This window comes from Halichoeres trimaculatus, unplaced genomic scaffold, assembly GCF_033239565.1.
Source record: "Halichoeres trimaculatus isolate MK-OKI-2021-1 unplaced genomic scaffold, fHalTri1.1 fHalTri1_scaffold_16, whole genome shotgun sequence".
In the NCBI taxonomy this organism is placed as follows: Eukaryota; Metazoa; Chordata; class Actinopteri; order Labriformes; family Labridae; genus Halichoeres; species Halichoeres trimaculatus.
Window position 1 is genome coordinate 29,840,205 of NW_027437194.1, and position 144,179 is coordinate 29,984,383.

The window sequence follows — 144,179 nt, forward strand, 5'->3', positions numbered from 1 at the left end:
TGGTCAGTAGAATCGTCACTTACCCCGCGACAGTGGCTGCATTTATCACACAGACTTCTCTGAAACGAAAGCTTGATTGCACTTTGTATCAAAGAGCTACAAGAAATCGAAGAATAAATATGTTATATTGAAAACAAAATTATACTTTATTATTAAACAAATTGATGCTTTTCACCACATAAACACAAAAAGTACTGAAAAATGGTTATGTTAAGTATCGGTACTGATTGCCAGGTATCGTGCATCAGTACTGTACGTGAAAGGTACCCTCTCCTGTCTATAATACTAACATTTGGATATGACTGATTCATAAAGCTGAATATATGATGACACATTACCAGTAAATATAGAAATATAAGTACTATGAAGAATACTATTGTAGTTTATTTATAGCGATTATTCCACCTGGTTAGTGCTTATGTTAATTATCTCATTTTTTATTTTTTTTTTACAAACATTTTAACTTCTACTGTAAGAATAACTTATAGTGATTGTCCTTGTGGTTTATGCTGGAAATCCCCATTGCTGCTGCTATAATTATTATCATAACTATCATTATCATAACTATCACAATTATTATTATTATTATTATTATTATTATTATTATTATTATTATTATTGTCATTTTTATTATTGTAATTATTACTGCTACTGTTTGTATATATATTTTTTGTATTTTGCTCTATAGAACCTGTGTTTTTATTTATCTTCTTTCTGCTCTTATCTATTCTGCACATCTTTTCTGTACTTTGGCGTTTCCTGCTGCTGGAATCTGAATTTCCTGAGGGAACCCTCCCAAAGGATTAATAAAGTTCCTATCTAATCTAATCTATCACAAGGTGAGACCCCTACAAAGCTCTAATTATCATAGATTAAGTTAAAAAGGATAATCATTTTCTTACTTCAACAATTTTTCTTGTGTTCGTTGTGATAACTGACCTCTTTGAACTTCAGTTGTGGCTGTACTTGTGTTGTGGCTTTTGCAATCCTGTTGCTGTGTGTTTACATTTGTGTTACTGCTTTTGCAAATCATCTGACACCTACTAGCCACCGTACAGTATTTCCCATGACTCAACATTTTTCTGCCAACATCAGAGACTTGATTTGAGAGCTGTGCAGACAACTTTATTTACTGAATAATGCTCACGGATTAGTTCTTTGTATCTTGTATCAGAAATAAAGACAACAGCGAGCCACAGGAAGCATTCAGCTCTTTGAAGCAGTTCCCGGAAGAAAAAGCTGCCCGCCAACTCCATTAGATAAGACGGCAGGATCCCTCTGCTGGTTTCAGGATATTTCCAAACCAGCTTCATCATAATCACAGGTGTGGATGGCAGCTGCTCAGGACAGCTAGCAGAAAACACCTGCTTATAAAACTTATCAGGTTCATCAGAACATACTACAGAGAAATGTTTGGAGAATAAGGTTTCTTAATAGTCCATAAAGTAATCCCATCCTATTCATTATGAGACATCATGCTATAAGGGCTGCACTGAGGGACCAGGCAGGCTGTCATGTAGAAGCAGACCCTGTGTGCTCGCTCATTCAGTCTGCTCTGTGAGAGTGGCTGAAAGAAAGATCAATGAACTCAGTCAAATGACTCCATTAACAGCTCTCCTCTTATTTTGGAGTCAGCATGTTTTTAAAATGATGCCACTAACTTTGCTTCACCAATCCTAGATATGCTTACAACTTAATTTCAGCAGTGCTGCCACCTCCTAAAGGCCCACGGCTCCACACAAAAAGCACATTTCCCTCCACTTTCACACACAGCTTGTCCTCGTGTTTCTCTCAGAGATTTCAGAGATTTATTCTGTTTTTAGCCTTTCTGTGGTACATGGTACCCCTTCAGTGCTTTTTTATTGTTTCTGGATAAAACATGAAAGCTGGAGCCCTGACTCCTGACCTGCCCTCCAGGACTTGTAGCCTTAACTTTGTGAATCATCTTCAGACAATGACTTTGGACTGGTTTCAGCTGACTCCATGTTACACTTTAACCTCCTCTGAAATACTTGAAAATAACTTCAGGTACCAAACGGTTCATTTTGAAATCAATAAAAGACCTTTTTGCTGCCCTGAAGAACACTTGCGAAAAGGAAACAAGTCGGGGAGACTATTGTTGGATTTCAAGCAGAACTGCTGCAACTTATTTTGACCCTTTCGACACGGTTTTCAGCTTCAACCATTTAAGTTTAACTCAAAGCTGAGGAAACCAGCGGCTCTGAAAAGAAGCAGCGGAGCTTACTGCAGCGAGGTGGTCGATTCTGCTGCCAACTTTAACCCTTGATGGGGCCAGGAGCTATATCTGGAAACTTCTGCACAGACTGTAAAAATGCAACGTTTGAAAAATGTCACAGAAGAAATAAAGTCTACTTGTCTCCCAGTGTAACACACTTGAAACTTTGAATTTCAGTGTATATCATTTGGTGCTCTGTAGTTGGTTACAGGCATTCGGAGGAACTTTCATGCTGTGTTGATCCTGGAGACCTCTTTGGACAGAATGAAGACTGTAACCTACTGTCATGGAGATACAGCAAAGCATATAGACTGTTTTGTAACTGCTTAGCGAGTTGCTTTTCAATTTCAAGAACTCTTCCCAGAAACTGGAGACTTTTTAAGGAACTTTATGCTTTGCAACTGCTGGAACTAGGGGCTAAATTCAGCTCTGGCGTGATTGATCTTACCCCTTAAATCAGCCCTGCCTAGGGGGTGGTACTTTCCAGATGTCCAGGAAGTTTAGGGGGCAGGACCTTCAAGCTGAACAGCTCTGATTGGTTGAGCATCTGAATTGCTTTTTTTTTTTATAACCCTCCATCCATACAGAGCTACGACGGACTTGGTTTAAGAACTCTCAAAGGGGACATATCATGCTGATGCCTGATTTAATACTTACATATAATATAATAAATTTGAAAACAAGACCTTTCACCCCCTGAATTTTCAAAAAATGAGATATTGTATTTTTTCTGATATCCTAGAACGAGATTTGATGCCTCTGAAAATAGGTCATTAACATTTGGCTGCGAGATTTCGACCGTCATGACGACACGAGGATCCTTTCTTTTTATTGGAGTAATCTGATAAAGCAGCTCCTCCTCTGTGATGTCAGTTAGTCACACAACCACCACCGAGGGATACACCCACCAAGAGCCCAGTATAAACGTATAAACTATACATGTCACAGTACCGGTTTGACTCACCACACTGAAGCGTCCTGAGATGATCTGTGTCCAGGTGGGTTTTCTTCCTCCTGAGCTGCAGAACCGTCCGGGTCTGACTCTGGGTCCAATACAAAAGGACATATCTTACACTCTGCCATTTTATCAGTGCTATCAATGCCTTACGGTGAAGTTTTGGCAAACAGCAAACTCGCTCGGTCTGCTCCATTCAATGTGGCGATTTTGTAAATACTGCCATGCTGCAGAAACCGCCCCCTGGCTCTACCCCCTCCGCCCCTCTGATAGAACTGACCAATCAGAGCACAAAGGGCTGTGACGTTGCAAGGTTACTGGAGGTCATTCTGGAAACGGAGCGTTTCAACAAGATCTTCAGAATGGCCTAAACTGAGGATATTGAGAACGCTATTGTGGGGCAATGAAGGAACTAAATGACTTGTACTGAGGGCAGAAATGCTTTACAGGCATCCTAGTCTGGCATAGTGAAAAGGAGAAACAAGCATGATTTATCTCCTTTAAGCAAAGGTCATCTTTTAACCTGATAGTGTGAATGTGTCTTCAGCCCTAAGCTATTCAGTTCGGTTTGTCTCAGTACAGCACACATTTTTTGGAGTTTCCTTTGACTAATCATGGGACAGGTCCCCAGATTACTGACCTGTACCGTCCCACTTTTGGTTCTCTTCTGTTGGGGTACTAGATGTACCAATCTGACCCCAGAAGGTGGAGCTACAAACACTGCAGACCAAACGGATCATTACTTCCTGTGTGAAAGTGGCTGCTGTGTTTCTCCTGGTGGCACACAGCCTTCTCTGAAACAAAGCTTGGTTGTTCTTTGTATCAAAGAGCCAAATGCCAATCACATAGAAGACAAATTGCTGGGTGTCCTCCATCATTGCTCTTTGTTTACTGTGTCGTGTTTTTCTTCTTTGTTGGATTTATTAGTTGGGCATACATAGCTGACGTGGTTTTTTGCTAGCACAACCTCACTCTTCATTCTACTGACAGTCTCTCAAGCTTGAACAGACCACTGCAGAATAACTGCTGACTGTGGGTTGGAATGGACATTACCACAAACAGTTTAACCTTTTAGCCTTTAGCTTTTGCTCTATCTCTCTCCTGTTTTTCTTTCTTCTGCTCTTCTGTCCTTTTTCTGTCTGACAGTCAGGCTCCAGTGTCCACCATCACTACAAAATTAATCACAGAAATCATTTTCAGCAGAGAAAAACACAGATCTCTCTTCTCACTACTAAACTTCTTCAGCTTGCATGGTGTTGTCTTAAAGTCTCTGACGTGCTGTAAATCAATCTGGTCCTGCTCAATCCGATCGAGAAGCTAAGAATTAGCATATAGGAATAATGTATATTATATATTTATAATCTCATTTGTAATCTCATTTTAAAGTGTGGATTATGATCAAGCATAAACCTAAAGGGAGACTTTTTTAAAGATCTCTTAAAAAACTCCTCACAGGGACTTGAAGGTTTCATTGGTTATGACATAAAGAAGCATAAAGGCAGCGGGTTGACAGGTTGAAATGTGCTGTGGTCAACACGCTGCAGTCACGACTTAGAGTCTGTAATGATGTCTTATTGATGTCACATGTCATACACAGTAGAAAAAAACCTGCTGGCTTATCAGAGGTTTAAATCTAATGATTGGAAAATGAAGGATTTACAGGCTGTTTTCTGAAATCACCTGCACATCTCACTACAAAATCCAACTTTGTGAATAGGTTTACTGGAGACAATTTGATACAGAGTGAGAAAATAATAGTGTTAAAAAAAGAAAGAAAGCATCAGCAGCCCAAGTGTTTGTGTCAGCTGTTTATGTTTCTCAGCAGGGAAGTATTATTCAGCATTCTTTAGCCTGAGGCTCAAAGAAACTTCACTTACTTTGTTGGTGCAAGTTCTTATGTTCCTGTCGTTCCTCTGATGCTGAAAGAAGAACGGGCTTTCCGCCGTATAGAGAGGCTGTTTGAACTTTCCTCTGCAGAGCCTTTGGGTCAGAGGGAAAGTCAGGATGCTTTGGATGGTGCATTTTTAAAGGGTGTTGAGGGCAGGTGAACATTAACTTTTCTGTGGATCCATTGGCTGAGGCTCCTTCCTGTCTGTTTTAACTGTCAGCTCATATGTAAGAAAGGCCCTGAGAAACTGAAGCCTCTTTGAAGAGAAGACAGTTGCTTGACTCTGTGTTGCTCTGCAGTGAACACAACTTTTCAGCTGAACTGAGACTGAAAAAGTTTTTCTTTTGTCAGGAAACAGAGTCATCTTTGGTTTTCTGTCCTGTGATCAGGTCTTTGAGAATTTGTTGATAAGAGAGTGTCTCTCAGTTTGTTGAAGTACATGTGACTGTTTTTACATCTTTGTGCTTCACTGATTTCTCATTCTGGAGATCAGTTTTTGACAGATGTTTTTATTCATATATTTTTGTATTTGTTCATATATTTATAGACATAATTTTTTAGTTAACTTTTTTCTTTATTTTATTTTATTTTATTTTATTTTAATTATTTATTTGTTTATTTATTTTTAAATCTAATTTCTTGCAAAAAAAGAAAACTGTCATGCCAGAGTTAGCTACAGAGCTAATTTCTATCTGTGGCCCCTGTGCAGGAAGATGAATAACAAACACAATACTAATGATAAAACAAGTGTACTAACATTGAAACAATATATCTTCAACAACAGTTAACAAACATTTAAAATCATACTTCATTGTCTCTCAGTTTGATGCAGTAGATGCATAGGATTAAATCAGTGATCACATGATTGTTTTTCCTTAAGCCATAATTTCAGTTTACTTTAAAAACACTGAGACTTGTAGAATTCTAATGTAGGTAGGACTAAGTTCCATTTTTCTGCTGCTCTAGCTGACAATGCAGACTATCCAAATGCAATTTTTCTTTGTTTAACTGAGCAGTCTCCTCTTGCTGATGCCCTGGTCTCCCTTAGATTGTTCCTGTAGAGTAAAACACATTGTTGAAGTGGTGGTGGGGCCTGACCATGAATTCGTTCATACATCAAACACACATCTGCATAAAAAAGAAAACTATCAAAGATCATTAAATTATATTTCTAAATGATGTTACAGGGATGGTAGCTCCTTGTTTTTTTTAATCCGGAGTTTTCAGTGACTCTTTGTATAGCATGTATAGTATTTTTAAGGTAGTTGTTCCAACCTGAGACCAGTTTGTGACACAGTAAGATAAATGAGAAAAAATCAGTGGCCAAAGGTAACTGATGTCTGACATGTATGAAATTCATCAAGATGGCTCTTACATTCCTGCAGACATTTTTTTTACATGTTTCCTAAAATCAAGATTAGACTCAACTGTTATGCCCAGAAACTTTATATGTTCATCAATCTGTAGTACCTCTCCATTTACAGTCATATCAGGTTAAGGTGTGTTGTTTCCCCTGATTGAAAAATACATTCCTACAGTTTTTCTCACATTTAATGTTTGACAGCTGTGAGTGAGCCAATCTGAGACTTTGGTTAATGCTGCAGAGAGTCTGGATGCAGCTTGCTCCTTTGTTTAAGCACGAGTATAGGTAACAGTGTCATCTGCGTACATTTGGATCTGTACCTCTGGACAGATCAGAGGCAGATCATTAATGTACAAACCAAATAAAATTAGCCCTTGGATTGATCCTTGAGGCACTCCAACATTATAACCAGTAAAAGATGAACACGTATCATTAATTCTTGTACACTGTTTTCTTGAGCATAAGGATAACTCCACCCATGCAAGTGCTTTTTCAGAGAAGTTAAACTTTGACAATTTAGACAACAAGATATTATGGTATACAGTATCAAAAGCTTTTTTGAAATCAAGGAAAACAGCAGCAACAACACCTCCACTGTCAAGACTAGATTTAATTTGTTCAATAAAATAGCAAATTGCTGTCTCAGTGGAGTGATGTTTCCTGAAAACAAACTTCATAGGATGCAATGGAAAATGACTGATTTTTAAATAAGCTATCAGCTGGTCACAGATGACTCGCTCTGTGACTTTGGAAATTATCAGCAGAATACCTATTGGCCTGTAGTTTGCTACATTGGTTTTATCACCCACTTTAAAGATGAAAGTTACCACAGCTGATTTCCAAACACTTGGGGGGCTCCTGGCTGACGGCCTTGCAGCTGCCCCACTGGCACCGTCCAAGGTGCAACAAGCAGAAATGCTCAGCAGGTACCTTTATCAGTGCTTCTAACCCATGTTATAACGTCAACCTTTTTGTCTGATTTAATATTACTAGGCAAAAGTTTGCTAAATTATTTACCCAAATCAAAAAAGTGTTTGGATGGTACCATCTTAAATGATCTTTTGTTCTGTTTTTTTTTTTTTTTTTTTTTTCATTCAGAAATTTTGTTTTGAATAAGTAATTTTTATTTTTTTTACTGTTAAATAACGTGAAAAATAGTCTGAATAATCTGCATAAAAATTGATAAAATTGTGATTGTGACTTTGCAAATAAAATCAATAAATGAATTTTTTTCAATAGTTCAGACTGATGATACTCCTGAAAATAACAATAATGCTTACGTCAAAGACGTATAATGGGGTCCAGGTGTTAAATTCTTAGATCACTGAGCGGTGAAACTGTTGTCATGATCTCTCTGATTCTTCTCTAACAGCAGCACAGTCTCCACCAACACGCAGCACGCTGTTTGTGACCTACATTTTTTTGTAATCAGGCTCTTGTGCAAAGAAAGGGAATGTTTTTAAAGGCTCATTTAAATTCAGCACATGTACAAACAGCTCTTCCACACACACATGTTTAGTCCTGCAGGGCAGTTTGGTCAGTATTTAAACCTTTGTGTGTGCAGTATGAATCAGATGTTATTTTAAGGTTTAATGGGTACCAGAGCCTCAGAATCCACATTTCAGGATCAGATCAGTGCGATGTGGACCACTGGATTTGGGGTCAGACCTGTTCTTATGAAGGTCTGCTGTGTTTCAGTTGAGGCAATTCTGTGCACACAATGGACTTGGAGGGAAATGAAATTAGTAACATTTGGCCAGCCGTTAGAGCACCTCAGGCACTCTTAGTTAACGATACATAACCATAAATTATCAGTGTTTAGGTGCATGTTAATGTAGTCTCAAAATGCTGGAGAGGGTAATGTATTTACCTCAGGCCCTGCAGTATGAGTCAGTGTGTGCATATAGATCTGTTCACTGTTTACCTGCTGTAACCAAACCAGAGAGATTTTCTCTACTTTTTCATTCCTGCAAGTTTTATGATATATTCTGACATTTTCTTACACCTTAAGTCTCAAAGGTTATCTTCCTGAACATTTAATCCCCTATGAGTCGGCGCTCTGCCTGAGGAAATCAGGAAGGAGTCCACTAACAATTACTGCACCCGGGTTTATCTGTGTGCTGGGTCACAGGGGGGCCTTCTCAGCAGGTGCAGACGACACCCAGAGGACTTCAGCCGCCAACTGTTGTGTCTGTCTGTCTGGTTTATCAGCAGTGCTGCTGTGACACCGAACAGCCAACGGAGGGGGAAGTTTGTGATCGGGAACATTTTGTGAGATGGTATCAGGGAACCTTGAAAGATGAAGGCGAAGTCGAGGAGTGAGAGGATGAGTGAGCTGATGAGGTTTGACTTGAATGTAGTAGAAAGGTATTACAGACCTAAACAGCCCCTTAACACAAAGGAAAACATTAAATGCTTCATTCTATGAATCATCTGCTTCAGTATAGATCTGGCGGCCCTATATAAATATCTTGATAGGATTTTTTTTTTCTTTTGCTAACTTGCATGATTATGTTTTTGTGTTATTCTGTTGTTTCTTTGCACGTCTTGCATGATTTGTATATTCATGTAATGCAGTATCCTGTATCCTACAAATGGCTAACTCCGGTACATTTACAGAAATGTTCATTAATACGCACTCTCCCTGTAAATTAAAGGGGCTATGAGGAGTTTCCAAGTAATCTTGAAAAAGTCTCCCTTCTAGAGATATGTCTGATCCCAATCCACACTTTAAAATGAGATCCATTATCAGCACCAATGTTACAGGTCACAGCTTGTTTTAAATGCTACTTCTTAGCTTCCTGATCTAGGTGATAGAGCTCGAGCTAAAGGCTAATACCGTGGCCACACTGGACTATTTTGACAAGCTGAGGGGTTGACGTGCGGCACTGTGCAGGTGAAGTAGAGAGCCTGCTTATTTAAAGACGGAAAGCCCAAAAGAGCATCTGAAAAACAATGAGCTGTGGTTTCAAAAGCATGACAGGAGAGTGTGTGAAAGCTTTGGAGATCACAATCAAGGCCTGCTGCCTCTCCCTGGTAATCCACCTTCACTGGCCCTGCCTGGATGTTCCCTGCGACCTCGACCCCCCGACCCATGTTCCCAGCGGTCTCCCTGGGGATAATGAAGGGGTCCAGGAAAGAGAGGACCACAGAGAACTTCTATCTTGTCCCTGGCTCTGTCCCTGCCCTGCTCCTCCCTCCTCTATCAGGCTCAAAACTCCACTGAGGAAAACACAGTCGGACTCAGTGATGACCCGTGCAGGCAAATCCAGCTGGGAACGAATGTTTACAGAACTTACCTTCAAAACCTGTCTCCTCAGCGACTTTCACCCAAGCCTGCTCCTTTAGTCCGGTCTCTGTAGAGTTCACACGTCGTATCATATAACTCTAGACAATGACACACCGCACAGATTATTTTCTCCTCCATCTCCCGGCGGGGTTGGAGTCGGAGCAGGTGGCGGTTCCCCCCAGAGTTATCAAATCAATGACGTCGTGGGGGAATGTCATCGCTGATTGGTGGCCGCGGCAAGCCTTCACGCGAATTCGCGTCAAAAGTTCAACATTTTCAACTCGAGCGTAGAAGCGTCTGATGCCCCAATCGCAACGCGCCGTCCGGGGCGAATCAGCGTCAGGTGTGGCCATACTATAACACAGGAGCTAGCTGTTTGTTTTAATGTCCATTCCAACCCCCAGTCAGCAGTTATTCTGCAGTGGTCTGTTCAAACTTGAGAGTCTATCAATAAAATGAAGAGTGAGGTTATGTTTGCTCTGATTGGTAGATGACTGGCAGGACATAACCAGGATTCACTAACGTTACACATTACAGACATGTCTTAGAGCACCAGACTGCAAGCTGAGCTAAATATTAACAGCTACTAAACCACAAACAAACTGACAGTGTTTACTTGTTGTCACCTTAGCCTACAGATATGTCAGAGCACTGGGCTGACGATAGCACTACATATAGCTGGTTACTACAACGTTTGCTTGATGTCACGTTTCAAACCATATCACTACCTAACTCTCCTGATAAGTCCCTCACCTCAGCGCGTTGTATCCAGTAAAAAGTTGTCTTGAACAAAAAAAAAAAAGGTTTTGATCTGATCTTCATTTCATTCCAAAACAAACACACACCTTGCTAAAAGAAATTAACACCAGTGTGTGTGGAGACTCCAGGCCAAAAGGTGGCCAATTAAAGTCCAATTAAAACAGATCCTCTTCATAGTGTCTTTAAATAAATAAACAAATAAATCAAAATCCTCTGATAATTCCTAAACAAAACTTTATTGACAGTTAGAGGGACAAAGATTTTCTGCATGTCTCTGGAACAATGTACATCCCAAAAAATGAAGGCCACACAACAGAGAGGTAAAGGGGAGAAAGAAAAAAAAGACAGTTGAAGCGCAGGAGAAAAAAACAAGGGAGAGAAAAAAAAAACAAGGAAACTGTGGGAAATTCTGAAAGAAAAGAGAGCAGTGAAATGATCAAAACAAGCCTTCACAGAAGGAGCAAACATAGACCTCCAGCAGCTCCAGGTAATGCTGCAAAGAAGGACTGTCAGAACATGTGAGAAATGTGTTTTTAAAAGGGGATGACAAACACATACGGATTATTTTCACATTTGATTCTTCCAAAACCAAAACACGTCAGACAGAGACATCCTCCTCCAGCTGACGAGCTGTTTTCTCATGTCAGGTGTGAAACAAGAAATTCAGCTCAGTGAATGCCTTCATGTCACTTTGAACATCCTGCAGAAGACAGAATGCTGCCTTTAACTCACAGACTTACAAATCAAGATGACTTAAAAATCATGTTTAATACTGGGTGATAAAAGAGAGCGCTGCTTGCTGATTGGCCAGACACGACGTGGCTGGTGGGAAGAGATGGCTTCCTCAGGAGGTGGGAGGCTGGAAGGTTTTGGAGGTGGCGAGCATGGCGCGCACTTTGGCCATCAGGTCCTGAAAACACAGAAAATAAAGAGAAAAGAGGTGAGTTCTATGTGGAACACAGCTTTAATTTTAAAGACTGCTCAGGAACATGTTATAAGACTGTCCAGTAACATGCAGCATGGTGTGACTAGACAACACCTTTAATATAAAGCAACTGAAAAACCTGAGACAAACAGAAACACTTCAGTTTACTCCCACAGCAACAGAATGTGAAACACTCCTCTTTGTGTTAACTTTAATTAGTCCCTGTAGTTTTTAAAAAGAACATGACTCAAAGTGGGAAACCACTCCCTCAGTCAGCAGCTTTCACATGCTTCCAGCTCACTTTTATTTATTTTTTTTCAGTGATGTGGATTTCACCAAAGTGTGAGGTGAATTTCTAAATGTAAGGATCGGGCTGTCAGCCTGTGAGATACTGCACTGTTTCAAACACATGATGAGTTCTGTAGATGCATTAAGCTGAAGATCTAGTCTTTATTTTCAGAAGGGATGCTATTCTACGGACAGGAAGTGAGGAATGGAAAATTTCAGCTATGATTACACACGCAGTCTTTCTTCAGTCCAGTTCAAACCTCTCTGGTTTTAGATTCTAAATGAAACAATGAATGAAGCCATGGTGACGCATGTGAAATAGCTCTGCTGATGAGTGATGAAGCTGAGGAGGAGGAAGTATTGCTCCCTCTGTCAGTTCTGTTGCTCACAAACCCCATGGCTGCATCATGGTATGAAATGCAGAGTGACTGTCAATACCTGCTGCTCCTACGCTCACCACTGACTCTGACACCCTCCACCACCTTATTTCTGTCACTTTGATGTCTTTATTTAATGCATTTTAAGTCTAAAGACTAAGATTAATTTGATGATCAATGAGCTACACAGCCCTTGATCAGATATCCAATCCTTTGCTACTCCGTGTAACTATTAGCCATTTTTTGAATTGTTTGTTGTATTTCAAAATCACATGTTTTCACGATTTAGCTAATGCTGTTTTTGCTACAGCTACAGCTAATAATAGCTAAAACGATGTCAGACCCGGGAGGCGGGTTTGCAGTGGACGGACTTAACTTTGGTAGGCTGTGTTTTATGAGTGATTGGACAGATGAGCTGTATTCGGGAGCTGCATCAGCTTCATAAGCTTTGAAAGGCGTTAGAGTATCCTGAAGCTACATAATACAGCTTCTGAATACTGTAACGTTCACTTTTCATAGCTTAGCTGTTTCATTACTCATGAAGAGGTGCATCATGGTGGTGTTTGCTGTGAGTTTGTTGCCCTAACCTGACAGTAATTTATCATCAGTTTGTAAAAATGTGTCTGCTTTGGAAGCGAAGAAACACTTACTCTGCCTACGACAGCCAGCGAGCATCTTGGGGTGATGACACAGCGGGGACTGAGTGGCATTTTGTTTCTTTTTCCATAAAAGTATCCAATAACACAGCACCTCATTTTTTTGATATAAAAGTTGCACCTGGCTGTGCAGGACCAGCTACACTGTGAGCTCCTGCACTCTTGATTGGTAGGTCTGTTCAAAATAATGACTTTATGAATGAGACAGATCATCAAAGAAGAAAATTGAAGACAATTTCTCTATAATTTCAGTTTAAGTTAGTTTTGTAAACTCACAATACAGTCTAAGAAGTTATCATTTTTTGTAAAGCCTCGTTTTGATTTGTATTGTCGGTAACCAAAATTCATTTCATAAACTTTAACGACCCTGACATGTAAACACATGCATGTTTGTTGTAATGCTTTGCTTAATATTTAAAAATCATTTTTATTACGTCTTCTTTTGACACTCAGAGTCCAGCCTTGCCCCGCTGCTGTATGGGGTTCCACAGGGGTCGATTTTAGGGCCCCTGCTTTTCTCTTTGTATTTACTGCCCCTGGGCTCTATTCTCGGAAAGCATGGCATCTCTTTTCACGGTTATGCTGACGATAGTCAGATATATGGGCCGCTGAAAAAGAATGACTCTTTCTCTGTAACACCACTTCTGGCATGTCTTGAAGACATCATGGCCTGGATGTCTTGAAACTTTTTAAATTTTAATTAGAAAAAAACAGAAGTGATGGTGTTTGGTCCCAGTGGCTCTTGTGACCCCCCTCCTGTTGACTTGGGCCCTTTGGCAGACTATTTAAAGCCAACAGTATCAAACTTGGGTTTTAAGATGGACGGTGATTTTAATTGGATCGGCAGATTAGCTCAGTGGTGAAGTCCAGTTTTTTTCACATAAGGCAGCTAGCTGAAGTGAAGCCTTTTCTTGCACAGCAGCACTTTCAAACAGTAATCCACGCTTTTATTACATCTCAGCTGGATTACTGTAACGCACTGTACCTGGGAGTCAGTCAGGGCTCCCTCACACGTCTCCAGTTGGTGCAAAACGCAGCCGTTCGGCTTCTGACTGGAGCACGTAAGAAGGAGCACATTACTCCCATCCTGGCCTCCCTCCACTGGCTGCCTGGGCATTTTAGAATCCATTTTAAGATTCTTTTATTTGTTTTTAAATCTTTAAATGGTCTGGCCCCCGTGTACCTCTCTGAGCTCCTCCATTCCCACGCTCCTTCTCAGTGCCTCAGGTCAGCTGATCTGCTGCTCCTTGAGGGACCGAGGTCAAAGCGTAAGCTAAATTGTGGAACGAGCTCCCCCTCCACATAAGACGAGCCCCCTCACTGTACGCTTTTTAAAAAGTCTGAAAACCCGTTTTTGTTCTTTGGCTTTTAACCCAGCTTGAGACTCTGCTCATGTTTTAGTGTTTTATGGTTGTTTTAGTTTTTGTAATTGTTTCATTTTTTTTAGAAAATATTCTTAGAGCAATGTCACAATTTATTTATTATGTCCACCTTGTTTCAATGATTTTTTTGTTTTATTTACTTATTTATTCCTGCACTACTTTTATGTACAGCACTCTGTTTCAGCTGAGGTTGTTTTAAAGTGATTTATAAATAAAGTTGAGTTGAGTCCTTTAGAAATTATATTAAAAAAATAACTTCATATTCACAGTTAAACATTCAGCCTGTCCTGAGTTCTTAATGTCTACATTATGAATCAGTTTTATTATGCTACCACCATGTTTCAAAAAGCTAAAACCCAAAATGACACTTAGAGCAAGGACAGTTTTACCCAACACAGGAGGAAATTACTGGATCAAGTGTTTACGAAGCAAACAATCTGGATACCAAACAGTATAAACCATCCTAATGAGAACAGGATGGACTGGACCAATCCATCCAAATGCTGTGAACCTCTTTTGCTCTGTTCTGGGTTTTTGGTGCAGTTTCTTGAACAGCCATTTCCAGCTTACACCAAAAACAGGCCAGTTCTTAGAGATGCCTGTGTAAAAACACTCATCTTTCCTGAAACACTGCAGAAATACACATCTACTCCCTGGGCTCTGTAGTTGATTTCCTCAGACATCTCTGACGCTCAGCAGAACTGTATGCACGCCAGTGTGTTATGTGTCACAGGCTCTTTTAGCTTTTTAAGCCCAATAAATAAATAACCCTTGCCAGCTTTTACCACAAACAGAATCTCATTCTCACGGAGAGACTGTCCTTAACTATCAGATCAGCCAGACCATGACTCCGCCTGGGGCGTACGCAGCAAAACTTTGATATTTAAGCATTTGAGGTTCAAAAAGGCCATCCACAAACAGGTGACATCACCGTAGCTGTTTACGCTTTTTAAGACTGTCCAAAGAAATTTGTCAAGGACAGGACATGTGAGAGCACAAGATAGCAGATGAAGAAATAACCCAAAGAGACAACAACAGAATGCCAATACCACTCCTCCCCTCTTCAGCTGATCTTACATAAATCCCTGACCACGAGGTGAATACTGGTATTCCTGAATAAAAAGCCTCCATCGGGGTCCCAGGAGTAATTCATGCACGCATGGACGACTCTCCACCCCTGAGCTCTCCTGACAGATGAGACAAATTAACAGCTGTAATCACAGAGGGAAGGAGCTGTCACATCAAATCACTCAGAGGGCCGTTTCTCTCTAAACCCCAGTGTATCTGAGTATACAAACACAAACAGAGTACCTTTTTTTGTCAGTGAACGTGAGAAACAATGATTCACTGAGTGCGGAATCAATGTACTTTTCATTTTGACAAATATAAGTAGCACAAAAAATGATCTAACAGTCCATTAGAGGACAATAAAACATACAACAAGCTATCTGAGCATATTACTGAAAAGTATTCAGCCCACTTAGACAAAAAAATTTAAAACACTCACAGGGCACTGACCTAGTTTTTTTTTCTACTGAGATCAAAAAACTTTTCATAATAATTTAAATCTACCTCCTGCTCAGCCTCGCTGGGACCAAATGTCCTCCCCACAGCTCTGTGAGTCAGCAGGGGCGTATTTAGATCCGATGAGGTACATTTTACCCGAGGAGGTCCTATAATTGGAATGTTGTCTTGTTATGTCATTAATCCAAGGGGACACCCAAATTACAGACCCCGTATTCAAAGTGAAGAAGCTGTCTTCAGTGGATTTTGGATTTGAAAAGCCTGAGGCAGGAAGTGTCAAGGGTGGAGCAGATTATTATTATTTATTTTTATTTTAGGACGTCAAACATTATTTCTTAACACTATTAATAGTTTCTTGTCATTTATTAGCAAGAATCAACCATCATTTGTCTGTAACCTCGAATTATCTTTATCTACAGCATTATTCAGTTTTAGTGGCAGTGTTCCACCTACAGCCACTGAGAGACATCATGTTATGTGTAGGTGGTAAAATGTGTTTAAATAAGTGGCTGCCTGTTGCAGCTTACTCTTTCTTGACCTTTTTCTCTTTTCTCTTTTGTCATCTTTGTATCTGGAGTCGGACATTACTTTTTATGGTTCGTTTGTTAGTCATGGACACCAAACTAGTTATATATGCAGTGATGTTTTTACTATTTTTGTTCTTGTGTTTGTCCAGAAATCCTACATGTAACCATCGTCCCATTGTTTATGCACGAGATCAGCTGGTAGCAGCCTGTAGCATGGTGATGCTAACTGGTGCTAGGCCTGATTTTTCCCTGCGAACTAAGGAGAAGGAGGTGAGAACGGGGTGCTGGTACTGCAGTGAAAGCTAAGGATAGACAACATTGACCTGTGCGCTCATCCATGGTTATGGGGAATGTAAGATCTTTCTCCAATAAGATGGACCAGCTAGCTGTGCTAACCCAGCACCAGAGGCAATACCAGAGCTTTTAACCCAGCTTGAGACTCTGCTGATGTTTTAGTGTTTTATGGTTTGTTTTAGTTTTTCTTAAATTGTTTCATTGTTTTAAATTATTTTCAGAACAGTATAACAATTATTTTACTATGTGCACCTTTGTTTTATTGATTTATTTGTTTTATCTGGTAACCAATTCCTGCACTACTTTTATGTACAGCACTCTGTTTCAGCTGTGGTTGTTTAAAATGCTTTATAAATTAAGTTGAGTTGAGTTGAGTTGAGTTGAGTTGAGTTGAGTTGAGTTGAGTTTAGCTGAGGGCAGAGTAGCATCAAGCTACTCAGGGAGACATGGCTAATGGAGCTAACACCAGACACTAACACCACATTTGAGGGATTTCACCTGCTATTGACGGACAGGACAAAGGAGAGCAAGACTGCCCAGACGGTGAAGAAGGCCAGCTCAGTCTTGGGCTGTCTTCTGGACCCTGTGCACTCTGTGGAGGTGATACTGACAGCTGCTGACACCATAGAGTAAAACCGAAAGTGACCAATGCAGCTTAAATGTTAGTTCCTATTAGCATGCTAATTCAGCAGGCTAAACATGAACACATTCATACTGGATCCTGTGCAGCAATCCTAGTGGCGCCAATGGTGAGAGCAACTTTGGGTTCTCAGTCACTATACTTAAACCAGTTTAACGCTGGATCCAGAACAGCATCCAACAACATGAAAAGCTTGTGTTGATAAAGCTACAGAAACTTTAAAGTTTTTCAAGTCTAGTTGTAGCATCATGTCCTCTTTCATTTATCACCCAATCACCGGTTTAGCATGAAGACAATTGTTACTGATCAGACTAAAGAAGCAGGCCAATAGTAGGTGATTTCCTCTAAGGGCATTCTCACTTACTTCAACCTTGCTAAGGTCAGTATAGCTAGAGCTCTGTGGATCAAACAAGTGCCTTTAGTTTCTCGGACAGTTTGAAAATCAGTTCTATTACACATAGAACAAGAAATTTCCTCCATTGGTTTTCTTATTGCTGACAATGTAAATATCATATTAGCAGTGACTGCTGATAAAATGTTCAGAATACACACCACACATAAACAGTTGCCTTGTACATGCAAAGTTTGATAGAACCTGGCCTTTTTCTTTCTTTAACCACACAGACCCTGTTTTAGATTCAGGGAGTGATCAAAGAAAGAAAGCATACTGTATATAAACCCTGAGCATGCTGTGCTGCGCTGATTGCTGCTAATGCTAATGCCTAGGTGCAAAGACAGACCCTTCAAGGCACTGATTCAGCTCCTGGTAGCAGTCTGGGTCAAACTTTCCACATGCAGTCAACCGCAGTGGTGGGGAGGTTTTGGTTTAGAGAAATAATTTCTGCGTTGATGGTGAAGAAGAACATCCAGCCTTGAACTATACCTGTCTGTATTTTTAAGTTTCTTTTTTTCATTTCAGCCTTTAATCTACTTTGATGTGGTTTTAGCACACAACAAGACCAACTGTGACACCTGCCCTAGATGCATCCATTGCAAAAAAGCAAAACACTATTTCATCAGGCTCAGAGAGGTGAAGGTGTGTGTGTCAGTGGTTTTTTCAAAGACCCCGGTGTTGTTCTGTTTGAAAGTAAAGTCAGATTGCAGGTAGAGATCCACTTTATGGAGCATTCTCCAACCACTCATTACACACCTCTCCTCTGTTTGTGCACTCACACAGAGGGTCTACTGCTTTGAGTGCCATCCAAACACTGAGTGTGGAGTGAGAGTGGGTTGTCAGGCCTTTAAATCACAAGTTTGCACATATTCTCCATTGTTTTTTGGACTGACCAGGTGAAAGGCCTTATACTGTGGTCACTGTAATTGCTTCATAAATTCTAGTTTTGTTTTGCAATTGGCACATACATGAACTGTTATCAACAGCTAAAAGAAATACATAATAAAAATCTTAAAACTAACATCAAATTCAGTAAATAGACACCTGATCCAAACCTTAAGACCAGTAAAAATATTGCAAGAATTTATATTTTTCACTGTTTGATCTCAAAAAGGTTCTAAGTAGAGTTTCAAAATGCAAAAGAAGAAATGGGAGTGACAAAAAAGAGTTAGTTGCTTGAGAACGACAAAGTGAAACAGTTGTTCATCAGCTGATCAAACGTTTAAGACCACAGCTCAAAACGGCTGAAAACCCCCTTAAAAAGAAATCAAGCCTTGAATAAAAGAAGTCAGTAATGAGGAGCTCCACTGTTCTTGTTGATGCTTGATGTGAGTGTTTTCAGGAGGCTGTGTGAACGTTGCTCCAAGTGGTGAAGATGTCTTCATGGAGGATGATCCACTGTATGGACCTGATGTCCATTTCTGTAAACGTCCCTCTCCATCCATCCCCAAATGTTCTCAGAGTGATTTAGATCAGGGGAACATCAGGATGGTCCAAAGAGTGAGCCGGTTCCTCTGGAAGAAGTCCTTTGTCAGGCGCCCATTGTGACCTGCAGTGTTGTCCTGTTGAAAAACCCAGTCATTCCCACACAGACCAGGGCCCTCAGTCATGAAGGAGGCCCCCTGCAGCATCTCCACAGAGCCAGCTGCCGTTTGATGCCCTTGACCAACCTGAAGCTTCATTGTTCCATTGAAGGAAAAAGCCCCAGATCATGATGGCGCCCCCTCCACTGTGCCGCCGTGAAAACATCTCCAGTGGGATCTCCTGGTCATGTCAGCAACGAAGCCATCAGTTTTTTTCTCCTCAGAGAATCAAACTTTTTCACCTTTCAGTGTCCCATGGTTGCTGCTCTCTGAAAAAGTCCAAATGGCGAGTTTGTGATGTTGAAGGAGACGAGGCCTTTGAAGACGTATTTTGTTCTTAAAGCCCTTCTCTCTCAGATGGCGTCTGATGGTTATTGGGCTACAGTCGGCTCCAGTAACAACCTTCATTTGGGCAAACGATCGTCCTGTGTCTTGATGGACAGCCAACCAGATCCTCCGACTCAGCACCTGTGTTTTTTGGGTCCACCACTTGACTTTTGTGTTCCCTAATCCTCGAAGAAATTCAAAATATGTGTCTTACTGCATCCAACCTCAGACGTGATGGTGTGTTGTGAGAGGCCTTGCTGATGTAGCTAAACAATCCAACCACGTTCACAGAGAGAAAGCTTTTGACAGAATAAATACAAGAATCTACATTTTGTGCAGATTCTGTCTTTTAAGGGTGTGGTATTAAACTTTTGATCAGCTGATGAACAGACTATTTCACTTTAATTGTTTGCATTATACTGCTTGCTCATGTTTTTTTTCTGTCTCACTAATATTTCTTCTTTTTTAATACTATACCTCTACTTAAAACCTCCTTAAGATCCATTAGTACAAACTGTAAGTTTGTGAATTTTTTTTTTTTACCTGGTCCTAAAAGTTTGATCAGGTGTACTTAATCCAAGCAGAAACTCACATCTTAAAATATGAAGCCCATGAGGAAGTGCAAAGCAGTGTGGATCTGAATAGCTAACTTCTCTCGGCACGCTGCACAGGGGGTTGAATTTCTCCATAAAGTTTTTGAAGTAACTACACTCAAGAGTTTTGTCCATATCAGTAGAGTTGGTTCCAGGTTGGATCAGTAAAGTCTTCTTTGTGATTGGCATGTGGCTCTTTGGTACAAAGAACAATCAAGCTTTGTTTTAGAAAAGACTGTGTGCCCCAACCTTCTGGGGTTGGATTGGTTTGTCTGGCACCCAAATAGAAGGATCCCAAAAAGTGGGGCGGTGTGAGTCAGTTACTTTGGGACTTGTCCTGGGATTAGTCAAAGGAAACACCACGAAATGTGTAACATACTAAGACTGAGCAAACTGAACACAACAGGCCTGCCTCTGTACCACATAAATAAAACAAAAAATAAACAAATATGGCATCTGACGACAATGGACATCAAAACTCTGAATCAGAAATAAATGGGTGACATCACAGACACTACACCCATGTTTTCCGTAGTCTAGAATTTAATCCTTTTTTAGAATTAATTTGATTTCAAAGCATTTTATATTTGTTAATAGGCTACTTAACAAAAAGTAAGCATATCATAAACATCAGACTGAGAATACTGACGTATCTGTGAAAACAGAAATGCACCAGAGAAGAAGTGGAGTTTTCACATGCTCTGGAGGGGTTTTGGTGAGTCTGTGGGAGTTGTGAAAGTTTGTACCCAAGCCTGCAGCTGTACCCGATTTCTTCACCTTGATGAAGAGTGCTTCATTCACCTGTGGGCGTAACTTTAAATAGAGTGCACTCCACAGGGGAGTAGAAGTGAGAAGACAACGATTTGAGAGAGCTCCTATCTGCCCAGATAACAGATGGGATTTCTGCCCACTCCGTAAAGATCCTGATCTTATCAATTAATGCTCTGGCTTAAAAACCAAAGTCAAACAATTCCAAAGGCACTCTTTTTTTAAACAGGTGATTAGATTTTTAATTTGACTTTGTTTGTTTTAAAGTTTGTGGTCATGAAGTAGAATAATGGAACATACTGAGCACATAACAGGATTTGAGAGCTCGATCAAGTGAAACCTGGCTGTGAGTTAAACTTTCTGTTTTATGGCAACAACAGGGCTCTGCATGGATACAAATTCATTTCCTAAAGAGTAACAGAAATCCAACCTTTATTAAAAAAGACCTAAAATATAACCCAGAGGCTGCTCTGAAGGTGCACCTATCATCTATCAAAGAAATGGCAGAGAGGAAGAGGGGACAAAAGATGGAGAAAGAGCGGGTAACAGGAGGAAAATGAGAGGCGGATGAGGCAAACAGCTAGCAGGCACCCTCAGGGAGGAAGAGACCATTAGGCAGATGAGGATGTGCTGAATTATTCAAGATGTGTTTGTAAAACATCACAGATGGGGTATAAGTAGTTAGTGCTTGTGAATCTGTGCATGTTGCAACGCAAGTGAACAGCATGTTTTCATGAGCGATCTTCTGTTGGGATGAAGGCAGCAGGAGAAAAAAAAGTGTTAGTTAGACATGATGAGGAGCAGAGAGACAGAAGATGTTTTTGTGGATGAGAGAAAAGCACAAAGAGATGAGAAATGTGTTGTTCTGTGTCTGTGTGTGGAGTAAACACTGAAAACTCAGCCTGATACACACTCTGTCACTCACAGAAGAGACAAAAAGCCCCTACTTCAGTGAGAGTTGTACAAGTGTTCACATCTCCTCTCCATTCACAGTCTATTGACCTCCATTAGCTCTGGTCCCGCATGCTTCTTGCTTTCTGGCTCACACTGCAGCCTCTCTAGATTCAGTGCTACTCCGTCTTTCTTCGAGCTATCACTGCTCCTACTCTTTACATCGTATGCTTTCTATGTTCAATAATTCATGGGCAATACATTATTGAGGCTACAGCTTATATTTTCTACTAATATAAACACCAGGTCCTGCTCCCTACGTGCAAAGTTTAGTTGCACACTTGTTGCATGAGAACCAATAACTCCCAACATTTCATCACCTCTTGAAATGCAGGAGCAAGTAGAAAGAGAAGTACTGATATTTCAGGGCTATCAATCAAAGATGTTGATCTTGGCTTAACAAGCACTGAAGCGCTTTTAATTACAGACATGACTGTCAGAAAATGTCTTTCATCATGGAAGTGATCAGAAATTTTCACAAACTCAAGGTGATTCATTTGGAAACTTGTCTCGAGGCCTGCTTTACCATGTTTCTGCAGCTGTCCGAGTTCATTTAAGAGGCAGGTCATTACAATAGTGGAAAGGAAAGAAAAAGCTAGACGAAATAAACAAATTTAAAACTGATTGGAGTGAAAATGGGCTTGCAGCTGACATCACCACTGTGAGCAATTTCTTCCATCTCTCTTCAGTCTCCATCAGCGACGGACACGGAGAGCAGAGGCACAAACAAAGAATAATAACAACACCAAAACATCTTTTGTATGAATCTGGTCCAGCCTCCTCTCCCCTCCCTGTTATCAGGTGCGTGTGCCTGCATGTGATTAAGATGCGACTGTGAAGCAGCATGAAAGCAGCTCTAAATTGGACATTAGAATTTTAAACAAGTCGGAGCAGAGGGGGCCTGCTCTGGGGTCAGAGTTTATTAGGGAGGTGTGTGTTGGATGAGACTGTGATTAACGTGCTTAACATCCAAATCAGGCACACTGTGGGTAATAGTTCAATGACCAACAGACACAGGCTATCACTGAGATACTCCTTATGTTACATACTGCATAAAATAAGCTCTTTCATAAATAGGCCTATTGATTTGTAGTAACATAGTGCTATTGCTAACTTTGTAAACTCAGTTTGTATGTATATTTAGCTCTACTCACCACCTAGTGCTCTGAGACATGTCTGTAATGTCATCTACAAAGCAGAGCTAACGTAACCTCACTCTTCATTTTATTGATAGACTCTCAAGTTTGAACAGACCACTGCAGAATAACTGCTGAATGTCAATCAGCATTGGCACAAACAGTTTAAACGTGTGTTTAACTGTTAGCTCGTGCTGCTCTTCTGTCATCATTTTTTTGGCGGTTTACATTAATACAAAACAAGACCAAGGCTGTGTCCAAAATCACTCCCTTTTCACTATGTAGTGCACTATATAGTGAATACGCCATTTTGTAGTGCTGTCCGAAATCTGAGTGAGCATGGTCATTCACTTTATAGTCCACTCAATGTATCCCACAATGCATTTTGAAAAGTAGTGTATTGGCAATGCTCACTGTATGAGCAATATATACCATCATGCATTTCGGTTCAAACAGAAGAAATGGCTGATTACATGTTTAATGTTTACTAATAGCATGAAACAACATTAAAAACTGTCAGAGAATAACACTTAGCTCCCTGTTTAACTTTCAGATGAGCCCGTCTCACAACTTTGAGCTGAGAAACAAACAACACGGACGTTAGCCGCTAAACCGTTCCACGCGGGTGATGCATTCACTGGACCTTGTAATTCTTAAACACAGCATAAGTTCCGCGCAAATATATGTTTATTTATTTAAAAATAATGTGTAATAAATGTTTCTATTATGTTTGGCTGTTTCAGAAAATAAGCTAAATATAATATTAGGTATCACTAAAATAAATACTGTTTTGCAGTTTTTAAGAAAAGATATAACTGTAAATCCCCAGCCGTCCTTGAGCAACGCAAGAGTAAATACGTCACTGTCAGCGGCTGGTGAGTGAGGGAGTAGTGTCCGAAATGTTGCTTTAATTTAGCTGATTGAGTGGACTATATAGTCAACTACATCTAATTTACTGTATAGTGAGTAGTGAGTAGGGAATGAGTGAATGATTTCGGATACAACCAAAGAAATCCTTCTCTTTAAGTCAATTCACTTCTTCCTGCTTAACTTTGTTGGGCAGCAGTGCCATCAAAAGGCCTTTTGATCTTCATGTTGTTAATAGAAATAACAGATTTTGGTGCTGATAATGTGATTGTGAATGGTGGATAATGAACAGGCAAATATAAAATTGTGAGACTATTTCAATGTCATTTATGAATTCCTCAAAAGACCTTTGATCAATTACCTTTGAGGAAAGGGACTTTGAAAATGATTACATATAAATGTGACTGACATATGCCCTGTTTCCACCAAGTGGTTCAGTTTGGTTTCGTCTCGGTACGGCACGCATTTTATGGCGTTTCCACTGACTAATCCCAAAATAACTGAGACAAGCCTACTAAACTGATCTGATTCCAGAGGGCGGAGCTACATCAGTGCAGTCCGTTGATTGGTCAAAAGACCACCACAGTCTTCTCTAAAACAAAGCTTGATTGTTCTTTGTATGAAAGAGCTAGATGCCGATTACAAAAAAGAGTAATTGCTGGATGTCATCCATCGTTTCTCTTTGTTTACTGTGTCGCATTTTTCTTCTTCGTTGGATTTATTAACGAGGTATGCTGTGCCGTGCTGCTATGCCCTCACACTACTACGTAGCTGATTCTGCTTTGACATCCAGCTTACACGCCACCTTCCACGAGGGGGTACGGTTGGCTGTGGAAACACAAACAGGACCAGGCTTTACCGATCCAACCCATTCCAAACTGTACTGATCCAAACCAGACTGCTTGGTGGAAATGAGGCTGTATTTGCCACGGTGTGAAAGCCATACAAAAAGCTGAGGGAGTACCAGCTGCTAATGGTTGCTGTCCCCAAAATGTGTTTCCATGGAATAAAATGGATGTGCCAGTGTGAGATTAACCTAGCTGCTGATGAAAGACAGTGCAAAAAGCATTGTCCTTTAAAGAAAGTGGCTTCACACAAAGCCAGGCGTATGATTGTTGTAATTAAAAGTTTGATGGTCTCCAGAACTATAAACACTTAGCAGGAGGCTGTGGCTTCTGTTAGCCTCACCCATTGGAAGTTATCTAAAGCAGAGCACTACATGTTCCTGCTAAACTGCTAACTTATTTTTGACCAACATTAAACTAAAGAAATGAGTTATGACCACAATGCTAACATGTTTCTCATTGTGTATGCTTTGGTTAACACGCTAGCAAACTGTTTCCCATTCAATACAGTTAAAGAGCAACATTTTTAGCTTTACAGCTAAATTCACATTTGCACAAAATCTCAAAAAAGTTTTGGGGTGAGCTCTGTGTGTGAATCCAAATAACAACTGTACCAAGATTTTTTCCAGTTAGCATTCTTATAAAATGTGTATGTCATGTTTGGATCAGCTGGTGTAAGAGCAGATGAACAGAACTGCACACCACCACTCTACCATCCAAAAGAGAGGCTTCAGACATGGAAAAGACTAAAATATAAAATTTAAAAAATTTCCAGGCAGTTGGTCAGTGAGAAGAACCTTGGGGAGGGTCTCTGGTTGCTAATGCTTAACCCAGCCAGCTAGCTGCAAAGTGCATTTTCCTTTTGGTTCAGTATTGACCAGAAAAATAATGCTAACCCTTAGCCCCGTCTACACCTGTAGCATTTATACAAAAGGACTGGAGGCTGTAAATGGTGTTATACACTGTATGAACAACTTTTAGGGTAATCAAAGTGCCAGATATAGTGCTAAAAATGTTATCCATTAAAACACGAGAAGCAGCAGCTGAACACAAAACTGTACTGAGAGCCACTTAAGACTCTGAACAAAAGGTTTTTGAAGGTCTTATATAAAGCCTACAGGATATTTTTGACTGTGAAAACATACAGCACGATCCGTCAATGCACTTTGCCTGATGGAAACAAAGAACAACACTCGACTGTTGTTTTCAGCAAGCTGTAAAGGTCGGCAAAGGACTTACTCAAGATAAAAGCTAAGAACAATACCTGAGTTATTTTGGACTGCACCGAGGATACTATAGATGAGGACACTGCCTTGTCTTTCTCCTGGGATCCACCCCTGAAGAGAGAGGAGATGGAGGGAGAGACACAGACAAACAATAGAGAGAAAAGGAGAGGGGGAGAAAACCAATCATGTTAGCAGGGTAGGCTATGCAACATTTATGATATATTCTGCAATCTTCAACGTCAGACACCATGGAGAGCTCTTGAAGGGGGAGGAAAGAATGAGCAGCAAGAGAGGAATGACATGTGACCTGTACAAAGCAACCTCCACCTCAGCAATGTCAAACGCAGTCAAGTACAAAAATTATGCAAACATGTGAGGCGCCAAAAAACGCAGGCCTCAGACTCTGCTCCGTGGCCCTGTCCAAAGCCTTTAATCTCTGTGCTGTTGAACACTTCATAATTTATCAAGGGATTTTTAAAATAGAAAAAGTTATGCCCGTCAAGTTGATTGAACACAACAGGTGACGAGAAATTGCAGAACAGACGGCTGCTGATGTTCTGGGGTTTTTAGACTCCAGCTGCCGTGAAAAGTGGGACAGTTTGGAGTACATAAGTCTGACTGTGTTAGTCAAATGAGTGTTACACCCTTTACTCACATAGCCTGGGGTTATTATAGCATGATGCTCTGGTTCCATCCATTTGGAAGGAAAGTGGAGCTCAGTGCTTACAGAACCAACTCCAGTACGCAAAGAGTTTTTTAAGAGCTAGCACAACAGGTGAGACTGAACTGCTGACAGGATCATTGGCAGAATGAGGGAGTGGATTCACCAAAAACTCAATCAGTCTCTTCTTGGAATAGATCTGCTTATTTGACAATAGTGCTTCCTAAAAAGAGCTGAAAAAAATCACACGTTTTCAAGAATAATAATTATGTTTATTTAAAAGAGTCATTACTTATAAGCAAACTGACTCTGTGTACAAACAACTGTATTCTGCATTCAGCCTTATCCCTTTGAAAAGCTAGAAATATTTTCTCAATTTGGAGTACCTGTTACGGCTGGGCGATTATGGTAAAAATAAAAATCCTGATTATTTTAAGTGATATTGAAATCATAGTTAATATACACAATTATTCATTTATTTAAAAACTTCAGTTCTGATTTAAACACAACTTTAAGGAACCAGCAAGTATTATTGATACACATAAGTCACACACACTCGCTGTGGCTGCACATGGAACACAGAAGAGCTATGAAGCACAGGAACTTGCATACATCTACACTGTGTGGCATATTAATTGTTTTTCTTCGATTAAATTGTTTTTATGATTGTCAGATGGCAAAATTGAAATCACGATTAAAATCCAATTAATTGTCCAGCTCTAGTACCTGTCATCATCATTTTTGGACGTCTGACTTTGGTCTCCTGAAAGTGGAGACTGTTACTCCAGAAGACGTTGCCTGATCGTCCATTTAAAATGTCCGCAGTACCCCCATCCCACTGCGCAATGTGACTTTGAAATTATGTAATAATAATAATAATATGATTTTTGACGTCCAAGTCAGGTCTCCTGAAGGTACAGAATGAAAGTTCTTATCACGTCTTTTTCAGACGTCTTATGGAGGTCGGATTAATGTCTAAAAAAGGTCTACTAATGACGTCTGAATGTTTGGATCCATTTTGAACGTCTCATTAACATTTAAGCCGCGTTTCCACCAAGCAGTCCTGGTCGGTTTGTCTCGGTACGGTGCGCCTTTAGAGGCGTTTCCACAGACTCATCCCGGGACGGATCCCTAAAAACCGAGACGAGCCGTCCCACTTTTTTGGGACCCTTTCGTATGGGTGCCAGACTGAACCGATCCGCTCTTGGGAGGTGGAGCAACACACTGCAGACTGTTGATTGGTCAAAAGAATCGTCACTTACCCCAACAGCGGCTGCATTTCTCCTGGCGGCACACAGACTTCTCTGAAACAAAGCTCGATTGCACTTTGTAACAGAGAGTTACATGAAAATCACAGGGAGGACGAAATGCTGCATGTCTTCCATCCGTGCTCTTTGTTTACTGAGTCGTGTTTTCTTCTTTGTTGGATTTAATCGTGGGGTAAGCTGCTACCGCGTCGCGCTATTGTTTACCAGCTGTGGCTTCTGGCATGCAGCTTACACGCCGCCCACCACGAGAAGGCACAGTTTGCTGTGGGAACGCAAATGGGATGAGACTTTACTGTCCCAAACCGTCCCAAACCGTACTGAACCGACCCGTACTGCTTGGTGGAAACGCAGCTTTAGATTTGGTCTGCAAATGACGTCCAAATGCTGAATGTCAATACAACAACATCCAAAATGGTCAGATTTAGATGTCAAAATTTGTACCCATTTTGCACGTTGCTCTGACATCTAGATATGGTCTTTGAAGGACCGTCTCTACGATGTCCGGTGTTTGGTGCGATATAAGAGCTACTAGGCAAAGAGACGCTCAAAATCTGTGTCCATGCTGGGCCTTGTACCAGCGTCCTTCCAGTTCCCGAGCCAAGTCCCTTTAAACTGAGCCACTAGCTGTGTTTCCATTACACCAGGAATAGCACAAAACCTAAATATCAAAATAAAAAACAGTAATGGAAACAACAACATTTCTAAAAACCCTTTCAAATTTGGATAAAAAGATTTTATACTCCCATGAGGTGGTTTTTGATCATTTTCAGTGTTGAAGTTTATCACAAAAGTGCAACGGAAACACTTTTTCTATAAAAACATGGCACCAGTCATGAGTAACGACACACCTCCTCGGCCACCGTCCTCTCCCAGAAGTAATTTTTACAGTTAGCTGTCACAAAATGACACTGACATGACGTCCTGTGAACGTCTGTTTTTGCAGTGCAGAGGTACCGTGGACGGCACAACTGGACGTTCAGTAGACGTTGGGAAAACATGTCGTCTGCAGTAACAGTCCGCACGTTCAGGAGACCAAAGCTAGATGTCCATTATGATGTTAAAAGGACGTCTTTTGGTTTTTGGTTGGACGTCCAATCAGTGGACTTAATATGAACGTTGCGACATCTAGAATCATTCTTGGCTCAATAGGTATGATATAGACTTGATCTGCTTGCCCATCAGATGCCTAATGTTTGGTGAGTTTGCTTTTGCTCCTTTACTAAATGCATTATAAATCAAGCCTATTTAGCCAGTTACATATTGAATTTACGTGTTCATGTATCTTGAACTAAATATCTGACAGTGCTGTGTCAGAGAAGTTAACTGAATTAATATGTCTGAAAACTGAAGAGCTGCTGAACAAGCAGGGACATAAGTCTACACTAATATGACCAGTGGAAGGAGAGAAGCTTGTTAGCTGCTTCTATTCAGCATTTGAATTTTATCTGATGCACTGTTTCAAATCAAACTTCCCACCCCCCAGTTTTAGAGACAAACTCTTGGAAAAGAGAAAAAGAAAACACTTCAAACCTACTGAAAAAGAATGTTTCACTTGTCACGTTGAACGAACTGTGATTTCTTTGTTGATGCATGCAAAATGGAATGTTTTCTTCATGTATCTGCTGCTGAAATTGGCTTGACCTACTTTGGATTCTGCAGTGCAGCGCGTACACAAATTGTTTGGGGAAATATTTGAACAGATACATGGGGTCTATCGATTTGGTTTTGCAATTTTACAATAAAGGCTTGTTTGTTTCCTTGTTGGAAATATTTCATAAAGTGCACCACCAACCCCAGGACATCAGACCAGAGTGTCCATGCAAGGAAAGCATTTGTGCCTTAAGACCTTGAGAATGAAAAATGTTGGCTCTGGTCCATCATATCTGCAGCTCCTCAGATTTAATGCTTCCAGTCTTCTCCGTCCAAACCGGATTTAGAATTCCCTGGACACCACAGAAAATGCCCAGGCTTAGTTTTACCAACTACAGCTATGTATTAATTGAGCTGGATTTACAGCTGTACTTTTAAGTTCTTTTGGGATTAAAAGACAGAACATTGCTGTGTTGATGCAGTTTTCTGCATTCTGAAGAAACAACGTTTAACCCTTATGCCTCAAATACACCAGAAACGTCTGCATTCCGACTCTGTACCTTTGCGTTTTGACTTTGTTTGCCAACTCACACCAGCTGTGTGTTCAGTCCAACAAGCTGTATGACTGACAGACAGCTAGAGTCTCAGACTGAGGAGTTCCTGCTCTTCCCTCTCCATTGGTAAGTCTCTCTTCATTCATGTTGGGCTGTAAAACCTCAAACCTGTTGACTCCTGGTCTGGCTCCACTTATTATGTTCCTTTGTCGTCATAGTCAAGCTAAACACAAACTGATTGGTGGGTGTTTTTAGGTAGTTTCTGGTCACAATTTTCTGTCCTGCTCTATCTTTCCTACACTGAATCTATGCATCACAGCTCTGCGTCTGGCAAAAATAGGACGGCTGTGTATTGCCTGCAACACGATGGACCAGCCACACAGACTTACTGCAACAGAACGGATCTAGTGTGAGTTGACACGCTGATTTGAATGAAACCTATTTGATCTGTATGCTGTAACGGAACAGAGATGCACTGGAGATGCATTTGGTGTATTTTAGGTGTTAAACACTGGATGTGTCGGCGCTGACATATTGCACTTTGAAGGACTGTTATTCCTTGACGGTTTGCACATTCTGAAAAATTCTGACGGTTTGTGATGGCCGAGGCAGCGCTCTTTCAGCTAATATGTGGTTTTTAGCCTCATTTTACTCAGGCATTTAAGAAAGCCTGTGAATTTTATTTATTTATTAATTTGTTCCATACATGAAAGCTGACAACCAAATCCATACACAGGTGCACATTGCACCCTAAAACAAACACATTCATGATAGGAAAGGAGCAGCGTGAAGAGAAATGTCTCTTATATTTGTCTGCCCCTACTTGAACAACTTTTTATAAAAGAACAGATGGTCTGACATCACATACAGTTGATTTTCAACAGCCTACATTAACCCGTCATTGATTTTAACAACACATACAAACAAAACAATACAAAAAAATAGCCTACAATAAAATAAAGAACCCCCACAAAAAATTCTAATTTAAATCTCAAAACATGCATCACATCCAATTTAATTTTCTAGCTTGTATTGACTCAATATTCAAATAGCCAATAGACAAAAGAATGCTAAGCAGATGCAGGGCAGGAGCTTCAGTCTCCAAAAAATACCGAAAATAAGATCCTTCCTGGTTATAAAACCTCCACTGAGGTTTCTGCAGGATTCAGAGACTGAAGGAGGATCTGAAGGAGCAACTTCATGTGAAAAAAGATAACGTTAGATGGGATGAACTTTGGGATGAATAAGGCTCTTTCTATCTAATTTTTCCTTCATATGCTTAACTATCTGGGTAGACCGATGTTTGTGTTGAGTGGTTACTTTTTTTAGAGCAATGCAACAAGTCTAATTTGTGAAATATATAAGCTATGATCAACGTTGACTTTGACAATGTGTATTAACCTTTTTGGAACGGAGTAATGTGCAGCGCATGATGTGAGGCTTTTAATGTGTCACATCCTTTGTAAAACAATGCACCAAGCCTTATTTGTACTGTACAGTGAGTGTACAGTACTTTAGTTTCACTTTCAGTTTCTCCTGTGGCAAGGAGCACCAATACTCAGGTGGTGTGTGTTTGAGGAGAAAGAGAGCCGAGGGGACACTCGAGATTCTGGTGATGCAGCCAGTGACCTTTTTTTATTTTAATTATTTATTTAATTTAATAAGAGAAAATGCTCAGAAATGTTCATGAACACATTATTTTTAATGTTCAAACTCTAAGTTCATCCTGTAAAATATTTTCCCAATGTTTGATTGTTGTGTTTTTTCCTTCGCTAAACCTCTGAGATCCAATTCTGTTCTTGTGTTTTTCTTCATTTTTAACTGTTTTACTCTCATGTAAGATTCAATAAACTGGAAAGAACTCAGATATTGAAAGTTTAAAGTACTCCAGAAAAATGGGCCAAAGCATTTACTCACAGGACATTTTTTTGGACCATTCCATAGTCAAAATAAGCACAAAGGTCCACACAGGCGTTTTGAGGCTCAGGTGTTTTAGGGTTAAGGGTTAGGCTGTGTTAGAGAGGAACGACATGTTGTTTTCATAGCCAACCATGTTGCTCTGAACTTTTGGAAGCCTCAGCGTCAGTGATTCTGTCTTTATGCAAGGCATCAGCTTTAAATCTTATTATATATGTTTGGGAAATCTACTAATTAAATCTACACCAGGGGACAGGCTGTAGCCCTGTTCCTACAAACAACGCCTAGAGTGCAAAAATGTATCATTGCGTCAAAACAACGCAAAAGCCCAATCTGCAAGTAGCATCATAATGATTTTATCTACATACATCCAGTACTGCCACCTACACTGACTTAGCTCTCATCCAAACCCTCTCCATCAACGTCTCCCTACTCCTTCTAAGCGTTATTTGCAGTAGCAGGACCAGACTGTGGCGCTATGATGAGCAAAGACTTCACACTGGCAAATAGTGTTTGATCAAAGTGACGCAGACGCTCAGATAAACAAACACACAGCGCTCAGGACTGCTCAGGCCACAGAGTCAGTTCAGAGGTGTAAACCAGGCTCTACACGCCTTGAAGAAACGATCCCTCGGTCTTACCACATTTAAAGTCTAAAGAAGTCATTCCGATCTACTCAGTTATTGGCTCCAACACCCGAAACCTCCAAACAAACTTTTGTTCCTTTCATGACTTTTGGTAAAACTTTGAAAAGCAATTCAGCTGCTCTTGTTTTGATTGACAGTCTTGTAGGTGGTTACCTGGAGAGACCCAGGCTGGAGGCGGGGCTAGCTGATGGGGACAAAACTCTGCTCGGCGAGGAGAATGGGGAAAGGGAGGTTTGCATCTGTCCTGAGGATGACAAAGAGCTCTTTCTTTTTTCTTGAGGGGACCTGAAAGACAAAACAAGGAGTGAAGAGAGGGGCTTGTATAATTTATCTGGTTACAAAGAAGAATACACAATTTGTCGGTGGTGAAGGTGTGTGATAACTGCAGTGATTTCAGAGTCAGCGAAGCCTTAATGCAAATAGAAGCTGTCAGTCAGAGCAGCGGTGGTCATTTGGGGATTTATTATCTTTTTATAACTAGTCTGACTTCAGCCCCTGAGAGACGGCTTGGTATTTTGTACACTGCTGTTTGAAACTTGGATAAGCAGAAAGATAAAATAGACCCCAAAAAATAGTTCTCCATTCTTTTATTGATGAATTTAAGAGTACACTCCTAATTGTGGCACAGTTAGTGTCCTCATCTTCCCTGACGGGTGTAATAATTGATGTTTTCAGGGGTAAAATAAAAGCAGCTGTGGAAAGACCCACAGCTCTACCTCTCACCAGAGGCTGACAACACCTGCTGTTAGATTTACCTGGATCTTGAATGCCCCCTGGGAAGGCTGGCGCTGCTGCTGGGATGATAATGTCCTCGCTCCTTCTCCTCACGTCTCCTTTCTGAAGAGGGGCCCCTTCTGTCCCTCCTCCCCGGGGAGCGTGAGCGGGATCTGGCCAGACAAGAGGATAAAAAGACAGCGTGAGGCGGAGAAGGAGGTGGGGGGGTATTAAATTACTGAATGTGGAGCCTGGCAGATGAGCTGGTGAATTTAAAATGAAGAACAAGAGAGGAGGCTGATAAAACAATGGCAGAATTGATGCGCAAGAGAAGGACACAAGGAGGCAAGGAGCTTTAAACCCGGAGCGATAAATGAAGCGAGAGAAACACTGCAGAGATTCTGTGAGACTACTTAAAGACCTTAATGTGTCAAAATTTACATCAAGGCAGTTAAAACTCAAGATTAACTGGTGGGACACTGGGCTACAGGAGGAGACAAACACATGGATTACTCCAATAAACATTACATCACATTGACTCTGAATATCTGAACACTTTCTGCACGCTGTAAAGCTGCAAAGAAAACACTTTTAATTATTCATGAATAATATAAGATATTAATTCACTGCTCAGATTTCTTTCTCCAATAAAGAGCATGGCTAAATTTATTGTCCCACTCTGGAAAATGTGCAGGGTATGCATGTCTTTAAAGATGTGAGACAGAGAGTTGGAGAAAAGAGTTTTTTTTTAAACAAAGCCAGAGAGGAGATGAAGATGAGATAATGTCAGCCTGCACTGAGGAGGCAAAACAAAAGCTGTCTGGTCAATATAATGAATAACAGCAAAAACATAACAGTTTGAGCTCCAGTTTCTAACCCCTTATCTCAGTCCTGACACATTTAATTCTTTCTCCTACATATTTTTCTTTTCAGTCTCTGAGTTTTAAGTCAGCATGTTTCCTGTTCTTTTCTAAGTTTCACACTTGTGGTGTGCTCCATTTGTATTCTGAAGTCAAAATTTATGAGTTCTGAGTGAGAAATTTCAACTTCCGAAGGCGGAATTTCCTACTGGGAAGTCAGGGATCTGCACTGCCCTGGAGTTTACAATCAAAGATGGCTGCCCTGGGTGTAAACAGTAATTCAGCTCCATATATTCCATTAATTTTAGAAATTCTGCAAAGTGTTTGTTGCAATAAATCAGCCGTATACATAGTACTATTTGATGTTTATGTATAGAAAAATTGCTGTCATGGCAAGTTTTCCTGACCTGGCAACTGGATCACTTTTAACTTGGAGTTTGGATGTAAATGGAATACACCGTTAAGCCCCATTTCCACCAAGTGGTCTGGTTTGGATCAGTACAGTTGGGTATGGATTGGGTCAGTAAAGCCTGATCCTGTTAGCGTGTCCACAGCCAACCGTGCCCATGTACATACCAAGCCATAAAAACTGACTTTTACAGCTTTAAAAAAACATTTTTACAGCCAGGTTCAAAACCGTCTTGGTCCGTCTAGGTGTGAGACATTAACTTCACTATTGGCACACACTGTGCAGGGGGGTGAAGTTTTTTTTAACTCGGCAGTTTAAAAGGTGTTAGGATCTAGGTCTGATTGTCCAATCAGAGACTCTGCTCACATGACTGATGGGCACCCGATAGCTGTTAGAAAGGAAGCTCAAAGCCCACGTCCTATCCTATATGGTCGCGTTTGCTGATTGACTTCATTTCAGTTTCAGGAACAGACGGATGACATCGCAGAGACCAAGTCCAAAATTTATTCAGGGCATGGCAGCTTGACACAGCATACCCAGAAGACAAAAGAAGAATGTTACCCTCATGAAGTTGAGTGGAGACTTAAACAGGGTTATTTGTTGAGGTTTTGCACCACCTCCTGGGGTCAGCTCTGTATATCTGGCACCCCTACAGAAGGGTACAAAAAAGTGACACGATACAGGTTGGTAATTTGGGGACCTGTCCCAATTTTGTTTGAAGGAAATACCACAAAATGCGTGCTGTACTAAGACAAATCGAACTGAGCTGCCAGGTGGAAATGTAGCTTTAGGGTCCTTTAAAGCAAGAATGGAAAAAAAAAGACAGAAGAAGTTTCTGAACCAAGTCTCCTCTCTGTCGGGCTGCAGTAGAGGATTATTTTACAAATCCAATAATCTATTGATCATTTGAAGATGAATTTAGAAGATTTATGGTGTTTTTAAAAAGAAAGAACACAAGAATGGGCGCATAAAAAGTGTCAGTCTCCATTGAGGAGATCAAAACACGCTTCAACGTCAGCCACCAAACTCCAGAAAAGTCGCAAGAATTGCCGTCTGCAAAAAAACTCTCTGGAGGAGTCTGAATAGTCATTAACTGTAGCAACAAAGTCTCTAAGTTGTCAACACTGAGTCTTGGTTTTATCCTCCTCTTTCTTATTGCCGTCATCAGAGCTCACTCCGTGACAACAGAACGACACAATGCCACAGGTCAGCCTCTAACTCTGTCTTCTCTGCTCGTCATGTAAACAACACACACGCATTCCCACAACTGTTCTGCTGTACTTCTTCACCTGGCGTTGGGCATGAGTCTGATCGCAGCTTCATACTTCAAACTGAGTAGTAAAACAAAGAAAAAAGAAAACACGCTCCAAACCGAGTGAGGGAAAGCGAACGGTTCTGTCTTTTTTTCATAAACCGTTCCGTCCTTATTGGAGAGGAAACATAACTTTACCCACCTTCACCTTATCATTTTGGTAATTCTACATTACCAGTATGGTCATGGTTCACTCTAACAGAGTAAATTGTTCTCTACCAACGTGGCATTACAACAGTAAACAGCAGAAGTCATTAAAGTGCTCTGCCCCCGGTGTGGGATCCATGGAGACCAGCAGCAGAGGCCGATAAGGATCTGGAGAGCTACGCAGAGCAATGTCAGAATGAACCACTTTTTTCTCCTGCTGTATTGGAAAAATTTCAGATAACAGAGACAAATAGTGAGGTGGAAAAATCCCAATAAGACATCGAGCTCACCGAGACCTGCGGGATCTCCTGTAGGCACTGGGTAGAGAGTGTTTGCTCTTTGAGGGTGACCTTGATCTCGACCTCCTCTTGTGTTTTTTCCTCTTTTTGTCTTTGTCCCTCGCTTTGCTCTTGTCCTTTTCTCTGTCTCTGTCTCTGTCTCTGTCCCCGTCTCTCTCCCTGTCCCTATCCCTATCCCTGTCCCTGTCTCTGTCTCTGTCCCTCTCCCTGTCTCTGTCCCGCCCCCGGTCCCTCTCCCTGTCCCGGTCTCTATCTCTGGTTGCTCCTCTGGAGGTAGTGTAGGAGGATGAGGAGGAGGACGGGGCCTCCCTGCTGCGATGGGCTGCCTGGTTCTCCATGGTGGGTCTTTGATCCTGAGGAAGCGCAAAGGACAGCTGAGGAGGTTCAGGGTCACACAGAAGAGACAGAGCCTCTTGGATCTAGGGAGACAAAAGAAGAAACAGAAAGCAAAATATAAAGGCTGTGATAAAAGAAACACTTCAGGCTTGACAGTTTTTCAAGATTTATTAAAAAACAAGAAAACCAACACAGACTGATGACTTCAACCAGCCACTATCTGTGCTTCATATGAGGAAAGTTAAATTATTTTCAAATGATTGATGTGTATCGAATAGTGGTTCTTCTTTTTTTTTTTAATTCTGTACAGCACAGGAGCTCTGAGTCTTCTCAATCAGACCAGCTCTCCACAGGTGCATTTACTTCATATATACTGGATCCAAATTTCAAGACCAGTTATAAAACAGAATCTCAAAAATGGTCTCAAATGCAAAAAGAAGATAAAAGAAAACTAAAGTAATGAGAGTCCGCTTAAAACCTTTTTAAGATCCAGCAGTACAAAGTTTAAATTCTTCCTGTTTTTTAAGTGGTCTTAAAAGTTTTTGGCAGTGCTGAAGAAAACCATCTTTTATTTTTCACAAATGAACCATCTCTGTACTGCTTTCTGTGTGACTGGTTTTTCACTGGTTACATGACCCAGACAAGTCTTTAAATGAAAAATGAAAAGGTATCCAAAGAGCATCTTGATTATTAAATTAGATGGTACATTTTGGCCAATCAGTAAAGGAATGGGCTCTCTTGCAGGGATTTTATCTGCTGTGACAATATTTGAAAGTATTAGATAACTCTAGTGAAAGGCAGACAAACCTAAAAAAATAAAACTAACTGTAGTCAGTATTTTCAAGGCCAGACTAAAAACCCTTCTTACATCCTGTTTAAGACTGAGGGCTCTAATTTTGTAGACCAGGCGCAAGCGCAGGCGCACCTGCCCTGAGCCGGCCTTCGCCGCGCAGGGCAGGTGCAGTACCAAGAGAGGTGTAGTCAAGGCGCAGGGGAGCGCAGAGGAGCGCAGAGGAGCGCAGAGGTGCGCGTCCACGCCTCCCTTCGCGCAAATGGCAGAGAGGGAGGAGAAAAGCTGTGAGTGGGTTTAACACAGCCGAGCGCTGTTTTTACCAATCAAATGAGCGCCTCTCCTCGCCTTTAAATGCCCTGCGGCTGAGGCTCAGCGTCTGATTGGTCTGAGTGATCCCCAGCACTGCAGAAACAGTGCTGGTAGTGGAGACGGTCAGAGCCGCTGTGCCTACAGCAGGTCAATGGACAGCGGGGCACATCGGAGGATACGAAGCGCGTCACCGTGTGGGCCAGCTACTGGGACAGATGTGATCTGTTCCTTTGTCATTAATAGGAGTACAAAATGAAGAGACAGTTACACAGCTGGCTTATCCATTCAGAATACTTTTGATCCACCTGCACTCCTGGTTTGTCATCGCCAAATAGCAGAACCTTTGGTGATATACTGTATACTCTCCCAGTGTCTCCACCTCATCCTCCTTACGATAATGTACTCCATCTTTTTAGATCACGTTAAAAATAAAGACTAAAACAGAGAAATATGGGAAATCACAGGTAAATCCTGAGTGACACACATTTATTTCGTCTCTTTTTTCTTCGTCTTTTCTCTCCCTCTTTTCTTTGAATTAAATGAAATGAGAGAACCAGATATATACTCAGTATCAGATGTTAAGGCTGTTTATTGTTTAATTGCAAGATGTGCATCAAACTTCCAGCTGCTGTCAGGTTAACTTTCCATTATGACAAACGGCTTTAATCTGACATCAGATGTGACGGGACAGTTAATATAGATATAAATGTATATGCTGGTTCAGACAGTTACATTAAATAGTGATTGCTGTGATTGTTTATTGCATTAAAATGTGCCTGACACTCTGGAAACCTGCCTCTGAGGCTTTGTTGACATGTGCGCACATGTGCACCTGTCACCAAATTACAGCTGCGGAGGGTGCTCTCCGCCCTGCGCCTAGGATAGACCAGGTTGGAGCTGGCGAGCTTTCAGCGCACTTTTTTGGCACAAAATTGTCACTGCGCCAACGTGAATCTGCTGACACCTCCCCCTGGCGCGCTGTCAACTCCCCCTGGCGTGCCGTCACACCCATCTCTGTGCAGACAGTCTACCAAATTGTCAAATTGGCAGTGCACGGCGGTGCGCAGCACGAAATTAACACTGCGCAAGGTGCGCCAGGCTTGCGCCCCCGGCGCCACGAAATTAGTGCCCCGAGTCACTGTGATTCATGAATAACTCAAAGTGAAGGAAAAAAGCAAAGAAAATGAGAGAAATAAAACAAAAATATGACTTCATAATTGACGAATGACTTGCAAGATGTAAGATTAAAAAATTTGAAATATTTAGATTTAGATTGAATGTTTTAATGATTCAGATGTTTGATAAACTGATGTGTTGTTTTGTGTAAAGAGCATTAAGTCGCATCGTCAATGAAAGGTGCTGTATGATTATTTTGAAGAGAAATTATGTGTATCCTATAATTTTTGTAAAGAACTAAGCAGATATCTTTTCTTTTCTCATATTTTTCAGGTGCTTTTTAAAAGATCAATTTTGTTAAAACTAATTTATGTTGTGTGTTATGAAAAGGTCATTTTAATCTGTGTTTTTATTGACCTTTCTGGTTAGCAGCATAGATGTAGCCAAGAAATCGGTGATGGATAAATCTATATAATCTGCCTTTTTTCTAAAGGTTGATGGGTGCACTAAAAGGGTCATTTGATCATAACAGAAGGTCGAAAATGTTCTCACTCAGCTGATTGATATTGTGTTGTTACATAATTTATGTGCAGTCCTCAGGCTATACACTGAGATCCTTGTATCCTCTGCATAATTCCTCTAATTAACCCCGTGTGGGTCTGTCGGCTCATGTCGGCTTGGTCTGGACGTGGTAAGTAGATTAAACATGGCGTTAAATCTTCCAAGGCTCTTCTTCCAGGGTAAGGCCTTGAATTGCTCCTCCACTCACTTGTGTTACATATGTATGACTTTCTAGCACTGAAAGAGCAATTAGATAAAAAAGACACTTCTTATTTACTAGCATTAGCATAACTGGGATGACTGCTCGAGGCGTAAGTTATGAGTATTGACGGCAGAAAGGAAATTACTTCAATCACATCATTTCAATGGCTCCACCTCTAACCCATCTGCTGCCATTAGTAGGAAAAACAGAGAGAGGACAAAGAGAGAAGGAACACATGATGATGAAAGAGGGAGGCAAATGAGACCAAGAGAAACAGGCGGGAAAGAAAGGGAGGAGAGAGTTCAAAAAAAGACAGTCCATTGTTAGAAAAGCAGGCAAGGAACGACGGGGAGAATATTTCTTAAACTTTTCCATTTGCACACTATCTGGAGGTGTTTGGACTAAGGGAGAGATAATGAAATGATGGAAGTTAGGTTTGGTTTAAAATTAGGGCTGACACATTGAAGCTTATCCCAACACCAGGCTGAGAAAACATTTGCCCTCCCACACCTGTGCTGGGAAGATAGGGAAGTTTGGGACAGTAAGAGTAGTTACAACAAGAAGTTAAGAGAGAGGAGGAGATTAGCCTGCCTGTAAAATACTTCACAGGACTCTTTAATGAAAGTTAAAGTTTGAAATAACAATGCTGATGTACTGGGTAAAAACAGCTGCCAAAAAGAGTTTATCACTACAGGTTCTTCCTGTCTATGTCTCTATGTTGCATGGTAGCAGCCTGCAGCTTTAAAATACAATAATCATGAAAATAAATTCAGATTGGAAGTCGTGTTGGATGTCAACACTCCCCCGAGTCTGCTTGACCATCACGGGGTCCAGAGCCTTCAGTCGCTCTACTCCTCGTCTCTGGAAATCCCTCCTAAAGGACATCTGTGACATTGACTCACTTACTTTTTCAAATTCTACCTCAAAACCATCTATTCCACCTGGCCTACTCACTCTGACAGCCATCCATCTTATCTTTGAATCAATTTCTTTCATCTTTTATGTATATCCATTTTCTTTTTTACCTTTTGTGAAAGTGTTTGTAAACCATGTTTTATGCAGCTTCCTTTGTTGCCTTGAAAGGCACCTTGAAATAAAATGTATTTTTTTTTAATCATTGCATTCCAAGAAAAAAAAACTTTGAATGTTATTACTGTACACTAACCTAAATTATACCATGGTCAGTGAGAATTCCAACGTCAACTGGCTAGATTGGTCTAATGCACGCCAGTTGACAGTTAGTTCGGCAAGTTAAATCACCATTGTATCACTCCGCTGTGCGCGTTACCATAGCAACGCGTTACACACATTTCAACGCATGCGAGAGCAGCCTGCGCTCCTACTGGGAGCCGTCTCTAAAGCCCGGCTCACACTACAGGATTCTCGGCCCGATTTAACTCAGATTCAGTCCTCCCGACAATCAGAGAAGAAACCTGGTTGGGGACTATAATCGGGCCCGACGTTCGGCCAAGATTATCTTCTAGTGTGATCGGTTGACAGATGAATCTTTAGCCCCACGATCGTCTCACAGACTCGTCAAACATGTTTGATATTTATCTGGATGATTACAACATTTATTCTCACTGAGGATGACAATAGACAAATAGAAAGAGCCCCAAAGACCGGACAACAGACAACAAACGCAGGCTGAACGTGAAACTGAAAGGCTCCGGGTCAGCTGACTGTGCACTCCACTGGCTCACTCGAGCCAGTTCAATAATGCCTTTAAAAATAACACATAACCACGCCATTTTCATACAGTAGCAAACTGTTGTTTTCTCAGTGATCGGTGTGAGATCATGCCATTATTGGCTGATACAGCAACAGTTTCACCTCTGTCCCTCTGCGTGCGCGTAATGGATGAAAGGCACCGCTGCAGACAGCTCCGCTTCTCTCTCCTCCTGTCCCACCAGTGCACTAAAAACATCAGATCAAACAACTGAGCACATGTGGTCCATCACTCTCTCTGGTCAAATTATTCATAATTTCTTTTAAAGTTTACAGTTTGTGGGACCATGGTATAAGCGGATTAAACAACGAGGAAGCGTGCATTAGACCGTTCCAAGGCACTCCGCGGAGTAACACCACTCCGCTGCGCGTCGTGGTGTTCCCACTTGACATTGTGCCTTAGAACGGTCTAATGCACGCTTCCTCGTTGTTTAATCCTTACTTGATTTGATTTGATACATCTTTGGTGTCAGTTTTGCAGAATGACTATTTTTGTCTTACTGCCCTCAACTGGTCTGGCAGTGTGCTGCGGTTTCTTTTAATTCTTGGCCTGATTTGGAAAATCTAACCAGGTCTTCATGCATCCTCCTTTCAGAATCTTACTGCATGGGCCAAAAATTGTGGTGTTTTTGTTCGTGGTAAGCGGTGTGATCTATTACAACTTGGGGGGAAAGCTCTAACACCCTGACCACTGTCTAAAATAATAAGAAAAGCAGCACAAACACACACTGCAAGAGTTTCTAACAAAAGCAAAGAGGAATAGACCTGTAAGGCTCATTCAGTGGGCTTTGGTGAATCATTAACATTTACTCCAGCTGCTGTGAATCTGTCAGATACCATGATGAGCGCTACTGAAAGCACAGTGAGCTTCCATCAACAAATCAGTCAGACAACCCTTCAGAGATGAAATGGCATCAGATCCAAACCTTTTTAAGACCTGGTGTACTGCACTTTCTGCAATTCTTTCATCCAGTCCTCAAATATACAGCACCCATCTCTGCCAGAATATTCTCCGACATGAGCAATTCCAGTTTCCCAAAGACATTCAAGCTTCAGAAGTTCTTTCTCTAAGTTCTCCCCTCAAACAGGAAGTCATTGCTCAATCCTTTTACTCTTTCATGTATCTGCAGCAAGAATCTCAAATGAAAGAGACCAAGCACAGTGTTCTCAGCATATTTTGACCTGCTGCAGGTCTGAAACCAGGAGACCTGCTTCATTTTCCACTAGATTCTGAGCGTCGTATGGCACGATGCCTGATATCACATGACAACTATTTCCAGGAAGGATAGTGGAAGACAAGGGACCAAGCGCTCTCTGGGAAGCTCTGCCCCTGAGTCATCTGTCACATTGAGATGTGAAAAACAGAAGATGCAACCAGAGCTGAAACCATTCCTTAAATAGTTCAAGTACCTTGACAACCAAAAAGTAATCGAGGAATTCCCTCTGCTTTGAGAAATTGTTTATTTTTTTTAAAGCTTGAAGCCTGGTATTTCCCCTGGACTGCTTTTAGTGTGGAGCCGACGTCACACAGTGTTGCCAACTTAACAGCGCTGTCACAATATTCAGCATCATTACCCCTTTACCAGACTTGGAAAAAAAAGGGAAAAGAAAACAACCAAAGACAAATTTAGTGACTTTTCTGGAATTTGAAGACTGACACGAAAGCACTTGATCACCAGCACACACGGCTTCTTAACAAGCTGTGGGTGCTGCCTTGGCAGGTTTGAAAATTTAAACTCATATCTGTGACCATGATTAAGTTTCGGTTTCTCTTCTCTACGTACACTCCCCTCCGCTCTGCTTTGCCGGTTAGACCAATGTCGTTGCAGTGTAAGCTTTAATGGGCAACATCAGATAAATATTAATTAATTTAATTTTTTTAATTTTAAAAAGTTACGAGAGTTTTGACCCTAGTTTGTGACTCAAATCTGGAAAAACTGTCCATGACAGAGAGTGAAGAAGCTGTGACTTAAATCTATAAATCATGTTACCAGGCACTAAACACTGGGAGCTGTCAGGCTGTCCAAGCTGGAAAGGCAGAGCCTCAACCAGTGCGCAGTGTTCATGAATAAAAACATCACACTTATAGCCCAGAACATAGGGTACTTCTCTCTTTTGGGGTCACTTTTGCTGGTCCCAAGCCCAGATAAAAGAGGAGGATTGATATTTTGACATTGAAAAAAAGACTTCAAAGACTCCAAATCCTATCAAGGACATGTCCTATTCTGAGTTAAAACATCTCATTTCTCTCCAGGTCTTATTGAACTTCAAATATATATCCTAAAAGTACCTGTTTTTGTTACTTGTTTCGAACAAATTTTCATCTGGAAGAGAATTGTCTGACTAAAATAAAAAAATAAGATTACTCGATTAATCAATGGAATTTTCAGTGGAATACTAAAATATTCCAGGGCTGCAGCCATGACTTCATGGCAGCAGTTTGCTATGGAGGAACTGGACCCAGTGTGAGAGCATCGTTAAAGCCAGGATTGAGTCTTCTCTATTCAACAGTTCAGTTCTTATTTTTCTCTGTGACGTCCCAAAAGACACACAGTGTACAGTTTTTACACCACGCATCCACCCTGAACAATAACTTGCTGCCATTTAGCAGAAACATCCATTCATTTATTATCAGGAGCCATCGATCTGAGTGCTGCGGGGGGTTTTCCAGGGTGAATACACTCTGTTGGCCACAGCAGTGTTCACACAGCATCTGAAGATCACTGGAGCTGGCAGAATAGTGACAGGAACCTACCCACAACCACCTGGCCCCACAGGCAGTAGGCCAGCACATCACACATCCCATGAGGAGCTGACACAGAACATACATCACACAGACAGGCAATCTACACATCAAATGGCCTTCACGAGTCTTATTTACACTATAAAGTCTTCTTTCCTTTTGTGTCCGTGTTTAATATGGTCGACAAAAGGATTTAAAATCTGCATAGCTGCTTCCCTCTTTTAAAACCTCTTATGGAGACGTTTGAAACCAAGCACTATCTCTCAGAGGCTCTGCCAAATGGGACACCAATGGATGAATAAAACTGGTTCTTTTGGTACAATGGAGTATTTTTTTAACACTTTCTTTTCATTAACAAAACATCACAGGACATCTTGATATAAATATCTATAACTTAATGTGTCTAAAAAAAAGACATGATTACTGACTTTGTTAAGAATCCTGGGGCAGTTCAAACCTTTGTTTGAAATAGTCAGGCAGTACAAACATTTAGGCACCATCCTTGACAACAAACTGTCTTCTGAGCCCAACTAAGATGCCATTATCAGAAAGGCCAATCTGAGGGTTTTTTCATCTGAGGAAACAAATGTGTTTTAATACCCACAAAAAGCAACTAATACTAGGAGCATCTGATCCGTTAATGTGACACTCACATGTGCCTGAGATGGTATCCTGGTTAATGGTAGCTTTGAGACGTTTGCTGAAAACTTCTGAAACAAATTTCAGAAGCTGCTTTAACAAAGAATAACGAAAGAAAAATAACTTTTGGCTGATGCTTTTTAATTTTCTCCTGGGGGACATTCATTTGATGATTAAAGCCAAAAATGATTTGGCTTTGCACAAAAAAAAAAAAAAAAAAAAAAAAAAGACTCATCTAACATGCTTGAAATGAAGTCATTATCTGGTAGATTCCCAGAGTCCTCTACAGACATGGATGTATTTTAAAAAGCAGGTTTCAATATCAAGCAGCTTGATGGTCCTATGAAATTACAGACATAACAGAAACTAAGATCTTTCAATATAAAAGAATTAAAAAATAAAATCCACAGCAACAAAGCCAGCACACGTTTGATCTTGAGAAAAATTGTCTCCTCTTCATTTTGATCTTTTTCAGCGAAAAGACACTGAGCTCATCTTTCATGAGATGTGTTCAGAATAAAAATCCCACCTTGTTTTGGAGGAAATCATTAATTTGAAGTGGAACATCTTTCAAGATCCAGGGTAATGCTCCTTATTAAAGGCAGAGCAATATATTAGAAGCTGCCATCGGGTTAAGCACAGTTCAAGCACATTACATATTACATTTACACTGAGTTTAAAGTCTGCTTCAGAAAGTGTTTTCAGAGTCAGTATCAGAGGCTGTTTCATTATTTCAGGCACAACCTGTGTGGGCTGAAACAAAGTGACACCTGTGGTACAGCAGCGCATCATAATACGCTGTGCTTTTCAAGACACAGGGAGGCTACGCTAGATTAGCCTGACAATGGCAGAGGGTTTGCACGGCAGAGTTTGTAACAACTGGAGAGTAGAGACGACAGTGTAGGGGTATTTTAAGTTCACCAGGAATAACAAAGTGACTATCCAAGATGACGGATCACTCCCAAACTTGTCATAAGATACTAAAATGTCTAACACAACAAAACTGAAAAATTAACATCTGCTGGATCCATATGTATAAGGCCAAGTTTCTTTCTACATTTTTACTGAAGTTCAAACAAAAAACACTCAGAGATGGAATTTTCTGTGGCTACCTGCAGTTTTACATTAATCATTAAAACTAGAGGATTAAAAAAACAGTAATGGATGAAAGAAAACCTTTAGTAAATTACCATCATTAATGTAAATTATCCCTCTGGGGTACAAGTAAAGTTCAGCTTTAATACTCAATAATTACAACTCTATTTAAAATGTTAAAAATGTCATTAAAAGTGTACCATCAAAATATGTAATCGTGATAATCCTCTTTGGAAAAGTCTTTTGCTTTTTCTTCTATACATTTCCTTGTAAAGAAACAGTTTTAGGTTGTAGGACATCTGAAAGCTCTTTTCTTTTTCTCAGTACGCAGCCATACACCTCCATTAAAAAAAAGGGTGAAAGAAACAAAAATAGTTCACATTGGGATTTGTTTATCTCACGATTTTTAAATTGTTTTTTTTCCAAAGTTAAATCTGTAATTGTAGCCTTTGTTTATAAGCTGGGCTGGTAAAAAAAAGTAACTGCTTCTCTCCAGCAGAGGGCCAAATGTTTTTCTTTGACTATCAAGTACTGTGATGTCAAATCCCCTGAATAAACCCTAAAACTGACCAACATGTGATATTCATTTTTAAATTATGGCTCCTGAGAGAGTCTTTAGACAATTGAAAAAAAAAATCAAAGAACCATCATTTTAAGATTAATTGGCATCCCAAAACTTGTAAAAGAATCAAACCAGAAGAGAAGCACTTTTAACCTAAACACATTCTGATGAGATGAGATATGGTCAGTACCAGTAACTAAACAGGAGTGACACTGTGAGATTCCTGCATCCCCTCCCTAAAACGTTTCCAAAAAAGTATTAACAAAAATGAAAGAAAACTTTGCAAGCTAAATAAGGATATATAAGTAAATCACATCCATGTCTAGCAAGCAAACAACAACAGTCGTTAAGTAGACTTTTATCTGCTGGTGTCTGCATGGGGGGCAGGGAACTATCTGAATAACAGATTAACAGTGAATAATACTTCACCTTTAAATGCCATTTCTACTCAGCTGATATATACAGAAATCCCCCCCATAACCAGTCTCTCCATCTGTAACTGCAGAATAAAATGCACACCACTGCCACACATACTGACTGTAGGTGTCTGTGAATTCATTTGCACAAAATCAATAATGAAGCATGGAGGGTGAAAAAGGAGAAAGATGCCATCTGGTATAAATGAGCTAAAAATCCCACTAAGACGTTAAGATCAAGGCCGTTCTCATGTGGGATTACAGTTCTAACAGTAGTAATGATTTTCCATTGACTGAAACTCTCTGATCAAAGAGCTGACAGCAGTTCAACTTTTAAGACGCCAAAAATAAATGAAGTCCAAAGAAAGGCAGGGAGGGAAACCTGGCACTGATCTCAGGGTGGACTGGTCCAGCCAGGGGGGAAGACTTCATTATTTTGACACCTCCATACTTTGTGTATTGACAAAATATGTGTTTATCTATTTAGATTACTGCAGGTTGTTTAGTACCTATCAGATGTTCTCTGTGAGACAGCCTGATTTCAACTCCAAACCTATGACTCCAGATTAAAGTTACAGTATTTTCCAAACTATAAGTTGCACTCTTTTTCATAGATTGGCCAGTCCTGTTTTCACCAAGCAGTCTGGTTTGGATCAGTATGGTTTGGGACGGGTTGGTTTGGTGAAGCCTGATTCTGTTTAGAGATAAACCGATATAGATTTTTTGTGGCCAATACTGATTCTGATTATTAGTAGGCAAGGAGGCTGATAACTGGTATTTGAAGCCGATATTCATTTGCAGTCAAAGTGAAAATATTAGCGTAAAAAAAATTGAACAATACAAACTCCAACACTTAACTGTAATCAAATGCCTTCAAGCAAATGTTTATTAAACAGATTCCAGGCTTAGCAGCATGTTTTAGAAAGTTACACAAAAACGTAAAAAATAAACCGCTAAAGTTTTCTACAGTTAATAAAGTTTTCCAAAATTGTAACTACAATAAAACTGGACAGAATTAAGTTTGTGCTGCCTTTAACAGGCATGTTATGTAGTTGAATTAATTTTCTGTTTGGTTTTACATGACTGGTTTTAAATGACCACCTAGGGCTTCCATAGTGTAGACAGGAAGAAATTCTGTGCAGAGGAGCATCAAAGCTGAAACATCACAGTTTTGAATTGGTTTCATATCAGCCGTTGGATTAAAAAAAAAATGCCAATGCTGATATGCCCCAAAAGGCCAAAGATCGGCCCCGGTAATTGGCCCGGCGGATAATCTGTCTATCCCTAATTTTGCATTTGCAGAAGGACTGGTACCGGTCCGTGGGTCAATTGGTGCTGAGCGGCACATAAAAAATATTCAACTTACATTATTTCTGTTTGATTCATTATGTGATTCTGAGCAATGTTTTATTTTGAAAAATGACTGGATTCTCTCCGTCATACCCGTCTATGACTCATTCTTGATGCCAACCCCCCATAAAATGGACAAAAAACAAACATCTTTGGAGAGTTTCTTTAGGCAGCGTTAAAAAAAAAAGTGAGGAGACAGAAGAGGAGCTGGCCTGTGAAAATACTGTTTGACATTAAACCTGTCTGTGGCGCGAAAGAAAAGTTTGGGGACCACTGAGTTAGCTGACCATCTCTGTGTTAAGAGATAGGGCATTAAGTCATGTGAACACATCCTCTAAAACATCATTTCTGTCACTGCAGTAGGCTTTTTAAGTTTTTATTTTTCCAAAGTTTTCTTTTGAGTGGATATTTCTGGGATCTTATCTCTGTAACTGACATTTACTAAAACTCCTGCAGCAGCGTGTACATCAGTTAAGCAGGTCAGAGGAGTAAAAACAAGAGGAAACGTCATAAACTCAAGTAGCAAGTTCCGCTAAGGAATAAACTGCCCTAAGCCATCTCTGCTTTTTATTGTTAAGTTATTTCAGTTGGTGGAAAGAAACCTTCACCTGAGGCGGTTTGACTGGATGTGTATCTCCTTATACAGCGCTGCTTCCAGCTCTTTGGGGAAGAGGGTAGAACATGTGCTCATTCCAGCTTGTTGCACAAACACATACGGACCAACTTTTGTCAACCATGCACATACCTCAAGCTGTGCAGATGAATCTAGCTCAGCTCTCTTGGCGTCAGGCTCTCCCGGTAAGGGGCTGCGGAGGGTCTGGAGGAAGAGTGCCGCCTTCCTCTTCCTCTCTGCCTGTAGCTGTTTCTCCTTGGACTCCTTGGATGCTTGGGCCAGCTTCTCCCTGGCAGCAGCTGCAAGACGATCCTCCAGTTTCTGCTTGGCTAAGGTCAGGGAGATAAGAGGGTGGAAAGAAGGGAAGAGTGTGGTTGGATAAAGATTGTACACAATGTGCTTTTCTGGTTTTACCATGGTAGCATGTGGAGCTACAAAAACGTTTGGAAGGAGGAGAAAATCACAGAAAAGACAGCTCCAAGGTAAGAAAAAGGGGTTTTGCTCTGCTTTCCATTTGACAAGGTCTTTCCAAACAACCAGTGAAGGGTTTTTGGAAAGAAGATAATTCAAAGAGAGGGAGGACAGTCATGGTTGGATACATTTGGGAAACAACAGAAGACAATGAAAGAGACTGACAGGATAAGAATGTCAAGACGGAGGAAAACAAAAGAGTTTACGAAGTAACTTTCTTCTCTTACTTTCACATCTGCCTAAGAAGATATCTGGAAGTTTCTTCATCCGCCGCTGACTGACAGAGATGCTGCTTTTCATGATAACGCCTGACTAGCTCCCCAGTGAGAGGTAATTTTATGCAATTCAAGGTTTCTACAGAAAAAGCAGCGTAAGAGGGAGGATGTGGGTGGAGGACTCAGACATGTGAGTGGAAGTGAGGGTGGAAAAATGTATGGGTTTGAGAGATGAGGAGAGGAGATAAAGTGACACAGACGGGTGGAGGATGGAAAGGTAAAGAGAGCAGAGGAATGAGATTGGGCTGTGAGAGCAACAGGATGAGTGAGACAGAGAAAACAAGACAAGACAGTGAAGCACAAAGCAAATGCTTGTGGAAAACAAGTTAAGTTATGCAACTGCTGGGGCTACTGTTATCTCTTCCGGATTAAAAATAGACCGGCTGCCGAGGCAAATCATATTTGAGTAGAGTGTGAACAATAGTTGAGGGGAGAAGAATCCATCTCGACTCCAGGCAGAGAAACGGGAGGCAGACTTATTTGGAACAACATATCACCAAGGACTATCTTTATTTTCCCTTTTGACCAACCATGTCATTGGGCAAGTTATTACAGTATTTTCAATTAAAGCAGATGCTTCTAAAAAAGCTGTGGGGCTGTAGCAATAATGATATCACAAAAAGAAATATGTTATAACTGACAAACTGCTTCACCAAACTCTGACAGTTTTGGTGATTTATTGACTGCCACGTGGGACACAGTAGAGCTCCCTGTTTCTGTCAATGTGCAGTTAAAAACCAGCTGTGGAAGCAGTCTGTGAAAACTGTCGGTATTCTTTGGGGTTCCTTTATGTCTGTATTAATAAGTCTAATATTAGGGATAGACCGACTATCAGCACTGATACTTGTCATTTTCAGGCATATCGGGATTGGTCTTGTTTTAATCCGACAGTCGATGAGAAATCAGTTTAAAACTGTGTTATTTTGGCTTTGATGCAGCCGTGCTTCTCTATCTACAGTCACTACTCTGTCTCCACCCACAGTGCCATCTGATTGGTTATGAAGAGCCGTGGCTCAGGTAACAGCCAATCAGCAGTGAAAGCTGTGCATGCACAGTGCCCATACATACTAGAGAGAGGAGAAAAGGTTTATGCCCAGCAGAGAAGCCCTAGACAGCAGACATATGTTCTTAAGCATTTGCTAAATCTGGTACAAAGCATCTTTTCTATTGAAAGATTAATGTATTTGTACATGGTCCCTGTCAAATAAATCAATCAGAAAAAAAAAAAAAAAAAAAAAAAAAAGGTAAGTTAAGGAGGCAGACTCTCCCAAAATTGTAATAAACATTCCATTCCTCTACAACTCACAACTACTGCTGTAATTTTACGTTACTGTGAGCCCAATAAGGTTATGTTAACATAGGCGGCAGCTCTGCTCACTGACAGTCCCTTCAGACATGTCTGTTAATCACCTGAAACAAGGATGCTGGAAATATTAATAAAGAAATAATCAATTAATATAGATATGTGTGTGTGTGTGTGTGTGTGTGTGTGTGTGTGTGTGTGTGTGTGTGTGTGTGTGTGTGTGTGTGTGTGTGTGTGTGTGTGTGTGTGTGTGTGTGTGTGTGTGTGTGTGTGTGTGTGAGAAAGAGTAAAAAATGTATGAACTGTATTCTGCCCTCCCTGAACGTAGGAGCCCAGCTCGGTAGATCACTGAACCGTTCTTGGTAAAAAGAGAGACAGTTGATGTTGATTTGGTCATTTGTTTAGACTCCACACACAAAGTCACAGCAAAACAGGTAGAAAACAGTATACACACAGCCTAACTGAGCTAAGGAAAGTGATTCTTAACTAGCTAGTTTTGGTTAGAAAAATTCTGCTAGCTCAAGGGTCTGCAACCTGTGGCTCTGGAGCCTCATGTGGCCCTTTGACCTCTTTGCAGTGGCTCTTTGTAGCTTTAAAAAATATATATATTGAAAGAATAAATTTTACTTTTTTTAAATTTATTTATTTATTTAAATTTTTGCAATATTTTTTTTCACATTTTGCAAATTTATTACAAATAAAATAACTTAGACATAACATGTACAATTTCATAATAAAAAAAAAAAAGAAAAAAAAAACTTTCTCTTCTAGATGATTATTCACCAGATTTGTATAGAATTGTATCCAGTTTACAGTCTTTATTATGGAGATAAAGTAGATTTTGTGGCTCCTGAATGGCTTTAATCCAGGTGACTATCGTGACTATCTTACGGTCTATGAACTTATTATAATCCTCCCAGACACAACAATCACTCCTCTTATAAATTCACAAAGGAAAACATTTTCCTGCCCCTTAAAAATGATAAGAAATTATTTAAACTGCAAATATTCAGGAGCTGCTTGTTGCTGCCTCTCTACACAGAGTTTCTCTCTGTCTACACTTTGGAAGCCCTAGATGGCCAAAACACTCAAACTCAAAGTCGTGTAAAAACTAAACAGAAAATTAACACAACTGCATTACATGCCTATAAAGGGCAGCACAAACTTAATTCAGTCCAGTTTTACTGCAAGGAAGCACACTGTGCATGTGACTCTGGGGCCAAAAGGTGTCGTTCTCATCAACTTAAAACAGATCCTTCAAACAGCCTCTTTAAGATTGTTGGATTTTTATTACTCATGACGTAGGATTTTTTTTTTTACGTGTGGTGCACTTTTTGATGCCATCAATGGAACGGCAATACACGAGATTGGGTAGTGAACACTTTTACAGACTTTGCTGAAATTAGTCTTTTGTAAGGCTGTATGCTATCCAGGATTACATTTTCTTAACCTTTGTATAGACTTCTTTAGTCTTTATTTTTAATATTTTTTAATCCAAGGCTGCTCCTTTTTGCGTTTTATATTGTTTGTATTTATTTTTTCTATTTCATTTCATGCATTCAATGGAAAAAGACTCAAACAGTAGCTGTTTGATTGTGAAAAGAAGGTGAAGTAAAAATCTTCAGAGGTTCCTCTTGTGACTGACAGCTGATCACAGAGCCAGGACGTCACACTCAGAGATAAAAACTACATGCCTGATTTTTCTACCAAACAACCTTTTAGTTAAATGTGTTGCCTTGGTGATTTATCTGCAGATTCAGGATGCTGAAAAGAATTCTCTAAACTAGTTATCTGACATTAAAAAAAGAGGACCTGATATCATAATTGACAAATTTGAGTCCATCAACATTCTTCACCAGAGTGTGGGCTTTACACCAAACACAGAGGAACCTGTTCAGCTATGGACTGTGCCAGCCTGAAGGACTCTGCTGCTTCAGTGTGAAGTTATAATTGTGTTTTGGTAAGGCTGAATGTGTGACGTCAATCCCCTGGCTCAAACAGCCAGGTTGCTCCAGCACATTTTTCAATGTGAAATGTTTATAGTGACCAAAAGGATTCATGTACTTATCTCTGGGAACCCATTTAGTGTATGTGGCAGTTTTCCAGCCCATCAATACAGATTAGGCTTCTGCTGTCTGCCACAGATTCTCCTGCTATCTGATCAAGTTAGGTCTTCTGACTGACAGCCACTTTGCCACAGAGCAGAGCCAATACAGTCAGCTATTTATTAGGCTTTTCCAGCCTCTTTCTCTGGCCGTCTGTCAGCTCAGAGAAAGAGCATTACGCTCTGATTCTGTTTCACTGAACCCTAAACGGGACCTGTCAGCCCCCTCGATGCTGAAAAGTGGCACAATTGTCTTAACTGTCCCTGTGCCCATCTTTCCAGGATCTATTTTGCAACAGTCCCTCTGGTCCAAGGGAGATTACCGCACATTAGCTCTGTCCTTTAAGATGTCATGAAATGCTGAAATCAGCGCCTTTGAAGATGTACGTTGTCTTCAGGGCATTTGCCCAAAAAAAAAAAAAAAAAAGTAACAAGAGGATTGGCAGCTAGTCCATCCAGTGTCTCTGCAAAGCAGCTGCTTGTTACTGCCGTGAAACACAGCAAGGGTAGGAATCCAGGAAATGTCACAAACATTAGCACAAGTATGAAGATAGATATTCCGTCATTGTTTATGGTTCTCTTCAGCATCTACCTGAACAATAGCTACACCTCCAATTACAAAGGAGAATCATAGACTTCTACAAACAACTCCAAACACCTTACCTTTCAAAACTAGCAGCCTGCTTCATCAGTATTTGAAGGGTGTAAAAGTACGACAGGGGTGCAATGAATCAACTTCAAGTGTAATGGCTTCTAGCTTATTGTTCAAAAAGTGGATGACTTCTGAAATGTACAGCCGCTGATTCATTGGAATACATGAATATTTCACAGCGGCGACTTCAACCTTGAAAGTAAAATTGCCAACATGCAGGAGGCAAAAGTAAGACATATTTCTGGATCTTTAATGCAGGAGCAGCCTGTTAAAAAAGGTTAGGATCACCGCGTTATTGGATTCATAAAGGTAAGGCGGCACAAATCTGTACCAGAGCAAATAAAGAGGAAACATCTTACAGGGCAGGTAAGTTATTTTTCACAGCTGTGTGCATCCTGGTGGAGGTAAGTATGGCCATGACTGTGTCGGTTCTTCCCAGTGTTAGATCACTGATGTACAAAGCCTGTTTCCACCAGGCAGTCCACTTCAGATCAGTACAGTGTGGTTTGGGTTGGATGGTAAAGCCTGATCCTGTTTACGTTTCCATCATAGACTGTAAAAAAAAATGGACGCTATCTTTCACAGCTCAAAAAAAACTGCTTCCCCTGGTGGCTGGCTGCAGTATAGGTCAAAAACTCTGTCTCCTCTGCCATTTCAGATAGGAAATTAATATGCCTGGTAAAAATGTTTTGTGATTTAAAGATATTATTTGGCTGCCTTGTATTCAGGTCCTCTTTTTTCTAAAAAGTTTCTTTTTTGTTAGTTCTTATAGGTTAAAAAGAAGGCTTTATGTCACATTTAATGATGATTAACAGCTGCAGTTCTTGTATATTTTTTTCAGGGACTGCAAAATATGTTAAGAAGCAGAGCCACGAAGAGATTAGACCAGGCATGGGCAAACTATAGCCCGGGGGCCACATGTTAAACGTTTTAATCAGGCCCGCCGAACTTGAAAAAATCAAATGGATAAACCTTGTTAAGGTTTTATTTTCCCTGCAATTCTGATGTTTTCTATATAGAGAGTTCACATTTAAGATCAAAATATCACGCAAACACTTTTGACACAATCATTTTTTGTTTTTTCATTTTTAAAACCGGGACAGAAAAACTGTGTTTTTCTGTTTTTCTGTAATTCCGTTTTTCCGTTTTGGTTTTAAAACAGAAAACCAAAAAACAAGTCCGTTTTTTCGTTTTTTTTTTTTTTTAAGTTTGTTTTGAAACAGAATGATGAAAGAACGAACCATAAACAGATTAAAAATCCCATTATAATTCCATTCTCTCATATTCTAATTTTAATTTCAAAACAAAATCAAAACAGCGAAAAATAGACCGTTATTTGTTTTCTGATTTTTGATTTGAAAACGAAAAATTGAATAACAAGTCGTTATCTGTTTTCCGATTTTGGATTCTAAAATGGATATGGAATGAACAGGTGACACCCTGATAGTTACCAAAGCACTCCATCCATCTGCTCCTGGTCCGGCCCCTTTGTCAAATGTTAGAACCCATTGTGGCCCACGAATCAAAAAGCTTGCCCACCCCGGGATTAGACTCTCGAAAGTACAAAAATAGCATTATTTTCGTCACCTGGTTCAACTCAGAACTCTGGCTATACAACTGCTACCAATGGCAGCGCCTGTGACGGGGGTATTTTGGCTTCAAAACTGTACAATGGTGAATGGTGGAGCCACGCTGTCCACTCTATATACAGTCTATGGTTTTCAAAGCCAACTGTGCCCCCTCATGGTAGGCAGCGTGTAAGCCAGATGCCAGTAGCCACATCAGTTACACAATAGCCTGACGCCATAGAAGCGCAACACAGTGTACCCCGCTAATAAATCCACTGAAGAAGAACAACGCAATACAGGAAAGAAAGATCAATTCATCTTCTTTGTGATTGGCATGTGGCTCTTTGTTACAAAGGACAATCAAGTTTTGTTTCAGAGAAGACAGTGTGCTGCCAGGAAAACTTCTATTGACCAATCAACGGATTGCAATGTTGTAGCTCCACCTTCTAAGATCAGATCGGTTTAGTCTGGCACCCCTACAGAAGGGTCCCAAAAAGTGGGACATCTCGTCTCAGTTATTTTGGGATCCGTCCTGGGATTAGTCAGTGGAAACGCCATAAAATGTGTGCCACGCCGAGACGAACTGAACTGAACTGCTTGGTGGAAACGAGGCTTAACTTAACTTTTGAAAACACTGAGAATTGCTCATATGGTAACACCACAACTATGACTGCACAAAGGCAGAAAAAGTCTTCAGTGAGGGGACTGAGACTGCTGTTTGCTGTACGACATGGCTTTTCTCTTACTGCCGGGTACAGCCATGTTGAGGGAATATATAATTGAGACTCAATGGATTTATTCATCCCCTCCTGTTTTTCCTCTAACGCTAACCCCTCTGTAAAAAGAACAGCACACCAGTGGGTGTGACAGAGATGTCTTGTAAGCATCTCTTCTTCTATGCTGACACAGACGCAAAGAATGAACGCTCACCAAGAGTAAACAGGCATGGAGCTGAAGGGAAAAAAAGCTCTGTCATAACCATCATCAAACACTCTATTAACATTCTGTCAGTGTCACAAGAATAAAGCTGAATCTCCAAACCCATAAAACTGCAAGGAGCTGCACTCCCACCAAAGGGGTTTTCAACAGGGACTGGGACTTCTGCAGAAACTCATTTCCACCATAAGGGTGAGTGCAGCAGGAATTGCTTTCTAGATGCAGGAGCTTTGGGAGCGACTCTTCAGTGCTTAACAATTCTGATTGGTTCTTTTCTTACATAATAAGCAGATTCACTTCCCAACTCTTCACAGGTCTCTGAGCATGGTGAAAACGGATTGACGGGTGGAGGTAATATTTAATTGATACCAATGCGCTTATCAATCAAAATCTTTATCAATTCTCTTACCAATCCTCCTGTAAATTTTATCTGCATAGAAAGTCAGCTTTACAGGTTTTCTGTGTCAACAACATTTTATTGAGTTTATAAGTAAATAAACATGAAATTAAGCCTCTTTTTCACTAAGTGTTCAGTTCAGTTTGTCTTAGTATGGCACGCATTTTGTGGCATATCCAAGGACAGATCTCCAAATAACAAAGATGAACTGTCCCAGTTTTGACAGACTTCCGTAGGGTTGCCAGACACACAGATCCAATCCAAGAAGGTGGAGCTAAAAACACTACAGTCCGTTGATTGGTTGAAGGAATGGTCACTTCCTGTACTCCAGCGGCTGCTCTATTTCTCCTGGTGTCACACAGTCTTCTTTGAAACAAAGCTTGATTGCTCTTTGTGATAAAGAGCAACACGCCAATCACAGAGAAGACAAATTGCTGGATGTCTTCCAGCTGTGTTGTGTTTTTCTTCTACGTTGGATTTATTAGTGGGGTACATTGTGTCATGCTGCTATGCTATCGTGCTATTCTGTAGCTAAAGCCGCGTTTCCACCAAGCAGTCCAGGTCGGTCTCGGTACAGTGCGCTTTTAGCGGCGTTTCCACTGACTCATCCTGGGACGGATCCCTAAAAACCGAGACGAGCCGTCCCACTTTTTTGGGACCCTTTCGTATGGGTGCCAGACTGAACCAATCCGCTCTCGGGAGGTGGAGCAACGCACTGCAGACGGTTGATTGGCCAAAAGACAGCGGCTGCATTTCTCCTGGCGGCACACAGACTTCTCTGAAACGAAGCTTGATTGCACTTTGTAACAGAGAGTTACATGAAAATCACAGAGAGGACGAAATGCTGCATGTCTTCCATCTGTGCTCTTTGTTTACCGTGTCGTGTTTTCTTCTTTGTTGGATTTAATAGCAGGGTAAGCTGCTATGGCCTCACGCTATTGTTTACCAGCTGCGGCTTCCACACAAACGGGATGAGACTTAACTGTCCCAAACCGTCCCAAACCGTACTGAACAGACCCATACTGCTTCGTGGAAACACAGCTTAACACAGCTATCAGCATCTGGCGTACACGCTTCCTACCACAAGGGGGCACGGTTGGCTGTGAAAACGCAAACAGGACCAGACTTAACCAAGCCAACCCGTACTGATCTTAACCGGACTGCTTGGTGTAAACTGGGCTTCAGATAGCAGGGACAGACTAGTCCACGTAAGGTCCAGCCACTCCAGCAATCAATAAGGGAATGGTTAAAGGATTGGTTCGGTTAATACAGCTTTTAAATTGTTTATAAAATGAAGTAGAACAAAAAACTCACCCAGAAGGCTTTCCTGATCCAAGCAGTGCTTCAGGAGATATTTAGATCCAAAATCGTGCAGCGCACGTCCGTATGATGGGATCCATTGGGGCATAGACAGCGCCGCTCCTAAAACTGCATTAATCGTCCAAAAACTCATGTTTTTCATGGTCCGCTCCGGGTTAGTACTCTGCTGCAGTCTGTGTCACTCCAGACAGCACTGTGTGGCTGTAATGACCTCTGAACTCACGAAGACTTCGTTTACTTTTGCCCCTCCGCGCATGCGCAGTACTCTCTGGAGAGCTGTTGTTTGTTTGTTGCTGACTCCACTTCCTCCTTTCATCTGTTAACTCTGGCTCAAAACTGTAATGACACCCATCATATTCAAAGTTCTCCTCCACAACATCTTCATCAGATAGATATTCGTCCATTTTACACAAAATGGAAGAAGAAAGTTGTCATGTAGCCTGCCGTCTTCCCCAGAAACAATGAGCCGCACTCCGCATGCGCAGAGGGGCAAACGTAAACAAAGTCTTTGTCAGTTCAGAGGTCATTACAGCCACACAGCGCTGTCTGTAGTGACACAGACTGCAGCAGAGGACCAACCCGGAGCGGACCATGATGGAACATTGGTGAAAAACATGAGTTTTTTGGACGATTAATGCAGTTTTAGGAGCAGCGCTGTCTATGCCCAGATGGATCCCATTATACGGACGTTTGCTGCATGATTTTGGATCTAAATATCTCCCGAAGCACTGCTTGGATCAGGAAAGCCTTCTGGGTGAGTATTTTGTTCTACTTCATGCTATAAACAATGTAAAAGCTGTATAAACCGAACTGATCCTTTCAGAATGAAGACCAATGATGTTGATTGATTGAATCATTTCTTATCAAATCTTAACAGGAATCAGGGAACGATACCCATCCCTAGTGAAGACATAGATGACAAAGACATAGGGATGTAAATTGTAAGTATTTTCTATAAAAGTCAACAATCAAACAGTTACTCATAAAAAAGCTCAACATGCTGCACAGAATCACTAAATCTTAGCTGATTACTTGAAAACTGCTTCATGTGGATTGTACTGCACCAAAAAACCTGAACAGATAAATGTGTCAGACTCACAGTGTAGAGTTTTCTTCTCCTCTCAGGGAAAATTTGCATGTACCAATGGCCAGCTGTGCACTGGGAGTGCAACAAGGTCACAATCAGTCTGGTGGTGGCAGAAAACACGCCCACACAGCGCTGATGTCACCGTTCTGCAGGCATACTGTGCCAGCTTAGTCTCGGAAGTCTCTGCATTGAATTTACATCAGCCTTTTGGCTTTCAATCCAACTATAAGGTAATACTCTATAAAAACTTCTCAACCTCTGTGTTTATGCCTGCACTGTTAGTTGTGTTTCGCACAGAGTGAATGCAGAGACGTTGCTGATGTTGGCTGAAAGTCCGCAGGGCACACCTCCCTCGGCTGTTTGGTCTGCACTGAAACAAGCTTTAAATGAAACAGCGCTGATAGCTTTTATCCCTGCCTGATAAAAAAAGAGAGTTGGAGCATGTTCCTCACAATCAATTACTCAATACTCTGTTAATTGTTTACATCCTCTGGCTGAAAGAAGCTTTTAGCAACTCCTGACACTGAAAGTCTTGAGTATTCTTAGTGAAAAAGTGGATGCATGGAAATAGCTGCTGAAAAAGGACTCCAATGTGGCTATAACAGTAGAAACATGAGGTTCTCAGTGCGATGAGACAAAATGAGTAATTTGTTTCCAGAATCCAAACCTTGTTTTGCTTCCAGCTCCTCCAAACTAAGGGAGGGTTTCTTCTCTTCAGGAATGATGACCGGGAGAGGTTCCTTTTCAACCATCATAGCCCCGTCTATCAAAGCATCCAGTCCGCCCTCCTCCAGCAACTTCAGGCAAACACAAATGAAAACATACAGTTAGCCATCTTTTTTTTTTTAACTTAGTTTTTATCAAATTTCCTTTTTTCAGTACAGTATAATGTGAATATTTCAATATAATTCAATGAGTTTCTTTTCCTTTTGTCCAGCTTTATTTTTTTTACAAACCTCCAAGGACAATGTAGGATAAAAATGATAACAAACAGTAAAAGAAAAGATAATGTCCACTTCAGAATTTAAGTTGGAGGGGCAAATCAGGTCAGAGACAAGATGAAAGCATTCTGATCTACAACAGGAGGATTTTGCATCACTAGAAGGTATTATTATTGCAGTAATAAAGGAAGCATAGGTTCCCATCTTTTAATATAGTTGGCTTTCTGAAGCCTTAAAGTGATACTCCTGGATGGAACAAGTTGGGTCCTATCACAAGGTTTAGGGCAGAAATTACCCCTACAGCAGTGTTTTTGTGCAGCAGAAGCCCAGAGCGCACGCACCAAACACCCCCTCCCTGCTCCTCTGCTGGTTTCCTCTGCACTCAGACGGGGCCATATTTTACTTGACCAAAAACACAAATAAATGGACTCCCACTGAAAAAATCTGATATCGGTCTGCATTCATGCTTTATTTAGAGAATTTTCAGCGCGTTACTTTCACACAAAAACACCACTAAATAAGGCAATACATCCAATGCATGTATTGTACGAGGGAGGTTCTGGTTTCAACCATCTGATGGTTAAGGCTGTAGTAAACAGCGAACCTGTCCAAACATTTGGGTATTACTCCCTGTATTGCCACTGTGAGTAGGGATGGGTACCTTTCACATTTGAAACGATACGGTACCAATGCCCTGTACCCTTGCAATCGGTTAGCTGGTTACTTAACGGTACCAAATTTCTGTAGTTTTTTTTTGTTTGTTTGTTTGTTTATTTGGTTTGTTTAGTTATAATAAAGTATTAACATTTTTCAGTTGAACATATTTATTCTTCAATATATAACCTTGCAATGCTGTGTTCACGTCCAGCATGGAAAATCACCTACTCTTACACTCCGTCACAGTCACAAAGATACATTCAGGTACCTAAACATGGTATCTTTTGATTTTATGTGAATCAGTACTTGGTACTTTTGACAGAATTCGGTTGGTACCTATGAAAGTACCAAATTCGGTACCCATCCCTAACTGTGAAGTTTTGCAGGATGTTCATTTTAAAAATCTTCTTAGGTCATTGAAAACCTTCCTGCAAAACACACTTAACTTAGGACATTACCAAAACATGTGGGTGTGATTGGCTATATGCAGTTCCTCCAGCATGAGCTGGGATGTTGAGGACCATCTTGGACCCAATTTCTGGTGTTCTGAAATATCTAGTAATTATTTTCCATGCATTAGAATTTGTAACCATGTATGTCTCAGTACATATACCACGCCAAATATCCTGAGAAATGACCTCCACCTCCCGTCTCTCTATCATTTGTGAGGATTTCTTTTCATCCATTGATAAGAGTATATTGTACAGGTACTTATATTACTTTCTCTATCTCCACTTTGTCATTTTATCAGATACTTTTCAGAGGGTGTAGGTTTTGTGAAGGTTTCCCATTCCTTGTGGGTTGTTAGAAAAGTTATAAGTTGCAAGTATCTAAAAAAAATTGCCTTGGGAAATTTTTTTTCAGCTACTCAAATGTTTTGAGCAGGCCACTATTAAACAGCTGATGCAGGTAGGTCAGTTCCTTTCTGACCATTTTTTTTAAAGTTGTGCTCTAGATTGTTGGGTGTAAAAGTCTTCATATATCCAGTACTCATCAAAGGTGAAACTAACTTTGGTAGATTAAAAGTACACTTTTTTTCACTCCAAATTTTAAGAGTGACCTTGGTCCAGTCGCACATCCCTCCTGTGGGGGTATTTACAAAGGGCATGATTTGTAATGGATCTTGGCATTGTTCTTCAAAATTTAGACGTCAAATAAATCATCTTTTATGTCAAATCTATCTTTTTAAAGACCAGGAATCCACCCATCCATAACAATGTAGGTGAAAATAAGTTTACAAAGCTGACCTTGTCCTCATCTGAATCATCATCCAATCGAACTCTGTTCTTCTCCAGTGGCAGCATGTCATTTTCCTTTGCCTTGATGGCAAAGCTGATTGGAGCAAAAGAGGCTGCAGGAGGCACGAGAAGGACAAAATGAAAATATGTTACAGGGGGTTTAATATAAAGACCCGTGAGAGAGCAGCATGACCTTCATTTGATCGACAATTTCAGGATAAAGTGAAAACAGCATCGACTAAAGAGGACTTCTAAAAGTGTGGAGAGAAGTTTAGGACTAGAAGAAAGGGAAGCAGGAGGATGAGTGAAAACGGGATAGATGGAGAGGAAAGAAAAGGTGGAGGGATAGGAGGGATAGGAAGAAGAAAGGGGAGTCTAAATAAAGTGTGAAGGACAGTGTTCAAAACAAGAAACAGAGAAACAGGCACCGACAGCCAAACAAAGGAGGCAGGAAGGAGAAGACGGCGCAGAAACAGACAGCTGGACAGACAGACAAATAGGGATAGTGAGACTGGTACACAAAGCAGCAACGCTGTGTCACACTGATTCCTGTTTTGCAAATCAAATATTTCTGCACTTGTAGAGATAAAAAATAAGGCAGTGTGTATCATTCCCAAAAGAAATGACCTCAATACAGGACCTTTATCATTACCGTGGAAGGCTGGATGGTTTTTTGTGCACTTCACTGACTGGTTATTAGTTTTTCTTCAGCCTACACCGTGACCCATTGCCTCCCAATAGTCTGTGTGAATTCAGACTTGAATTTGCATATATGTGCGGTTTATGGGTCCTGCTAGTGTTATGGTAAGCAGACTCTTTCATCTCTGCACAGACAGTTCCAGCGTGATATCACCAGATGAAATTGTGGGCATAAATTTCAGAGCAGTCACAAGCAGCTGTGCATCAGCACCAACAGAGGACACATACACACACATTTAAACACACACGGGAGTCATTACTGTATGGGTAGGTATATCTAGCAGAGGCTTTGCATCTCATTTACTGAACTGAGGAGCTCATAACAGAGTGAAATATTTGTGTGATTGTTTCCTGTATTAGTGTCCTACCTTTTGACATCTTGGAGTCCTTGATTGACAGGTCTGACTGAAGTTTGCCATCGCCTGCACGCCCATCCTGGATGGAGGAAGGAGGGGGATGAGAAAATATATTAATCTCAGAAGACATGAGTGGGGTAAATCAGTGTGTGGCAGGACAACTACCTCACAACTTGGACCTAGCAGCTAAACTTTGCAGGGGTTAATGAAGTTTTGTGTAACTATGTAGATTGAACAAGAGACAAAGACAGATGGTGCTGTAAATGGGATTACATAGAGTGTAACACAACTTTATTTTCAGATTAATTTCAGGGGTGTGTCCCAGGGGGCTAGTCAGGGGTGGTATAGGCTCCCTTGATGAACTTATTGGCTGAACTTTGGTTCTTTTATGGCACTGACCAAAACGCTTGGTAGAACCAAGTATCAAAACATGTCTCATCTTTTGGTGCCAAAAGGGTTAATGAAGTGATCAAAATCTGATAGTGCCACAGGCGATTGGCTGTAATGTTACATGTGGTTGCAGCATGCAGGTTGTTGCCAACTTAGCACCTCTGTCCCTGTATCCAACGACTCTTGAGACCACTCTAGCGTCTATGTTTTTTGGAGAAAAGAGCGACTACTGACAAATTTAGCATGTATTGATCCCCAGCACACCCTGCAACTCAGAAGACCGTTGTCAAAACCAGACGAGCCCTAAAAAGTAGAGCCAGGTAAACAAGATTCTATTCTCAACCACTTTGTATTTAAAAAATATATATAAAATAAAAGAAACAGTGGACAATAGAATAGAGCCTTTTGGTATTGACTCCTTTGCAGTGGCTGCGTGTAGCTTTAAAAAATATTATTATAATTATTTTACTTCTCCTTCAGGGGATATTGATGATTGAAGACACTGACACTAAATAAAATCCTGTGTTAACATTCTGTTGAACTACGCATCCCATCTGTCAATAAAGCCTGCCACCGCTCTACTTGACTTCTACAAAATCAACAGCCCACCAACTTTCCATGCACCTGTGGCTAACCTAAAGTTTTACAGCCTTGGAAAGATAAGTTAACCTACAAAAAGAAAAATCTGGAAGAAAATACAGATTTGAATTCTGATGGATTCATTTAATTGCTAACACACCTGCTTAATATACATGCTTTATATGTGACAATAAATTATCAATCAACAAAATGAAACAAACTCAAGTATTCTTTTCATGATTCTACAATTCCATAATTTTAAGTGACGTCTCGTTTAGAAAGTTATTCACGACCTTTGACTAGGTTTTAAATTTTATACACTGTACTGTCTTTACTGTGAAGGTTAAGTAGATTTTGTGGCTCTAGAATGACTTTATTCCTGGTGAGATGAGGCAAATGGCTCTTTTGATTGTAATAAGTCAAAGACCCCTGCCCCAAACTCATAATGCTAAACAAAAATGTGCCGCAGCATTTATAGCCAACATTGTTTTTACACAGCTGGTAATATACAAAGATTTAGAGAGCTGCTAAGTCAAGTTATCATGTATATATTTCCACTATTTGGGTAGATGTATGTATGTTGTATGATAGGATAGGATAAGATAGGATAAGATAGGATAGGATAGGATAGGATAGGAGAGTAGATGTGAAATGACATGATACAATATGTCATGATGTACGATACAATACTACACAATGTGACACGATGTGACGCAACGCTACACAAGGCGATACGCTACAATACAATACGATACATGAGATGAGACATGACATGACATGATATAACACAATGATTTATGTGTCACAATTTATGATATGGTATGGTATTATAATGTGTGTTTTATGATACGGTATGATATAACATTATGTGTTATTTGATAGAATAGAATAGAATAGAATAGAATAGAATAGAATAGAATAGAATAGAATAGAATAGAATATTCTTTATTGATGCCCCGTGTGGGAAATGTTTTTGTGACAGCAGCTCACAAAAAGTGCAATAATGGCACAACAATAGAAACAGAATAATGATAATCAAATATAAAATCAGAAATTCAAAGAAATATAAGAAAAATAGAAAGCAGAAAAATATTACTGTTTACAAATGTATATAGGCGCAAGATATATACAAAGACTGGTTCTCAACAATGAATTTTTACAGTGAGTACTGGAATCATGTGCAAAAAGGCATGTATTTATTGATATGATACGATGTGATCTGGTATGGTATTATATTTTGTGTTTATATTTTTTGAAAGATAGATTAATCCAGTCTCTAACCTCTCTTTTTCCTCTTATCTCATTTTCTGATCTGGCAGTGTAATTAGTTGCTATAATTTCTAAAAAGTCTTTTGCGCTCTCTGATATCCTGCTGTGAAGTCTGTTACACCTTCCATCAACAAAGGTTCTCCACAAAGCCTTCATAGCTGGATGTGTGCACAGACCAGATAACCAGAAACCCTCTGAAGTAAAACCTGTGGACCAAAGTGCTCTCAGCCGCTTCCCAAGTATAAACTGCTGGTGGAATAAAAGGGAGAAGTGGTGAGGAAGCCAGCGCAACAAGAGAGGGGAAAAAAGTGTAACCTCATGAGGTTCATTTTATCATGTTTGAAGAATGCTTCAAAGTCAGCGTCCTGCTATTCAGCTGTAATTGAACAGCGCTTTCAACAGTTAAAGCACTTTGGAGCAGCCCATGAGAATTTAACTCCTAAAAACTTTGAAAATCAAAGTTCACGAGAGAAGACGCAGGTTAAAACTCCCTCTAAAAACTCTGGTAATACCTCAGCTGGGATTGGCAGGAATCTGATGGAGCCCACATAAACACCTGTAGCTCAGCCTTTGAAATCCCTTTGTACTTTGATTCACATTTATTGCTGTAACACTGAGACACAGTGAGGTTTGGAAAGTATTAATCCTTCACTCCCTTAAGGGAAACCCATACAGCAAAGCAGCAAAGCCACTGCTGGTAAAGGCTGAGTGTTTCTAACGGAAAGTATTAAAAAACAGTAGGGAAGAAAAAAAGATGAAAACAACAACAAAGCTAGCTGAAAAAAAGAAGAAGAAAATAAACTGACTCAAGTAAAGCTTTACATTTTGAATGCTTTCACAGAGACTTTATCTATTTCCTGCTTGAGTGACAACAAGTCTTAGCTCTTTGAAATAGTCTTTAATAAATGATTCATTAATTTACAATGTCCAGACAAAAAATAATATTGTTTGATCAACTTAATTTCCATAAATATTAATGACATATTGGCAAAAACAGGTTTGTTTTCCTTTGCATTTATTCACATTAAAGTCCGGTGGATCCTGGTTATGTCCTGCCACTCATCTACCAATCAGAGCTAACGTAACCTCACTCTTCATTTTATTGATAGACTCTCAAGTTTGAACAGACCACTGCAGAATAATTGCTGACTGTGGGTTGGAATGAACATTAGCACAAACTGTTTAGCTCCTGTGTTAGCCTTTAGCCCGTGCTCTATCACTCTCCTGTTTATCTTTCTTCTGCTCTTCTGTCCTTTTTTCTGTCTGACAGTTAGGCTCCAGTGTCCACCATCACTACAAAATTAATCACAGAAATTATCTTCAGAGAGAAAACACTGATCTCTCCGCAGGGTATTTGCTGAAATCCTGAGGTTAAATTAAATACCTCTTTAAGACTTTCTTAAAAACCTTTCAAAAAGTCCTAAGACCTTATTGCGACTTTAAGCTGTTGTCAGCAACCAATCTTTGGCAGTTGTAGTTTGCATTTTAACATAAATTATGTAACTTGAGAAGAAATAAAGCTTGAAAGAATAAATGAAACTAAATGTAGGTTAATTGACATTCCCATTACCACAACAAGTAACAGCAGTTATTCAAGACCAACTTAAAGAAAAAATAAAACTGAATTATTTCATCATCGTAGAAATTTAGGACATGTGCTTGAGATTGTGTTATGTGCTTTCTATCAGCGCCACATACGGACAGCTACTAAACTACTGTATGAACTGAGTTTGTTGTCACATTAGCCTACGGATATGTTGGGCTGCTAACGCTACGTTTAGCCCATGCCTCACAAAATGACAACTTTGCTTGTTGTCATGTTTTAAACAACAGCGCTACGTAACTGTATTGATAAATACCTACTCTCGTTGCGTAGTATCCAGTAAAAAGTTGATTTGAACAAGGAAGATTTGTTCCAAAACAAACACACACTGTGATGAGTGTCACGAGCAGAATTATCGTCCAAACACCAGGTGCGGTTATTTTTGAAGGTTCAGACCCTGAAAAAGTTTTCGAACAAGATGGACTATTTCCGTGGTGGATATATGGAGCTGTCTGTCTGGCGTGGCAGGTTAGTTTTTGAAAATGTAATACCTCATAACATTATGATTAAGAGATTTTAATACTTTTTAAGGGCCTTCATTTTCCCACAACTGATATATCAACTTTTAATACTTTTTAAGACCCCGCGGACACCCTGTCTCCAGTGCGGTGTTGTCATAGAGACTTGGAGGTGCCGTAAATCAATATGGTCATTCTTGACCTGATTAGGAAGCTAAGAGATAGTAACCTGTAATATTGGCGCTGAAAATCTCATTCTAAAGTGTGGATTATGATCAGGCAGATATCTAGAAGGGAGACTTTTTTAACATCACTTTGAAACTCCTTGCAGCCACATTAAGTACAGTGATGTTGATGAGTAGATTGTTTTCCAAATGATAAACAGAATTTTGATAAGGCTAAGCAGAACATCAGTTTTCTTCAGCAGATTCAAACCATAATATTAACTGTTCTGATAAATCTGGAGCAGATTTTGATCATTTTTACTGCTAGAATGTTGGGTTTGATAGTTAGTACAGTTCAGTATCACAACAGATTGAGTATTACAATGTTAATTTGTAATTTACACACCTAGAGTGCAGAGTGCAACCAAACTAGATGGACAAGAGTCTTCATGACATGGACTGTTTTTCAGTTTCAGTCATTTTTAAGAGAAGGCAGATTATTCACTCAAACAGTGACACTCCTGGAGGATCCAAAAGATTTTATTAGAACAACACAAAGTGGCCTCACATCCTGCTGCTGTCTGCTTTGACTTATTTCAGCCCTTTCTCACTTTTTTCATTAACTGTGAAACTATAAATAATGGCACTGACTTGGAGCGGCGATATCTGCATGCCATTAGCTGCAGCACCAATCACAAACAGGAGACAGGTTTCCTGATAGAAAAGCCGAGCAGCTGCTTGTTGGAGCAGCCTGTGCTGTGTCATAATGGGCCACACTCCTCTGCACTCTGACAAGCTAATTGATTTGATTCACCACAAGACAAATTGCTCCTCGCAAAACTTTTTCACTCACTTCTCGCCTCCTGCTTCCTCACACTTAGTCACAGCACACTCAACAAACCTTGGATATATGTTAATATACTCATAGAGTATGTACATGTAAAAAGCATCTATTCATCCATCTATTCACGTTACTGTTTGACTGTTTAAATCTCCCTTTATAAGAGCAGAGAAGACCTGGTTGACTCTACAACTCATACACAAAGCCATTTATATCAGAAACAACATAAAAAGGTAATTTTTTATGTATTCTAAAGACTTCTATATATCATGGGTTAATGGCTCTGGAGTGAGTTTATCTAATTTCTTTGAACACCTTTGATAACTGGTGACTGTGATGATGTATTCAAAGTTTATTCATCTTCAGTGGCTTCATGAGATCAGCCTTAAGGGACCTTGACAAATAACAGGTTGTGCTTTGGAGGGCCTGAGCTCAACACTGCTTTCATTTTATGCAGTTAATAAAATGTATCACCAGTACAGAAAAATAAGTTATGCTTCTCTTGTCCTTGTAGCTGTTTGTAAGCCTCTTCTGTGAAGTTAATTTAAAAAGAAAGGTCTGCCTTTTGTCTGTTCTTGGGTACACTTTGCGACTATCACGGTCGCTGCCACAAGCAGATCACATGGAAGTCTTTCAAGTCAGTTCAATCAGGTTTCCATCAAATTCTTGTATAACAGCCTTGTCACTATGGATCAACTTTTGTATAAAGGTTTACAAAGACAATTTGGACTAAAAAGACAAAAGATTATGTCTCCGATTTATCTGTAAAAAGGTATTTGATATTTTCGAGGACAGATTATAAAAATCAAACTCCTCTTTTAATTATGGCATCAAGGAGTTATGCAGAATAATTTAATAGCACATTTTAGGGATCGGACCCCATTATTTGAGTAACATTTTGTTATTCGCCCACTTTTGGCAATGTAACTTGAACCCACAGTGTTACATTTGTGACGCAGCTTTTTGTCTTTGACAGACTAAAGATACTAGGTAGGAAAATAATTAATGGGATACAAACTTATAACTTTTACAGTGACGGCTTCAACACACTGAACCAGATTTCAGCAAAAACAACTGTTTTATGGCAGCAACCGCAACTGTCTAGGAACATGATATTACACTGAAAGCAAATGAGAACAAATACAGAACCGCCTGCTACACCTGTGAAATGTCAGTCAAGAAAAGTGAGGTCTGGAGGATCTTCAACAAAAACAGCTAAGTTAATGTGCAGTGACAGATATGTGCCGTTAAACTTTCATGACATGCAATAACTAGCTTGATGCTTAGCCACGTGCGCTCAAAGCACAAGGAGAAAATAGTGCAGACAGGAAACAGTTAGTGTGGCATTAGATCAATTGCTACCTCTGTTAGCACATGCCGTTGTGATGAAACCAGAGCAGAGAAGATTGGCCTGCTAATAACCAAAATGCTAACTGGAGATATGCTAACAATAAGTTTAGTGGAAGGTGAAGGCTTCAGAAAGCTGATGGCATTTGTCAAGCCGCCACAGAGAACCACATCTACGAGAGTGGAAAAGATGGATGTAACAACTTAGATTACGGTCATGGATGTCAGTGTCAAACAGATCAGTTTAAAAAAAGAATAAAGAGTATCTGCGAGTACTCAAGTACTCGTTCATTAGATATTTAGAGGAATGGAATATAAGAATCACTGTAAATGCCTGTCCCTGGTACATCTGGTGTACAGCAGAGGTCCTATCTGCTACATTTTTACAAGGGCCAATTTTTCAGTAGACCGTATGAGGGCCAAAGGCTCTCATGAAAAAAAAATATATATATACTGTTTCCTAAACAATGTATTATTATTTAGTATATTATTTTTTTATTCCAATTTAATGTCATCGTTCAGTGATTGTCAGTGTTAATAGACTCCTATCACCTGCACTGAAACAAGCCACCAGGGGGCGTTTGCAAAGCTTTAGGTTCAAGGGGCAACATCCAGTTCAGAAAAATGAAGACAGTGCGATGGTGCCAAAAGTCACTGTTCATCGAGAATCTTCTTGAGGCCGGCTGCAGAAAGACAGAACTACAAACACACTTTCTGCAGCATTGAAAAAAATATTGACAACTGGCCGGGGACTGCAGCTGGGAATTACCTTCAAAGGCTAAAGCTGCTTCTTTTACTTTGTACAGTACAATAAAGAGGACTGTCCATGAAATAATAAACAAATACAAAATACAGCCTGGTTAAAAAAAAAACAAACAAACAAACAAACAAAAGAAAAACAGCCAGAGTCTGAAACGCTTATTTGCTAATTTGATAACACAAGTTTTTTTTTTGTTTTGTTTTTTTTCCGAACACAGCAGTTTACATTAGTCTACATGCATGAACATTAGTGCTCACATGGCAGAAGATTTACTAAAAACTACAGAGAAATATTGAGTGACTGAAGATACTGATTATCATGGGGGACATATCCCATCTTGTATTGTATTGCAATGTATCTCATTGCATTGATCATATAATACCTTCTTGTCTTGCATGGTATGGTACCATGACTCAACCAGCAATTTTCATCTCTTTAGTTTAGTCCTTTTAATGTAAGTTCAGTAATATGAGAAGAAAAATTGGCGTGATATTATTTTACATAATGGCAGCATATCAACACAATTACTGCTTTGTCACTTATCATTTACATATTCACTCATTTGTAAGAAAAGTGGAGGAGGGTCCATTTCTGAGTAGAATGATTAGAGCTTATAAAATGTGTAGTGACTTCATGGATAAATCAGGCTAAAAGTAGAACTTAATCTTTCTCTCTGATTCCAGTTTCTCTGAGGGGAATTAGTTGAAGGAGCAGACTTTCTCTGGCAACTTTCTTCCATCACCAAAGCTTAGCGCAGTTTGGGTTTGATTACAGTCATTGAAAGTTTAAAATGAACAGATGGTTTACTTCACTGGTGTTGAATTCAAACTGAAGCAGTAGAAAACAACTTACAGAGCAATAGCTCATGTATGGAGGGTAGATCAGCTCCAAACACCAAAACATTGTTCAGAGACTCAAGGGCACCTTTAGGATCCTTAAAAAGAGGAATCTAACTCGGGGAACATAAAGCCCTTAGTAAAACAGAGGGAGCAGTTAGTGGTAAACATCCCAGCATTCCCTCTGGGGTCGATACAATCTTACCTTATCACATCTTAAACAATACGCCATGCAGCTTATAAGACGTGCTGCTGGGGAGCTGGGCCAGCAGGTAGATCAAATGAGAGTGCTACATGTCTGTTGGCATCGCTGCTAATTGAGGGTGATGCCTCATTGAGGTCCTGATCCTCCAAAATTGGATTTTAGCTCCAGTGTTAGTGCACAAACAGTGATAGGGAGGTGCTGTGAAAGCCTTTCCGTCCTGGGAAGGCTGAAAATAGTAACAATAGATGAGGAGCTGGCACATATGCAGGCAAATAATCACTTTCAGTCAATATTTAGGGTTTAATAGTCCTGCAGGAAGCTGCCTACTTTTTAAAAGCCTGAAGCCTGAGTGTACAAAATTCCTAAAATAAGGAAGACTGCACAGAAAATAACTGAAAGACTCATTGGATGGATTGGATAATTTTTTAGATGTATTCTGGTCCCAGTAAGATCCATATGCTGCCTATTAGACTCCTCCTTGTTCTATGTGTCACTTTCTTCTGTCACTTCAACACAGGGATGAGTACAACTCTAATTTTAGCATGGCAGGTCCTACCTTATCAGCTGCAAAAAGCAGCTAATTTCAAGGTTGACTGTAAGTGCAGTGAATGCTTAGACCACCGTTTCCCCATATCTGAACCTGGGCTGCAATTCTATTAAACAGAACTGCATACAGGTGTGGAGAGGTGAGGCAGATGACAGGAGACAAATGAGGGGAGCGTGTTCTCTTTAAGTATGAAGGTCACCTCCTAAAGTGAAGTATTAACGTGAACATCTCTGAATGTGCATCTCTGCATACTGAGCTTTAACTGTGCAACAGCAGTAAGTTCAGAAAGCAGAGGAATAATGGCTGGAGCACTGGAAGAATAATGCAGATAAATTCTTAGACGCTGCCTGTAGAAGATTTGTTTTTAATATTTCTTCAAGTCTATGGCTTTGATTATCAAATCAAGTCAAACTTTATTTATATAATGCTTTTCATACAAAATGATGGAACACAAAGTGCTTTACAGTCCATCAAAAACAATCCCGCATACCCTTCAACCCAACCACCCTTCACCTGCACAAGGCTAAGGTTGAGTACAGATAAACCAGTTGAGAAAGCTCTATCAGAGGAGCTGTCTGCACCAGGAGCAGCTACAGGACACCGACACAGGCCCAGAGGAGAGGCGTTGTAGACACCAACCTCCACCAGGAACCAATATGACAGGCCCTAAAACTACAGCCAACCACCCCAGAGGAAACACTGGGGTCCAAAAAATGATAAAAGGATAACAATCAGTCAAAACCACGGACTGCATAATTACTGGACATAGTCTCCCTGACGTCACCCGTCTGTTTCTGAAACAGATTTTTGAAGCAACTCAGCTACCGCCACCATATTGGAAGTGACAGGGGCTTCAAGTACTGCTATAGGGCGCCTGTCAGTCACGTGAGCTGAGCTGTGCCTCTGATTGGGCGAGCTTGTGATCTTAACATCCTCTAAACTACAGTTAGAAAAAAATTCACCCCCTGTACAGTGTGTTCGGGTAAGGAGATTAGTGATGCAGACAGGAGACATTTTTTGAACCAGGCTGTAAAGCCTTTTTTGGCTTGCTGTGTATGTGACTTCTGGTGCTTCCGGAGCTAAAAAGCTAAAGGCTAAAAAGGTGACTCTTGAGCCTGCTTTTGAAAACATGAACATGTAAAGAGCAACAAGAGATAAACAACTTCCAGACGTGCTTTACTGTTAACAGTCTAGTTGGTAACCTGAGAGAAGGTGTTTTAAAGTGAAGGGAGTGACATCATTTCTTGGTCATTGCATCATTACTTCATCTGTCACCTGCAAATCTACCGTAAATGCAAAGATACACAAAGGCTTTGTTGCTTATTACAGAGACTAAGCCCTAAAGCAAACTGTGACTGTCTTGTATCTCCTTTACGTTCATCAGGTCTTAAGTGTGCAACAATACTATAATGATTAAAGATAGACTGATACAGATTTTTCAGGGCCGATACCTATTATTTGTAGTAAAGGAGGCCGATAACCGATATTTAAGGCCAATGTTAATTTGCAGTCAAAGTGAAAATATTGGTGTTGAAATTTTGAATAATATGAACTCCAAAACTTAACTTCATTAAAATGCCTTCAAGCATATGTTAATTAAACAGCTCCCAGGCTCAGCAGCATGTGTTATAGAGTTAAATGAAAACATAGAAAACATTTAACTGCAGTTTTCTACAGTAAATAAAGTTTTCCAATATTTCAATGCAACTGCAATAACTGTAATAACTGCACTGCTGATTGGCTGTTACCCAACCCATGGCTCTGCTTGTAACCAATCAGATGTGGGTGGGACAGTGCTGGGGGCTGAGAAGTGACTGCAGACAGCGGAGCAGCTGCATCAGAGCTGCAACAACACAGTTTTACATTTGTTTCTTATCGGGTGTCGGATAAAAAAAAAGGCAGATGCTGATAAGTCTCGAAATGCCAAATATCTGATAATCAGCCCGGCTGATAATTGGTCTATCCCTAAAAATGATGGGGTTAATTTCTAAAAAACAGAGAAATCAACGTACGCCTCATACACACCAGATATGTCTGCAGTCCACCTCTGTTCTGTTGCATGTTGACTGCGTTTGTCACCAGCTGTCTGTTCAGTCCAACAATCTGTATGACTGACAGACAGCTGGAGTCACAGACCCAGGAGTTCCTGCTCTTCCCACTCCATTGATAAGTCTCTCCTCGTTCATGTTTGGCTGTAAAACCTCAAACCTGTTGACTCCTGGTCTGGCGCCACTCATTATGTCTGTTTGTCATCATAGTCAAGCTAAATATGAACTGATTATGACACAGGTAGTTTCTGTTCACAACGTCCTGTCCCACTGGATCTTCCCTATGATGAACTTATGCGTCACAGCTCCATGTCCTGCAAAAATTGGATGCCTGTGTATTACCTGCAACATAACAGACAAGCCATGCAGATGTACTGCAACAGAACAGATCCAGTGTGCGTTGACACATTAACTTGGATGGAAACCTATCTGATCTATTTCGGTGACAGAGCGGCAACAAACTGCAGACGCATCTGGTGTATTTCAGCCGCTACAGAGAGCAATTTTTTTAAACTGCGGTCAAATCGCACTGATCTGATGCATTCACAACATTGAAACGGTGACTGGTGACTTTGGGACACAACTTGCACTTAGGTATCTTCATTGAGATAAAGAAAAGAGCTCAGGCTGACAGCAGATTGTGCTCTGCCTGCTGTTTTTTTAACATTTCCTCTGCATTTTTTTGCCAATACATGCTTGGATATTACAATTTGATCATATGTTTTAACAGTTTTAGAATAGAATCTAAAAAACAAGATCTTTTTTGCTTTAGCCCAATTGATAATTTCCCCTTCACAATGATCTTCCTTTGTTCCAACCTGTTCTGTTCACCAGTCGGCTACAGCTACAGTGTTTATCACGAGACAGTTTGCAAAACTTAATTGAACCTTTTATAGTTCAGTAGCATCTGTCTTTAGTCTGTGGCTGTGGTGTCACCCTATACATGAGCATCCATCTGCAGGGAACTGTAAGTACCTGTGCCAAATTGCAGCAATGTGGCACGAGGATTTGTTAACTAGAGCACAAAGCCGCAGGGTACCCACACACACACCCACACACACACACACACACACACACACACACACACAAAACAGTAAACATTAGGCTTACAATACCTCTGGCAAGCTTTTTCCTTCCTTGTGCATGAAGTAATTCTTCTTAAACTCGTAATAGGTGTTGTATTGATGCCAAGACTGCAAAAAGTCAAATCTATAGCAGGCAGAGAGAGAAGGACACACTGTATGAGATGAAAGGTGAGCACTCATAAAAGATGAGCCAGAGGATGATGAAGAGAGGCTCAGCAGTATCTGGAGGGAAAATTTACTGATAAGAGTTCCTTAAACCAAGCCCTGACAGGGCCAATGGATTTATTTCTTACGAGAACACTTACCGTGGATCATTCTTGGCACGGACACTGGCCTCAAACTTAAGCCCGTTCCTCGCAACATACTCGGCCAGCTTGTCTATGACTGGCTGGATGTCAGGCGGTGGGGGGATGATGGCTGGTGCTGCTGGTGTGGAGGCTTGGGGTTCAGCTTTCAAGCTAATACGGGGGAAACAGTGGAGGTTTAGAGAAGCATTTTGTTGTGTTTATGTACTTCTAGAGCATTCAGAATTTGTTTTTTGTGCTGTTTCTATTGAATCAGAATGTTTGATCAAATTACAGCCTTCATTAAAGGAACAGATTGCTCAAATCCCTCTTTTAAAGAAAATAATACTAATTGAAGATTTTAGTGAATAAAACTTTGAAAGCTAAGCACAAATCAATTGAAGTCTTAATACAGCTCTCTGTAAAATTGCTTAATCAATATCTTCATTCAGAGATTTGTTGTGGATAACTTTTGTTGAAGCGTTTTAACAAATCAGGATGAACAGCACTAAAAATTAAATTAACTTAGCAAACCCACAATAAATAGGAATGTCCTTCACTACTCACCTGCTTTCTGCAACAGCAACAGAAGCAGCAGAGCTGGTGACGTGAGCAGAGGTGGTAGCTGCTGGTGTCACTGAGATACTCTCAGATGGGGTGGATGTGGATGTAGTTTCTACATTAGGCAAAGCACCAGAAGATGCCGGAGTTGCAGTAACAGCTGAGGGCATAGTGCTGTAATAGGAGGCGGCTTCTATCCCTGGAGGAGGTGGTGCCAAGCAGAATGTCCCATCAGGGAGCATGTAGTACCCATAATACATGGCTGTTGTAGAGAAAGAGGAGAAAATTAGCTCAGAATCTCTCCCCAGGTACGCACCAGTTCTGTCATATAAAAGACAAGTATTTATCCAAAAAGGACACAAACGGCCGAAATAGATCATCTCAATCTCCAGAGGGACTAAGAGAAGAGATCTGAGGTGGTTAGCATTAAACTTATGCTTTGCATTGCACTGAAACAACTGCAGCTCATTAGAATTACAAAGTAGTGTAAAATTCAGCTTTGAACCTATTTTTCTCTTCATAAACCAGGATTTTTTTTTGCCACCATTATGGATTGGAAAAAGGACCAACCTCAGATTTATGGAAATAAAATCAACACAAATGGCATGCTCATGCAAAGCAGTTGTGTTGAGTTTAGATATCAGGAACATAAAAGTAAATCTCAGTAAGAAATTCAAAACTTGTCATCTGTGCTTTGAAGGTTTGTAAATACCCCTGTAAAATGATGCTGGGACGATTCATTGACTCTTACACCAACCAGTGGAGTCTAGACTGGATTACCAAACTTATTAAGTGTCTTTGTGAGCTTGCGTTGACAATTTGTGTTCCTTTACATGCTAATTTAAAGAAAAGTGTAATCTAAGTAGGCATTTCTGTCACACTGACTGTGTGCACTCTCACTTTGGAAATGAGATACACTGTTTATATACAAACTAGAGCCCGACCGGGATTTTTGGGGCCGACATCGATACTGGGGGCAAAAAAAGCCAATATCCAATATATCAGCTGATATATCGACAGATATCCAATATATCAGCTGATATACATAATAAATTCATTGTTATACACAGGATATATACTGTATATGAACACAAATTATCATAATACCCATAGGATTCAAGACAGAGACAGAACACTATTAATCAATTAAAACAAGGAACTTTGATTATAAAACTGTCAACGTAAGAACTGTAGTGTAAACCAATGATAAATAAGAACAAGCTGGTAACACAATAATAAATAAAGAAGTCAAACTGTAAACACCTTAGATAAATAAGTCAATCTTTAAACACAGTATTAAAAAAAAAAATGTAAACACACAATGAGCAACTTACATGACGTTAAAACGCTGTATTATAGTCTTACATTATGTAATGGTGGACGTGTGAATTAACAGTAGCATTTATCTCTGTTTATCACTCAAAAAAGCAACTAACACGATGTTAAAACGTCACTCTATAGTCTTACATTTCATAATGGTGGACGGAGGGGTTGACACTCGGGCAGTGTGCACCCCAACACACAGACACAGGATCAGGAGCGACAGAATCTCCGTGGAGCAAAAATGTTTAAAATCGGCTACATTTTGGCCAATGTAGATTAATCAGCCCGATTAATCGTACATGAAGTATCTTTAAAAAAATCTGCAATCATCTTTATTATTTTTTTGTGTTCTTTTCATTATGTTAGAAAGAAAGCTTTTTATATTTATTTCCACGGGTCTCTCTTTTAGAGGCAGACACATAGAGCAGCCATGTTTGTCTACAGCAGGTTTTAGGGAACAGAAAGAGCGAAACGTTTTAGCCCTATTTCCACAAAGCAGTTCAGTTTGGTTCGTCTCTTGTTCTTTGTAACAAAGAGCCACATGCCAATCACAAAGAACACAAACACTGGATGTCTTCCATCGTTGCTCTTTGTTTACTGTGTCGTGTTTTTCTTTTTCGTTAGCGCAGCTTTGGCGTCACGCTATGTAACTGATGCTGCTATCAGCATCTGGCTTACACACCACCTACCATGAAGGGTCACAGTTGGCTGTGGAAACGTAAACAGGACTAGGCTTAACCGAGCCAAACCATACCAAACTGTATTGATCTAAAAGGGACTGCTTGGTGGAAACGAGGCTCATCAATACAAGCCTGGCTGCAAGTCCTGAAATCCTGAAATCTACCTGGAAACTGGAACAGACAATGACTAAAAGGAGAGTAAACATGGATGTTGAGTTTCAGAGCTGGAGGTCACCAATGAAAAAGTTGGGTCTGAAGGACGACGCTGCAGTTGGCTGTTTTTCAGTGTTTTTGTACCATTGAGAACGTTTCCGTTGCAAGGGTTGTTGGTTGTAAAGGTCATTGTTTATTGTTAATAGTATAGTCTAACAAACGTCATTGTTTCTCTGTCTGAGAGTTTTCTTTTCTCTCTGACCGTCAGAGGTGGATTGGTGCTTTATTATTGAAGGCTAGCTCTGTCAAACAGAACATGAGCTATCAGAGGGTGATGTAGCTGTCATGGAGCTTTCTGCCTGTTGTTTCTCCAGATATGAGACATGTCCTTCAGCATCAACGCTTATCAACATGATGATTGGAATTAATGACCCCATCTTTAGGATCCTGTTTGATCTGTTAAAGCTGAGAGTCACTTAGTGATGGGATGTTTGATTAACAGATGGGCTCATTCTAAAACCTGAATGCTTTATGTTGCTAAAACTCTAATTTTTACACACTGCACCTTTAACAGATCATGCAGATAAATTCTGTATCTGTCAGTAAAGAGCTGGGATTCTGGTATTAAATGTGCTCTGGTTTATGTGCATAAGAGGTCCTTCAAAGAAGATTGTGATTACTTCCTCTACTTTGTTATCTCCTATCACAAACTCAGTTATTGTTTCTCAAGATGACAGTCAGATTTTAAACAATGGCATAGCAAAGCTACAAAGTTCTTCAAATGTTGGCTGCACCAGAACCCCAGAGTAGTTAGCCCTGAGGGAGGCTCTTTCATTGTTGGACTGGGTTAACTAAACTGGAAAGTTTTATTTTTTTTTTTTTTTGAGGTATTAAACACACAAGTTTTGCTAATATAATTGCATGGCTGACTTAAATTCTAGGGAGGCCCCTTTAACTGTCTGTAAATAGGTTAAAGTCCCACCTCTTTAACTCATCCCAACACAAAGAGTTAAAGGGGACATATCATGCTTGTTTTTCCTTTTCACTATGTCAGACTAGGATGCCTGTAAAGCATTTCTGCCCTCAGTACAAGTCATTTAGTTCCTTCATTGCCCCACAATAGTGTTCTTAATATCCTCAGTTTAAGCCATTCTGATGATCTCGTTGAAACGCTCCGTTTGGAGAATGACCTCCAGTAACCTCGCAACGTCACAGCTCTTTGTGCTCTGATTAGTCAGTTCTATCAGAGGGGCGGAGGGGGTAGAGCCAGGGGGCAGTTTTTGCAGCATGGCAGTATTTACAAAATTGCCATATTGAATGGAGCAGACCGAGTGAAATTGCTGTTTGCCAAAACTTCACCGGAAGGCATTGATAGCACTGATAAAATGGCATAGTGTAGGATACGGCCTTTTGTATTGGACCCCGAGTCAGACCCGGACGGTTCTGCAGCTCAGGAGGAAGAAAATCCACCTCGACACAGATCATCTCAGGACGCTTCAGTGTGGTGAGTCAAACCGGTACTGTAACATGTATAGTTTATACGTGGAAATATAGGCAGACTTCATCAATAAACTATTTCTATAACAGGGCTCCATCCTGCTCCTTCACTTTTCTCTGTCTGTTTTATCCATCATGCTGAAAGTGTAGTCTAAAGATCGTCTCTACCGTCAGTTCATCACTATGTTATTACCGCAGCATTATTGTGGTCCAGGTTCACAGTGCATGTCAGAACAAGCATGCAAATATCACAGTCTCACAAGTATTACGACGTCTGCTAAAACTACTAACTGCTAATTCACCATGTAAAGCTGAGCTGCTCAGCAGAGCAGAGTCCCTGCATCCAGCACTCAGTCAAGTCAGCCAGAGCTGGTAGGGAGCTGTATTTATACTCGGCTCTTGGTGGGTGTATACCTCGGTGGCGGTTGTGTGACTAGCTGACATCATAGAGGAGGAGCTGCTTTATCAGATTACTCAAATAAAAAGAAAGGATCCTCGTGTCGTCACGACGGTTGAAATCTCACAGCCAAATGTCAATGACCTATTTTCAGACGCATCAAATCTCGTTCTAGGATATCAGAAAAAATACAATATCTCATTTTATGAAAATTCAGGGGGTGAAAGGTCTTGTTTTCAAAGTTATTATATTATATGTAAGTATTAAATCAAACATCAGCATGATATGTCCCCTTTAAGTCAAGATTATTTTCATAAGGAATCCACTGACTGTGGGCTTTGTCCATGTATAACACAATCTGTGGTTTAACCTCATCAGTTTCTTATCAGTTGCTAAAGTTAATATAGTGTAGATATTTTTTTGATGTACAGTCATTTAAATTGCAAACCATGTTTTAATGTCAGATTCATTAAACTGTTTAAACAGAAACCTAATTTAAATTAGCTCAGAGGACAAACTTTTTATCTAAATGACCTCTGGGTAAAAGGTTGATACTCCCTGTCAGTGTCTGTACCTTTATTGCGATGAAAGCAGGAAGGAGAAGGGGGAATTCAGGGACAGGGACAAAATAAATTGTCAGTGTCAAAGTGGAGACAGTGTCATATTAACACATTAGTCACTGAGCGGGTTGACTTTGATGACACATCCAATTTTCCCCACACAGGAAAATGGAAAACCAAAGCACAGGCATCCATTTCCAAACTTGCTGTGATGTTTTACAGCCAATGTAAAGATTTGAGATGTGTTAACTGATGACTAAAAAACGGAAACTCATTACAAGAGTTAGATGCAAAGAAAGGTTAGATCGTGGACATCTTTTATCTTTGATAATTTGAATTTTGGAGCAGATGTTATTTTACTACCTCTCCATTATCTGTGTGTACATGAACACAAAGGTGGAACCCCTGCATAGTAGCAATTTGTATACCGATATAAGGCCAAACAAGATTGTCAGAGATGAAAAGGCCTTTCAATGCTGCATGCGTGGGCGAATTTAGAGCCTCTTTCTGAAACAACAATGCACATTTAATGTAAGTTCACAGCTGTGTCATCCACAACCAATTTCAGTACATCAACAGCTCTATTTGGAGAGGGAAGAGCAGGTCAGAGGACAGCCTCCAAAGCTGTCTCAGGGACAGATAAATTGCATTTATGGACAAGTGAGTCCTCATAGGTCAGCCAGGCCAGCGACCATGGGTTTGTTTAAGAAGCTAATTCAAGGGGGAAAAGAGATATACACATTGGAATTACTGGAGCGCCTATGTGCTAAAGTGGTGTGTGGGTGGAGGTGACTCATAATGGGTACATAAACTGCAGTGCAATCAATATGTACAGTATGCAGGGGTTTTTTAATTAAAGGTGAATGCTTGTTTAGTTTTATTCTTCAAGCTGGAGTGAGCGTCACATTCCTCATAGCATAATGAGACCCATCCCACCATTATTCAAAACAAACATATTCTCTATGTGTACATATTTAAAGGTGCTTTTTGCCTGCAGGAACTTTTTCCAAACTTTTTTGAGGAACAGAGGCCCTGGTGGTGTTCATCATCTGGTGTATTGGTGAATGCTAAGAGCAGAAGTGCAGCAACAGATGCTCATTTTGGTAAAGACAGTCAGCAGATTCAGCAGATTCAGCAGCACAAGCTCAACATGGAAGACCTCAACGATAGCAACAACGCTACTGTTGAACTGTTGTACTGTTGTACTGTTGTATGAATGTGTGCAAAGCAGAGCATGGCGCCAGCGTTTCCTCAGAAAACGGCTTGCTGTTTAAACGACAACGGGGGCTGCAGCGTTTCAGAAAAAAGGTTCAGATGTTTGAGAATTTTGTGATTTTTTTTCACCTTCTGTCCTCAAAAACGTCACTCACAGTTGTGATCAACCTGGTTTAGTACCTCCTAAACAGTGCTGTTCTCTGAGCCTGATAGTGTGAATGTGTCTCTGTCAGCTCCTGGTATTCCAGTTTGTGTTGCCAAGGTGGGATACTCCTTTTTGACATGTAGTCAGTAGTTAGACAGAGAAAGAGCCTCAAGTTCAGTTCAGCTTTTTAAATACCTTAATCATAGGCACAAACAGCCAGGTTGGAACAGATCATGACATCCTCATACAGAAGTTGCAGCTGTCATATGACACGCGGTTAGGTACAATTGAAAACATGTGAACCCAGCACTTTACGTTTTATATGTTCAGGACAGTTGGTTACTAAAAAAAGAAAAATACAAACAAACAAAAAAAAACTAAATATTAACAAAAGTAAAATAAATTCTATTTGTTCCCTTCCCTCAAATTTTCTGAGGCCCCCTTGCACTCCCTGGCGGTCCCTACTGTAAAAACCACTGATCTAAAGTAATCTCATAATGTTGTCATCTCACTGTCCTCTGCTGGTGTTGTTGTGTGTTGCAATTACTTTTATTTTTTTTCCTCCATTTACCACTGGCCTGAGTTTAACCCAGGATGTTCGCCTGTGGTTGAAACCCAGACAAACTACGGGCCAGATGTGGTTTTTGAGAAGGTTGTACCAGGAACAAAAAGTTCCTGGACCTGCAGGTCAAATAAACTCCTGGAAAGGCCCGTGATGGCCAAGTCTATCAAGTACTGCATAGATCATATTGACTGCTGCAATGCATAAATAGTCACTGTAGTTCTTCTTAAGGTATCCTGTTGAATTTAAGTTCATTGAAACAGAGAGTCTGAGGTGGGTATGAGGAACAGAGAGAAGTCACTTCGAATATTGTGACTTTTTATGGCAGCAATTATTGTTGATTTGAAGATTAGTAGTATACTTTTTTCTTAGCATGTATTTTTGGAAACCTTGAGCATAAAAAAATGAGTATGACTGCGTTATTATTAAAAGACAGGAATGCTAATAACAAAAAGAAAAAAAGAACATTTCTAAACTCACAAGAATAAAGTATTAAGAGTACTTATACTTAAAAAAAGAACCTTGTTTTATTATGCCCCTCATTTTAATATCTGTTAAATCTCTAATAAATCAAACATGGCCTTGAATGCCGCCCCTGCATGACCCAAGCATAGAGATGGATGTGGAGAGACAGGCACTTCATCATTAAGGTCATCCAGAGGGCACCATCATCTATCAATGATTTGTCAAGTCAGGCCCATGACATATCTAATCTACCCAATGAGAATTAGAGTTTGGCCCAAATCAGAACTCAGTTAACTACACAATGTGCTCCTATGAGCTTGTTCAGGTTAAGTCCTTCAGTGTGCCCCAGAACCTCTAAAATTCAACAGAACTTTTGCTTAAAGGCGTTGAAAGTTCCTGTGCATCAATACTAGAATAGGGTCAGCATAAAGAACTAAGGAGCAGTATTGAGCGACCAGCAGTGACAAAACACCAGCAGTACAAAGTGGTCCACGAGGGGGAAGTTAAATGCCAGGTTTTCATGGTAAACAAAGCTCTAAGGAAAAAGAAAACAGTCAGACCCAAAGACAGGAAGGCTTTTTAAATAAATAAAACCATTACTGTGCTCAGTGGTAGAGAAACAAGCTCAAAACTACTAGGCAGGAGAAAAATGGAGGGAAATGAAAAAGTAAAGACTGAACAAAATAAAGCACACCAGAGCTGACGTGTGATGAACACAAAAATAGTGTTCATAAATTTCACATGACTTTTGTTGTAGGAGAAAAAAGGGCTTTACTCACGGTCCGCACTGTACTGCACTTGAGTGGTGGGTGCAGGGGGATCTGCCACTTCCTCAGGTTTGGCTTCCTCTGCTGCTTCGGTGCCGTTTCTCTCCTGTTTGGCTTTTCGTACAAGTGCTGCCAGAGGATGGTCCGGGTCTATAACTTTCAGAGGCTGTAAAATAATAAGGGCAATACATGGCACTACTGGTAGATTTTGTGCAGGAATGGCCTAAGAAACTGAGACAGCGTCATTTGCACCTATCACATAGAACCAGGAAAAGAAAACCATTTTACAGTAATAAAATAATACATACAACGATTGTTGAAAGCTTCTTCAGGAGTGATTCTATAATTAGGGGAATATTTCAGGTATACAAAAAAAGTAAAAAAAAAAAAAAAGTGCTTTTTTAACATTATATTCTATTTGTTTGCAAAGTATTTACCCAGAATGTACTAAATTCATTAGTTGGCAAGCTTAAGCTCTAATGAATTCTTAAATATTTAAGTAATAAAAACAAAAGTTGGAGCATTATTATTTTGTCAACCGTGTTATGGTCATTTTTTGGTCCTTGTGCTAACTGCAGACCTTGAACATGGCACCACCTGACCTCCATCAGCTCATATTTCTGCTCATTTTCTTCACAGTTTGGTCTTTATAACGTCTATAGTAAGAACAGCAGAAAATGTTGGTAACACAGTTGGTGAACAGTTAATGCGCCCCATGTACAGACAATCATTCTGATGAAATATTGATGAGGAGGAGCTGAAACATGACACACTTTCTTCAAGGTTGATTGAAGTCATGTGACTTTGGAGAAAACCATTGCTGATTTATAGGTTTTTTCTCAGTGGGTAACATAGTTTATAGCAGATGTCTCGGACACAGAAAAAGTGAATTATTTTATGAATATAAATTATTAAAATAGTTTTTAATACACCTTTGTCATGTTTTAATGATTGTTTTGAACAAATAATACTGAAGATAATAAACACAAACATGTATTCAATGTTAATTTTGAAGAGCAATTTGACATTTAAGAAATCAGACAACACCAAAAACCGCAAATTCTGCAAATCCAACTGTAAATACATGATGGAAGCTGTTAACTTTCTGTATTAAATAAAATTGAAATATCAGCTAAATGACCCACTGTAAATTGGTCATTGCTTTATAGTAATATTTATTGATCAGTATACCCCATAATACTATGTACCCTCAATTATAGACTCACTTTCAGGCTGAAACCCATATTATGGAGTACAATCTGTAAGCATTATTCCACAAGGTTCCATGTCTTCCTCAAGTGACATACAGAAGAGTTAACCCCATGAAATGTGCGTAATTGGTAGAAAACGAACAGGATTGATTTAAAAAGAAAATCTGTCTTGACAGGAGGCAACTGTAAAATAGCTTGTTACTAAAAGAGGCTCATTATACTTCTTTAAAAAGACAGTCTTCCATTCTGGTGGCTCTGCCAAAGACTAATGGCTGTCCTGACACGGCACATGAAAGCATTAACAAAGAACTGTAACAGCACGAAGACGAGGGAGCAGAATACAGTTATTAGAGAATACAGTGACAGACACTGGCACAGGGTGGAAGAGTAATTCCCGTAAAGAGCAGCGGTCCCCTGCCAGTTTGATATGCCACATACACTCAAAACATAATTGAGCTTCACACTGAGTGGGCTCACTATTGACATTACCTTTACCAGCTCCTCCAGCCGAGAGCACTTTTTAGGAGCAAACAGGCTGGGATGAAGGTAGCTGCCATCGCCATCGTCATCTGAATCAGAGTTGGACTCTAGTGAAAAAAAGAGAGGAAGAAAGAAAGAAAGAAAGAAAGAAAGAAAGAAAGAAAGAAAGAAAGAAAGAAAGAAAGAAAGAAAAGTGGGAAATATGTGAATGAAAAGATCTTCCAGTGTATTTTTCCTCACTGTATTCACGTTTGTCTTCCCCCATAGAGATCTGACATTTCTGCATTGACTAAAGAACATGACACGTATTGATTTTGCGAATATATTGTTCATGCGTGGACATGGCACCCCTGCAGATTCAATAGCTGCTCTCTATAACTCACCCTGTGTCGGCTCTTGCTTGCCAGCAGAGGGAAGGTTGTATCGACCTTCCTTCATGGCTCGCAGGATGTGTTTGTAATAGGGGTTCAAGTAATGGTCAAAGCGGAGAAAGTCAAACTGGGAGTTCCCAGCCTGCTTTGCTTTCAGGACTATTTCAAACTGAGCCCCCTGCTGACAGACAAAGTTGGCAGTTTTCTCGATGATGTTGTGGGTCTTGATGGTTGCTGGCTACAGAAAAAAAGGGAAAAAGAGGCATCAGAGTTTGAAAGTGAACACTTGAAAGAAGGCGCAGTTTAACTTTGTTCCCAAGTTATAGATTTAAAAAAAAATCAGTTAATGTTAATTTCAGAAAAACCTAAGGTAAAACAGAACCACAGGTGAGAGTAAACCTGGTGGCTACATGTAACATACAGTTTATCAATGGATCCTTCCAACCAAAGCCATTCTGTTTCAAAGCATTTTCATGTCAGGCACTTCTGTGTTCATTTATGGGACATTAAATCTTAAAAACACACATGGGGTTGAAATAGCAGATACAAGAAACAGCCCATTATTCATTCATTATCGTTCTCCTTGGGTGTTTTCAATGATTAATCATTGTTATAACCTCAGGAGTATGGGAAAAGAAAAGCAATCTCTGTCATGATCTGTCAAGATGAAAGACATATTAAACACTACCTTTCCAGACACTGTCCAAACAGACGCCAGCATCCGGCATTAAAACATGTTAATGAGTTCCAAGCTAGCAAGAACTTCTTGTTGTACAAGGACAGTCTAAACTCGCATTAATAGCTAATCTAAACAGCCAAACAGGATTGCAGTAGTAAGTTGATTTGATCAACAAGAAAAACACCCTCTCCCTTCTTTTATCTGCTCCTAAATGTAGATTATTAGACATATGATGAGTCAGAGCTTTTGTCCAACATTTACTCTAGAACTCCTCAGATGTGGAGAAAGGATTAGATGCTTTGCTGTAGACTTTGTTAAAGAACAGGTTCATTGCCTTCGCAGAGCTAACAGAATGCACAAATTATGATAATGTCAGCAGCTACAATCAAGGTGAACTATGTTTCCTTTTTGAAGACTACAGAAATAAAGTACAATTACAGCGCTTTAGTTAGCGTTGCATCGCAAACTACGTTGGCAGGCATGTCAAAATCAACATTTCTCACAGTTGAGTATCAGGGGTAGGACTCAACAAAAACCAGTCTTTTCAGTTTCAGCTTTTAAGTTTTAAAATAGGTAAATTTATTCTGCATATCCAGAATATTTCAATGCACACTGTTTGACTGGAGCTAGATGTGGACGTTTTTCTTCTTTTGTTAGAATGTGCAGCTGACTGTGTGCTGAGCTTGGTGGGTCTGTGTAGCATTTTTAATTAAAAACACGAGTAACATCTTGTTATTTACAGGTGTGCAAATGCAAATTTGGCATTATAAAGTGATACTCCGGTATGGAACAAGTTGGGTCCTATCACAAGGTTTGAGGAAGAAATTACCCCTACAGCAGTGATTTTGTGCAGCAGAAGCCCAGAGCGCTCGCACCAAACACCCCCTCCCTGCTCCTCTGCCGGTTTCCTCTGCACTCAGACGGGGCCATATTTTACTTGAACCAAAAACACAAATAAACAGACTCCCACCAAAAAAATCTGATATCGGTCTGCATTCATGCTTTATTTAGAGAATTTTCAGCGAGTTGCTTTCACACAAAAACACCGCTAAATAAGGCTCTAGTTCTCATCGTATCGTAAAACGGCACTACCTCCACTGCAGAGCCACAGCTGGCTACAAGGCGCTCGCCGCTTTGTGTATCAGTCTGCGCGTGGAGTGCCAGATACAAACAAACACAGGTAGTCTGCCAGGACAAAGAGACGCGATATCCCATATAGCCATATCCCAGAATATCACTTTAAGACTACCAAACTACTGGTAACACATTCATGAAAAGAACGAAAAAAAAACCATAACACTTTTTTGCCATAGCGGCCAGCCCTGTTGAGTACTTGTATAAATCTGGTCTGGGAACACTGAGTCTCACTGACTTGTGTTTTCTTCATGTTTCCTTTTTGCTAATAAGTAAAAACGTCTGTACTTAAACCTCCTTATAAGGGAATGAGACTGCAGTCATGTGTGCTCACAGAAACCCCACAGGACTGAAGGGGTGGAGTGGAGAAACATCTTAAATGAACAAAGTAAATCAAAATTTATTGCAAGCAAGACAAATAAGTAACCAATAAGTTAGTTGTGCATACTAAATGATACAATGTGTTGTGAGAAAGACGGAATGTGTGACAGAATAATCAAGAGACTCATCTTAAAGACAGGGCGTAAAAAAGTTGACTGTGTTTAAACCATGTCCTTTAAAAACACAAAAGATGCTAAATGAAGGAAAACTAAGTGTCTTACAGTTTTCTGTTGCTGCTCTTGAGTTTTCTTATGACTGGATGTAAGAGTCTTTCTAAAAACTTCATTAAATGACTTTGTGAACATATTTCTTCTTCAAAGTTTGGTGAATGAATAAATGACTCATACCACCTATGACTGTAAAGGACTAAAGCATTACATCACCCTAATCTTAATTATATACCATGAAAATGTACATTTATATTCAACATCCCTGTTTGAGGTCTGCCTTTGTGCTTTTTTCCTCCGCTCTCCCGGAGCTGCTTGTCACTTCCTGTCATATGAAAAGAAAATGAAAAGGCTCACGTATACACTCGGGTGTTGGGCCTGTTTCATACTCCTGGATGATACATGCTGCATATGCACATAGCCTACACAAACATTAAAGCTTGTCTGTCTTCTCATGCATAAGGAAGCGGCTGCTAAAGGAGGAGTGAGGACGCGCTGGATCTTAAGGGAAGACCGTCGTTCACAAACACACCACAAAGAACAACACTGCAGCAATGCCTTTTCAATATTTCAGTCTATGACTTGTTGCTCAGTGTTATCATGGAATAAAGAATAATTTATAAACATGGAGGTCTGTTTTTATATCTGTTCTTATAGTTTGATGCATTTCTGCTGAGGCCTAAATGAAGAGTTGATGATGTAAAAAGTGAGTTAGCCTAAATTAAAATATAGAAGACAGGTGCTTTTGTGGGTTTCAAACAATAGCTTTGTTTTTTATATTCAATAAGCAGAGCGAACGTAACCTCACTCTTCATTTTATTGACTCTCAAGTTTGAACAGACCACTGCAGAATAACTGCTGACTGTGGGTTGGAATCAACATTAGCACTAACAGTTTAGCTTGTGTTTGAACCCATACTCTATCACTAACCTGTTAAGCTTTCTTCTGCTCTGGCCTCCCATTTCTGTTTTGACATTTATTTCCAGTGTCCACTTTTACAACAAAATTAATATAAGAAGTTGTTTTCGTCAAGAAAACGGACAGAGCCTGCCTCTCACTTAGTCACTTCACTTTTCACTGCTGAACTATGCCAGCCGGCACAACGATCACCAAAGGGACTTTCTGGCTACAACCCGACCAAAGATACTAAATAAAATCATTACAATTAACCAATCATGGATTAACCTAAACCTGGATTATAAACAGGCAAATATCTAAAAGTGAAACTACTTCAAAATCACTTCTACGGTCCTCAGAGTGCCTTCATAGTTCAAAGCAGAAAAAGGGGAAAAGTCAAATACTAAAGTGACAACAGCCTTTTAAACTGAATATGCAAGGGGAAAAATATGACAAAGAAAAAGATGCATGGTGGCATCAATATAAAATCAATATTTGTGCTCACAGTAAAGTCGTCGTAGAAAAATGACAAACTTAACACCTTGCCCTTCATTTCAAACAGGCACAGGAATGCATTGCTGACGTTCACCCAGCAAGACTAAATGCGCAGGTGGGGTGAGGTGGGCTCTAAAGACAGAGTTTTGTACTAAGACCTTTTTGCTAGCTCATGGGTCTGCAACCTTTACTATCAAAGGAGCCATTTTGCCTCAGCTCACCTGGATTAAAACCATTCAGGAGCCACAAAATCGACTTTATCTCCATAATAAAGACCATGAACTGAACAAAATTCTATACAAATCTGGTGAATAATCATCTAAAAGAAAAAGGTTTTTTTTGTTTTTTTTAAATAAAATTGTTCATGTGATGTCTAAGTTATTTTATGTGCCATAAATTTGCAAAAATTTTAAAAATTCCAAAAAATTCAATTTTTTTTATACATATTTTTTTTACTATATTGCAAAAATTTAAATAAATTAATAAAAATGGTAATATTCATTCTTTATTCCTTCAATAATATTTTTTTAAGCTACAAGGAGCCACTTCAAAGGAGTCAAAGGGCCGCATGAGGCTCCAGAGCCACAGGTTGCAGACCCTTGCTCTAGCTGGTCAATGTCCTATCTTGGATATAAAAAACAGGTTGTTGTCGTTTAATAACAAAAACAACGCTGCATAGTGTCTCCATGGGACCCTACAGGACAGAACACCACTGTGTGAATGTGTATGCAAAGCTGGTACTGTTTGTTTACACACCGTTCCTCTCGTGCATCAGCAATGCTGGGAACACTTTGTTAAAATCACACAGCAGGGTGCCACAGAGGGGTTCACAGTTGAAGTACAAAGGCTATGTGACAGCGAAGCTGCAGCACTGGGGCAGAATTTCAATGTAAAAAAGGCTTTGGTCTTCAGAAAGTGTAAACTTAGTGTCCACCGCTTAGGCTGTTTGAGGGAGTCGTGATGAGCTCCGGGAACCAGGTCCTCACACTGTCCTCTTCAGATTTTACTCTGCCTCTGATAACTGTGGTTCCAATTAAACTCATCTGTTTGACAAGCCAGATAATAGCACTCTATTTATAGGCCATCTGTGAGCATCTCTGTATTAGATTTACATAAATGTATTTGCTGTGTCTTCACATGACTTTGTTGCTGTATGTAAATGAACAGCTCTAACTTGACTGCGGGGTCTGTTCCTGTCAAACTGAAGAACTTTAATTACTCCAATCAATTGTCAGAAGTTATGACAAGGAAAAACAGAAACAGTCTCTATTTGAAGACATTATCTATTTTCGATGTGTCATATAATTAGACTGTCAGGCCCTGACATCCATACACAGGGTATTTTGAGATCCTAACACCAGACTTGTCACGAAAAGTTTCTGTTGTGTCACTTTGTGCTCCTTTAAGGTTTAACTTATGATCAGCTTGGACTCAAACTATCAGGAACAGTATGAGTGTAGAATATATTCTGATCTGTGACAAATACTTTCTAGACAACTTTTTCAGCCTCAGAGAAGAAAAATAATCAAAGAGAGAGCATCAACTACTGAACAGATCTTTTGTGGTTGATCTAACATCTCCACCAATAAGCTCTCAGATCAGTATAGAGGAAGCATTTCCCATCACAAAGTTCTACACTCACTTAGACAGCACATGTAGAGCCTGTCACCACCAACTGCAGCCACATTGATCTTGTAGGTTATCGATGTCTTTGTTTGCACTATGACAGCGCATCAGAGGATGAAGTGGGAAAGAAATGTTAAGCAGCTCTACTAAGTCCACAAAGTGTGGGACAATCAAACCTTAATAAGTGAACTTAACATTAAACTCTTTATTCTTAAATGGATTCACAATAGTGGCATCAGGTTTAAGCCTGGTGAAAACCACAAGTCTGTTAACTCTTACAGAGAAAGAAATATACTTTCATTTCTTAATTGATTCTTGGAGGGTTTTTTTTATCACCCGCGTCAGAAGAAACTCTGGGTTCATCTGAGTGTTTCTGTTACATCTCTTTGACACTTTGCACATCAGCAACATGTGGAGGAGGAGCCTATAGCTGAATGGGCTGTGTAACACTGCAGCTTATTCTCACAAGAACTTTATCCTGGATACAACGCGTTGAGGTAAGGTATTTATCAGTACATTTACGTAGCGATAAGGTTTGAAACAGTTTGTAGTAGCCGGCCATATGTAGTGCTATCGGCAGCCGGTGCTCTAACGTATCTGTATGCTAACGGAACTACAAGTAAACACTGACAGTTTGTTTGTAGTTCAGTAGCTGTCTATATTGAGCACAGTTGGCAGCCCTGTGCTCTGAGACATGTCAAGTAATGTGTAACATTAGTGAATCCTGGTTATGTCCCTTCAGTCATCTACCAATCAGAGCTAACATAACCTCACTCTTCATTTTATTGATAGACTCTCAAGTTTGAACAGACCACTGCAGAATAACTGCTGACTGTGGGTTGGAATGAACATTATCACTAACAGTTTATCTCCTGTGTTAGCCTTTAGCTTGTGCTCTATCTCTCTCCTGTTTCTCTTTCTTATGCTCTTCTGTCCTTTTTCTGTCTGACAGTTAGGCTCCAGTGTCCACCATCACTACAAAATTTATCACAGAAATCGCTTTCAGCAGAGAAAAGCACAGATTTCTCTTCTCTCTACTAAACTTCGTCCGCCGGCGTGGTGTTGCCATAGATGTGCCATAAATCAATCCAGTCGACCCGACCTGGAAGCTAAGAAGTAGCAATTCAAAATAACCTGTATTTTTGGCAGGGATGGGTACCTTTAACATTTGAAACGATACGGTACCGATGCCCGGTACCTGGCAATCGGTACCGGTACTCAATGGTACCAAGTTTTGGTACTTTTTTGTGTTTATGTGGTAAAAAATATCGATTTGTTTAATAATGAAATATTAAAAAAATTCAATATTACAAATTCATTCTTCAATATATAACCTTGCAATGCTGTGTTCATGTCCAGCATGGAAAATCACCTTTTCTTCCACTCCCTCACAGTCACAACGATGCATTTAGGTACCTAAACATGGTACCTTTTGGTTTTACATGAATCGATACCCGGTACTTTTGACAGAATTTGGTCGGTACCTATAAAGTACCTAATTCTGTACCCATCACTAATTATTGGTGCTGATAATCTCATTTTAAAGTGTGGATTACGATCAGGCATATATCTACAATGGAGACTTTTTCAAGGTGACTAAGAAACTCCTCGTAGTCCCTTTAAGGCATGAAAATATATTTTCTTTCAGGTCGTCTGTTTTGTGTCTGCTGTCTGATCTTACAAGTTTTGCCTTTTTTTCATGTTGACCCATGGAAGAGGAGTTGTCACTGGGGTAATAACTAATGGGGATTCAGTGTGAATAAACAAATAAACATCAGTGACTCATCTGGATCCTGAATACTTACAAGTTCCACATCAGGAGGGATGGCGAGCCCTGGGGGAGCAACAAACGGTTCCTCACTCTCCTCAGGCTCTGTCTCTTCTGCGCATGAGAAGATATGAGGAAAAAAAAGAATGAGATCAAGGCTTCGCAGTCATTTGTAACAAAAGTAAATATACCCTGCTGGATACACAGTGCTCCCAGGTGAGCAGTGACTCAGGATTTATCTGCAGTTTTTAAAAAACATTCTTAAAGTCAGTAAACCTCATGATTCTATCCTCCAAATAAATCTACCACAAAATACTCCAATCCTCATCCTCCGCCTGCGACAGCATTAAAAAATGGAAAGGTCAGGTGGAAATGGGATTAACCTTTTAATGTTGTACTGCTGGGACTCTGCACAGTAATGAAAGAAACAAGCCATTTAATTCAAGACTCTGCATCTAAAGGGGAGAAAAAGCACCTTACATGTGGCGCTCAGCTTGTCGTGGGTGAGGGCGTCACATCTCGACGTAGCCTGACAGCCGCGCAGTGCCTACATGCATGTGCTTACTTAATCTTATGTCAAATCTCAACTTCGATTTAGTGCCCCAATTAGTAGAGGAGACAAGCTCTCAATCATCACTTTAGTTACATAAGAGGATTACTATCATGGTCCAATGGCTTCAATTTGGATAAAGCTGAAAATTGGAAAGAGGCTTAAATACATAAAATGATCACACATCAAAAAATATGTAATAAAATGTATTTAATCCTGTGTTTTAAAGGCAGTCATATGTATTTTCTATTTATTATTAAGTCATTGTTTATCCAAAGATGCAGCCAAACATTGACTCAGCAGTTTGACACGGCGGAGACGAGAAGGCTGACTGCTCACGAAGCTGAATGAGACAGCAGCGACTGGTAAATTTAGACATTCCACTGAAGGTGAGGCTGTGCATCTTCATATATCCAGCTTTGAGATTTACTGCATGTTGAGTTCCAGTTCTTTTGCTGACAGGTTGTTAAATCGATGGCTGTTTTGTTGAATGGCTTGAAGGTCATTGGAGAATGGTTTTACAGCAAGGTGAAGAATGAGATCTGGAGTTTTCATATTAAGGCAGATAACAGATTATAAATCATACTGCAATTAACCTTCAGGCGTATTTGGCCTTCCCCGAGGAGCTATCAGAAGTTACAATGATTCATTAATACTGTGTTTGTTTATCTCTGTATCCATCTGCCACAGCTCTACCCTGAGATCTGAAAATGTGATGATGGTTGGACCAAACCTGAATGTCATAAAAATGTTCCTGTGCGTCCGTATCTACAGCCCAAAGAGTTTAAAATAAACTAGACCTCTTATCAGCAAACGTTCAAAACCCTTTCCTTCAATCCTCTGTTTTCTATCTATCACTTTTCAGGAGTTTGTTTAAGATCTTTGAAGCATTTTCGAAGCCAGGACCTTTTTAGGTTCACCTACAGATTATTAATGACGCGACTGACCCGTGAAACCTGCTGCTCTTCAAAAATAATCCTCTGATCACTTTTAGGTTAAGATCGTTTAGAAACATAGATCAGTTTTTCTCAGAACAGTCCCACCCTACAGAAAAAATCCCCTCTTTTTTGTTGATATGGACACATCATGATTTGTGAACATAGACTGTGAGAAGGGAGACGGGACGGCGATGGGGGATTGACCAGAGCGTCGCGCTGCTTGGACAGACATGACTGAGAAGGTGTTTGACTCAGAAGCTGAGTCCTGTCTTTCTCTGTAACTCCCTCTGTTCCACCAACTGAACCCTCCATTCATCATAAACCCATCAGCTGATGAGCACATTAACATAACATACCTGTAACGCTCTGACAAGCAGGGGCAGATCCACTCATTTTAGACTGGGGTGCCCCGACCAGGCCACTGACTTATGCAGGGAGGTATGAATTTTGTGTAGCCCACACTAGAATAAATAGCATTTATTTTTGCTTATTTGTTTGTATCAAAATTACACTGAAATGTCTTCAGTCCATAAATCCTGTTTATCACATCGCCTTAAGGTTTGTCACCAGTGATGGTCGCCTTACGCATCATTGTGACTTGTACATTAAATCTGGTTTGCCTTCTTTAAGTGCGCGCAGGTACACGCACTGGCTTACCTTGATTTATAAAGCTCTCTTTGGCTTGGTTCCTTCCTATTTAAGGTCTTTTCTTCAGAGAACTACAAGCCGCTATTCCTTAAGGTCGTGTGACATTGTCTACCTCTCTGTTCCTCGTGTCAGAACTGAGTTTGGGAAGAGAGTGTTTAGCTTTGCTGCCCCCACAGCCTGGAACTCTTTACAATCTGAACTGAAGCTCTCAGAGCTTGTTTCACTTGGAGCTTTTTGATCCATGCTGATGGACAAACAGCATGAGACCAGCGAACGGTGCATGTGCTTATGAATTGTTATTTGTGTTATTTATGCTGAAAGCTCTGCGTTAAACTTAAAACACCTAGCCCTCACAAAAATATGTATATCCTAAGTTATTAATATTATTAGTTAAGTTATCTTCCTCCGGGAGATGGACGAGCTAGCCGTGCTAACCCAGCGGCATCGTGCTGTTCACGGACGTGGCTGACGGAGCTGACATCGGACGCCGGTGCCACATTGGAGGAGCTTTGCCTGCTGTGAGCAGACAGGATCCAGGAGACAGAGACTGAACAGACTGCTGGGGAGGCTCAGTCCTGGACCCTGTGGAGGTGGAGACTGACTGGGCTGGAGAGTGGTGGACGAGTGGTGGACGGGATGTCTTCATCTTATTTCTCATGAACCTTTTTGCACTTTCTATACTCTTTCTTACTTTTGTTTTCTTAAATGCTGCGGTGACTCCTGAATTTCCCCTGGGGATAAATAAAGTATTTTCTGTTCCATTCTATTCTATTCTATTCTATTCTATTCTATTCTATTATTGTATTTTGTCTCTTTTAATGTTTTTATCATGACGTGTGCTGCTGACCTCTTGGCCAGGTCACCTTTGTGAAAGAGATCTTGATCTCAGTGGGTTTTCATCTGGTTAAATAAAGGATAAGCAGGCTACAGCTCTAAAAAAAAAAAAAAAAAAAAAAAAAAAAAAGTAGACTAAAACAAAGTTATTTTTCAATCATTTAAAAGTAGAATATAACTGAACAGTGCTGTAGAGCACTGAAACAGTACTGTAAAAGCCTTTTAGCTGTATTATAAATTCAAAATGTACAAAATGTTGCAGCTGTCAATGTGAATGTAAACAAGTCTGCCTCCTTTAAAACTAAAAGTGAAGTTGTCAAAAAATCTGAACTCCATTTTTTGAGAAAAATCAGAGATTTTATTTTTAGCCCTACAATAAATGGTAGAGAGAAGTTGTAGCAGCAACCAAGGGCTATCAGCTGTAGCAGGGATTCAGAGGTGTAACATGACCCTGACTGACTTATTCCCAAAGGTAAAATTGTGCAGGCGTCTTCGGCTGTGGCTGATGTACTCACGCTTTGAACTCTACAGTCTCCCAAGAGACCAGCATCTAGTCTGCTTAACTGTCAGCGACAAAGTGCTTCTAGCTACATCAAATATTTAAAGTTGTAAGAGTGAGTGTGTGTGTGTGCGTGTGTGTATGTGTGACTTCATTGAGATGTGTTAGACACCGTCAGTGTTTGATCTCTGAAAAGAAATTTTACTTCAGCAATCTGCTGGTGGCTGTGAGACTGCAGATGGTCCTATGGATTATAACAGTTATAAAAACAGAAAAAAAGAAGGTAATGGATCAGAGAGATCTACTGTGTTCTTCCCAGCCGTGTGCTGCAGCTGAAGAAAAACCAATGACAAACTGAGACAAAGAACCGATCCCACCCAAAGCAGCGTAACAAGAAGTGTTTCAAAGACCCTTTGTCTTCTGGCAGGGCTTTCAAATTCAATCTGTTCCCTGATTTCTCTTAATAACTTAACACCTAGAAGAATTTCTGACTGCCGACAACAAACATATCAAAGTCAGAGAGTAGCTTCACTTTTTTCTCATTTTGTCGCATCACTTGGAAAAGTCTTCTTTACTGCATTGTAACCATGAGTAAATGTGAGTTTTCCTCACACTTCTTGCATCAGGGCTCTACACTAACTTTTCCACTAGTAGCAGCAACTTTCTCAGTTGTTCACACCAGCACATGATTTAATCACCTCTTTTTTGTGCGGGCTGAGCTGTGGCTCTGCAACGGAGGTAGTGCCGTTTTAAACACGATGAGAACTAGAGCCTTATTTAGCTGTGTTTTTGTGTGAAAATAACGGGCTGAAATTCTCTAAACAAAGCGTGAATGCAGACCGATATCAGATTTTTTCGGTGGGAGTCCTTTGATTTGTGTTTTTGGTCAAGTAAAATATGGCCCTGTCTGAGTGCAGAGGAAACCGGCAGAGGAGCAGGGAGGGGGTGTTTGGTGTGAGCACTCTGGGCTTCTGCTGCACAAAATCACTGCTGTAGGGGTAATTTCTGCCCTAAACCTTGTGATAGGACCCAACTTGTTCCATCCTGGAGTATCACTTTAAAATGAGGAGGCAAACAGTGAAACGCTTGTTGTAGTCAAGTTCTGTCTGTCTTGGTTGTGTGATATGCACATTAGCTCTGCACATCTACATGATGGCACTCACTCCTCAGAACAGGAGAGAGTGCAGGTGGAGGGGTGCCTGGGATAGAGGAAGCATTAAAATATATGCACTCACACAAATGTGACTAGATTAAATTCTTACTCCCACAAACCGATGAAGAGGTTGCATATGTGACCGTTTTAGTCCAAGTCTCGAGCCCTGTGCATATATGAGACTGACTGACAAGTGGATCAACTTCTTCAATGAGCTAAAGAGGATGTAAGTTCTCACCATGTTCCCTGTTAGCCTCCTCCTCTTCAGTGGGCTGAGAGGGGTCGTAGTAGTCTGCGCTGTATTTGAAGGCCACTGCGTTGTAGGTGCCTTCATCAGCCAGAGCTTCACTCAGACGTTTGTACTCCTCTTCTGTGGAAACAAGAAAACACACAACATTTTAAAACAAATAAATGATCATTTAAACCAGTGTTTCTCTGATTGTTTCAGACCAAGGACCACATACCCCCCCACAAGGAACAGACGGGTGACATCACAGAGACTACGTCCATGTTTTATACAGTTTATGGCTGTAAATCAATCCAGTTTTGCTAGACCCGATCAGGAAGCTACAAAGAAGTTATGAAGTGTGATTTTAAAATAACCTACATTGGTGGTGATAATCTCATTTTTAAGTGTTTACGACCACACATATATTTAGAAAGGAGACTTTTTAAAGATCACTAAAAAACTCCTCACAGCCCCTTCAAAGGAAAAGTAGATATTAAAAAACTCATTTCAGTGTATTTAAAGAACGGCACTTCTTTCTACAGGCTCACTGATCAATCAAGAGCTCCTACTGGTGGCAACATGAACACATATGCTTGCACCAACCCCTTTCCTATCAAAATTCATGGCCAACTATATCTTTAACAAAGCAGCAAGGGCAAAAATCCCACTAAAACTATCAATATTTCTAATGCTCTGCTGCCGTCCTTTCACTGGACAGATGGGTAATAGCCTGAGTGAATGGGGTCAGGCCTCCAAATTCAAGGGCAAAGCAGCCCAGGGGATGAACCTTCTGCAGTGACTGTGAGTGTGTGTGCGACACAAATCATTAGCCACCTCATTCTGTAACGTCAGTTTAGGCATAAGACATCATATTTCACGTAAAACTGTGGCATATTAATTCAATTACGCTCATCAAGTCTGTCTTTGAGAAGGGTGCTTTATCATCAAAACCGCCTGTTTGGTTCTAATGTAAAAAGGACAGAGATGCTGCTATCACAGAGTCAGAAGTGATTTCCATAGAAATGGCTGCTCCGGAGCCCAGAGTCAGACCTAGTCCTTTTTAATGAGACAGACGGGCTGAGCATGCCAACTCAGTGGAGGATTTGTCCCAGAAATTCAGAGAATTCAGTGAGAAACCCTGACTAAACTATGTAAAAATTGTAAGATTTGCCACTTCTCTGTTTATACAGACAAGCCTGTCGCATTAGAGTTAGACTGTGGGCGAAGTGTGAAATGAGGACAAAGGCCTGAAACACTGACAGGCTGGAAAGAGAGCAAACACTTCAGCTTTTTATCAGCAACACTGACAAGGCGCTAAAATGATGATTTGAGAAAATCAATTAGTAAGTGTGATGAGACGTCAATAATAGATGGAACAGGTGTCAAGTGGTTTTGAAGAGTCAAAACATGCCAGCAGAAAGAAGCCACATCTGCCAGTGTTTACTATTATACATGAATGATCAACACAGACAGCTCACAGCAGCTGAACAAGCCTGACAGTAGACTGTTGAAGGTTATATTTTGACAGAAATCATTCCCTCGGATTGTTTTTTCAGTTATTTGAGAAGTGATTCTATAATTTAGGAAACATTTCAGGTACACAAAAAGTAAAAAAAGTGGGTTTTTTTTTTACTTCATATTCTATTTATTTGCAAAGTATACACCTGGAATGTACTAAATTCATTAACTGGCATGCTAAAGCTAAATTCTTAAACATTTAAGTAATAAAAACAAATGTGGTCCATTATTTTGTCAACCATGTAATGGACACAAGTCCAAATTTTTCACCATAAATCTATATCATACTGAATTTAGAGTTATACAACATTTCTATGTCAGACTACACTCCCTAGAAATGTCCCTCATCATTTATATCACAGTTCAGACGAAATTTAAAAGAATAAAAATCAAATGTTACACAGCTGACAGGACAAAAACAGAGAAACCTGTCTTTACAACACTATTAGTGCGTCCCAAATCGCATACTTCCATACTCAAATACTCAAAATTTTGAGTATACTGCGTCAAAATGAAAAACAGTGTGCATAGTATGCGAAAAATGAGTATGCAAAAGTACCAGGATGATGTACTCAAATCGGCCCGGATTTTGAGTATGCAGCTGTGGACACTTAACGCACTCATTTTCTCCTCTGGCAGCAATGTATAAATGTAACTTATTGATGTTGTTTTTTCCACGTGTTGTTTCCACCAAGCACCATCAGCTGTTGACGTTGTGTATGTGGTGTAACTTGTTTTTGTTTGTTTTGTTCTGCGAATGATAGGCTATGCCAGTGTTAAACTTAAATTGTGTATATATTTTTGTATTTACTCTGTGCAGAGTTCTTTATTTAATATTGTAATAATTATTATTCTTTTTCTACTACTTAAACTCTATTTTTCTACTCTTGTAATTCTATCCACGTTTGTACTGAGAGAGTGCAGTTTAAACCGGAGTCAAGTTCCTTGTATTCTTGAAAATACTTGGCCAATAAAGGTGATTCTGATTCTGATTCTGATTCTGTTTCCTTAATCTGGTCCTGGGGACCCCCTGCCCTGCATGTTTTAGATGTTACCCGACTCCAACACACCTGATTCGAATGATCAGCTCATCATCATCATCATAACGAGCCATTCATTTGAATCAGGTGTGCTGGAGTGAGGTAACATCTAAAACATGCAGGGCAGGGGGTCCCCAGGACCAGGATTGAGAAACACTGGGCTATGCTAATGCTAGTTGAGCTAACAGCTATCTGAAATGCTAAAGCTCATTGGGCTAACAGTTACCGGGGCCCTAGCATTACCCAGTGAACCAGGTAAATATAATAACAAGCGGGTTAGACCCTGCACAGTGAATACATGACCAGAAGCACCACTCAGACATTTAATTTGTGGATGTATTTTAACTGCCGCTGTGCCCCGCTCTCTCTCCCCGTAGCTCTCTCGGTAGCTTCAGTCAGCTGCACCAACCCCCATTAATAAACTCTACACCGCTGATCGTGTTATTAGCTGTGTTTAATATACTACTGAAAAGGCTTTGAAAATTCGCTGGCAAATAGTGGCGGTGTTTGGCGGGAACTGTCACAATTAGATGTAGAAGAAGAAGAGGTCGACATCATGTCATCATTCCCGGTAAGTACGGCGCTCGGCAGTATGCGATTTGGGACAGCACTACACCCTCAAAATGTGCACACTAAGCCAGTGAGTATGTAGTATGCTTAGTACACTCAATTTGAAAATTTTAAGTAAACAGTATGGAAGTATGCGATTTGGGACACACTATATATTTAGTGATGGTAACACAGTTGACAATTTTCCATGTTTTTTCATTTTCTTCACAGTTTGGTCTTTATAACATCTATAGTAAGAACAGCAGAAAATGTTGCTAACACAGTTGATGAACAGTTAAAGGAAAAGTTCGGTTTCTCCAGCTTTCACATTGTTTATAGAATAAAGTAGAACAATATTCTCACCCAGATGATGATGTGGACGAGAACTTTGAATATGACGGGTGTCCTTACAGTTTCGAGCCAGAGATGAGGAGCTCATCCAAAGGAGGACACAGAGGCAAAGACCCGGCCCTATACATGCCCCGTCCGCTACTATTATACGGACGTCCGCTGCATGATTATGGATCTAAATATCTCCTGAAGCACTGAAGCCCTCTGGGTGAGAATATTGTTCTACTTTATTCTATAAACAATGTGAAACCTGGAGAAACCGAACTTTTCCTTCAATGCGCCCCATGTACAGACAATCATTCTGATGAAATATTGATGAGGAGGAGCTGAAACATGACACACTTTCTTCAAGGTTCACACCAAGAAGGATGTGACCTCAACTGATTTAGGTCATGTGACTTTAGAGCAAACCATTGCTGATTTATAGGGTCTTTTTTTTCTCATTTTTGTCAGACACACACACACAAAGTGAATCTAAATAAATTGTTTAGTTTTAAAAACCCTTTGTCATGTTTTAATGATTGTTTTTTTAACAAATAATACTGAAAGTAATATTCACAAACATGTATTCTGTGTTAATTTTGAAGAGCAAACTTTAGGATTGAGAAATCAGACAACACAAAAACTGAAAACTCAAACACATGATTAGCATTTTTAGCCAAATAAATGATGGAACCTGCTAACTTGCCCCGCTGTAAAATTTGTCATTGCTTACTTTTAATATTAAGTAAACTGATAAGTACACCCTATGGACTTGTACCCCTAATAATAGAATCACTTAGAGAATTAGAAAAAAAAACATGTGCCTGTCATGTGAATGTGAATGCAAAGACTTAAACAAGGCACATAAACAGATATATATTTACCTTGATTTTATCAACCATTTAAGGTGAATGAATTAACATGAATTCATTGGACAATGTACAAGAGAAATTAGGGGACACACAGAGTCAACAGAACTGAATGTGTCCACTGCTTTGGGTAAAAAACAGAACTTCCCCCTCAAAAAAAAAACCCTACAAAACAAAAAACAAAAAGCTTTGATTGTTAAGTATCTAAACTGTTTCACCATCATCTCTGACAGCTCTTTCCTACAAAACTATGTTCATCCATACAAAGGTGGTCCTAGTTTGCCCTGCAATAAATAGTGCTTTATATAAGCAGCAGGGATCAGGACGTGCTGTGGAGATTACAGCGTAGTCTGAAGAGGTAATGACCTCAGACAGCTGAGGCTAGAAGAACTGAATGTATCAAAAACAGCTCATGTGAAACAGTGGAACAACTCTACATCTGCAGTGATCAGTGTCAAACCAACTGCAGATAATCCAGCTAGACTCTGCTAAAGAGCATTACACTCACCAACCTCAGGAAGGCTCACACTAAATACATCAACAAACAAAACATCTCACCAAACAACAACGTATAGTTTCAGAAAAGAGGCTTTTTTTTGTCTTCTTTGGCTCATGAAAACAATATCTTGCCTCCATCATGAAGAGTGTTTGTTATTTTTATAATAATGCCTTTCTTAATTAGCTTTATAGCCCCAGAGAGAGAAGCTGCAGGGTGTCAAGTTACATGTGTATTTCTTATGAACCCGTCTGTAGAGTTTGCGTTAAACAATTATTCTGTCTTTGACAGAATTTTTTGAGCAATGACAGAAAAATCTGAAGGTTGCCTGTTATTTCGACCAATTGGGAACCCCTGAGAGCAATCCAGTCCATCACTTTCATTGTTACACACAGCCATTCATTAATCACATACAGCACCTGCAGTCGACCCCCTGCCCAGTTGGTGGCGAGCGTACATAATTAGGTATTCTGTTGTCATGTTATTGTCACGGGTTGCGCTAAAAGTGCACTTAGGATCTATGGAGTTGATGCGTTGGGGCGCATCTGTGACCACTACGACTCTGAGACCGCATGCTCCAGGATTTAGTGAGGCGGTTCTAGCAGGATAAACCCGTCTTTCTAAGAGTGGCGCCCACTGTTTATTACTTCACTGGGTGAAATGTTTCCAGGCTTTAAAGGGATAGTTCAGTTTTCTTGAAGTGGGGTTGTATGAGCTCTATGCGACCACTAAGGACAATAGAGACAGTAGAAAGTTGTCTCCTCTCCCTCAGTAAGACACAGACTGTAATCGATAGTGACGAGGAAATAGGCGCTAACAGGTAGAGACCATACCAAATTCAAAGGCTATTTTCTCTGCCTACAAGAACTAAAATCAAAAAGTAATACCACAGTTTAAGAGTACGCTACATAAAATATTTCGAAAGTGCATTAAGTCGGAAATATAAACATTTATCTGGACCTAACTAACTGGTCATGTGTCCTTCCGCGCAGCACTAGTGCGCTCCGTCCCCCCTCCTCCTTTCAGCTGTAGGGAATGTAAACAAGCTACGCTTCGGGCGCCGGTTACAGACATAAATGTTTATATTGCCGAAGACTTAATGCACTTAAAAATTATTCTATGTAATGTACTCTTAAACTGTGGTATTACTTTTGGATTTTAGTTCTTGTAGGCAGAGAAAATAGCCTTTGAATTTGGTACCGTCTGTCCCTGTTAGCGCCTATTTCCTCGTCACCATCGATTACAGTCTGTGTCTTACTGAGAGAGAGGAGACAACTTTCTACTGTATCTAATGTCCTTAGTGGTCACATAGAGCTCATACAACCCCACTTCAAAAAAAACTGAACTGTCCCTTTAAGATGCTGACTGAAGCAGCAGTGGTCGTTCCAGTCTGTAGTGTAGCAGCAGAACGAGGCTTCAGCCTCCATAAAATCAAAACAGCCATCAAAGGCAAAGACATGTAACCTGGTGCTGATCCCCTCTGCCGCTCTCTTGCTCGATGACCTTGGTTATACCAAAACGAGTGTCCACTTTACATCCACACACTTCAGGAGAAAAGTTGAAGCTCAGGTAAACCAAATACAAAAAAGAAGGTGTCAAAAAAACTTGACTTGACACTCATTGATTTTTTTTTTCAGGATAATTTTTTTTAAAAAGCGTGTTCCGCCTGCTGTGAGAGTCTTTTTCTTTTTGCTTTTCAAAGCTCAAGACAGCAGGGTTGGTTTTATTATTTATGTTTTCTATCATTTGTCTATTATTTTCTCTTGCTGCCCAATAGGCAATATACTGTCAAATGATGGACAAGTCAAACATCTAGCACAGTGTTTTATCTGTCTGTTACCTGCAGCAGCAGGGTGTAGTGCAGCAGACCTACTTTTGATCTGTACAGCCCCATTAGAAAACAGGCAGTATGGACTTTTTTGTGACAGTTGGACGGATTCAAATTATTGATCTACCACTATCACTTATTTTAGTGAGGAGGCTGAGGCTCAGTTTTTAAGGATTATTTTCATTTGTGTTTGACCTGATGATGCTGAATCCTGCCAGTTAGCTAACACACTGTTTAATGGATAAGAATGTAACTGAAGCACTGGGCCAATAACGGTTTTCCTTTTTTTTTTTTTTTTTTTAAATCATCAGCTTAAAGTGATACTCTGGGATGGAACAAGTTGGGTCCTATCACAAGGTTTAGGGCAGAAATTACCCCTATAGCAGTGATTTTGTGCAGCAGAAGCCCAGAGCGCACACACCAAAGACCCTGCTCGTCAGCCGGTTTCCTCTGCACTCAGACAGGGTCATATTTTACTTGAACCAAAAACACAAATAAATGGACTCCCACCAAAAAAATCTGATATCGGTCTGCATTCATGCTTTATTTAGAGAATTTTCAGCGCGTTACTTTCACACAAAAACACCTCTAAATAAGGCTCTAGTACTCATCGTGTCGTAAAACGGCGCTGCCTCCGCTGCAGAGCCACAGCTGGCTACGAGGCGCTTGCGTGCCAGATATAAACAAACACAGGTAGTCTGCCAGGACGAATTATGCAATAACAACGTAAAGATGAGTGATTATGAAAGCGAGGATGACCTGCCGTTCACTTTGAATAAACTAAACCTTGTGATAGGACCCAACTTGTTCCATCCTGGAGTATCACTTTAATGTGAGAACTTGCAGACTTCCCACCTTGTCTGGCCTCCTCTTCCAACAGGTCGGTGTGCAGAGCCAGGTACCTCTCCTCATCGCAGAGCGCCTCAATCCTGGCCTCTTCCTCTGACAGCTGGTAGGATGTATTCCATGACCCACTGTCATACTCAGAGAGGTCATGTAAGTGACCGCGCCCATCGTATCTGTTGGATGATACCCAGGATTAGAGAGAAGGGAGTGGACAAAGTTTTTCATACACAACATCGACCTACTTACCAAAGGAAGGGGACCTAAAACCCAAAGTTTACAGTAAACAAAAATGCTCTACCTCTGAAAATCTGTCAAGAGGGAGTATTCTTGTAAAATACTATCTCTCAAATAACTGTCATGGGAATAAAGCCTCAACATAACTATCAAATCCTTGGGTTTAATTCTCATTGGTGCTGATAAAAGACCTAACAAGCTTTCTGCTGTTATTTCCTTTATGGCAAGTGTAACAAACCAAAAACCCTATCATCAAAAGAAAAAACAAAAGAAAAACAAAGCAACTCGTCTCTTACCTTACAGGGTTCATATCCCCCCTGTAACTCATCATTTAGGTCTATATCTGAAAAGAAAGTTACATTCACACAAACCCGAGTACATAAATACCTATCCGTAAGAACCCAAATGGTCGACATTTTCCGAGGTTCATCCCTCTACGCCACCTCTCAGTTGCAGTTTCTTCATGAAGACAAAGAAACGGGGTGCTGTGGTTGGCGTTCGGGGTTTGGCAGGACCCCTTAGCCTACCTTGCTGGGGAAGAAACTGGGTCATGTGATAAAGACACACATACAAAGGCTGTACAAATGAATCACAAGGCGGGTCACTACAGAGCAAGAAGATTCAAAAGAATATCTGAAACATTTTCAGGTTGAACGGCAATTTTTTTTTTTTTTTCAAATAAAAGTGGCATTACACTTTGGAGCAACACTTGCAGCAACACTTTACAGACATGCTGCTGTCCTTTGATTCTTTCTTTTTCCAGTTCAGTTGATATTTCTTCATTCTTTTATTTGACAGTTTGATGTTTTGGATCTTCTTGACTGCAGTAACTTTAGTGGTGGTTAGAATTTGCTCTGGTACCGTGGAAGTCAGCACAACATAAAATATTCGGGAGTTGTTTTGTGAATAATAAATTTGATAATAAGGTAAACTCATACTTAAAGAGTAAGAAAGAATAAAATAATGTTGTGGGTCATATCTCAATTTGACTCCCATTAAAAAGTTACACACTGGGAAAGTTTCCAGAGGAAATTCTTCCAACATGCCAAGATGCAAACCCCACCTTCAGGCTAACCCATGCAGGTTGAGAGTTTTTGGATTCAAAATTATATCTTGTGTTTCTCAAATAAGCACACAGTGTAGACTAATGCAGCCTGGTACAACAGCTCTAGGTTGTGTTCGGTCTTCGAGTTATTGACCAGTCCCTTAAAACAAACTTTGTTCACTTTGTCTGTGTACATGTTGCATTAGGCTGCAGTAGTTTTTGCTGTAGTGCCATAAAAATTGCTAAGTAACTGTTCATTGTTGGCTCAACTCCATGGCTAATGTTAGCAATGTGGCAGGTGGTTGAATCTTAGCATGTTTTCAAAGAAACCCAGATACCATTTGCGATCAATTCAAGACATCAATAAACACTTTCACAGGCAAGAAGTAACACATTCGTTGTCAGTTGCAGTGATTTCCAAGCTTCTGCAAGACAAACTCCATGTGGTCCCTTGAATTTTGAAACAGGCTAACGGACAGGATAGATGGTTAGCATAATGTTTCGGTCTAAGTTTGTTCAACCGACCTATCAATCATGATGCTCTTGTCCCCCATCCATGGGATAAGATGACTTCCACGGTCATGGTAAAGAGCCCTTTCGTCGTCTCGGAACAGTTTACAGGCATAGCCGAACACCAAGAGGTCGGCGTATTTATCACTGTCACTAATATCCTTCTTCACCGGTTTGTTATTGTGGTCCTTCTTTGCCGCTCCGCGACGAAACATCTCCACGTTATTAGTTGAAACAGTTCGAATATAACAAAAAGTAGTAGTGAAGATGCATATATAGTTTCGGGCGAACAAATTGCTCGATTGTGGTCCAAATACTACGATATTCCGCTGTGTTTTAGCCAAAAACTGGTTTCAGCAACCCTTGAGCCGCCATGTTGGAAACTAGGTAAATACAGAAACATGTCCTGTCCGCACTTTCGACACTTTGATCGGTATTTCAAAATAAACCTTCGTGGCACATTTGTGTGAAAATATATATTTTAAGATTTTCTTTGTCTATTTTAAAACCATTTACAGGAAATAATTTAACGAAAGTTTATTTAGATTTTACTTTTATTTATTTATTTTGTGTCAGTTGAATGTGCCGCTGGTGACGGAACATAGGCTGTTTCAGTAACTGCCTGCAGCATAACAATGCAGTAGGCAGAAGTCAATACACACTGCACCAAATGTGTCACAGTAATAATGATTTTTTTATATATATATACAAGGATTGACAAATAGAATAGTTCGGATATTTTGATAAGATATTGTGGTTTTACTTTAAACATGAAACCGTTTTTTTTTTTAATGTTCAGTCAGAGTCCTACGTGTTATAACACGTAGGACTCAACATGACCATGTATATATGGTCATAAGCTCAGTCAGAAACCAACATTTTCAATGACCACACATAGTAAGAACCAGATTTGGATTTTCATCAGTCAACGTTACTTATTTGAGGTCAAATCTGGTTAACTGCAGACACAGATACTGTAAGTGTCTCAGTGGGACCCTGTTGACCTGGCTCTGAGCCTCATGCCAACAGCCACTGGGTGCCCACCTGTTAATGTGTTAGCTGTACCTGTGATTGGACAAATCCACAAATTTATTGGCTTCTAAACTTCTAATTTTTAAGAGGATTTACCCCTGAACTGTGTTCACTATTAGATAAATTAGCTATCCAGATAAAAAACAAGTTGTAAACATGTTTATTTTAGAGACAATAAATTATTTAAAGGGGTCTCATCAGCCCTGACTGCTTTTTTAAACTCATAGCTGAAAAGCTGTTGACTGAAGTGGAGCAATACTTTAAAATAGTTAAACTTTTTTCCCAACAAAATTCAGTGTGGAGTAGATTTGATCTGGTTTAAACTGTTTTTCAGTTTTATCTTTGATTTCAAGTTGCTATGGAGTTTCATCATTGCTTCTATTTTCGACAGGTAAAACAAGATCAGAGGTAAAGATTTTTGAAAAGTCTTCTCTGTTTTGTCTCTCTCAAACATGCCTATGACACAAACTTTTACACAAATCTGTCAGAACAGAGATATGAGAAGAAGTTTCAGCCCATTGGTTTCTCTGGTGGATTCAATGTTGAAAAACATTTGGCCATGAATAATACAACAAAGATGACCCAGGAGAACTTGATTCTCAGTAAGATTTTGACAGATTTACTTTTTTCTGTTGCCATTTTGGAAAATGTGTTTTTCATTCATTTTGGAAGTGATTTTCATCTCCAACACGCTCACATCACCCTTTCCCCCCACGGTGTCAGTCCTCAGTAGTTTATCTGACCTACGAGGCCAAAATAGAGGGTTGAGTGAGGACAGCCTAAGACAGTGCTTGGATGAATAACAGTCACCTTAACCGCTGAAAACCCCTTCACAGAAAAGAACCCTGAAATCCTCCAAGTTTGTGTCTTCATATGTGGACTTGAAAAGAGAAGAAAAGAGAGAAAATCTTCTTCACAGCAATTGGAAAAGAAAAAACTGGATCGAGCAAGAAAGAACATAAAGTTCCTAAGGACCTTGTTGGTAACCTTTCTGAAACTGGATTCTGAATCTGAATGCTGGTTATTTTTTCCTCATTTTTGTGTCATTTATTTCTGCAGTAGGACAGAAGAGTGCTCCAGCCCAGCCCTCAAACACAATGTAGTGATGTAAAGGTGAATCTCAATAAACTTGAATATTGAGGAAAAAGTCAATTAATGTCAGTATTTAGACTTAAAAAGTTAACGTCGAGCATTATGTAGATTCAGTAAACATAAATATCCAAAGCATTTATTTCTTTGATGATTATGGACTAAAGTTAATAAAATCCTAGCTCACGGTAGAGAAAATCACATCAGATCATTTTTTTTTTTTTTTATTAAGGTCTCGCTATTGTTTTTTTTTTTATTAATTTGTTTTCCTTTCTTTAATTTTTCCTCTTTTTTTTTTTTTTTTTACAAATAATAATTATATGATTAAATAAATTATATATTCATTTTATTAAGAGTAAATTTATAAACATGATTCATGCGTGAAACTGAGATGACAAACCTCTCAGCTGTTGATAACAGTTGTTTTCACCCACTGACCTAAGGGTCTGGGTTTGGTTTGTCTTTTAAGTTTAGAGTTTGGATTTCCGTGTGTATCTTGAGTTTCTCTGTGGTTATTTGGGTTTCTTGTCTTGTGTTTTCTGTGTTAATCTCAGTTATTATTGTGTTTCATGTTCACTTTGTTGCTCCCTGTTTGGTTCAGTTCTCCTTGTGTTTCCCTCCTGGTTGATTGCTCTTCATGTGTTTCACCTGTGTCTTGTTTCACACCTGGGTTTGATTGCTCCCCTGTCTATTTAGGCCATGTCCACACGTAACCAGGTATTTTTTTAAATCAAGTATCCCCTTTCACTCGTTTATGAAAATACTTTTGTCAACACGCACCGGGTACATCCCTGGGCCCTGTTCTACGAAGCAGGATTACTGCCTAGCGAGGTAGCTTTGAGGATAGGTTCCGGATTCCCTGTTCAACGACACGGGATCACTCCTCAGCGAGGCGAGTCTCCATGGCAACATACGCTGAACGGCTAACCTGCTCCGGGGCAGGTTAGGTTCCAGATTGAACTCGCGGACTATAAAAATCCCGCCCACTGACCAATGAGCCCTCACAAAAAATGGCTTGTCCATTTTAGAGGATCCCGTGGACATCGGCGCTCGCAGAGTTCGAGGAGCACTCCGGCGCGCAAGAGTTTTCAGGGACTGCACCGACCCACTCTCTTTTTCAGATGACCACCTTTATGAAAGGTACCGGTTTTCAAGAGAGGGGTTGGTATACATCTGCCAGCTTTTGCAGCCGTACGTGGCTCGCGACATTCGTAGAAGCTGAGCATTAACGGTCCCGCAGAGTGTGTGTATCGCCCTCTGCTTTTATGCGTTGGGTACATATCTATATACTGTTGGTGACGCTGAGAACCTCAGCAAAGCTACGGTGTGGCGCAGTCCAGAGAGTGTCCGCAGCCCTAACCAAGCTCCTAGATGAGTTTGAAGCATTCCCAGACCACTCGCCCATCCAGGAAATCAAAGAAGACTTTTACAGCATTGCAGGTAAGTCTGATCAACTATAAATCAAATAGGTCAAATAATGTATTACAGTGACAAATATAAATCTTTCAGCGCACGCTGGGTTTTGACAGACACATTTTATTCAAATAGTGTTTAAACAGGGCGAGCGCACATTTCACATGTTGCCTCATCAGAGTCAGTTTTAAAAATAATGGATCACAGTCATGTATTGCTTTTCCAGCCACACTCTGCTCACTCAACTCATTTTATAATGGTCCATTCATTTATAAATTGTGGCATGTACACTGTTGTATTAAATGAAGTCAGCTCCTGTCGCAGGATTCCCGAGGGTCATAGGTGCCATCGACTGCACACACGTGCGCATCACTGGGCCTTTGGGGCTAACTGAGGGCGATTACGCCAATCGCAGGTCATACCACAGCCTCAATATTCAGGTAACTTGCGACATACATGCCATCTGCAGAGACAAACACATACACGCAGAGTCCCCAAAAATTTCCCCTGTGCCTGTGAGGTTTGCACCAATTCATATTTTAAACCCTTTATAGCCTGGAAAAAAAAAACAAATTAAATTTAGAAAATCATAATATTAGGGATCTGAAAGATTAATTTAACTTTCTAATTTAACTTTCTCATTTAATTAATGATAATTCAATATTCCACGAAACCCTAAACTTAATTTTGTAATTTTATTTGATATAGTAGGTTGATATCAGCTAAATTGGACCACTTTTTGGTAAATAGCTTCAGGCACTTAGAAAAAACAACATATTCTGTTAAAATGTGGTTTTATGGCTAATAATGGTTGTTTTCTTAACATCTGTGTTTGAATTATGCAGTAAATATAATTTTTTAGGCCCTACAGGTCTTGATAGGTCAGCTGTGCCAACTTTTTTTACACAGACAGAGTTCAGGTAAAATGGGCCAGCCGATCAGGTAAGTTGGGCCAGTTCAGCTGCAAAGGGATAGTCATTAATTTATATTGTAATCATCATTTCTATCAGAAATCCCTATGCCAGTCAACTCACCATGCAGTTTTCTGGTGCAGTGTGGATTTGTATATTGGATCCTCCACAGTAACAACTACAGACCAATCAAATCTGGTGTTTCTTGTCAAGTACAGTTGTGTCAACCATTTTAAACCATTTGCTGTCATTGGCTCTTAAAATCATCTAAAGCTTAAATGGCCCAATTTACCTGACGCCACCCCAGGTGTTTTTGGCAATGGATGATACACATAACATTTTTGTCATGTATTTAAATATAATATGTCTGGCATCATAGGGTTAAGACTCATTGTTCGGTCACACCAGTTAAGCAACTGCATGGGTATCAACCACTGTATTGTCCTTTGTATCACTACTCACAGGACAGAGTGTGGAGTTTAATCAATGGAAGGTAAAAGTGCATTGCTGCTTTCATCTACTGCTGTCATATAAGGTTTTTTTTTTTTTTTGCTGTTGCAGATGACCTGTGATCATAATTGCCTCATCTCCAGCCTGGATGCCAAGTTGCCCGGCTCTGCTCATGACTCTTGGATCTGCCGGGAGTCTATGCTGTCTCGAACATTGGAGCAGGGTAAGGCCCTTGCACTATGCACATCATGTTTTGATGTTCAGACGACCTGTGACACTGACCATGATGTCTCCCTTCATTCACAGGGCTTGTCCATGGAGTGCTGGTTGGGGACAGAGGCTATCCCTGCCTGCCCTACCTCATGACCCCCTATCCTGACCCTGGTGCAGGACCACAAACACAATTTAATGTGGCTCTCTCCCGCACCAGGGTCAGGATAGGGATGACCTTCAGGATCCTGAAGGCCCGCTTCACCTGCATGCATGAGAGTGACCCCACGCCGGGCCAGCAGGATTGTTGCCGCATGTGTGGTTCTTCACAACATAGCCACCATTCGGAAAGAGAGGGTCCCGCCTGCTGACCCACTCCCCCCCGATGTCACTGATCCCATTACCTTGGATCATCCCACTGGCAGGGCTGTGCGGCAGGCAATAACTGAACAATTTTTCACATGATTTGGAAATTTAGATTGATTTGAACTTTAGATTTTGAGTTTAGCTCCATTAAACATTCTGTTTAATCTGCAATTGGGTCCCCCAGCTCTTGTTTCCTGCTCCTGTGGATCCTGACAGAATAAACTGACAAGGAACTCTAGAAAACATACGGACTATAATAGAGATTGGAGCAATCAAACACAGGTGTGAAACAAAACACAGGTGAAACTCATGAGGAGCAATCAATCACAGGGAGAACTGAACCAAACAGGGAGCAACAAAGTGAACATGAAACACAAGAATAACTGAGATTAACAAAGAAACACAAGACAAGAAACCCAAATAACCACAAAGAAACTCAAGATACACAAGAAAATCAAACTGGACTCAAAATTCATATCAAACCCATACCCTTACACTGTCCAGCTGTGCCTGAGCTGGCTGGAGCAGATCCTCTTTATTTGATGAAAATCTGGCAACACAGTCCTTCACAATCATGGCCAAACCTTCCTCTTGGTTTCAAACCCTTTTTCTGTGTGTCAATTTCACAACCCTACAGCTTGCTCTCTGGCACAAAGCTCCTGACTTCATGGTTTGAGTTACGCGGGTGGTAGCTCTGCTCCCCATTGGTCATTTTAGATACTACACCTCTAGATCAGAGCAAATAAAATCAACACAGGAGAGTGCCTCAATCATCCCAAAAGCTACCTAGAAGGAGACACACATATGTCAGAGGCTGAATCTCAGGCTGTATTCAGACCAGAAAAGTCCTTTGGTCCACTTGTTTGGTCTGGCCCAAAAGCGGACTTTATTTTTTTCGTCTGGTGTGGTTCGTATTCAGATTGTACTTTTTGCAAGTGGACTATATTCTGTAAACACATCCACGTGTGTGACGATCAGTGCTCTCATTGGACAGCACTGACAAAGGGCAGCACACAGAGTATAGACCTGGAAATGGAGGCAAACGTGTTTGTGCTCTTAGTAGCAGTGGCGTTTTCTCCCGGAGGCCAAGGGAAGCCATGCTTCCTCACTTTTTTCAGACTGTAGCTGTGTTTTAATGAAAATACTCCTTTATAACAGTTTCGATAATTCTTCTGTGTTTCGTCACTGTCATCTCCTCCTTATTTCTCTCCTCTACTTATTGAGCATTTTACGATGTGTAAAACAGCGCCCTCCTAAATGTTGTGGTGAAAATATGATACTGCACACTGTTGCCTGCAAGGAAGCCAAGCAGAGTTGGCGTCCCTTGGTGAAAAGAAAAAGAATGATTAACCAATCCGATGAGGCCGTGGTCATGACACTGCTCATCTGTGATTGACCAAGACTGTGGCTGTTTTCGAATTCGCCTACTACATACTACTTTCATAAGCAGTATGTAGTATGACTGTTCAGTTGGGTTAATTTTTGTAGTATGCTACGCTGGTTTTCAGTTCAAAGAAAACGGAAGTTGGCTCCGGCTGACTTTTTTTCCCCAAAAACTTTATTGAAAATGTAGAAAATAAACAAACCACGAGTAACTTATCTGCAAATATATTGCCAGAGAGAGCATTTTATATTAACTTTCAGTGATGGAGATGATGAGGATTTAAAGATAAAAAATAAATGGCTCTTACATTTATATTCCTTTGCTACTCCGGTTGTTGTTGCTCCGCCCTCTGCCATTTTCACTTCTTATATGGGACCAGGCGCGTTGCATTGTGGGTAACAGTATGCGAAGCAGACTGGTCCGATGCATACTGTGTATTTTTCCTGATTCAGTACGTCATCCGGGTGTTTTTCTCATACTACAACTCTGACATTTGTTCGCATACTGCATACTGCATTTTGGTCGAATCAGTAGGCACTGCTAGTATAGTATGCGAATTCGAAAACAGCCCCTGTCAAGGGAAGCCACCCCGTCTTTGGCCTCAAACCAATCAAATGACAGAATCATCATCATCAAGCCACTGAATGAAATCAGCGAGATTAGCACATTAGCAGTGTGCATGAAGCGGCCGGTTGTGCGTTTGAGTGGGTGGTTGAGTAAATTAATAAGATATTTAAGCTAAGTCAAGAGGACAATGTACATGTGTGAATGAGTGAGTGAGGGTGGCAGAGTTTTCGTGTGTCAGTGTTCAAAGTAAGTAAAACAAGCGCTCTCTGGGCACTCTAACAGGCCGTTCCATTACATGAAAAAGCGATATACAAGCTGCAACAAAGTCTTTTATGTACCCCACTCCCTAATAAACATACAGATAGAGGGTTTGTCTCACTTGGCTTCCTCAAAAAAAATCCCCACGCCACGCCACTGCTTATTAGAGCTGCAAAATCATTTTCAGTTTCAACAGCAGCTCCTTCAAAGAAGGCTTAACAACACCGTTTCACATTTTGGAACAGCGAAGACAAATGCGCGCAGCAAGGAGACGCTATGCTCTGCGTGTCCAGACCCACAACAAGCTAGCAACAGCGTGGCTAAACAGAAGACGGAGGACCAGGTATGAACCAAAGACGGTCAGGTTACGGTGGCTTTATAGGCCAAAAAGGCGCATGTATCCTGTAGTTAGTTCGGATGGACCTTGGTTTGTATTCAGACCTGCACCGGAGAACCACAAACCGCAATGAAAGTATGCTGAGGGATATAGTGCCACAGCAACACTGTCCCTGATAGGTTGTGTGGTATGGCTGTCAAGCTGGTAAAGGAGGGGGTAGGCCTTTCTACGTGGTCAAACCACCAATGGCTGGGGAACCACCGTTTTGATGGGCTGAAGCTAACAGGTGTGTGAGAGACGAAACGTTTGGGACTGTGAGAAGTGCCATTGATGCTGAGTGAGAGACTGTCACCCCTGTTCTCTTCATAGTGAAGTATTTTAGGTTATTGTCGCATGTTTTGTGTTAAAAATAACAAACTTTCAATCAACCGAGGGACACGTTTGTAGGAACCGAACAGAGTGAACTGGTCCAGAGAATGACCCAGCGTGGTGCAGAGAGAAGACTGCACCAGGTAAAGTCCATCTCCCCTGCCTTAGCTGGCGGGCAGCAGACGCCTGGTAGCCCTGGACAAAATTAAAGATCCCAGGGTTGTGTTTGCTGTGACACAGTCATGTGGTAGTTGTGCTTTTCACCATGGGGGTAAAGTTTCTGCTCAAAATCTGCAATGTTAACACAAATATGTATGTTTTTTTTGTTGTTGTTGTTTTTTCAAAGGTGAGTCTCTTGTTCAGTTTTTGGCCAATGGATCGCTGAATCTTGGTTGCAGAGGGATAAAGATGTTAGGTAGCACTTTAGATTACAGCCTGCGTCTTACAGTGTAGTTTCCCGTCTCTTACAGTGTAGTTTCGTCAACTGTAGGGGTAACTCTCACACATGTACCTTGACATTTTGCGGTACCTATCGGGTAGTTACGCTCTCGTCTTACAGTGTAGTTTCCCGTCTCTTACCATGAACTTGTCAAAACAGTGTAATTTTTCTGGGCATATGCTTTTGCTGTTAATGTGCCACTTCCTCTTAACAATCAGTATGGTGAATAAAGTAGACCAATGATGAACCTAAACACTGTAATGTATTGATGAGTATGTGTTTCACACAATAAAGATAAGACTTGCAGATGTAAAAAAAAAAAACTTTATTTTTTTAAACACACAGAGACCCCACATAGTAATTCACCTTTTAAGTAACCCGGCCATTAAGTTAACACTAGCCACTGCTTACTGTCTACCTGTCCAGTACTTCCACTGCGACAACCCACTACTTTACCTGTAACTACTGGTCAACAACTGGAACCGGGCTGGATTATAAAGTGCACACTTGTTGGCTTTACTTACTGTGTAACTACCCTCTACTAGTGTGCATTTTATAATCTAGTCCAGTTCCAGGTGTTGATCAGTAGTTACAGGTAAAGTGCTGGGTTGTTGCAGTGGAACTGTTGAAGCTACTGACATCTGTGTTTCTATGATGAATAATGCTTGGACACTTTATCCACACAGATACTCCGGTCAGAGAGTAAAGGCAGATACACAGTTCACAGTTCAGTCTTTTATGTATCCTTTAAGAAACAGCATTACAGCAACGGCCGGATGGATGGAGAATGAATGAACGAAGAGGATGAATAATGTGTGTGACATCAACGTCCAACAGCCACTTATCAGTAGTGCATCTCAACAGGGCTGGCCGTGTATGGTATCTGAAACAATAAATAACAGAAGGTGAATCAAATACAGTGTCTACCAGACGTTAATGATGCGCCCACTAGCTGTTTAGCATTAGCAGTGCAACGTAAGGGAAACAAGAGCCAAAATTCCTGCCACATAAACAAACAAACTAAATGTTTATTCCCCTCTCAACACTCCTTAAAGATAACGTGTAAGCTATTAAAGTACTTACTTCCTCAAGAATGCATCACTGATAACTTATAAGATGTTTTGAAGATGCTTTTAAACAATCGCGGAATCTCCGTTCGGTCTATACAACTTTTAGGACCCCAGGCTGCCCGCATAAAGGCATGAACGCAAATACGCAAAATCCTAAGGACCCCGGTCTGCCCTCTAAATTGCCTGAATAAAATTATATACAAAATGCTTACAACACATCAACGAAGAACAGAGGCAATTTATAACAGAAAATACTGGATAGTTAGCCAGTAAGCAAAGACAAGTGTGATCTTAATGGATCAGTAACTTAAAAGGAGAATTACAATGTGGGGTCTCTGTGTGTATAAAAAAAATAAAGATATTTTATACGTCTGAATATCATTATTATGTGAAACCCATACTCATCAATACATTACAGCTTTTAACTTTATCATTGGTCTACATAATCTTTATCCATGCTGATGAGGAAGTGATACATCAAGGTTTGCATAGTTGGAGCATATGTCCAGGAAAATTACACTGTTTTGATAAGTTCATGGTAAGACACGGGAAACTACACTGTAAGACTCCAGGACTTACACTGTAAGACGCGAGCATAACTACCCGATAGGTACCGCAAAATGTCAAGGTACATGTGTGAGAGTTACCCCTACAGTTGACGAAACTACACTGTAAGAGACGGGAAACTACACTGTAAGACGAGAGTGTAACTACCCGATAGATACCGCAAAATGTCAAGGTACATGTGTGAGAGTTACCCCTACAGTTGAGGAAACTACACTGTAAGAGACGGGAAACTACACTGTAAGACGCGGGCTGTAATCTAAAGTGCTACCAGATGTTACTGTTGGTGTGTGTTGACTCTGCTTTCAGGGAGATGTGTTGTTTCTGTGTTTCCTAATGCGTCTGCTTCACTGATCCTGTTTCTTTTTTTCTTTTTTCTGATGCTGTTTTTGATCTCTACTGTTTTGACTGCTTGGTGTTTCAACTGTGTTTGGTCATAAAATGGTTCGTATGAGCTTTGATTTGAGTTTCTAAGCTTTCTGTGGACATACCTAAGATTAGCTTTAAATGTGAATGTTGTCCCCCTGTAATGGAGGCGACAGGGAAACAAGGCTCAGTAGACCTAATCAGCCAATTAGAGTTCTTATAATACTGAGTTTCTTTTGTAACACACAAGTTATTAATGTTTGGAAAGATTAAATATTTGTTCTCATAACTTCCTAACATGGCAGTTTATGCAGGTCTCTCTGTTTCTGTGTTGTCAGGTTGATGAAAATATTAACAAATGCTTTTACAGGATTCTTCTTTTGGAAAATGCAGAGAAAGCAACCTTTCAGAATGATTCTGTGTGTAAATGTAAATATTTGTGTGGATACAGGCTCTGTCAAGACACCTTCTTTGAAGTTATGTCACTAAAGTAAAGATGATGCTTTATGAAAAAGAAATACTCTGCAGTAAGGAGTTTTCGTTTTTGCTTTGGGGCTTCAGTCAGTGTACCCTCAACAAATTGAGACAATTGCAAAGTGGATTGCTACAGATTCAAGACCCATTTTTATTATGGAGGATTTTTTTTTTTTTTTTATACAAAGGTTTTGCAAGTTGCCTCTAAAGATGTGTTGTACATGGCTCCATCAAGAAGCACACAAGGTTTTTTTTGTTGTTAACATGAACTGTTAAAGGTGTTTCACACATTAAGTGCAAAACTATTTCCTCCTTTCTTGAGTCTGTTTGCTCAGGCAAAATGAAACATGATAAATATCCACAGCAGCCCTGAGATCAATCTGATTCACAGTACAAGTCAAGTTTCAAAGCACTACTCAAAACATTTAAGTTCATTATAATTCTTCAATGGACATATTCTATCTGAGAGTAGATTTTAATAAGCCATGGGAAATGTTTGATCAATCATGATTAATCACAGAATAGACATGTGATTAACTTGATTTTTTTTTTTCATCACTTGGTAGCGCTAGTATATAGTCAAACTGTTAGTTGAGAAACTTTGATAAAAACTTTTTTGTTGATGGGTATATGCATGAAAATTAGAAAGACTTAAAAAACAATACTTTAATAATTGATCTATGCATGCCTCTAATAGTTTCATTTCACATCAAACTGTGCATTAAATCAAGTCTGAGTATCTCATTAAGCCTAATGAAGAACACAGCTGAGCTTTACCACTACAGCTACACAGAGATAATGAAGCAGATTGAATCTGTAGCTCCAACCACACAGCTTTCATCTCTGCCTCTGTATTATTCACAATCACTGTCTGTGTTTTGTTAAAAATGGTCCACAAGTTCAGATTCATAAGTCATGACAGCAGAGTGGAGCCAGCGTGTGTGTGTGTGTGTGTGTGTGTGTGTGTGTGTGTGTGTGTGTGTGTGTGTGTGTGTGTGTGTGTGTGTGTGTGTGTGTGTGTGTGTGTGTGTGTGTGTGTGAGGGGAAAAAAAGGTTTCTTAAATTTTGAAAACAGTCTGAGTTAGTGCAGTGGGACAGAGTGGATCACCCACAGACACGTGCATGGTGTACGTGGTTTTCTGACTAGCAGATCTTTACATGTTAAACAGTATTGACCATATTGAGAGAATGCTGTCCAGCCAGTGGCAATATTGACATTTTTTTCATTTCATAGCTCAAAAGGACACAAATATTGGTGAGAAATGTTGTCAGGAGCAGGCCCACATCGGGTTCAGTCACCACACTTCACTTTTCTCATTCTGTTTGTGGATTTTAAAGTGAGGTGTGTTTCTTTGTGCTGACAGAGTTACTCTTCTTTAAGTGAATGTCTGAATGTTACCTGTCGTTTTGTTTGCATTTATACAATAATACACTCTGTGGAAAAGCTAAAGTGATTCCCTGTATTGAAAAGTGAAAACTAAGTTACAAAAGGGTCATGATGTTTGATAGAATAGAATAGAATAGAATAGAATAGAATAGAATAGAATAGAAAATACTTTATTTATCCCAGAGGGGAAATTCAGGAGTCACCGCAGCATTTAAGAAAACAAAAGTAAGAAAGAGTATAGAAAGTGCAAAAAGGTCCATAAGAAATTAGATGACGACATCCCGTCCACCACTCGTCCACCACTCTCCAGCCCAGCCAGTCTCCACCTCCACAGGGTCCAGGACTGAGCCTCCCCAGCAGTCTGTTCAGTCTCTGTCTCCTGGATCCTGTCTGCCCACAGCAGGCGAAGCTCCTCCTATGTGGGGCTGGCGTCCGATGTCAGCTCTATCAGCCACGTCCGTGAACAGCACGATGCCGCTGGGTTAGCACAGCTAGCTCGTCCATCCCCCGGGGCGAGATCCCACGTTCCCAACAACGATGGATGGAAGGACAGGTCCACGTCGTCACCTCCCAGCTCACATCCGAGAACCAGCACGACATCCTCACCTCCTCCTCCTCAGCTCGAGGGAAATCATCAAGCCCTACACTAGTTAGCATTGACATGCTACAGGCTGCTAACAGCTGAGTTCACATGTAAACAATACAGCCATGGTTACATGTAGGATCTCCAGACAAACACAGGAGAAAAGTAGTAAAAAATATCGCCGAAGCCACAAAAAGTTTGGTGTCCATGCCCAACAATGAACCATACAAAGTGATGATCCACTCCAAATACAAAGATTACGAAAAAGAGATGAAAAAATTACAAGAAACGAACAAAGAAGAGAGAGCTGCTGCAACAGGCAGCTACTTGGGCAGCGCCTAGCAACGGGTGATGATGTTATGATGATACAATGATGTATCTATGTGGTAAATTTGGGCATAAAAAAAACTGGAAAGTAAAGTAACTAGTAGTGAAGTTACTTTTTAACAAGTAAAGTAATCTTAGTAGAACTTACAGAAGTAACTACTAACTTTTAAAACCTACAATCTAAAGGGGCGCCCCCTAAATAAGTAGCAGAAAAAAAAATAGTAGCAGCTTATAGTCCTGAAATTACGGTAATAAGGAATAAAAGATGACATGCTATAAATGAGTTCAAGTTTAGTAGCTCCTAAAACTGTAATGCATCAGTGGAGGTATAAAAGTATCAACATGTCTACATGCATCTTGTTTTTGATTACTCTCACTGAAACTGACAGTTTAGATAGAAACATATGCCGTCTTTACACATGTTCCATACATCTTTTCCGTGCATGCTTCTCAGGGACTCGCGCATAGGTCATTACAGGCCTCTTTCACATATGTCCCAAAAAACGTTTCTGAAGGTGGCAGCGATCTCTCAGAGCTGCATTCACAAATGAAACAGGGGATAAACCAGGAGGTGATCTTTTCAGAGCCCAGTATGCAGAGGTAACAGACACCAAAGTGCTCCTGCACTTATTTCATTCATGTGATGATTTATATATCCTACCTCCGTTTCTGTTTGCTTTTTTTCACACAAAATGCAATTTTGTGTAATGTAAGACTAGATATGAGCATCTGAACAAAAATGGATAAGTCCAAATGTCTGTTATTGGCACCAAGAGAATTACACCTGATATCTATCTATCCTTTCGTATTACAGCCCTTTTTAGCATACCTTCACAACACCTGATGGGGAGGACGGTGGACTCTGTGGGGGAGGTCCTAGAGAGAAGGATGTGGACTCTCATGCAGGGCATCCTGAGTAACACCAGGCACCCACTTCACCAACGTCTGTCCGCTCAGAAGAGCAACCACAGTGACAGGCTCCTATCGCTAAGATGTAGAACGGAACGGTTTGAGAAATCTTTTGTTCCTGCTGCTTTAAGACAGTATAACAGCTCAGTCTGAACATGTGCACTTTTATTTATTCAATTTATTTTTTTCTATCGTTACTAACTTCTAACCTGTTTTTAAATGTGTTTGTGTGTGTATGTACAGCTGCTGGACATATGAATTTCTCCTGCGGGGGATCAATAAAGTATTTTTATCCTTATCACCTGATCCCACTGACATTAAAACAAGCTCACTATCTAGGTTGTGAGAGTCTTGCAGGGCATTAAGTGACTACATTTCCCATGATTTACTGCACCATTGACCTTCTGCGCTGCTTTGAAGGTGACCTGTAACTTTTTATGTCATAATTTCCTGTTGTTGGCTTACTTAACATGGATATAACGTGCATATAAAAAAATATATATGTACAGCTGCAGAAAAAAACAGGCAAATGATAGTTTTTCTTTCATTGCCTGTGGAACAAAAAGACCTCCAAGAAACTCAAATAAGAAATCAACCTTAATAGTATTTTGTCTTTGAAGGTTAAAGCCATCAGAAACAATTATCATTCAGTACGAGTGCCTGGACCCAGACTTAAGGGAAGATGGATTTTGTGCTGGATCTGAAAATTTTGCGTTATGTACTTTGAGAGAGGTGACACCATCATGGTTTGGGTTTTCAGTTGTGTTTATGGGGTTCTGGGTTTTGGATTTTCTTGTATGAATCGTGTCTTGTGTTAATCTTTGTTATTGTTGTGTGTTCTGTGTTTCCTGTTTTTGTCTTTAGTTTGTGTTCCTTGTGGTTCTGGTTTTATTCTTGTCATGTGTATGTCTGTTTGTTGTGTTTATTCTTAGTGTTTCTACCTTTTGGATTTATCTCCTCTGTGTCTTTAGTTTCCTGTGTTTTGTTTGGTTCTCCTGCTCCGCTCTCTATATACTCTGTGTTTCTTGAGTTCCTTTGTCAGTTGATTGTGTTTGCTGTGGTGTCACGTGTTTCCGCGTGTTCTACGCTCTCTGGTGATTTTTGCGGTGTTTTTGGTTTTGTTGCTATTGTAACACTTTTTGGTTTTTGAGTTTTAGTTTAAAAAAATATCTTAATAAATCTGCAACTGGGTCCTCCTCCGCTCTTGGTTTCCTGTGGATACTCTTGACAAACACCTTGTTTTTGTAGGTTAAATGTGTTTAAAAGAAACCTAAAATTAAATAGAGAATGCTCCTTAACTGGTCAACCTTGTCATGGTTTTTAAAACAGATTTTTTATGATCTGGGTGTTGTCTAGGTCTGGGCCTGACTTAGTCTTGGTCTTGACTCCCAGAATCTTCATCTTGTCTCGCTTTCAGTTCAGACTTGGGCAAGTCTCGGTCTTGGATAGTGTGGTCTTGAGTACAACACAGCCCCAAATGTCTCAGAGAGCCTCAGTAATGAGGCTTTGTATGAAATCTGCGCTGTAACTTTTTCAAAGAGAGAAAACATTTTCAAATCTTTATATTTTTATCAAAACTAGCTGAGTCCGCCATGTTGCTGCTGCTGCTGTTGTTGTTGCTGTTGCTATGGATACAGGAAAAAGAAGCGGAAATGACGCACAATTCGTCATGACGTTCTCCAGCATCCAGTTGTTGTCGGTGCGTACCATGTACCATGTAAAAAGGAATAACCCTGTTTGCTCACCAATGTAAATGTATTCCAAATGTTATACAAGCCAGATTATTGACCTCAACCTGAATACTGACTGCATGTAAACGTAACCAGTGTCCCCTGAGTAACATCATGTGTATCTTATATAATCAGCTCAGAGAATGAAGCATTAGATGACAACATAAACATGAGAAACTTTTAATGCTCTTAGTCTTTGTTCACTCTAAACAGATTCCTCATGAGGATCCGTCACATTAGATAGATGTGGCTCTGCAGAGAGTAACATAAATCTTCCCACTCCCCACAGTGCTTCAGTAGCCTTCTGCAACAAGGGCAACTGGAGTGATTGATGCAGCTCTTTGCACATTTATACACTTGTATGCACGGTATAGCAAGTCAAAATTCAAAGTGGAGAAGTTTGGAGATGAAATTTATTTTTGCTGAAGTGAAACCTGAAGGGTATTTAAATAATGTGTACATACCCAAGCGTAGATTGTTTCATGAAAGTATCAGCCCTGGCCAACCATTAAAGCAGTCAGCCCTCTTCCACTCCATCATGTTTGACAAAGATGTGAGAAATGACCCTTGACTGTCCTGATTGCCCGCCTCATGTAGTATTACACATAAAAGAGAGCAGCTGCACCTCAGCAGCGTGACACATGGAGCTCTGTGCCATCAGTCCAGGTGATCCACTCCCTGAGTGACAGCTTGGACAGGACATCAAACAATGAGGATGAATGTCTTGGTGCTGCAGCTGTCACTTTGATTTAGCTGCAAGACTAGTCAAGTTAGATTGCGCTGCGCGGGGATGAGGATTTATTGGGATTAGTTGGAGGCTTAATGGGACCCCTGGGTCCTTATCATTATTTCACACAGAGCAAACCCTTCCAGGTGGGGTTAAACAAAGTATGAAATTAATGGCTGAATATTTATAGGCGTCTCAAATGAGGCCTGGCTAATCTATCAGGGTGCTTCCTCAGATGAGATAGATGAGATAATTTGCAGTTTGACGTCTTTCGGGCTGTTTATCTGCTTTTGTTTACAATATTAAAAAGATAAATGTGCCGATTAGGTCTTACCTGAGACTGATTTTCAACTTTTATTAGAAAGCAGTGACGCTGGCCTCCACTGAGGAAGCAGGTGAAGCTCATTATGCTATCAGCAGTTTACCAAAATTAAGCAAAGTAGATTCAAAGTTTTGGAAAATGAACCTTGAATATTATAGGAAGGCCATTTCGAATTAGTAAGGCACCATGATTCATCAGTTAGAGTTTTTATTTTCTTATTTTTAAGGGAGGCTTCTTCATGTCACTATTTGGAGAAGATACACTTACCAGCCACTTTATTAGGACCTGGTTGGACCCCCTTTTGCCTTCAGAGCTGCCTTAATCCTTGGTGGCATAGATTCAACAAGGTACTGGAAACATTCCTCAGAGAGTTTGCTCCATATTGACATGATAGCATCACACAGTAGCTGCTGATTTGTCGACTGAACATCCATGATGAGAATCTCCCGTTCCTCCACATCCCAAAGGTGCTCTATTGGATTGAGATCTGGGGACTGTGGAGGCCATTTGAGTACAGGGAACTCATTGTCATGTTGAAGAAAGCAGTCTGAGATGATTCCAGCTTTATGACATGGAGCGTTATCCTGCTGGAAGTAGCCATCAGAAGATGGGTACACTGTGCTCATAAAGGGATGGACATGGTCAGCAACAATACTCAGGTAGGCTGTGGACTTTAAACCATGCTCAGTTGGTACTAAGCCCCCCCCCCCCCCAGGCAGGCAGGATGGATCCATGCTCTCATGTTGTTGAGGCCAAATTCTGACCCTACCATCTGAATGTGGAGCAGAAATCCAGACTCATCAGACCAGGCAACGTTTTTCCAATCTTCTATTGTCCAGTTTTGGTGTTGCTGTGTGAATTGTAGCCTCAGTTTCCTGTTCTTAGCTGACAGGAGGGTCACCCGGTGTGGTCTTCTGCTGCTGTAGCCCATCTGCCTCAAGGTTGGACGTGTTGTGTGTTCAGAGATGCTCTTCTGCAGACCTTGGTTGTAACCAGTGGTTATTTGAGTTACTGTGCCTTTCTATCAGCTCCAACCAGTCTGTCCATTCTCCTCTGACCTCTGGCATCAATAAGGCATTTTGTCCCACTAAGCCAAACTACTTCCCAGTTTTTCTTTTCCTTCAACATACATAACTAAAATCTCATTTTAACCCAGCATGCTAAACCAAGACTGTGTCCCCAAACAGCTTCCTCCTGATCTTGTGATGTATTGGGTGATGGTTAAGAGAAGACTGTCCTTGTAGTGAATAATGTGAAGGATCTGAATGACTTCTCCACATCAAATATAACTCCTTACAGCTAACTGCAAACTGCTGATTGCCAGGCTAATGCCATGAAGAGCAGGTACGTCATTAACGAAGAATGTGTCTGTGAGGTAATGGGGGCCATGTAGTTTAATCAGCCAGATCATGTTAGTGTTCACTGGCTGATTAATCTGGAACTACTTTCATTTTTATTAATTTCCATTAACATCAAATACAACAAACCAATCATATTCCTTAATTTAGAAATGGGGCGGGCTCTGTTAAATAGAAATAGAAATAGAAAATACTTTATTTATCCCCGAGGGGAAATTCAGGAGTCACAGCAGCAATCAAGAAAACAAAAGCAAGAAAGTGTATAGAAAGTGCAAAAAGGTCCACAAGAAAATAGATGACGACAGGGTCCAGGACTGAGCCTCCCCAGCAGTCTGTTCAGTCTCTGTCTCCTGGATCCTGTCTGCCCACAGCAGGGGAAGCTCCTCCAATGTGGCGCCGGCGTCTGATGTCAGCTCCGTCAGCCACGTCCGTGAACAGCACTATGTCACTCTGCCCTCTGGCAGCCCCTCTGCCGCTGGGCTAGCACGGCTAGCTCTGTATCCCAATTAATTCCTGTGAATTCTGCCAGTGCAGAAAGTAGCGTTACAGGTTTTCTGTGTCACAATATTTTATGAAGTTTATAGGTAGATAAATATGAAATTGGTCATTTGATCTGGATATCTCTGGGCATGAATAAATAAGAATATGCAAGATTTACATGCCATATGCCATTGATGTACTGTTTTATTAGTTGTTATTGACTAGAGAAGGCCATCTAGTGTGAGGAAGTGGGTATAGTATATCTTTCTTCCATCTTGTCTGTTAGTATTAGACTTTTAGAGTTTTCAGTTTTGTTTAGAGAGAGTAACTGTGTTTTGTTTCTGTGATGACTGCTGAAATTCTGTTGGAGAACCAAAGTTATACTGATGTATGCTAACTGATAAAATATCAATTCAGTTTCCCATATACATTAGCATTAAGCTAGCACTATTTTGTTTTAATGGTTTTCGGTCCATTAGGAGATGTATATGTATATGTATATGTATATGTATATGTATCTTTTCCGTTGCTAGGCGCTGCCCAAGTAGCTACCCAAGTAGCTGCCTGTTGCAGCAGCTCTCTCTTCTTTGTCCATTTCTCGTAATTTTTTTCGTCTCTTTTTCGTCATCTTTGTATTTGGAGTGGATCATCACTTTGTATGGTTCATTGTTGGTCATAGACACTAAACTTTTTGTGGCTTCAGTGATATTTTTACTACTTTTCTCCTGTGTTTGTCTGGAGATCCTACATGTGACCATGGCTGCATTATTTACATGTGAAATTAGCTGTTAGCAGCCTGTAGCATGTCAATGCTAACTAGTGTAAGGCTTGATGATTTCCCTCGAGGTGAGGAGGAGGAGGTGAGGACGACGTGCTGGTTCTCTGGTGTGAGCTGGGAGGTGAAGACTTGGACCTGTCCTTCCATCCATCATTGTTGGGAACGTGGGATCTATCTCCAGTGGGATGGACGAGCTAGCCGTGCTAGCCCAGCGGCAGAGGGGCTGCCGGAGGGCAGAGTGGCATCGTGCTGTTCACGGACATGGCTGACGGAGCTGACATCGGACGCCGGCGCCACATTGGAGGAGCTTGGCCTGCTGTGAGCAGACAGGATCCAGGAGACAGAGACTGAACAGACTGCTGGGGAGGCTCAGTCCTGGACCCTGTGGAGGTGGAGACTGGCTGGGCTGGAGAGTGGTGGACGGGATGTCGTCATCTATTTTCTTGTGGACCTTTTTGCACTTTCTATTCACTTTCTTACTTTTGTTTTCTTGATTGCGGCTGTGGCTCCTGAATTTCCCCTCGGGGATAAATAAAGTATTTTCTATTCTCTCTTTTCTATACCATGTTGAATGTATTGACTATGAATCTGGTGTGAGAGAGTAATAAACATTTCTTTGTGTGTTCAGTTCTTCAGTAAAACTTTAAGCAGAAAATCCTGAATCAGAGTTTTCTTGGGAAACATTCTCTAACTGCTAAGCTAAGATAGCTACGGCAGACTTGTCCATATAAGAATCAAAATCAGAATCAGAATACTTAATCGATCCCCCAAGGGGGAAATTCTATTTCAGTTGCATCCCTTCCAAGACATATAAGAAAACAAACATGGGGAAAACAGAAATGAGATGACACCTAGGAGCCGCCAGCTACCCAGCGCCCCTTTGCAATAGGTAAGAAATGACAACATTAAGAGAGAAAGTCCAATTTTGGGCATCACTGTTTGTCTCAGCATTGCATTTCAGTTATCTTCAACATAATTAGATGATCAGTATGTTAAATGGAACAATAAACACTAAATGAACAAGAAGAGACATCAGCTGTGTTACAATGCGTCTGAGAATTACAGTGAACTCTAGATCCTTACTGAAAGTCTGCACATTAACGTCTTTTAATGAAAGCCATGTGACTTACCATCTGTTGCGGACGCACTTCTGTTGTATTGTGGCTTTTGCTTATATGTTTTTGCTCCTGCATTCCTGTTGTTGCTTTGGCAAATCAGCTGACACCTACTGGTCACTACTGGAATTTTAGAGGGAATGTGGCATGAAGTTAAAGCCACTTAGTAATTAAATCACACACACACACACACACACACACACACACACACACACACACACACACACACACACACACACACACACACACACACACACACACACACACATTTGTAGATCCTCTAACTGTATGTTAAATTCTCCTCATGTCTCTCGTAAAACCACAAAGGTTTCAGTTTCTTCTCTGAATATCTTGATCTTGAAGTTTGTCTCTTTACTTTTAACTTTAACAGTTAAGGGCAGAGATTTTCTCTTTTCTCAAAACTAAAAAATCAACTCATTGACCATTTCAGAGAGTTGACCCTGAAAAAATCCTGTTTCTGGGGCTTAGAATTAAAAGTTAATCAGTGTAGTAAAATGTTTTATTCAGCCGACCAGTGTTAGCACTTACTTTAATATGCGAAGCAGCAGTCAGTGATCATGCCAACTACTGAAATAAAAACACTCATCTTTGACTCACAATGCCATAATATCTAACAGGAGTGTGATGTTTCATGTTAGAATAACTATACTTTCATGCTTTCCTGTCTTCACTTTGAGCATGTGCTTCTAGGCTCCCATCATAGTCACATCACCTCAGTCTTCCTTTTCAGACTGTCCTCAGCCTTAATCTCTCTGGACAACATGAACTTTGAATTCTCTTTTTGGACTGATTAAAACTTATGGTATCAACTTTTGTAAGGTAGCATTTCAATAATCAATAGGCGCGTTCTGTCAGTAAATTGACCTTTTCTTGTGGCCTTTTCCTTTTGAATAATTGAAATGCTTTGTGACAGCACCTCTCGGTAGGATTAAATTAAGGTGGGGTGAAGCCCATTTCATCCTGACCACTGTCTCAGAATAAATAGAAGCTTCAGTGAAAGCCAGACTTGACATTTCACTCCCTGAGCTGAAGGTCCAAGATATTCAATCACCGAAAGTTACGACCTAAAGGGAGACCAACTAAACTGCAAGGCACAAAAGTGAAACTTGTTCCTTTTTGAAACTGAACAAGTTTAGTGGAAGTCCTCTGTGCTCGTGGCACTGTTCTAAAGATCAAGTGTGACTGTTTTTTTTAGTGCAATTGTTGGTTCTTTGGTGCTAACTCAAGAATTTCAACAACTTTCGTATTTAAACAAAAATGGTGCACACTTTGATCGGCCCGGCGTGATGTGACATGGGTGATAAAACGAGAAAGATATAAATTGCAAAATAACTCTTCCTTGATAGAAATATGAGACATGGTCAATAGAATCTTAATAGAATACTTAAGTCAATGTACTCTGTTACTGTCCACAACTGCTGAGTAGAGCCATCACACCACACTTTAACCTCTGCAAAAGGAGCTGAAAGAACTAAATGGAGTGAAACTGAAACATTTGTTTCCACTGAACTTCAGAGATACTTTCTCCATCGAGGAGCTTTGGGTCCCACTGCAATGGTTTCTCTGTATCCCGTAAAAGTATGCTATAACTTCCTGCCTCTCAGAGAAATAAAAGGATGATGGACAGAGATGTCCAGTGATCACCATCCTGGGACAGCCTGCAGAAACTTGGGAAATTAGCATCTTTTCTGAAAGGATTGATTCTTTCTGTGGGGAAATCTTCAGTGACCATGAGCCGCTCCCTGAACAGGTGATATATAAGGTACTACATTTATACTGACCTGGCTGCTCAGTGCCTCTGTAGAGGGTTTATTTTCATCTTGACCTGGTTTTAGTCCAACGGTCTGACCAAAGACAGAGAGCAGAGGAAGAGGAGAACAGTGGCCTACTTTAAATACCTCATATTATATCAGTCTGTCAGTTAATGTCTTTATTAATTACAGAATTTAAGTCGTTGCAGTGCTTGAAATCAAAGACCAAGTGACTTTGTCCACACTGCTGGTTGTAAATTGTGAACACACTGTCATAGAGAACAAATGCTGATGAGGATATCTGTTCCATGTTAAGTTCCATGTGCTGAGTTTTGTACATACAGTGGGGGAAATAAGTATTGAAAGCTTCAACTTTTTTCTCATCACATTTATTTCCGACGATAGAACTTAAACAAAATTTCTACCAGACATTGGTATTGACTCAAATAATCAACACATGAAAAGAAATCATGACATTCAAGTCCATAAATAATGATTATGTGGAGTTAAGTACGATAACACAGGAAAAAAGTATTGAACACACCATGGAAAGGTATACTTTGACAAGGAAATGTACCATACCACCTGAAATCTGTCAGTAATTATTAGGTGAACTTCCAATCAGTGCAAACCAACATCAGCTGGGCTAGAGCAAATTGATGGTCTTATAAAAAAAGTTGTTTTATCACCAAGCTGTTAAATACCACACACCTCATGATGGGTAAAGGCAAAGAGCTCTCTGAAGACATTCACAACCTGATTGTTGCTCAGCATCAGAATGGAACTGGTTACAGACTTATATCAAAGCACCTGAATATTCCAGTCAGCACCGTTGAGACCATTATTCACAAGTGGAAGAAGCACCACCTTACCATCAACAGGCCACGCACAGGAGCTCCTTGAAGATTTCTGACCAGGGAGTCAGAAAGATAGTCAGAAGAGTATTCAACGAGCCAAGGACCACCCTCAAAGTGCTCCAGAAAGACTTGGAGGCAGCAGGTACAACTGTTACAGAGAAAACAATAGGCAATGCACTCCACCGCCATTGCCTCTATGGCTCAGCCTGCAAGACTCCATCCCTCAAGAAAAGGCATGTTGAAGCTGGTTTAAAGTTTGCTAAACAGCATCTTGACAAGCCTGTAGAATACTGGAAGAATGTTGTCTGGTCAGATGAGTACATTTGCGTGATCTTCAGACATTACACTCTGTAACTCCATATTTTTTAGTGAATTTTGCAACCACCGTGAGGTCACTGGCTTTACAAAAACTGATGCCACCTGCTGTTGTGTAGCAACCCTAGATGACATTCAGCATGTGTCAATGGTTAGATTCCAATCATAAGACGACCCCACTTTTACACATTGTTTTCAAGAAAAAAAAAGTCTTATATTTGGGTCAATACAGTAATCACATTAACACTACAGGGCTCTGAAATGTAAATGTAGAACAAGGGTCTGCAACCTCCTGTGACTGTGACTCATTTGCAGTGGCTCCTCATACCTTGGAAAAAATATTGTAACGATAAATTTTATTTATTTATGCCAATTTTAAACTCTTGCAGATTTATTACAAATAAATAAAACTTAGACATCATACATACAATTTCAAAATTAAAACAAACCAAATTAAAAAAAAAAAAAAACTCTTAGCTAATTATTTATTAGATTTTAAGTATGTGTAGAATTTTACCCACTTTCTAAAACTTGTTGTGGTCAGATAAAGACATTTTTTTTTTGGCTTTGGAATAACTTTAATCCAGGTAAGTTGAGGCAAAATGTCTCCTTTGAAAGTCAAGGTTGCTCATCCTTGGTAAAGAATAAATAAACAATGAAAGTTAAAAAGAATAAATCATGGAATCACTTTAAAAGCCTGATTATATTCTAAACTCCAGACTCATCAGTGTAGCCACCTTTGTCAGCTCTGACAGCTGGACACACTCATCTGATTATTTCTGAAGTGGAAATCAAATCTTGGGGTAGGTCAGGGGTGTTTGGTTCAGGGTGCCTCTCACTCTGTACAAGCCCCAGCCCCTGGATCCAGAAAAACAGGCCCAGACCATCATGCTTCCTCCTCCATGTTTACATCTGATGCCACACACTGAGGATCCATCCTTTCCTGATTCTTCTCGATAACAAACCAGAGATTTCAAATGTTGATTCATTAGTCCATAGCACCATCTCCTCATCTATTGATTTCACTGTTACACAACCAGAAAAAAAAGCTCCTCACAGAAGTTTCACAGTCAGAAACAGCCTCGTTTGAACTCACTTTAAAGTTTCTTTGACTGTCTACGATATAGAAAGTTTATCCAAGGTCTAGGACCAGGCTCTTAGAAGTAGAAACTGTCAGCAAGTCTTCAACAGCAACTTCTTTACTGTGAACAAGGTTTTTATGGAGCAGAAACACAAGAAGAGCAGTGTTTAATAATGTATCTCCATGAGTGACTCCAGTCTGTGAATGGAGGGAGTGGTGTGCGCTTACAGAAGCAAACAGCCTCAGAGCTTCTGGACCCCATTATTGAGCTTAAACCTCTTCTAAGCAAATACCAACCTGTCACTAAAGATGATTTATTGTCTTGCAGCTACACTTTGAAGCTATGTATGTGTAAGGCATAGGGAGTCTGCACAGATGCTTCAGTGGGGAGTATTTAAGTGTGGAATTAATTCACTGCTTCCTTTCAAAGGCTTGAGACAGGCCTGAGAGATTTCTTTTTATGCCTGAGAGTAAAGGGCTCTTAATGTGGAGTGCTGAACAGCTGCAGTGTCTTTTTATAATCATACATGAAATGTAATGAGCTTCCTGATTTATCAATTGAGAGCCAACTGCTCTGCGTCGTTCACTTTCATCCCACAGAGTAAACGAAGGCTCTGCGTCCCTGGATGGTTGATTACAGCAAACCCCAGTCTGTCCAGCAAACACACTTTGTCATACAGAATCATTTCCCAGATCTATCTCAGTAATGGGCTGTTCCTTGAGCTGATTTGACAGGGGACCACAGCTCTGTCTTCATCCATTGGTTTGTTTGTCCTGCATTAAAAGCATCTATCACTGATTGGATTTTGATTCATGTACTGCTGTTATATGGTGTTTTTCTCATGTATCATACTAACTGACAACATGAAGTTTAAGTCTAATACCACAAAGACCTCTGTCCTAAATCTGACATTAATCTACACTTGCAGAAGTGAAGTTACATTTGCAAATTTTTGGAATGTCAAGTGTTTGAAATTTTTGCTAATATAAAAACAAAGACAACACATGTACAATTTCATAAGTAAACAAAATAATTTCTAGTTTTGATAATTATTTACTAGATTTTAACTGTATAGAACTTTATTCACTTTATTACCTTTATTATGAAGATAAAGTAGATTTTGTGGCCCTGGAGTGACTTTGATCCAGGTGAACTGGCTTCTATTAAAGTACATTCATAATAAACATTTGAGTAAAGAGCAGAAGAGAGAGGTGGACATAGCCCAACAAACAACAAACAGCATATACAGACTCATTGTTACAGTGCCAAAACTAAAACTTTGAATACATAACTACAGAGTTAAACTAAATATATATATAGGTCAGTGATTTCTGTTGATTAATATTTGGATAACTGGTGTTCGGTATTTTCAAAATAAAAAAAAAAAACTAATTTAAAATTTATTTATAGAGCACTTTCCAACACTCGAGGTGACCAAAGTGCTTCCCAGATAAAATAAATAGTAAGATAAGAAATAAAAGCAGATTTAAAGAAAGCAACAATGGAACACGTCAGGAAAATAAAATCAGACAGAGAGAGTCTGGGTCCAGCAACTGAAAAAGCTTGATGACCCCAGTGCTTATACCTGGTCCTAGGAAATTCTAGGAGCAGCTGATGTGAAGACCTTAACCCCCTGTTGGGGTTTCAAAGAGAGAAGCTCAGTCAAATAAATAGGTGCAAGGCCATTAAAGTGATACTCCGGGATGGAACAAGTTGGGTCCTATCACAAGGTTTAGGGCTGAAATTACCCCTACAGCAGTGTTTTTGTGCAGCAGAAGCCCAGAGCGCTCACACCAAACACCCCCTCCCTGCTCCTCTGCCGGTTTCCTCTGCACTCAGACGGGGCCATATTTTACTTGACCAAAAACACAGAAAAAACGGACTCCCACCGAAAAAATTTGATATCGGTCTGCATTCAAACTTTATTCAGAGAATTTTCAGCGCGTTACTTTCACACAAAAACACAGCTAAATAAGGCTCTAGTTCTCATCGTGTCTCTTCGTCCTGGCAGTCTACCTACGTTTGTTTATATCTGGCACGCTGTGCGTGCGAACTGAAACACTAAGCGATGAGCGCCTCGTAGCCAGCTGTGGCTCTGCAGCGGAGGTAGCGCCATTTTACGACACAATGAGAACTAGAACCTTATTTAGCAGTGCCAAGAGTAGATGAGCTCATCGATCAGCTTGGGGAAGCCCAGTTTACAAGCACCCTGGACCTGACACAGGGGTACTGGCAGGTCCCCTTGGCAGCAGCATCAAAAGAGAAGACTGCTTTTGCAACCCCCTCAGGTCTGTACCAGTACACTGTGCTGGCCTTTGGTGCATGGAGCACCAGCCACTTTCCACAGACTGATGGACAAAGTCCTGGGGCCCCATCGTGAATATGCAGCAGCGTACCTGGACGATGTGGTAATTCACAGTGACATCTGACGCGGCTAGCAGCAGTTGTTGATGCTCTCTGCCAGGCAGGTCTGACAGCTAACCCCAAGAAATGCAAGCCAGGGTTAGAGGAGGCAGAGTATCTTGGCTTCACAATCAGCCGTGGCAATGTGAGACCACAAGATGTTAAGATCCAGGCCATCCAAGACTGGCCACAGCCATCCACCAAATCCCAGGTAAAGACGTTCTTGGGTCTTACTTCATACTACAGCCACTTCATCCCAAACTTCCCTGCTGTAGCATCTCCCCTCACAGACCTGACCAGAGCCACCCAGCCTAACGCGGTGAAGTGGACGAAAGAAAAAGAAAGAGCCTTCCAGGGGTTGAAGGCAGCCCTCTGTGGTGGTTTTAGCAACTCTGGTCTTCATCTCATCTCCGGAGAGATGGTCCTGCAGACAAATGCGTCAGAGGTGGGCATAGGAGCCGTACTGTCCCAGGAGGCCTGAGAGGAGGTCACTGCCCCTCCTTTTTTCCTGTGCTTTGGCTTTACCCTGCTACAATGTGTTTAAGGTGAACAGGTCACACCTCACAACAACTTGAAAATCTTGAACATAATCACATTAAGTTACTGAGAAACTTCGAGCTGCTTCCATTTCATTTGGACGTGGCCAGTTTGTGCTGCTGTCTGTGAGTGGTCACCATCACACTTCCTGGATGCTTCTCTGCCATTCTGTGAAGAAACAGATGTTTCGTGTATGAACATTATCTCCTCTCATTGCTTCTCTACTTTCACGCTCCCCTCCCCAGTAGTCTGTTTAAAATGATCACTTGTGTGGATTGGTGCATGATGCTGGAAGTAAAGACCAGCAAATAATGAGGGTACGCTTTCACCTCAGTCCACACGGGCTACCAACGTCTGGAGGAAATGAAAGAGGAGGAGTAGAGGAAAAGGGGAAATAAAGGAGTTTGAGGCGTCGTACTTCCAGTGTCCCCAGGCTCTGTCTGGACCCACAGGCAACAGAAGTAGCATCTGCTCAGGGCTTCAGAAGATGGAAGGAGGAGCTGAGTCCCTGCTTCATGTATTTTTAAACCATATAGGGACTGTAAAGTAAAAGCACAGGCCATATGCTGGAAAGATACTTCACCAATTAGCTCTGCATTAGCACTCTGGGCCCTCGTATGATTATATAAGATATGGAGGAGACCATTTATGTGCAGCTTTTTTTAGTTGCAGTTCTTAAAGCTCATGTAAAAAGAGAGAAAAAAGAACCAGTGCAAACATGCAGAGAGAGTTATCAACAAACCCTTAGCCCGGCTTAAGCAGAGAGAGCCAAATTCATCCTTGTGAGTTAAAACAGGTCTGCCTTTCCATTTTTAACTGGTCAAAATCAAACACTGATGGTGACATGCACTGCATTTGACATTGAATGTGATCAAAACAGAGCAGATAAAAACAGGACTTTCATAAACCATGAAAGCTAAGGGCAGTTTTTGATGCAGGAAGAGGATTTTTTGGATGGGATTTTTGTCAAAAGTAAGTAAGTTTTGATTGTTACGGCTTCTGTTTTGAGAAGTTGACAGAAGTTGCATTTTGGAGCTTTGTGCTAACCTGACACACCAGATGGACAGTTTCATATATCCGCCACGGAAATATTACACGGAAATATACACTAGTCCATCTGGGTGGCAGATTTGTTTTCAGAGGCGGGACCTTCAAAATAATCAGCAGCTGGTGATTGGACGACCGTTCTGATTGACACACTTACCACAGACCAATCCACATCAAGCCACGGTATGATGTAGCTTATGTGCGCTGCTGCTGAGAAACTATAGACGAACAACTACAGGAACACGAGAAACAGTTGTGATAATGGCATTAGACGACTGCTGCTGTTTTTGTAAAGTTAACTTAAGAATCACAGGAACGCTGACAAGTACAAAAGTCTGTTGACGTCATGCCTGCTCATAACTCCCGCTGCTCCCGCAGCTCCGCCTCTCTTCTCTGATTGGGCTGGTTAGAATTTAGCCGAGTGAATTCGTTGGTCAATGGAGCCTGGCAAGATGGCTCTGCAAGGTTAGCTTTGTGCGGCTGCAGAACGGAAAACATGAAACTGTTACAGGGGGGGCTGCATGATAAAAAAAAAGAAAAGATAAGAAGAGGAAAAAGAATGCAACAAAGTACATACAAATGGCCTTTGACATGTAAATAAGATGAATAACATGAGGCGGGGGTTCATGCATGCCAGTACCACGCGATGATCTCTGACCGCACCCCTGTATCTAAAGATACCTATTTTCCTAACCGCATCCCTACAAGACAATAGAGATTCAACCCTTCCTTACTAGCCCCTTTTAAAGTTTTTCTTAGTGAACAGATCTCTTTATTTTTTGAGTTCAATGACTCCCCAGAGACTTCAAGATGTATTCGTTCGGAAACTTTTGAGGCGTGTATGCGTGGGCAAATCATATCATATCAAACCCAAAGAAAGCCAAAAGGGCAGAGACAGAGGCAATCACTGAGGAGATATTAAGAGTTGATCATTTATATGTTTTATTCCCTACCCCTGCTCTGTATAAAGAACACATTCAGCTTCAATCTAAGTTTTATTCAATAACCACAAGTAAAACACAAAAGCAGCTGTTCTCAGTTAAACAGTGTTTCTTTGAAACAGGAAATAAGGCAGGAGGCTGGCCCTGTCTTTAATGTCCTAAAACATTATGTTCAATAAGATTGTGTTACACTTCTCCTATGTGTTTCGTGTGGTTAGGTAAGGGAAATAAAGTTCACACCTAACTTTAAGTTAGATCAAATCAGCATTTGGCAACATTATATCTGATCCTGTGGTGATTAATAAGAAAATTTTCACTTTTTACTCTGACCTCTTCTCTTCATAGGGCCCCTCAGGTATTAAGGATGCAGATAACCCCCTGGATAGGATCATGTTCCCTAAAATAGATGGAAATGTGGGTAAAGAATTGAGTAATTCAATCTCTATTCAGGAGCTACAGGAAGCAATTGTCACTTCAGAATAGTAAAACCCTGAAGCTGTTTTCTCCCATCATTGCCCCAGCCCTTCAAAAAATGCATGAGTCCTTTTCTGTTGGTAGCTTCCCTCCTGCCCTGTCGGAGGCCTCTGTTCCTCTTCTGCTACAAAATGATAAAGATCCTCTTCAGCTACAGACCTAATTCTCTTTTGAATGTCGACCTAAAGATCTTGTCAAAGATCTTAGCTCAGCACCCCCAACGGGTCCTGTCAAGTATAATTTCAACTGATCCAACAGGATTCATGCTTGGAAGGCATTCATTTCATAAGGAGGCTCTTAAATATCATCAACTCCCCTGGTGCAAACTGTCCTGAAGTAATTATTTCATTGGATGCAGAGAAGGCCTTTGACAAGGTGGAGTTGAGCTATCTTTCCTTTGTTTTGCAGAAATTTGGTTTTATATGGTGAATTTATATCTTGAATTAGATTACTTCATACCAACCCAGCTGCTTCAGTTCATACTTATTGACTACAGTCACCACCATTCCCCCTTTGTCGGGGAACCAGGGCTGTCCCCTTTCCCCTCTCTTGTTTGCCATAGCCATAGAACCTCTAGCTATATGGCTATGCTGGGGAAAGTGGATTTGAAGGGATCACACAGGCAGGGAAAATCCAGAAATTGTCGATATATGCTGATGATCTCCTTTCATACATGTCCAGCTTTCCAAGACTCTTGGGAAGATAGTTGTACCTGATCAGGTGCCTCGCCCACCTCTGTGTCTACCTAACTCTATCAGACACTGGGTAGTTGGCCCCTGCTGAACTGTCTAAGGCCACATTTACACTGAAACTCCTGCAAAGATTCTTCTCCCTCCTTTTGAATAGCCACCTGCGTTTGCATGAGGACGGCGTGAAACGATCCGCGTTCATACGACTCCAAGAGGACAAGTCACAACGATGTAGTGGCCATGCCAGGCCAGTAGTTGGCGATGTGGAAATATGTGTGTGTATACATGCTTCTTGGAAGTCAGCCATCATTGTTGTTCTTTCTTTTTCTGCTGTTTTATTGTGTGAGACCGTTGGCAATCCAACCTTGAGGCGCATTACCGCCACCAACTGGACCAGAATGGCTTAACTGGAAGTTGTGGCTGCGCGCACAACCTTCACCTGAAACTGCAAGTGCCCATGCATGCAGTGACGTCAGCGTTTCACCCTGAAACACTTTGCTCTGTGTTCATATGAGGCTGAATGGAGGTACGTTTTGAAAACTCTCCACTCTGGAAAGCGTTTTCAAAAGTTTCCATTTTCGGACAAATCGCAACCAAATGTTATCGGATTTGACCGTTTTTTGCATCATGTAAATGTGAACTAAGGTGTCTTGGAAAATCTCATGTGCTTTCTTCTAAATGTTGTTTTTCTGTCTTGAAAAATTGCATTACTTTTAATGAAGGTACACTTCTTGAGCTTCTGAGGCCAAATGATACTGTTACTGAAGCATTATGTAATACAAAGAAAAAAATCTTAATCTTACTTTTACTCCTGATCTCAGGAAATGTTCAGCCAAAACAAGGCCCAGCCTTGAATAGCATCAGCACTCCTGATGAATTCAGAGCTAGGTCAGGCCCTGCTTTATTACATTATTGACTTACTTCTAGCCCGCCCACAACTCCTGGCTACCTCAGTGTTGTCTGTTGATGGCTGGAGTGGAGGCTCCATCAGTGGAAAACTGTGGCAGTATATGTATGTTAATAGCTTTATGTTAATATTTTTTAAGTAATATTTCTTCCACTGTTCTATATTTTTTTTAAATTTCTTATTTTGTATTCTTGTTATTCTACTTTATGTTTTTGGTTGTCATTATTGTATTTTTGCACTTAAAGGGATAGTTCAGTTTTTTTGAAGTGGGGTTGTATGAGCTCTATGTGACCACTAAGGACATTAGATACAGTAGAAAGGTGACTTGATCAAACTTACACGAGGCTAAAACCAGCGCTCGAAGCATAGCTTGTTTACATTCCCTACAGCTGAAAGGAGGAGGGGGGACGGAGCGCACTAGCGCTGCGCGGAAGGACACATGACAAGTTAGTTAGGTCCAGATAAATGTTTATATTTCCGAAGACTTAATGCACTTAAAAAATATTTTATGTAGCGTACTCTTAAACTGTGGTATTACTTTTTTATTTTAGTTCTTGTAGGCAGAGAAAATAGCCTTTGAATTTGGTTCGGTCTCTCCCTGTTAGCGTCTATTTCCTCGTCACCATTGATTGAAGTTTGTGTCTCTCACTGAGGGAGAGGAGACAACTTTCTACTGTATCTAATGTCCTTAGTGGTCACATAGAGCTCATACAACCCCACTTCAAAAAAACTGAACTATCCCTTTAATCTATGATCTGCTGTGACAAGAAAAATTTTCCCCATCGGGGATCAATAAAGTATAAAATATATTAAACACTGCATATATGACGTTTGACCTCACTGTTGGTTGCGAGAAAAAGGGAAGAAACAGTTATACCCAGTAGCAAACAAAAACACACAAAAACTTTCAAAGCAGAATGAGCAGAATTGTGGCAGCTTGGGGGTCAGTTTATGCTGAGTGAGATGACGTCCTGTTTTATTACAGAGTGTGGTCCTGACAGCTGGGCACCATAGTGGTCTTTATCAAGTCTGTGTGGATTATGTGGTGGTGGTTTTACAGAAGCCTTTCCAGAAGAACTAGTGCAGACATGGACTTGTTTCTGTTGCATATGGAGTGTTGTCTGCTGTCGCTGCTGTCTGAGGAAGTTATCATGGAACAGTGTTGGAGGAACTTGAGCATGTACTCTGTTTTGTTAAGCACCTTATACAACCGTGTTTAAAAAAAGCTCTTCAGTCCCTTTGTTCCCTCCTCGTCTCTCCTGCTGCCTTTCAGTGGCAGTCCTCTGAACGACACAAAAACACGTGTTTGTGTTAGTGCTGCCTTCTGTGCTGTATTCTTATGTTTGCCCTGCAGGTAAACATGCAGCACCCCCCACAGAAGCTGATTTATGAGTCAATTTGTTCCCTCTGTTGTCAATAATGCATTTTTTGGGAGCCACACCTCTCATTACCAGAGGTGGAGAGCAGAATTTTAATTTGTTTTGATGGTGTAATTTAGTCTAATAAATATCAATCCTGCCATGCATTATGGAAATTTAATACACTGCAATATGATTTATTTTTTACTGAGCAATGAAAAAATCCAATAAACAGTGTGATGGAGGAGAAATGTGTAATGATGCACTGTTATCTCAAAAAAAGACTCATTAAAAATGAGCATACATGAAGTGTTTGAATACTACACACAAATAATCACATCCTTCATCAAACTTAGATTAAAACAGTGCAAACAGCATGACTTATGTGAAAACATATCCATACCATCTCAGATGGTGCATATGGAAACTGCATTAAAAACAGGACAAAAGCCTGTAACCCTGCTGAGACCTTACACACAGAGCTGCTTTGGTTTGAAACTTTTATACGTTTTTCAGGCCTTGAAGCCACAAAACGCTCCATGCACAACCACACAGTTATTTTAATGTAGTCTGAATTATTAAAGAGTTAAACAAAACATGAACAGAGCTCAGATTATATATGCAGAGGATACTTACTGTATGTTTGACCTACATAAGTTTTCCTCTGGCTCACACACTCAGTGAGGATACACACCGCAGCTCGTCACAAACAGATGAGACGTGACGTGACTCAGTGTTGACAGAGCCATCACATGTTTGTTCTGTCGCTGACACTGATGAAAGTTTCATTCCTTTCCATGATGTTGTGTTATCTCAACCTTCTCTCACAATCCTTTCTTTGTCCTCTGTTACATATGGCCAGTATTGCCACTGGTGAGCTCCCTCCCCCTTTTTTTCTTCTTCTTTGCACCATACTTTCAACAATGTCATTCCTCTCCTCTTGCACCTTATTCTTAGTACTTATTGTATCATACTTTGGTATTCTATTCTGCTCCTTCTATATATATATATATATATATATATATATATATATATATATATATATATATATATATATATATAAAATAATAATATATATATATATATATATATATATATATATATATATATACATATATATATATATATATATAGAGAGAGAGAGAGAGAGAGAGAGAGAGAGAGAGGGAGAGGGAGGGAGAAACGGAAAAGCACCTAAGTGAAGCAGCCAGTAAGAAGCTCGGCTCCACTAAGCTCTTTCTTTCCCACAGGTTTCTTTTTTTTTCTTTTCCCCCTCAATCAATCAATCAATCAAATTTTATTTATAACACACTTTTCATACATTAAAAATGTAGCACAAAGTGCTTTACATGATTAAAAGAGCAGCCCTTGCCCATTCCCACCCCCCAACCCACCCAGGCTCTTTCTGAACGACGGTAACTTGACTGTGTAGACTGAACCCCCCTCAACCATTTGAGGAGGTGAGGGAGGCCTGACTGCTGGCACCAGCTAACTGTCTCTTACTGGCTTGATTTTAGAAACGTAGGGTGGACATGACACTCGCATCTTCTCTCTTGGCACATTAATACAGCCAGTATAGGCAAACTCCATGATGTGCCCCTTCATGTCCGAAGAAACGTTGGGAATGTCAAAGAACCAGTTGTCTGGGGTTGACCAGTGAGCAAGGGGGAGTCCTTGTTCAACTGAAGTCTCCTCTCATGGTCCCTGTTGCCCAGCTGGCTCTCTCTGATTTGAAAATGTATGCAACATATTACAGACGGGGTTGATCAGCTTAGATATGGGGTAAGGGCCCACAAACCTTGGAGCCAGCTTTCGTGAAGCCTCAAGAGGCAAGTCCCAGGTAGACAGCTATACTCTCTGCCCAGATCTGTACTTTGGAGCAGGGCCCCTACGTCTATCTGCTGCTGTCTTCATCCGTGAGCAGCAGCCCAAACCTGGGGGCAGTGACAAATCAACGCATGGGCAAAAAGGACAAACACCTCCTCCTCTCCCTCCAGGAAGAGCGGAGGCTGGTACCCATAGACACACTGGAACAGGGTGAGGCCAGTGGCAGGGAATTGTGGGCAAATTCTACCCACGTGAGGTGCCAACTCCAGGAAGAAAGGTTCTTATCCACCAGACCTCGCAGACATGTAAATGGTAAATGGACTTGAGCTTATATAGCGCTATTCTAGTCACGGACTACTCAAAGCTGCTTTACACCACAGGTAATTCGCGCTCACACTCACACACTGATGGATCCAATCTTTACTATGACAGCTATCCATCAGTATGTCTAACACAGTCACGCCCTTTCATACCCATTCACACACCACTGACACAGCAGTGGGAGCAAGTAGGGGTTAAGTATGTGCCCAAGGACATATCCCCATGTGTCGCCCAGAGCTGAGCTTGAACCTGCAACCTTCTGATCACCGACCAGCGCGTTCTCCAACTGCCCCACCGACGCCCCAACATGTTTCAAGCTCTTGGTTGAGTCTCTCTGTGTGCCCATATGATTGAGGGTGGTAGCCTGAGGAGAGGCTCACAGTAGCCCCGATGAGACTGTAAAACTCCTTCCAGAAAGGAGACACAAACTGTGGGCCCTGGTGAGAAACAATGTCCTTAGGAAAACCATGAACTCAAAAAACATGATGTAACATAACCACAGCAGATGGTAACTTGGAAGGTGGAATGAAGTGGACCATTTTGGAAAATCTGTCTCCTACTGTCAAGACAGCGGTGTTACCTTTGGACACAGGGAGTCCCTTGACGAAATCATTAGAAATTTCTGACCAGGGTCTGCTAGGAATGGGCAAAGGCTGCAAAAATCCACTAGGGGCAGTGGCAGGTGTTTTGCTGTGAGCACAGGTGGGACAAGCAGCCACATTCTCTCTTACCTGCTTCTCCATTGATGGCCACCAGAACCTCTGCAGGGCTTGACAGTGCGAGGAGGTACTCACATTTGCTACTAAAAATATTACAGTGTGACTGTGATTTTCATTTGGTAGCACCCGTGCAACGACGCAAAATGACCGTTCAAAACATGTTTTAGCTTGTGTTGAATACGTTGGAGGTTGTGGTTGGTGGTATTCCTGAATGCAGCCTCAGCTGGAAACAAGTTCAGCTTTGAAACGTTTGATTTTATTGTCCTAACTGCACCGCTAGCTAGCCTTCAGTACACCTAACATGCCTGCACCTTCCTGCCCGAGGTACTGACGAACATAACCAGGCACTCCCAAAGCCTCATCTCGACCAATCACAGCAAAGCAGTGGGACTGGTTGCTGGGCAACATACACTGACAAAACAGCAGGTACCATTTGTTAGGTATTTTAGAAGAAAGACCAAACTCAAATATGAAGCCATCAGTTATTGCTTCAAAAGACCAACAGGAGGAGAAATTGACAGCAAGGGAGAGTTCTATTCAGACGCTGTGTCTGAAGACACCAGAGAGGCAGTCTATGACGCTGCTGCTGCTCCCAGTCGTAAGAGATATAAGTTTAATAATGACTGGCAGAAAGATTTTCCATGGCTCATTTACGAGAACAAATTAATGTATTGTAAGTACTGCATGGTGCATAAAAAAACAGTTAGGAAGTCTGTTTTTGTCACAGGCAACCCTAATCTTAAACGAGATACTGTAGTGAAACAGTAAATCAAACAGTCATGTTGCGTATGAGAAGCGATCATGGCAGCACAAAACAAACCCCTGCATGCGGCTGTGAGGAGACAGGTTGAACACTCTGAAGAGGAAATGAGAAGGCAGCTCAAAATCATATTCAATTCGCCTGTCATATCACTGAAGAAGAGCTGTCGTTTGTGAAGTTCCACTCAACGATGGTCCTCCACAAGAAAGACGGAGTGGACATCAATCCAACGTACGACAATGATAAAAGATGTGCCGAAATGATAGGACAAATTGCAGACACGATGAAAGAAAGTCTTGCATTAAAGCCTAGGGCAGCACCGTAATTGGCCGTTTTTGATCGACGGAGACAGTGATGACACAAACACTGAATGCGAGATCGTCTATGTGCGGCTGTTGGAGAATGGCAAACCAACAAACATTCTGGTTGGGCAATAGACACCAGAGCA

At 40.5% G+C, this 144,179-nt stretch overlaps 1 protein-coding gene across 2 annotated transcripts; it reads right to left on the reverse strand.

Annotated features, from left to right (window-relative positions):
* Nucleotides 1–10,704: 10,704 nt before the first annotated feature.
* Nucleotides 10,705–107,103, reverse strand: sfswap (splicing factor SWAP). 2 transcript variants are annotated; one of them, XM_074690408.1, is made up of 19 exons: nt 106,723–107,103; nt 104,928–105,091; nt 97,449–97,580; nt 92,626–92,702; nt 85,454–85,679; nt 85,080–85,177; nt 83,392–83,545; nt 75,622–75,877; nt 75,076–75,228; nt 74,801–74,894; nt 62,651–62,717; nt 61,593–61,696; nt 59,415–59,544; nt 48,767–48,963; nt 36,163–36,590; nt 33,186–33,317; nt 32,584–32,715; nt 25,832–25,904; nt 10,705–11,400 (listed from the first exon to the last, which is right to left on the reverse strand). In XM_074690408.1, exons 1-19 carry the CDS (start codon nt 106,920–106,922, stop codon nt 11,335–11,337), a joined length of 2,883 nt encoding a protein of 960 aa, XP_074546509.1. In that variant the 5' UTR covers nt 106,923–107,103; the 3' UTR covers nt 10,705–11,334. The 2 variants fall into 2 exon arrangements, with proteins under 2 accessions (XP_074546509.1, XP_074546510.1); XM_074690409.1 differs by having other exon boundaries at nt 105,540–106,865.
* Nucleotides 107,104–144,179: the final 37,076 nt, after the last annotated feature.

Coding starts and splice junctions, on each gene's coding strand:
- sfswap (XM_074690408.1), bottom strand. CDS start 106,922: ATGTTTCGTCGCGGAGCGGCAAAGAAGGACCACAATAACAAACCGGTG. Junction 97,581..104,927: donor GGAAGAGGAGGCCAGACAAG/GTGGGAAGTCTG, acceptor TTGTTTCCACAG/AAGAGGAGTACAAACGTCTG. Junction 85,680..92,625: donor TCCCTCCTGATGTGGAACTT/GTAAGTATTCAG, acceptor TTTTTTCTGTAG/CCAGCAACCATCAAGACCCA.